This window comes from Anguilla rostrata, chromosome 5 (assembly GCF_018555375.3).
Source record: "Anguilla rostrata isolate EN2019 chromosome 5, ASM1855537v3, whole genome shotgun sequence".
NCBI lineage: Eukaryota > Metazoa > Chordata > Actinopteri > Anguilliformes > Anguillidae > Anguilla > Anguilla rostrata.
The window spans coordinates 12,583,143-12,725,863 of NC_057937.1; the positions used below are offsets into that span (position 1 = coordinate 12,583,143).

Consider the following 142,721-nt stretch of genomic DNA (forward strand, 5'->3'; position numbering starts at 1 on the left):
TATTTTGAATATATCTGTTCTGTAAAAAGACACAAGCTTTAAAAAGGACATATCATATGCTTTACAAATAGCCAAAGTTATTTTTTGTACGCATTGTCCCAAGCCTAAACACGCAAGATGTAGTTTAATGTGTCCAAAACACAATAGCTGCGGCGATCTGTGTAATACTAACCTCCTAAACGAAGCAAGATTAATAAATGCATTAATATTTGAAATAAACCTGGCCTTAAAAACAAACCTCAATGCGGATTCAGATGTTTATCAAGAACTGTTCTTAGAACAGTACCTACTATAGACAAGCTATCACACAATTTCTTATAATGAATGTCTGTACATTGTAGGAATACTTGTGCATTATCATCTCCCTAGTAGGAATGACAAGATAATTTTAATAGTTTGTTAAACTGTAAGTAATGTCGAACAGAACTGCATCATGGTCTTACGGTGTTCAAGGTGACAGGCATTAAATAGGTTAATGCTATTATCGAGTTTACAGTAGGCATATCAGAAAAAGTTATTGAATGAAGGAGGTTTGTTATTACGGTAATAAATGACTGATTGATGCTTCAGTGTGCACTAAACAATAAATACTCCTTTGTAAATGGTTGTTTTGTACCAAAAAGCTAGTATTTTGCTTTCCCCAGTGAAGTATTTTGATGGGGAAAAGTCATTAATGATGTATTTTACTGTGCATGTAATTATTATTATTATTATTATTTTAAAGATTGTGGCCCTGATGAGACGTTCTGCAAAAGCCAACCTACAGTATTACCATTTGTGTAATTATATTAGAGAGAGAGAGAGAGAGAGAGGGAGAGAGAGAGAGAGAGAGAGAGAGATGGTGAAAGAATCTCTGGGGGAAACAATTTATTCTCAGTTAATTCACAGGCAAGAGGGATGGACGTGTTGGCGCTGTGTTGCCTTCCATGCACATTTTGCCTGCAGTGTCAGACACTGTGCATTTGCACATTGGGGAACTGGGTAAGCTTCACCGAACGAAAAACGTTTTATCGCATGGGCATCCGTCCCTCCTGGGAAATCCACCTAGGTGGTCTTTAACCTCCTTGGCAAGCTGCGGGAGTATGCATTGCAGAAAGTGCCCAGAACTGGCCCCGCACAACTGCCTTTGTTTCTGGCTGCGTGCCTCTTCCCTGCTCCCTTTCCCCCCTCTCTCCGGATTTTAACTGAACTCCAAGGAGTAATTAATAACCACTGTGGCAGATGGAAGTGAAGCCAATCTGACGATGGAAATAAGATCTTTGGGGAGAGTAAGGTCATGAGGCACATGCGCAAGGGGGCTGGGTGGTATGGGCACACTGATGGAGTCCATCTGATGTGTGTGTGTGTGTGCGCGCATGTGTGTGCATATGCATGTGGGTGTGTGTGTGTGTCGGTCTGTGTGTGTATGTATGTGTGGGCATGTGCGCATGTATTTATATGTGTTTGCTTGCATGCATGTTCCTGTGTTTTTACTTTACTGTACTTGAATTTGCATATTGTGTGTATGCATGTTGTGTGTGTACACAAATGCATGAGCTTAAGTGTGTCCTGTTTTTCTTTTCAGATTTAGCCTTAATATGGAATTTTCTTCAAGATTTTGGCTAAAAAAAAACATTTTTTTCCTCAGATTTAACAGTGATGCTATACAAACTCATATTTTCATATTTAATTGCCAAACCTCAAAATATATAGGCTAAATACAAAAATGTAATAAAAAGTAAATATTTACCTAATATGTAATATCTCTGTTTCTGAAGCAAATATTTAGTCAAATTAAAATATTTAAGTTATATAAACCTTTGTTTAAAAAAACAAATATATTTAAAAACATGCATTTAGCTTATATCTTAAATCTTAAGATTTTCAAACCACAATTTAAGATTTAATTAATGTATTTGTGTTGCACAAAACTGTTTAAAAGATAAATATTTAGCAAACATGTATATTTATTTATGTTATTTTTGTTAAAATCAAGATTTAACATTTAATTTGATACTTATTTTATCACACCACAAAGCTAGCTGGCTAGGTGACCGACATTCATAGATATTATATAGCCGCATGCCACATATCTAGCTAATTAACTAGCATACTGATTTACACTGGACAGATATAATCCACATCCATGAATGGATGAATGAATGTTTGGGCATATCGGCTACTGTTACATCAGGTATCATTGACTCATTTTGTTCTGAAATTCAATATTGATAGCCAGCCAAACCAAACAACAAGAGGGCTGCTTGATTCAATAGATGGTCAGCGGACTAGCTAGCTAAACTGTCGTTAACTTCATAAGATAGCATGGTTATTGAAATAAACTTGATCAATTAAAACTAGCAATTTGTTTGTCGCTAGCTCATTGGGATAGGAAGCCAGCTAACATTAACAACCTGAGGACCGGATGCAGCAGTCTGACAAGCCTGCTTATACATCTGCATTACACATTGACATTGACAGTCATTCCCCAGATCTTGTGTTCAGTTGAAGTTTGGAATTAAATGCCCCACTCTTACCTCCCTAGTCCATCAGTGCTTGGTAGTGCCCATGTTGAGAAGAAAAAATGCGGAACAAATGGAGTCTCATATTAACTTGACAGAACGCAAACTTTGCAAAATAATTATTGTATTTGCAACATTATAACCATGACTATGTGTAATGTAGACGTATAAGCAGGTTACCCCCTATTAGCCAGACACTCGCAAGTATAGTAATCTCGTCAGACCGCTGCTTCTGGTACCCAGGTGGCTTCCTATCTCAATAACCTAGCAACAAATAAAGGGCTAGTTTTAATGGATCAAGTTTGTTTCAGTAATCATGCTATATTATTAAGTTAGCAACAGGCAGCTTAGCTAGCTAGCTCATTAACAGTCTGTTGAATCAAGCAGCCAGTGTGTTATTTGGCTCGGCTGGCTGTCACTATTAACTTCACTACAAAAGTCAAGGACACTAAAAGTAACAGTTAGCCAAATTCCCAAAACATCCCAGGCGTGTCAGGCTGGCCATAATTGTCTGTTGTCGACATTAGAATATATTTGACAAATATACATGCAAATCGGTATGTTAGCTAGTTAGTTAGCTAGCTTGGTAACCTACAGCTGCATTCATAGATACTATATAGCGACATGCTTAGCCACATCAGGCATGTTGCAAGATTATAACAGAAACTCTCTGTGTGTATCTAAATAGTCTATGCTGAACAGACTATCTTTCAAAAGAATGAGGCCCACCTCTTGATGTCTGGCATCCAATGGAGAGGGGAGGAGAAATGGCTGGCTTTAGTGATGGGGCCACTTGAGGGTCTTCTAATGACGCTGTGTAACACAACACAAGTGTTACAGAACACAAGAGTTTATAAGCTAAATATTTAATTTGGAACCCAATGTTTCAGATATAAATAAATATGTATTGTTTTGCTAGATATTTAACGTTCAAAAATATTTAAAAAATAATTAAATCTAAAATCTTGGTTTTGGAAAACTTAGATTTATGATATTGGATATAGAAATATATTTTTTAAGTAAATATTTAGTAAGTAATGTATAAGATTTAAATTAAATATTTACTAATAATACCCTATCCTGTCATCAATGTAGCTACCTTATTATAATGAAAAAAACACTGTAGATAGGGGAAAACAGCAAATACATAAATGAAATAAAATAGTAATTATAAAAAAATGAATAAAATGCATAATTGTCCTAATTTGAATTTAAAAGAGATTAACTTTCAAAATTAGAATTTGATACCAATCAGAAGGAAAAAGGTGGTGCAATATCAATGTCTTATCTAATAGATCTCTTGTGGGTCAACTAATTTTACTCTTCAATCCCTTCTTCAGTGATTACATCCAATGCCGTGAATTGTCTTCAGCGTTATATGGCCCAAGGAGGTTATACACAAGTAACTGCTATTGTCTGAGGACAGCAGGATACAAAAGCAATGTCCATGAATGACGCGTAACATGTAATTGTGCACGGTGGTGGTGAAGGTGAGGGATCTCCTTGACCCTGAAGAATGCAAGCCACAGCACAAACGAAGACTCTTTGGTTTTATGAATGTATACAAGCAAGGATATGAGTTTTTTCCAATAAAATGTTATTGTTACAAAATCTGTTCAACGACGGAAAAATATTGTACACTTGGGAAGAGTTTCTGAATGCACACCTCAGGCATTCGATGAAGCTAGACGAGATCTCTGTATTTAACGCAGCGTGGGCAATAATAAAGAATCCAGCTCAACTTTGGCACTTATGGTGTATCTACCTCTAAAGAGAGTTACAATGATCAAGATCACAATGCACTACACTATTCTCAGCTCTGTTCCCTCTGTCCGTGCAGTCCTAGGACCTGTCAACCTTGCACAGTTAACATGATGAACAGGATATAACCCTGAAGCCAGCCTCCTCAACCTATCCCAAAGATTCCCCGAAGATACACATCAACGTATACTGAGCACAAACAATTACGTCTTTGCTTAGCTGACTTCACAGTTCGTACGCAGTACACTGTGAGCACTGCATGTTACTTTTCCACAGTTTAGAAGTTTCTGAAGCACATCCTTTATTTTCAGCCGGGCCATAGTTATGAGCAATCAAAGAGAAGAAGGAACTGTAATAATTAGTGTAATCAGCTTAATCAGGTACTGCACTGTGTATAGGATAGTGATATTATGCAATGCAATATTGCAGTACTGCTCAAACAGAGTTTGAAATTAATGTGTTTAACAAGTTTATTTCAGTATCAATATGGAAAATCATGCTGTCATTTGTTGAGATATCACAATAATATACTTTGGCTAAACCTCTTAGACAGCAAGCTATGCACATTACAAATCTCTTTCCTGAACAAATAAGCTTTCCAGTTGTTATATCAAATTTCTAGTTAATTATATCAGTCATATCATTATATCATGTGTTATGCAATGCCATTTATTGCCCGTCCATTACTTACATTAGTTTATAAAACCCATCCATGTTTTAATAGTTCACTTAAAAACAATTTAAAAATGCTAATTTTATATAACAGCATCACTGGGCAAATAAGAAACGCTTACAACTGTTTTAACAATTTCTAAAAAACATTTCGCAAGTTATTATACTTCAGCAGGCCAGTGGTGCATATTTCACTGATATTACACACAATTCTCAAGTGAGGGAAACATTACCCACACACAAGACTCAGCATGTAAAGAAATTAAAGCTTTTATGCAGTGCTGTAACATAGAGGAGCATGATTGTGCAGTGAAAAGCACTGCTGCCTCACAGCAAGAAGGTGCCGAGTTTGAATCCCGACCGAGGGCCTTTCTGTGTGGAGTCCACATGGGTTTCTGTAGGTATTGCAGTTTCCTCCCACGGTCCAAAGACATGCAGTAGGCTAACTGGAGACTGTACATTGCCTGTTGGTATGAATGTGTGAGAGAATAGTGTGTGAGTCCTGCGATGGATTGGCGATCTGTCCAGGGTATATTCCTGGCTCTCGCCCACTGATTCTAACTCCCCCACCGCTCCACATTACCCTGACCAAAAATGAGCAGTTTAAGAAATGGATTGATGGCTGGATGAATGCAGTACTTTACGGATTGTGATGCTTAGTTACTGTTGTCCTGCCCCATATACCCAAAATAAAATAATAAAATGAAATGTACAATTTAATATTTATACAAAATAAACATAAAAATAATAAGCTATACCCTACACCTTGCTGGCGGAGAGCACTATTTACGTATATGGCTATCCACAAGAACATTCCATAATTCGGAAGGACGGAGTGTAGCACAGTGGGTAAGGAACTGGGCTTGTAACCGAAAGGTCGCAGGTTCGATTCCCGGGTAGGACACTGCCGTTGTACCCTTGAGCAAGGTACTTAACCGAAATTGCTTCAGTAAAAATCCAGCTGTATAAATGGATACAATGTAAAATGCTATGTAAAAAAAAGTTGTGTAAGTCGCTCTGGATAAGAGCGTCTGCTAAATGCCTGTAATGTAATGTAATGTAATTCATAAGCGTAAGAGTAGATACAGTAGGGTAGACAAAACAATGGTTAAAGATGGAGTAATATAGCATCATAACAGATAATTACGTGGTCTCCTGGACCATTCTGACTGCACAGCCAGGATTAAAACAAAACAAATGTCACAAGATGCACAACTGGGGAGTCGAGGCTTCCCTGCTGATGATTTGAGGTACGGTATGGCAAAGTGCACATCTGGAAACAGTGATGAATCTGATGCAAGAATGGTTTTTAGATAATCTGAAGCCACCACGTATAGGGAGAGTGGTATCATTGATTGTATTGGCCAGTCTAATTCATAGATTGGCACATACAGCCATGGCCAATGCCATGTATACACTTGTAGCTCCTGTCTGCTGAATGCGTCCAATGTGAGATCAATGAGTGAAAGCTGTGGGGAAGGTGTTTCATTGTGGCATAGCTTAATAAAGTATTGCTGTGAAACTCAATACTGTTGTGGCTTGGGTTCAAAAAGCTATTGTCACATGTAACATCACTGATTAATTTTAAAGGGGAAATTACCGTGTTCAGAATCAGCACATTTGCAATTATTGTGTTAAGGCGAGTGGTTTTCCAGTGCAATATTCCCTTGGCATGGGTTGTGGTTTGTCTTGTGCGGCAACTAATTGATTCAACGCATTCAGACATATTTGCTGCGAACACCGTCCATGTAATTACCTGGGTAGCAGTGATTGATTAACAGGACACAGCTGTGACTCTTTGACCTCCCTCCGAAGCACTGACTCTGATTCGCCCACACCAGGAAGCAACCCAAGATCAAAGAGAGAGATGGGACTTACCTGCACCATGTTGCCTAGGATAGGGACTCTACCCATGCCTCTTTCCCAGCATTCTGCTGCTGAATGCAACCTGGATAAGCGATAAAAGAAAATGGTCCAGGGATAAGAATGTGTAGGCAAGTAATCCTTCAAGTCCTTCCTCTAAAGAATAATAAAAAATAAATAATAAATAATAAAAGTAATAATAATAATAATAATTATAATTATTATTATTATTATTATTATTATTATTATTATTATACCAATCACCAATTAATATAATAATTATTATTATATCAATCACCAATTAATCCTCCCAGCCTTTGGTCCAGGCTCTTTTAATACGATCTTGCAGCTTTCTGTTGGCTGACCTCCCTGCTTGTGTAACCAAACTGCTGCATCTAAAGCTTGGTCCATCTGCAACCTCTCAAAACATTCTCATACTTCCTATTCTTATCTCTTTAGCAGGCTAAATCGCTTGCACATGTTCTAGTGTCTGATTTAGCCACAGTAGCATCTTAAAAGCAAGCCTAAATGTTTGTGAAGTGTTTAACAGAACTTGCTTGCTTGTGACAGAGACATTTTGGACATTTTTACTTTTTGATATATTTCAAATAAAGCCAAGTCATAAAATTATTGGCTCATTGACAGTTCCCTACCATGTAGGTCATAGCTATTTCTAGACAAACATCATAACCTTTTGGAATGTGTTCAGTATGTCTCATGCGATTTTTTACACATTAAATTTTCTAGAAGTTACAGAGAATGGTGTGTGGGCAAATATATTTTGTTAATGAGAGAGCTCAGAAGAGAATGGGCAGAATCATTCAAGCTAGCAGAAAGGCCACAAATGCTCAAATAACAGCTGTTTCCAACAGTAGTGTGCACAAGGACATCTCCGAATGCATAAAACATTGAACCTTGAAGCGGATGGCCTACAGCTAAGAACAGGAAGATGAGGCTTCTGAGGGCACGTGATCACCGAAACACATTAGGCCTCTTGAGAGCAATTCTGCATCATTTCAATGTCACAGCATGCCTAAGCATCATTGCTGTCCATGGGGATCCATTTATGGCCACAGTCTCCAGTTTTCAAATTTACTTTTAGCTCGATCCAATCAATGTCAATACAATAGAGCTCCTTTGGGATGTGGTGGAATAGGTGGTTCGCAGCATGAACGTGTTGCCGAAAAATGTACAGTAAGTGCATGATGCTAATGCGTTAGCATGGTTTTCAGCACCTGGTTGCATCCATTATGTGTAGAAGTGAGGCTGTTCTGGGGGCAAAAGGGGTCCTACCCAATACTATATAGGTGTACCTAATAAAGCGGCCACTCTAAGTGGTATATTCCAATCGTGCAATGAATGCTCTTCATTTATATGCTAAACACATTTGACTGAAATGTGTTCTGATGACCTCTGTTACTTGACATTTGTAATAAGGTTCAAAATTGGACTCCAGTCAGGATAACTGATGGGTGGTCACTGGAACAGGGCTACAAGGTCTTCTTGATTGCTGGCCTCTGCAAAAATGCCTCACTGCAAGAGATCTGGAAGACCATTTTTTGGATGGGCTGCAAAAACAGGCTAAAGCCTCTATTACCTCCATTTTGATTTAAAAATGGCAGCATGAGAACTGAGTGCTCAGGAAACAGGATAAAATTAGTTTAAAAATAAGCTAATTTGTTATACAGTATGTGCAGTAAAATTGTTGTTTGTTGTACAAAACTTGTGCATAATGGAAAAGTAGTAATTTAATGTCATCAGCTCAATCAAATATACTTTACCTGCTGACCAGTCATGGATGGCCACATAAACAAAGCTTACATTTATTACAGGTTTACAGTAGCCACGTTCATAAATGAGCCACTGCCAATATTTTTTTTAACTGAATATGGGGCTAAAGATTAAAAGGTTTTGCCATATTGCCTTCAGCAGGGAATGGTGTGATATGCTGATTGCAACCTTTTATACTCCAACTCTAAAATGTCACCACAGGTGTAAAAGTTAATTACAGAGGAACTGCCAATCAGAGCCTCTATTTTCAGGTGTGCTATTAACGTGCATTTAACTGAATAAAGATCTGAAATAACGGAAATTATATTAAGCCCTTTACCGAAGAAGCGTGCTGCTTCTACGCTAAATTTGCAGCCATTTAAGTGATGACCCGACGTATGGTGTCCCTAATTTCCTAGTGTCACAAGCAGAAGAATCAGAAGGAAGGGCAGACAAAGGCAAGGAGGAGCTACAGTACTATGCGCGCGTGAGGCTCGGTGAGAACGCGTGCGGTCGGGAAGCGAATGCGATTGCGGAGCCCGGCGTATCCAAGGGGCCGGGAAGGTACGGCCGGTCAGGAGAGAACAAACGCGGGCCCTCATGCGACGCAGGCACGTGCGCTGCCACCTCACCGAGGGGTCTAGCCCTTATCAGGCCAGCATATGGCCGCGCTCTGTACACTCGAGCTCAAAGCGAGCGGTGTGAGGACTGACTGCAGCTCTGGATTTATGACCCGAGGCCAAAAGGTTCAAATCCCAGGTGGCACACAGCTGTGGTAACCGTGAGGCTGGGGGTTGTTGTTGTTATAATCATCATCGGTAGCATAATTCAGCCGTATAAACCGGTGCTCTACTGTATAAAAAAATGAAAATATCAATTTGATTATCAAGGGTCTGTGAGGAAATTGAGATTAATGATTTGTTTTGTTTTTTGACCCTGTGAAATCCACCCTTGGGGGTGTTTTGGAGGATTTTCACAGCTTCTACATGGCAAATTTGCACAGCTTTACTTGTTTGTTGATACAACAAAACATCATAGGTCTTAACAAAAAAAATAAATTAAACAATTTTAAAATAAGGCCAAAGTAGTACTTTTTTTCCCCAAGGAATCAGCTCATTGTGGATCATTTGTATGCTAAGAATCCATTTAGGATGATGCTAATATTCTTTATTAGAACAGAACAGAAGAGGAACAGAACTTTGAGGCTTCTTGTAGTTTGACTTCAAACAAACGGTCTTCTGACCTTACTGGGGCTGCTTTGGCTGTCTGCGCAGGGGAGGCGCTCCTGGTATCCATGCTAATTTCGGCAAACACCAAACATCCTGCTCATCTGCTGAGGCATGTAGACCAGCAAACACTGAACCTTTGGTGGCACTCTGCCGAAGCTGTGCGCCAACATCGAAAGCTTTAGTCAATTGCGGGTACTCCTCTGTCCTTACAGTGAGTTACTCTGGTGGTACAGTATTATAATCACCATCTTTAATTCAGAAAGAGAGGTCCTCCATTTTTTCCCCGTGAATAAATAAATATGGTATGAATGTTAAAAGTTTTGAATAAAGCATAAAACCAAAGCTCTCTTTGTGACTCATGCTCTTACTGTAATCTTTTAAGATTCTTGGAAAGAAAGAAAACCTTTAGAATAGTAATATTCTAACAAATGGTCAATTTCACTTCTAGAGCACATACAGCTATACTCACACTATGCATCCCACACTTCTGCTCTAGATAGGGAAGCAACTTTTTAATATTTTTTTTAATATATATTTTTACAAGCAGCTATTATTATGACAGTCAACTTCCACTGTGATGGTTTGGTTGTAGTTGTAGTTTTTAAGTACCACGTTGATGGCAAGTTGATGGATCATCTGACCGTGTGAAACTTGGGACCTGATGTGTACTTTGTGTGAATTCCTCTGAATGAACGGAACAAATCTTCACAAAACGCACACACCTGGATTATGGAGAATTGTAAAATGTGTAAGGTAAGATTGTTAAATGTTTACAGGGTGCTAATAAAAAGCCAAACAGGCTCTTCAGACTGCAGTAAGATCCTAGATTTGAAGCTTTTGTAAACCGTGACCTACAAGTATTTCAGTTCTGCTCGTTAATCATAGCCAAAAGATGGCTGCACAAAAATTCTAAATCGGAAACCTGTCCAGGTAATTACCTCACATAAGCTTCAAGCAACACCAACCACCAAAAATGGAGCAAATGGTCTTGACAAGGGCTCAAACAACTTGATGATGTGTTCCTGCTCTCTGTGTCTTAAAGCCACAACCTATCATTTGAGCTCTGCAAAAAGGCACAGCAGAAAGCACTGAATGTAATCTCGGGGCGAAAGCAAATGAAAATCAATGTAATTGAACAAAACTCTGAGATACAGCAACTGCAATGAGTGATGAGCTTTCACGTTACAATGTATTGCTGTTGGAGTGCCCAGTCCACACACTCAGGGAACATGTGTACGATCACATTCGTAAACTGCGTGTAAGAACGTTTCCAGGAACATTTCGGCATTCATTCGACATTTTAGTTTTCTTATTTGTGTTTGTAGGGAGGCTGTTTCCTTTTTTTTTCCTTAATCACATGAATAGGATTGTGCCTAAAATTTACAGACAGTCAGCATTCATCATCTCATACACCTGGGATATGCACAAAAACAAAGGTCTGCACATGTTTCATGAATCCTGAATTGGTTTTTCGTGGGAACATTTTTAAGAACAAAAGTAAGAATAATTTAAGGAAAGTTTTGTAAATGAGGCCCATTGTCCTTTGAAGGGATTTCACTATTTGACTATATCAAATTATATTAAAAAAATACAGAACATATTTCAAATCAGAAATGCGTACTCCTTATTTATAAATGGATTAATTCCAAACCCCCTGACCCCCCCAATTTAAAATGACCGCATTATTTAAACAATGTGAGACTGTCCCAGTTTGACTCATCAAACAATAGAGTGCAAAGAGAAAGACAAGCCTCATTTAATCCAAAAGCCATCTGTGATTATGTGGAACTCCCTGAATTGCACTCATCATTAAAAAAGATAATGTCGTATGTGGGCCTTTGAATTTTAACTAACATTTAGAGGGGTACCCAGTTTATAGATTTTTTCTAAGTAGGAAGATGAACTCAGTAGGGTCAACTGCGCTTGGCTGAATAATAATTTAAAAAAAAAAAATGAAAAACACACTTCACAAATGAAATCCATATTCAAAATTCATAATTTCATTTCATAATGTTAACTTTGGAAACTGATCGATGCTCAGAGTTGGTGCAGAGGCTCAACATATGCATGGTATGACATGAAATGTGGGAGCACATGTTCAAAAACGAATACGGTCCAAATAAATAGAAACACGGGCCATGAGATCTGAACAGTACGTAACAATCACATAAAACATCAATGACAGTGTGAAATCCCGTTCACAGAAATGGCAGCAGTATTAGTCTTTAAGACCTATGTTAGAGGTGAGGGCATTCTAAGGTCCCTGTCTAACAGGGCCCCCTCACACGAAATGGCAACATAGGATTTATAACTTTTTTGTTTTTTATTTAAAGTGTCGAATTGGTCGATTATTAGATTCTGGATGTGTTTATGGTAATTGCGCAGGGATGGGGTGGCCTACTTGCAGCAAGGTACAAAGGTGTAAAAAAAATGTAATAAAAATTTTAAAGCAGGGCTAGACTTTTCTGTCTGTTCGTGATGCCAATGCTGTGGGGGCACTGTTTAGGCAATGTTCTAGAACGTGGATTGGCCGCACCAAATACGTACCATGCCAGAGCAGCCTGCGGCAGCACAGTGTGGCACAGTGTGGCGCACAGTGTGGCGCACAGTGTCTGCCCTGGGTTAGAGCTTGCGGTGCTCGTCTCAGTCTGCGCCCTCCTGAGATGACGATGGAGGCCATAACTGAGCGCCGCATGCTGCATGAGAATGACTGCGATGAGAAAGCATTAAACGAAACGCTGGTGTGTTAATCTGTGGCCGTCTGTTTGTACGCCCGTCCTTTGCACTGTGGTGGAGTGTTACCAGTGCCAGACAGAAATTCGAAGATAGGAGATCATGAACGATAAATGAGCACAGGAGAATTCACTGAGGCAGCAGACTGGCACATAAACTCACGTACATTCACACACACACACACACACACACTAACACATACATGCACTCAATCAATCAATCAATCAATCAAATTTTATTTATAAAGCGCATTTCACAGGAATTGTCACAATATGCTTCACAGACAACCCTGGCCTAAACCCCCACAGGAGCATGCCTAAAGCAACAGTGGCAAGGAAAAACTCCCTGTGGCAGATGGGAAGAAACCTCAGAAGGAACCAGGCTCAAGGGGGAAACCCATCCTCCTTTGGTTGGCTCAGGGTGTAGATTGGTGACCAACATGGTCAGTCAGTCAATGTCTACATCGCTCAAATTGGTGACAACTCACGCACGTACACACTCACTTACACACACACACACACTCTCACACACACACTCACTAACGCACATGCACGCTCACACACACACACTCATCCACTAACACATACACACTCACACATACATACGCACACTTATACACACTCACACACAAACTCACATACGTACTCGCACACACACACACATATATGAACTCACACTCACAGAAATACTCATGCATACACATGCACACACTCACGCCTTCACATTCATGCATGCACACACACGCGCGCGCACACACACACACAAACATGCCGAGGGCTAATGAGGGGTGAACGGTCAACAGCACAAGGAGCAGTGGAATAAATGAACCTGAGCTTTGTGATGGAACAGAAAAAAGCAGCTCTATGCTCATTCAAGGCTCCACAACTGGCCACTGTCACACACAAGAAAAGCCTAGAAAGCACACATCTGCACAAAATCTCTTGGCAGGTTCTGGATCAAGGATAAGTCCCAAGAAAAAAGATAATGTTCGCACACTGCTTAATGCTCCCAAAAATAAATTATTATTAATGATAATAATAATAATAATACACACGCCACCCACAAGGTCCAGGTGGTGCCAATGCCAGGTAGGTAGGTCTTGCACATTATATTAAAAATATGCGGCTTAATTAGTTAAAGGACATGCTATTGCTCATAGCCAACGGGGCGGTCTGCATCTGACATGATGCCGGCCCCTGCAATGTGTGTGAACCCAAACTGGTCAATGTTGGTTCCATCGCATCCGCACCTGTAGCTGTTCACAGCATCTGTTCAACTTGCGCCTGTATAAGGTAAAAAAAACAATGCTTGGTACTTGATTAGATGGAGGGTGGTTGGCTAAGTAACAAGTGATCTTCTTATAGTTAGCAATGAATTGATTAAGCTTGTATTTTAATTCCAAGCCCATTCTTCTGTTTCTTGTCAAGATTTTGTTTTTATAGAGTACAGTATATCACAACTTCCCAGACTGTTTATTGGGTCATTCTGTGTTGTTGTGTTCTTTTCAGTATGGCAAGTCCTTAAAGTGTTACACAAATGAGTCACGAATGACTATTTCCACATCATCAAAGGTCACAGTTAATGCTTTGCTTAAATTAACATAACTAAACCCCAAAAACTCTCGCAAATCGTTCCTATTCCTCTGTGAAACAAAGGCCCTTTTTGATCTACCTTGTGGGAACATAGACACATTTAACCTTCCATTAAGCAGACTTCATATGATGTACATCATGATTAATCTGGAATCAAACTCTCACACAGGCCGATTTGTCAAATTGACAAGAACAATTCACTGCCGCTTAGTTTAATGAAGAGCATAAAAGGATTTCAATTTAGAACTTTATAGAAACTAAAAAAAAAACAAAAAAAAAAAAACATGTAGATTTGGTTAAAAATCAAATTATACTGTAGGCTATGTACCACAACATGGAATGATTTCACAGGCTTCCGAGTTAACATAATAATTTTTATATACTGTAATTCTCGATTTCCGGTGGACTGTGCAAATCTGTGAAGTTTTCATTACCAATGCCTGTTACAGGCTTGATGTTTTTAAAATGCTATGAATTGAATATGATCTCTCACCAAGTACAATTATGCTGTCCTTGGGAATTTTCACCATGAACTTGTGTGACATTGGCAGAAAAGAATCTTTATATTTTTGTACACACACCTCTGTTTCAATTACTAACCTTCTCTAATTGCACTTCAAAAGTATTTTTGGGGTCTCTCCCTTTAGAATGGAAGTAGCATAGTTCCATGTTTAGTGCATCCTAGTGGCCTCATAAAATCCATGTGTTTGGGCTAATGCTGTTGAATTATAATAGCTAACAAAAAATAATAATAATAAATTCCAGAATGTCGATAGCTCTGATTCTTTGCCAAAAATACATCATAAAGAGTAGGATTACTCTTTAAAATTAGCAGTCAACTCACTCCTCCTCTACCAGTTATTTGAATCTCTTGAAATCATTAACTTTATTTTTACATAACGCTCAGATATATCATAAAGAAAGAACACGTTAACAAAGCATGTGTTAAAATGCACCCATGAAAAATTATGTGTCATCAAATAATGCTTTAAACTTGCATGTGCCAATTCTAAAACCATACAGCATCACACATAATGTCAGATAAACATGGCCCCATTGGTTAACATAGCAGACACATAATTAGTTGGTTGACTAACTCCGAAATGGTTTTGCCACTTCGTACCCCTCATAAAGAAAGCGACATGAAGATTTGGGACTGTGAGTTGTGTCATGGTCCTGTGTTCCTGTCTGTGTTTCCCTTGTTGGGCCGCCAGATGGCGGCACTTCTGTTTTGTGTCCTGCTCCCCTCCTGTTAATTGTATGATTGTTTCAATTGTCTCGTTATCCCATCATGGTTCCCACCTGTGTCTTGTTATCCCCTCCTTCTGGTTTGATTGTTTTTTGAGTTCACCTGTGTCTTGTTACCCCTTGTCTATTTAAGTTCTCTGTTCCCTTGACTCGGGTGCTGGTTCCTTGCGTTTGTTCTGCCTTGCGTTTGTTACCAATGTATGTTCAGTCCATTTATACCTGCCTGCGTTTGTTACCCGTTTGTGTTTTGTTCCTGACTTGTGTTTTTGACCTTCCCTTGTGCTCTGCCTTCCCGTGTTCTGCCCTGTCTGTGTTTTTGAGTTCCTGTTTTCTGTTTCATTAGATTATTTTTTGAGTTTGTGTTTTAGCCCATTGTGGCCTTATCTGTTCCTTGTTTGTTCACCTTGTGTTAGTAAAGTCTTTGTTAATTTTCCCTTTTGAGTTTGTGTTTTTTTCCCTCTGCGTTTGGGTCCCCCCTACCCGGACCGTCACAGAAGGAACCAGCCAGTGTGGGACCCAGCAGAGGTGTTTTTTATTTTTTATTTATTTATTTATTTATTTATTTTTTTTTTTTGGTTGTTCGTTGTTTGTTTGTTTATCATGCCACCGGGGTGGTGGAGTGACCCGGAGGACTCGCCACCCAGCGACTGGGAGTCCCTCGCCCTTGAGCTTCCCAGTGCCCGGGGTGGGCGGTCACGGAGGCGCCGTGGTCGGGCTGCCTCCCGGTCGGCCAGACCTCCAGCTGCCCAGCCAGCGGTTCCCGGCCCTGCGTCATTCGAAGGGACTCGACTGGCGATCTTTCCAGGGCCCGGCCCGCGGGGGTCCCGCCGGTCCCGTCCAGCTGCCCAGCCTGGTTCCCTACGGCTGTGGTCTGTGCTCCTGTCCCCTGCCCAGCCCAGTCGGCAGGGCCCTCGGCCTGCTCCACCCCAAGTCCAGGAAGGGCCTTCACGGCCTGCTCTGCCTCAAGTCCCGGAGCGGCCTTCACGGCCTGCTCTGCCTCAAGTCCCGGAGCGGCCTTCACGGCCTGCTCTGCCTCAAGTCCCGGAGCGGCCTTCACGGCCTGCTCTGCCTCAAGCCCCGGAGCGGCCTTCACGGCCTGCTCTGCCTCAAGCCCCGGAGCGGCCTTCACGGCCTGCTCTGCCTCAAGCCCCGGAGCGGCCTTCACGGCCTGCTCTGCCTCAAGCCCCGGAGCGGCCTTCACGGCCTGCTCTGCCTCAAGCCCCGGAGCGGCCTTCACGGCCTGCTCTGCCTCAAGTCCCGGAGCGGCCCCCAGAGCCACCTGGAGCCCCGGAGAGGCTCCCAGATCCGCCTCGAGCCCCGGAGAGGCTCCCAGATCCGCCTCGAGCCCCGGAGAGGCTCCCAGATCCGCCTCGAGCCCCGGAGAGGCTCCCAGATCCGCCTCGAGCCCCGGAGAGGCACCCAGAGCCGCCTCGAGCTCCGGAGAGGCCCCCAGAGCCGCCTCGAGCTCCGGAGAGGCCCCCAGAGCCGCCTCGAGCCCCGGAGAGGCCCCCAGAGCCGCCTCGAGCCCCGGAGAGGCCCCCAGAGCCGCCTCGAGCCCCGGAGAGGCCCCCAGAGCCGCCTCGAGCCCCGGAGAGGCCCCCAGAGCCGCCTCGAGCCCCGGAGAGGCCCCCAGAGCCGCCTCGAGCCCCGGAGAGGCCCCCAGAGCCGCCTCGAGCCCCGGAGAGGCCCCCAGAGCCGCCTCGAGCCCCGGAGAGGCCCCCAGAGCCGCCTCCAGCCCCGGAGGTCCCGCCTGCTCTGACCCTTCCGCGGAGGCCGCCTGCTACACCCAAGTTTCGGGCTTTACTTGTGCCTCGAGCCCCGGGGGGGCCTCCGGAGCCGCCTCAAGCCCCAGGGGGGCCTCCGCAGCTGCCTCGAGTCCCGGGGGGGCCTCCGGAGCCGTCCAGAGCTCCGGAGAGGCTTCCGGAGCCGTCCAGAGCTCCGGAGAGGCTTCCAGAGCCGTCCAGAGCCCCGGAGAGGACAACGGTCCCTTCTGTTGTCCCGCAGGGGCCGCCGCAGACTGCTCTGGCCGCCCCGCAGGCTAAGCCACCTGCCTTGCCCCCTAGCGTTCGTGCTCCCCCTGGCGTTCATGCTCCCCCTGGCGTTCGTGCTCCCCCTGGCGTTTGTGCTCCCCCTGGCGTTCGTGCTCCCCCTAGTGTTCTCGCGCCCCCCAGTGTCCGTTCTTTCCCTAGTGTTCTCGCTCCCCCTAGTGTCCACACCTTGCCCCCTGGCGTTCGTGCTCCCCCTGGCGTTCGTGCTCCCCCTGGCGTTCGTGCTCCCCCTGGCGTTCGTGCTCCCCCTGGCGTTCGTGCTCCCCCTGGCGTTTGTGCTTCCCCTAGTGTTCTCACGCCCCCAGTGTCCGTTTTCCCTCTAGTGTTCCCCCGTCCTCCAGGGTTCGTCCTTCCCCTGGTGTCGTCGCTCCCCCGAGTGGTCGTCACTCCCCCGGTGTCCGTGCTCCCCCCAGTGGTCGTCCCTCCCCCGGTCTCGTCGCTCCCCCTGGTGTCCATTCTCCCTTTGGTGTCTGTCCTCCCAACCGTGTGTCCGTGTGTTCCCCGGCCCCCCTGTCTAATTGTCTGCCCGCCTGTTTGTCTGTTAGTCTACCCGTATGTGTGTCAGCCAGTTTGTTGGCCTGTTTGTCTGCCCCCCAGGCCGTCAGCCCATCGGCCAACGTGTTTGCCCGTCTGTCTGCCTGTCTGTCTGTGTGCCAGTCCGCGTGTGTTTTGTCTTGTTTGCCTGTGTGTCAGTCCCTATGTCAGTTGTTGGGTTCCCCCTCGCCTTCCCTGTCTGCCTGTCCCTTTGTGTGTCCATCGGTGTCGCCGTGTGCCTCCCCGCCTGCTTGTCCCTGTGTCTGTCTTTTTAGGTCTCCCTATTGTGCCAGTATCTGGCAGTCTGTTTCCCCCTCAGTCTTGTCCAACCCAGTCCAGTGTTGTCGTGCCCCGTCTCGTTGCTGTCCTGTGTCCACCTCGCCCCAGTCCAGTCCTGTATGTCTGCCTTGCCCCTGTCCAAGTCCCCCCTGGTTTCCTGAGTCCCCCTGGTTTCCTGAGTCCCCCTGTCGCCCGAGTACGGGCCCTGATTTTCCCCGAGTCGCCCGATGTGCGGGCCCTGAGTTTCCCCCGAGTCGCCCGATGTGCGGGCCCTGAGTTTCCCCGAGTCGCCCGATGTGCGGGCCCTGAGTTTCCCCGAGTCGCCCGATGTGCGGGCCCTGAGTTTCCCCGAGTCGCCCGATGTGCGGGCCCTGAGTTTCCCCGAGTCGCCCGATGTGCGGGCCCTGAGTTTCCCCCATGTCGCCCGAGTGCGGGCCAGCCCTGAATTTCCCCGTGTCGCCCGAGTGCGGGCCAGCCCTGAATTCCCCCGTGTCGCCCGATGTGCGGGCCCTGAGTCTCCCCCGTGTCGCCCGATGTGCGGGCCCTGAGTCTCCCCGTGTCGCCCGATGTGCGGGCCCTGAGTTCCCCCGTGTCGCCGATGTGCGGGCCCTGAGTTTCCCCCGTGTCGCCCGATGTGCGGACCCTGAATTTCCCCGTGTCGCCCGGGTTCTGCCCAGCCCTGAGTCTCCCCGTGTTGCCCGGGTCCTGCCCAGTCCCGAGTCCTGCTCCCCCGTCTGAGTCCAGTCCCGAGTCCTGCGTCCCGTTCTAGTCCTGAGTCCCGTCCTGTTCCTGTCCAGTCCTGCTTCTGCCCTGAGTCCTGTGTCCAGTCCTGTTCCTGTCGAGTCCTGTTTCCAGCCCCGAGTCCCTCTCCAGCCCCGAGTCCCTCTCCAGCCCCGAGTCCCTCTCCAGCCCCGAGATCCCTTCCTGTCCACTCCAGCCCCGAGTCTTGTCTTGTTCCGTTCCTGTCCAGTCCAGCCCCGAGTCTTGTCTTGTTCCGTTCCTGTCCAGTCCAGCCCCGAGTCTTGTCTTGTTCCGTTCCTGTCCAGTCCAGCCCCGAGTCTTGTCTTGTTCCGTTCCTGTCCGGTTCCTGTCCCGAGTCTTGTCTTGTTCCGTTCCTGTCCTGTTCCTGCCCCAGTTCTGTGTCCAGTCCCTGTTCCTGTCTGAGTCCTGTTCCCTCGTCAGAGTCCGGTCCAGAGTCTTGTTCCTGTGTTCTGTCCCTGTTCTTGTCTTGTCCAGTCCTGAATCCGGTCTCCAGCCCCACCCTCTGTTGACTCCCTCCCCGGGTCGGCCTCCTGGGACGTCAGGAGCCGTCCCTTGGGGGGGGGGTACTGTCATGGTCCTGTGTTCCTGTCTGTGTTTCCCTTGTTGGGCCGCCAGATGGCGGCACTTCTGTTTTGTGTCCTGCTCCCCTCCTGTTAATTGTATGATTGTTTCAATTGTCTCGTTATCCCATCATGGTTCCCACCTGTGTCTTGTTATCCCCTCCTTCTGGTTTGATTGTTTTTTGAGTTCACCTGTGTCTTGTTACCCCTTGTCTATTTAAGTTCTCTGTTCCCTTGACTCGGGTGCTGGTTCCTTGCGTTTGTTCTGCCTTGCGTTTGTTACCAATGTATGTTCAGTCCATTTATACCTGCCTGCGTTTGTTACCCGTTTGTGTTTTGTTCCTGACTTGTGTTTTTGACCTTCCCTTGTGCTCTGCCTTCCCGTGTTCTGCCCTGTCTGTGTTTTTGAGTTCCTGTTTTCTGTTTCATTAGATTATTTTTTGAGTTTGTGTTTTAGCCCATTGTGGCCTTATCTGTTCCTTGTTTGTTCACCTTGTGTTAGTAAAGTCTTTGTTAATTTTCCCTTTTGAGTTTGTGTTTTTTTCCCTCTGCGTTTGGGTCCCCCCTACCCGGACCGTCACAGAGTTGATTATAAAAGAGAATGGGTCAGTGCCATTTTAAGCTATGAAGTATGCCCCATAGTTTCAGTTTATTTCTAACTCCACAATAATCTTGCACCTGTTAACGCTGTCCGCAATACTGTACGTTGGTGCCCGTTAGCATTGTCACGTGCTCATCTCTGTAATTTGACATCTGGTTAAACTGTCACGAATTGCCTATTTCCATTGGTACACACGGCGAACGCAGTGAACTCACAAGAACTGCTTTATTGGAATAGAAAGGGAAATTTGAACAGGATTGATGTTCTATTGAAGAGCACGGTCACTGCACCTCTGCATGGATTTTCTGTACTGGTTATGCTCCACATCTCAAACATCGACACTGAAAGACAATAAACTGCCTGTTCATAACAGATGACCAGCATCTTTTTTTTTTTTCTAAAGAGTAAAAAGAGAGATCTTAGCAGTTTGCTGCTTGTTCATCATAATTATCTTGCCATATTAGATTGATTTGGCCTGAAGCGAACCTAGCTTGGTTCAGTGTGTGAAAACAGAACACAAGTTTGTGGCTGGATTAATGATGTTGATGTTGTACAGTTTTGATTTAAGATACATGCATTGAGATTAAGATTAACATCATTTTTCAAGATGTACAAGTTAAGCCTTAATGGTGAGGTAAACTGCACATTTTCAGTGAGCCCATTAAGTGCACCTTGGGAGCCCATGTAGAATATTTTATTTTGAAATTAGATTCCCAACGTGGACTGATCCTGACAGATTTTCTTTCCATATTTGTATTTCCTTCTAAATTAATGCCATATCACAACTGCTCAAATATGTTTTTCTCTCTTTGTATTGAAGCTGGACAAGGGAGCTGCATTATCACATGAAATCAACCGCCTGACTAAACTTAATACATTGGAAACACTGCCCTCTGGTGGTGGACTCAAACATTAAAGTAAGTTTTTTATTTTTTTTAATGTTTTATGGTTTTCCAGATCATGCAGAAGCACTCTGCAAAGCATCTGAACTTGTTGAGGCAATGTGTCCACAAAAATTAATGCATCCTCTTAAATGCATTGGCAATTTACATACATGTACTGAAAGAGTATTACTATACAGACCCAGAGGCCAAATCCTCATTTATTTTTTGACTAAATACTTTGGCTGTCTCTTGCTTTATGTCAAACTGCATTATCAGCCACTGGGGTGGGATGTGTATATAATGTAATGACTCCATGCCGTAATACAAGCCCTCATTTAAATTCACTTTTTTGGTGGATGTTTAGCAACAGCTAACTGTGGCGTTCCTCTGAAGGGTTAGGAGAGTGTATAAAAACAGCACGGTACATTGTAGTGTACTAAACATACATTCACATACACACATGCACACGCGCGCACACACACACACACACAAAATAACACATACACAAGGATGCACATATACAAACACACACACGCACGCATGCACACACAAACACACAGTTTTAATTGGAAATGAAATTTTCTCCAAAGCCAATTACCATACCTGCTGCTATTAGGATACAAATGCAATTAAAATTTAATTGGGACTTCTGCCTCTTCTTGGACAAAACGATGCTTACTCAGCAGAGACTGCCACACTTAAAATGGTTTCTTAAGTTTGTGTCATTGGTCGCACCTTGAATTTTTGAGGATAGTCCTGTTTTTAGTGACCAAGGTACCTGTGAGCATGTCAGTGAGAAAAACACACACACCTCTTTGATCGTGGATTTAATGACCCGATTCAAAGCATTTCCCTTCTCTGGATTCTGCCAATTACAAGTATAATGAGACGTAGCCCAGGGGAAGAAGCCGAAGCCCATTGCATTTGCACATGAAATCACTTATGGATGCCTCTTCCTGAATAAAATATCATTATAAGAGCTCATATCATATCACAGATGTATTTAGCGCATTTTCTCAGTATGCCTAACATTGGAAACTGAACTGAATATGGACACACACACACACACACACACACACACATATATATATATATATATATATATATTACTGTTTGTAAATTGGTGAGTTATGAAATAACAGAATGAGACAATAAATAATGAATGAAACTGAAATGTTCAAAAAAAAAAGAAAAACTCGCATCATGCTTGATCAAGCAAGATAATTCTCTGCAATTAATATCATCCCCCAACTATAAATAATGAATAAATTCCACTTTCTGCTTGTTGCAGTAAGATTTCCTAGGGGAGGAGACGACCACATTATCAGTTGTGATCAGCTGCATAAAATACCGAGATGCTTTGTGGTCTGTGTGTCATGGCAACGTGCTCTGGATGAAATAGGGACCGACTCTTCTAACAGGACTTATTATAAAAGTTTTTCCAGATACAAACACTAACTGCTTATTTCCTTCCTTACACTGTGCCGTGAAATTCCACTTGTTAGATACTAACATGTCATATTACTACGATCAGGCTTAATTGCATTTACTACAATCTGGGTTCATTGTATTTTTCATGTTGGCTATACATTGGTGCATGTATGCATATGTGTACAGTGCCAAGTACTTTTGTAAGTTAAGTCCTATTTTTCAAATATAAATGAAAAGAAATGAATATGTGAGAACGGAAGAGTATGTGCATGTGAGAGAGAATGTATGAGTGTATGTTTGAATGTGCAATAGTCTGATTGTGTGCATAACATGATGGGTGCGCGTCAGTGTATGAAAGTATGTGTGCCACAATGCGTGTGTTTGTGTGTCTGCATGTGTGCCAGTGTCTGCATGTGTGTGTGTATGTGTGTGTAAGCATGCGTGTGTGTGTGCATGTCTGTGCGAGTGCGTGTATGTGTTTGCGTGTGTGTGTGTTCATGCATGTGTGTATGCGTGTCTGTGTGCATGTGTATTTGTGCATACGTGTGCATGTGTATGTGTGCGTGTGTGCATGTCTGTGTGTGTATGTGTGCATGTGGGCATGTCTGTGTGTGTGCGAGTGTGTGTATGTTCGTGCATGCATGCATATGTGTATGCATGTGTGTGTGTGCGTATGTGTGTGCATGCCTGTGTGTGTGTGTATGCGTGTGTGTGTGTGTATGTGTGTGTGTGTGCATGCGTGTGTGTGTGTGTGTGCATGCGTGTGTGTCCACATCCACCCCTTCCAGCTGCATCTTCCCCTGCTTCAGTCCAGTGCGCGCACATCTAAAATTGATCGTCTGCAGTGGCGGAGCGTCGCAGCGCTGGCCGCCGGATTCGGCGCGGGCGGCGGAAGGTCGCGGCCAAGGACGATCCGCGCCCTGCCCCGGCACCGCCGGCCCACGCCGTACCTGTGACCGCCGTGGAGGAACGTCCGTCCCCCTCTCCCGTCTCCTCCAGTCCCTCTCAAACGAAACGCACGTCGCGATGCTGCGCTGCCAGGCCCTCACGCTGTGGATGCGTATCTCGTAAGAGTGATCTGAACTCACAGGTGCTATTTTCAATTCCGCAACCATTTTATTGGGTGTCCCCTCCCCTGCGCTCTTTTACCAGACAGGGTTAAGACCCTGTTAGCGCGGCAGTCAAAATAGGGACTTAGCTAGCAAAAACAAAATGCCTGCGAGCATATCGTGTCATTTCAGGCCAGGACTTCGGCAGGTGATGAGATGATTTCATGCCAGAACTATCCGGGAGGACCGCCTCAGCTGCCTTCGGATGAATACAGGACCGGCAGCTGCTGCTCTGCTGCCCTCCAGTCACGTATGCAAGCGAGCGAAGGTTCATAGCTATTCTTCCAACAAACGTGTCTGAATGGCAATCTTGCAAAAAGTCTGACAAGTGACTCACAAACAAAGTGTAAGTCCACTTCTGGTGATTTCACAGGTCTTAGGGGTTAGCTGGTATAGGGATGGTTTTGAATAGGATGAGAGAAAAACATGCAGGTGATGTTCCACAAATAAACCAACATAACACAGTCTTTTAAATTCTTAACACAAATTGAATAGATCACAGACTAAGTGTAGGAACCATATGGTTCAGTTATTCTATGACATCTGTGGTCTTATCCGTTCTTGGATTTATCTTGTGGTCACTTTATTTCTCTTTAAATAAGCAAACTTGCCATGCCCAGAGACTATTTACACACGCAGATAAACTTACTCCTGGTTACTGTGCCATTGGGCATGGGATATTCACACAATATTCAGCCAACAGTTGCACTTGTTAATCAAATAAAATGAACAGGCTCACCCTTAAAATATTAAGACTGAAAGCAGTCCACTCTTCCACCAGTGGAACAGTGAACAATTAAGCGAAGTAAACACTTTGTGGGGGATATACCCTGCAAAGAGATCTTATAGAGATTCAGCTGTAAGCTGCAGTTTGGCTACGATAAAAAAATGATCCATGGTTTCAAATTCAGACAAATCGATTCTTCTTTCATTGTTAATACAATGTACCTATGAGTCAGCTCACTTTTTCCCCCAGTAAGCTATACAACTTTATCTTTTGCATTTTATCTTTTTTATATATATTTATAAATGACAAATCTTTACATTTATTGAACAGCCAGAAGCGGTTGGAAGCTGTCACTAACAGGCTGTGCTTTATTTGTTGTGTCTTTTTTTCTAGCCCTGTAACAAGCTGAAATAATGGCTGCGATGGAGGAGCCTGCAGCCCGAGCCGCGGCTCGCCTTGAAAGCATCCTCCCGGAGGCGGTGACTCCTCGGAGCCCCGGCGGGGGAACGAAGACGCCCGCGGTCTGGAGGCGGGAACCGCCACGCGCGACCGGGGCCGCTCCCGCCGAGACGCGCCCGGTCGCCACGGGAACGCGTTGCTCCGGCTGCCCCGATTGCCCCGCGGCCCGCCGGAAGAGCTGCGTGACTTGTTAGGCACCCGAGACGCGAGGCGGCGGGACGCTTAAACAAATGCGGAAAATTAATTTGGTTAATGAGCTATTCGTTTCGTTTCTTTTTTTTCTCCAAACGAAAGCATGCTAATCTGTTCGTTTAAGGGAGCAACTGTCAGAAAATCGGTTCAGTGGGAAGGGAAGCGCAGTACAGTGTTTTAGCTTTAACGGGTTCTGCTGACTGATTCTAATGGCATCCCCGGCATTATTTGACCCCCTGTCCTTCTCGCACCTCCTGCTGTGGGCTAAGCAATTAGGCCCGGCAGAGACAGCTCTCCCTCCATTGTCTTTAAGATAACTGGGGGAAGGAGGGGTGAGTTGATGCCTTGTTAGAGGGGGGGCCCTGCTGTCCCACTACCCCCACACCCCCCCCCCCCCCGCGCGTCAGCGTGACACCTTCGGCGTGAGCGTGTGCGGGCGGATCTGTAAACGCTGGGTGTGGCGTAAACTGATTGCAGCCTGTGAGATCCGACAGCGCTGGGGGGACCGAATGTGGATTCTCTCACCATGGCCACCGCGACGAGCCCTGTCATCTTTGCTGCTCAGGCAGAACAACGGTCCTCCTTAAACCGCAGTCGTATAAACAAAAAATCCACAGCACTTTACTTGAGCTCGTGCCAAAACGTCAGAATGATACTTGTCATAACCAGCCATGACACCACATTACAGCTTAGGAGCAATGTTGTTTTATGAAGTGCACGTATGTGCGGTTATTTTAAATCAATAGCTTTGTATGTTTTATAAAATGATCTGTTTACATTATGATATTTCAATGCTTAGCATATGCTGTAATATGCAGTCCCGACTAGTTACGACAGGTGTTATGTCATGCTTATGACAGAGTTGTGCAGGTGTTACAGTGTAGACCTTAAAATAGGCCTTCCAGAAAGTCAAAAATGAATAGAATAGGGCTGGCATTATTGGCAAAAACCTCATCATCATATACTTTTTCATATCAGTCAATAACTGAAATATATTCATATGTTCCATCTTTTCCCACATTTCAACATAGCGCTATGCAAAAAATATTTTCCATCAAAGGTCAATAACCTGCAAAAGCCTCATGAATCCTTCCTTTTCCACAGTGCTGAAGGGCAGAATGTCTTTAGTAAGACAGTATGATAATGCACTAGTGAAATCTTTGTATCATTTTGATTTCTTGTCTTAGGGATAGCGCTAAAAAGTTAGCCACAATTGTTTGTTGCTTGGGTCGCACATCACTCGCAACAGTTGTACTGGTATCTTGGCTGGTGCTGGGGCATCCAAATCTTTGGTGGCACCTTAAACTCAACCTTCATGTGCACTCAGATGGTCCAGGATTGGTTCCCCCTCATTCATTCTTGTTAAGGGCCACCAAAATGCTAAAGGTGGTTCTGAAGAGTACCATCCGTTAGAGCAATAAAAGCTCTGCAAGTGGGCCCACGGACCACTAGCGTCCTGTTGAATCTTACCATGAAAATCCAAATACTTCCCAAACATTAGCTCAATACATCCTCAGTTTGTTCATAGTTTTCAGCCAGGATGCTGATGCAAACAAATGGCTACCACAGCGGAAGAAATTTATAGCGGTGAGATTATGCGTGCGAGAAGGGCGTGGGACGTGTTCAGAAAGCAAAACAATTTGATTAAATTAAAATGCAGCTGCTTGTTTACACTTCCGAATGCTAATTTTACCATTTCAATTAAATGCTTTTTTTTTTGGCATTTGAATTTTGTTCTAATTAGTTCTGACAGCCCTAAAGTACACCAGTTAGACTAAAACTCTGTATATAGCAGCCTTTTATACCTGTTTTTTTGTTGGTGCTCTATAAACATGCAATGCGATAATAAAGTAACCCTTTGAAGAGTAGATTTTTTGGACTCCCACCCCCCCACCCCCCCAAAAAAAAGTCAGTGTTCTGGAACTCCATTGCTTTCAGTTACCAGTAGTGATTGTTACATCAGCATTAGAATGTTCAGTGAAGAACATTCTAATCACATGTTTGTGGTCTTACACCTCAACAAGTTAAACACATATCAGACTTGGAATTAAATGAATACAATTCTGATGACCTGCAGAGTGATGTCCATCATGCAGCAGAAAAAAAAGAGAAGAGAATATAGTGACGGGCGTTATCAGGGAGCACGCTTTCCGATGACATCAGCTCAGGAGCGCATTTCTCAGCTCGTACCCATGGCTCCATCCCCTCTGTTTCCATTGTTTCGCTAAGCAGCTATATAAAGCAGCAGGGTCTCTGAGGCCTAGGGTTGACCCCTGCACCTTAAGAAAATGTTAGTTTTAATCCCTCCTAATGCTAGCAGTCAAGTTGAGGTGTGAATTCACTCGAGTGACAAGTGTGTCCATATCTTGATTGCCACCGGTGGCCCAGTCCCCTTTTTATCCACAGATGAGGTGAGAAGCGCCCAACGGGGGAGGATTGGGAGTGGGCTGCTATTCACAAAATGATGATATGGCTTTTATGACCCCCTTGCTCCTTTCATTGAGCTTTTTGTGTGTGTGTGTGTGCGTGTGCACGTGGGGGAGGAGGGGGGTGGGGTTGGGGTGGTAACTTTCCCTGCTCAGTGATGAAGTAATGTTGGTCAGAAACGGCTATGGTTAAGATAAGAGAAAAAGGGGAAGGAAAGGAGAAGAAAAGGATGGTAAGCGGGTAAGGGTAAGTGGTGTCTAAATTGGTTTTAAAAGAAAAATTGAGAGGAGCAGTGTCAATAATTGCGAGCACTTAATGCAGTAAAATTCGGATAAACAAAGTTGATGATTATTATGCTGATTAAATATGGTGCTGATAATCTTTCTCCCAGTTATTTGTCCCAGATAACTTAATTAAAATTCATAGCATGTCAATTTTGTGCACATCCAGACTTTATAAAAATTATTTAAAAATTTTATTTAACAAACCAAAATATGATTAATGTCATAAATCGATTCTCATGCCATTTATTTATAATATCATAGAGATGTGTAATTTTTGTAAAAGCAATCATTTTTTAATCAGCCCTTAGTTTCCATAGGCAGTGTTTTAGCAATGTTGTACTTCTTCTTGCCAACTGAAAAATGGTTGTCGGCATAAACCACCAACAAACAAGCGAGGACATGAAAATACTAAATAGATCAGACAGGCACAAAAGTCTTTTTCATACATATTCATAGCACACTGTGCAATGCCATTCTCTTTCACTATACATCCATGCAACAACAAAGCAATTGTTTTCAAAAATGTTTATGTTTGTGCATACATTAAAGGAAGGTGGTGATATCCAGCAGCTACTATGCTTTATCATTAACTTTAAACAACACGGCAATGAAGTGTTGGATTCCTGTGACACCTACACATTATCACATGGTTAAATTGTTGAAATGAAAGAAGAACAATGAGCAAGAAAATAAAGTAATGACACGTTTGCGTAAGGTCCAACCCCCGCCCCCCTCCCCCAGCACCCAGTGTGAACAGATATCCCTATGGACAGGAAATAAATGACAAGAAAACCAAACAGGAGGCAGGTGACAATTTGCATAACAGCAGGAAAAGGACTGATATCATACATCTTCAGATAAGTTAATGTGATGAGGCAACCAACCGGTCTATATCAGGAGCAGGCTCTCAGACATGTATCCTTATGCTCTATAATAAAACCATATGAATACACATATCCTTCAACTGTCTTTGTGCTAGTTCTCATAAGAGAGACAGACTGGGCATGTTTCAGTATCTCACAATAAGATTGTGTGTGTGTGTGTGTGTGTGGTAGAGGGTGTAACTCAGACAAGCATCATTTAATTTCCCAATGATCAGCGATAATGTAATGCCTGCTTCTGCCTGACTGTTCATTATTTGCATTAACTGTCACTTCTTCATTTGTACTTCACAATAAGGCAAACATTTTTGTGCATTGAAGAAGGCTTGGGTAGCAACATTTACATGCTCTAAACACATAACAATCCATGAATATTGCTCTTTAATTAGCTTATTTAAACACAATTTTAAAACAATATTTCTGTTTCACCCTGCACCCATTCACAGTGCTAAATCTGAAACTCTTTTAGTGTGTCTAGTATGTCAAAGCATATGTCCATTGAAAACCTTTATGTTTAATAAAACGTTGCTTCAACAAAAGAATGTGCTATTAAACCAACAACAATATCATGATAACAGTGGTCGTCTAGTCAATTTATTAATTTCAAACTAAGTGAATGGAAGCCTGAAATTTTGAATGTCCAGAAATGGAACAACAGTGTGAATCTTAATTAGTCTACATTCCCTTATCAAAGAAAAATCTATTAATTCTTTAGTATATCATGCGTGAGAGAAGAGTAGGAGGAGCACTGGAGAGTTGTAGTCAGCAACCCGAGAAGCACCGATGAGGTCATTCTAAAGCAACACCATATTTGCAAATGGAACAGAAGAGAGAAAAAAAGGAGAGAAAAAAAAAAGGGCAGCGCTTCTTGCAGCCCCATCCTCCGCACTGAGGCAGCTAAAGCATGCGGTGAATGGCATGCTCTGAAAGGAAGCTCGGCTATCTGAGCAGAAGTGGTTAGTGCACTTCTCCCCTCCCCCCACGCGGTGTTAAAAACAAAATCTCCTTTTCTGCTCTGTGCCTGAAACTATTGAGTCAACAAATGTCACTGCAGCCAGGGCAGGAGCCGGCGGGAAAGGGGCGGGGTCTACTTTAAGGCCGGACTGATGCTAGGGGGAGATTATTTTCAGACAAGAACCACCTGTTAAATCAGCACAGGACAGAGAAGGAAATTAAACCCTGAGAGACAGAGATAGAGAAAGCCCTGTTTGGAAAGGCCAGTGACTGAACAATTAATTTGCACAACACTTTGAAAGAGAACAGCTTGTCTGCAATATATTCACCCAGAAGAATAAAAAAATACATTGTGAGAAAGTACTGCTTAATATTTCCCATGCTATTATTTAAATATAGTACAATTATTACATCTTAGAAAGATGCAATTGGTAAATTCACAAAGAAAATAATAACCTTTTTATCAAGCTGAAACTGAGTGACAGAGAGAAAACCTCACCATTCATACACAAACCAAATGAACATACAAACACATACAAGAATGCCAATGTCCAATATCACATTGAGCCAGCTGAATAGCATAACAAAGATAATGAAATGCTGTGTATACATCTATCAAAATGAAAGACTGAAAGGCTTATAAAGTGTTATTGTGGCAAATGCCTATTTTTGCCAAGTACCCAATGACACCTGAAGCCCCTCCTTCACCACCATCATGCCCTACAGTGGTGAATTTAACTTTTAAACTCCCCTTCCACACACAAATGCACGCACGCACACGCACACACACACACACACACACACACACACACACGCACACGCATGACCCTGTTTCTAGCCCACGTGGCCAATGTAAACAGGAGGTGGGACTTGGCAGACTCAGAGAGAGAAATATGCTGGCTCTACAGGGGATTTTCAAAGGTTCTAGTGTGGTTCTATCCCCGATCTAAAAAGGAGCCGCTGGCTTCCATGTGGCAGAATAGCCAATATGGCCGTGTAAACTGAGAGCAGGGCTGGTCTGTGAGTTTAAGCAGACTGCAGCAAGGGCCCAGAAGAGGGGAACTCTGCTGGCTTGACAGAGAGAAACTGACTGCAGAACAAGGAAGTATAGTGTGTGTGTACATGTGTGTGTGTGTTTTTATGAGTGTGTGTTTTTATGTGTGTGTATTTGTGTGTGAGTGTGTGTTCATGTGTGTGTGTGTGTGTGTGTGTATGGGTGTGTGCATGTGTGTGTGTGTGTATGTGTGTACGTGTGTGTGTGCACGCGAGGCGTGGAGGAGTGGGGATTATAAAAAAAAACCCCAGAGAACTGTAGACGGTTGCGTTGAATCCTCCTGAGTCACCCTTCTTCCTGTCTGCTGAGGGCGGGCTGCTGTGGGGGCTGAGGAGAAAACAGGAGGGGCTAGCAGAGTATGAAGCCAGCAGCCAGAGCCATATCCGGAACGATCCAGTCCAGTGCTTCCGGACAGCCAGCGTAGTGTTCACTATTGTGTGCGGCTGGAAAAGAAAAAAAAAGGAGGGAGGGAGGGTGGGTGGGGGGAGAGAAACCCTGACCCTTTGTGCGGGAAGAACTCAGCAGGAAAGTGATTTTGAAATTACTTTAGTTCGCCAGCAAGGCAGTCTTCCCCCTGTACAGCAGGCTGAGTTCACCAGTCCTGTCTGCCTCTGTGCCGGTGCGCTTTCACATGGACGACCCGGAGAAGGGCCTGACAGCGACACCAAGCTTCTCCTTCTGATGACGAGAGCACACGTCACGCTGACCCATGAATATTGATGCGGAGGATAGTCTGTTTCATAGAAGAACAGAAGGAAGCAAGATGGCTGCCCTTTAGGATTTGTTAAAGAGGAGACCCAGACGGTTTGCTGGAATTCTGCAAAGTGGAGGGACAGAAAAAGAGGTGAGGGTTTTCTCTGGTTTCTTTTCCTTTCAGCCCTTCTCCTCCTGTCCCTCGGTCTTCTCCGAATTTGGTGTGAAGCTCAGGTCTCGGCAGACCAATGTGTCCTGTTACAAGCGAGAGCTGCTATTATAAGGAGGGGATATTAGATAAAGCTTCCCCAACATGGCTGACATTTTTTTTTCTTTTCTTGTTTGTAGTATTAAAAAGAAAACAAGCCTAGTGCTTTTATCTCTAAGGCAGTGCTCTTTGGACGGTCTTTTTAAGCTGTTTTAGAAAATGTTGACCTTTGGAAGGCTGTGCAGGACTTTTTTTCTTAAGGCTTTATCAACAAATGCTATTGATGAAGTAGAGTGGAGCTTCTGGCTGAATGTGTTTTCTGCCTCTGTGTATCTGCTAGTCTTGACAGGATAATTTTCTTTAATGCTTGATGAAAGGGTTTGGTTGTTCTGTAAACTGTAAAGAGCATGTTTTTAATTTCCATCTCACTTCTGGTTTTTTTCACCCCCTCCATTTTTTATTCCCCCCCACCCCCACCACAAATACTTTTTCTGTTCAGCTTTCTCCCTCAGACTTTATTAAATGCAGTTGTCTGTATATGTTGTTTATTTGTAGTTAATCAGCCAAAAGGGATGGAGTAGGTAAAGTGTAAACTCTGTAGCGCTGTAGAAAGTGGTATTGAAGCCCGAGGAGGAGTTGTGTGCGTGGGGGTATAGGGTCTCTTCTGGCTTTGTGAATCCCCTGAATCAGCTTTCATTACATTGAGCAGTGAATGACAAGCCGACACAAAGGCGAGCGCAGTTGAAGTAGGGGTGGTGTGCGTGTGTGTGAGTGTGTGTGTGCGCGCGTGTGTGCGTGCATGTGTGCGTGTGTGGGGGTGGGGGGTGGAAAAAAGAAAAAGAATTGGTGGTGGTTGAAGACTACAAGGTCAGGAGCCTTAAAGGAAATGAAACCCTATCCCGCTACACCATTACCATTGGGAACGGGGAGAGGGGATTCTGTGAGAGAGGCAGGGGTCTCTCAAAAACAGCCATGGCATTCTCCTTCTCACGAGTGTTTCTCCGTCATTTGCTGATTAGTGTCAATGGAGTCTTAACCACAGTCATGTGGACATCTTATGCCTTTCCCCCAAAACTAACCACATACTTACAAATGTCCTTTTTGCAATACATATATGTATATGTATATATAACTATACATATATATATATATATATATATATATATAACTATAATATATATATGTATATATATATAATATACATATATATATATATATATATAACTATATAATATATATATATATATATACTATATAATATAATAAATATATATATATATATATATATATATATATGTTATATATGTGTGTGTGTGTTTGTGTGTGTGTGTGTGTATGTATGCATTGCAAAAAGTGTATATGTATTGCTATAGTGTGTAGTGTCTCCAGCAGTGCTTTCCTTGCATTCCTGCTTGCATTTCAGTGTTGCTTCATATGTGGTGAGAAAAGTGGTGTGATTATCATGTGAGCAGGGGAATATTCCCATGTCTGTTCAGATATACTTTTGAAATAAGCCACGCTAGTAAGCATGGAGCATAGCCGACATTATTGTAAAGAACGTGTTCTAAGAAATATCACAAATAAAGAAAGTGGCGAACAGTGGTCACCACAGAAGATAGATGTTTTGGATGGATGTTTTGAGGAATAGTGCACTGACTGAGTTTGTTACTGATTGTTATTTTAAATGAGTGTATTGAGAATGATAAGTAATGCATTAATGATCTTAAACTTAGCACCAGTGATGTAATAGTATAATATGACGATGAAGCAGACTGTCAAAAATAATTAAATACAAGGTGAAATCAATGTAAATTCATTGGAAAAATAGGGCTTCAGTTTTTTTTTGTGCCTCGCTCAAACTATAGCAGATTTAGGAGAAATATGAGAACATACGTTTGTAAATAAGTTTGCTACTATTTTGGCTGGCTCACTTACAAGGTGTTAAAGTATCAGCTACTGTAAATTGTTTTTATTGCCTTTAATACCTCTCTATCTCTTGAACAAATGAATTGCAAATTGAACTTTGTTGAATTTGCTAACAGACATATTAGGATTAGCATGACAATTACCAAAGGAGAGGATATCAGATAAAGACCTAACTTGCTTGCTTATTTGGCTTGTGTATTCTGAAACCTTGCACTTTCATCGGCAGGATACAATGGCTCACAATGCAGTTTGTGTAATATGCAAAATAAGTCATGAGGACACAACAAGTGGGCTCTAATGGAGCGTTGTAAATAAAAACCACAGTAAGGGGGCTCGGAGGTAGGTGGTAAAATGCAAATTCAGAAACAATGATGGAATTTTTGCTACTTCAGTAGCATCTCTTCTCCAGTATGAGCTTGTATTAAACATCATTCAATGCAGTGGAAATCCTGTGTTTGTTTTAAAAGTTTATGCCATGTACAGAAGAGTATTTCAATTCAGTTTCAGGGGCAAGAAGGAGGCGGAATTATGTACATTAGGACAAATGTCTGAACAGCTGTTCAATTTATGAAACATCCCGCTAGATTTCTTTGTACAGCAGGGAATGTGCGATTTCCTTTTCAGCATAAATTACTATACACATGCCCGCAGTGAATCCTATAAATAGCCAAGAAATGACGTTGTAGAGTGTATTACGGTGTTATGAAGTCTTGCTTGCTAAGCACAGTGTTATATCATCCAAAAAACACATTTAAGTCAAGGAGGGGGAAAATTTGTTAAGAAGGGATAATTGTGGGGTACAACTCTCACTAGTTGTCAGTATTGCGTTCCATCCAGTCAGTGACATGGCATTGTTTTGATATGGCAAGCATGGCCATTGACGCAGTGTCAACATCATCGTGACAGGCAGGGCAGAGTTCACAACACAAGCTTTATTTTGCTGAGATACAGTGAAAAACTTTGAGGAACTACAAGACTATGCATCATACATTTAGCCTGTAAGAAAGAGGGGTAATTTCAACGTGTACCAAATTACCTTTGACTGTCAATGTCAAAAAAAAAAAAGACTGTACACAACTGTTACTCTTCCTTAGAAAAAATCACCCTTCCAAATTTACTTCTGTCAAAAAAAGGCAAAAAACAAAGTTATTAGTAGAACAACTCATTGTTATTGTTCCATTATTGCTAAAAAGGGGAGCAGAGAATCGAGTCAATAGTATTGTTGTAAGTATAGAATTGATTAGTGGCAAATACTTAAACATTATCTTTTAGAAAAAAAATAGAATCTCCACAATGCTATGATATGATTCTAAGAGATGACTCAACCTGTTGTGACATCATAAAAATGTGCCATATCTGCACTGTCTTCAGGTCAGACATTCAAAACAAAATGGAGGGTAGTAGAGTCAGTTGAGCAGGCAGGCCAATACAGTTCATTGTGTTACTAATCTCTGGTGATAGCCAGCAATCTAAGGTCTTTCAATGTTTTATTTCAACAGAAAACACAATATCAATATTGGTAAGCACGTTCAAATTACCACACTGTTCCAAAACAATTCTGCCTCTTACAATGGACGGGACTCAGCATTGACACAGTTAGCTCAGGCATCGAATTTCAAACTGGCTCTGCTGAAAGTAAGGTGGTAGAGCCAGTTTGAAAGCTGACATATGTGTCTAAACAAAGGTCATAGCTTGAGAGCACCTTGAACACTGAAAGGACAACTGCATTGCCTAGTAACCAGTCAGTGATCACGAAGATCATGTTTCCCAAACCAGACAAAGAGAGGTCATACTGAACATTTTTACAGCTATTGATTTCATTTCTAACTGCCATCAATAAGGGTTCTTTTTTTCTCTGTGAAACCAAACCCTGGTCAGCATGACATATTTCAGATACAAATATCATAAAGTCAGTACAATTTCAGGCTTTTCTAAAACTTTCAGTTGTTTCTGTTCCATGTCATTGCAGTAATGACAAACAACATCAGTGTAAAAACAGCCATGTGAACAGCTCTGACTGTACCATTTGTGAGCATGGGTTCTTTCTCAAGCCTCACATAAAGCCAAGTGTAAAACTGGTGGAGATTGTAATTAGATGCATCTGCGTGCTATTGGTTTTGGGTTTCTTGCATTTACATTAGATAAAATGTAATTCAATATAGCATTTACGGTATTACAAAAGATTTGACATTTAGCAGATGCTGTTATCCAGAACAACTTACAAAACTTTTATGACTGCTTACAGAAAACTCTGTCTCTCGATATTCACCATATCTGTAATCAGCATGCGTTTAAAGAGCATGCTTCGGAAGGCCGAGCCTTAAAAAGTGAACCAAGCCCTTCCTTTTACGTTACTCAACTGACTGAGTGAAAACCACAGTGCAACTCCCTGCCCAGTTACTCATAGCTTTGCATTGCACAATTACTCTCAGCCACTGAGTCACACCTACCGGCTATGCAACGATAACCACGAGAGCTAGGCGACGCGACACGGCCCGGCCCGATGCCGAGAACGCGAAGACCGATCGGTTTCTGGCTCCCTCCTCCGCGTTTCCCGGCCCGTCTTTTTACCCCCCCTCCCTTCTTCTCCGCATTAACGAAGAACCCTGGAAATGACAAGTGCGGGGAAGCCGGGCGGGCAGCGATCCTCGGCCCGCAGCACGCGTATCGATGTCAGAGGGAGTTTGCTCCCGGAGTTGAGCTCTCGCGAGCGAGCGAGAAGGGGGAGGGCCCGAGAAGCCGGCCCACGTGGGCCGGCGCACATGGCCGCTCTGTTTACAAACAGCGTCCCGGCATTCCGGAGGCCGGTTACGTAATGACCCAAAGAGAGCCGCGTCTCTCTCTCTCTCTCTCCCCGAGCCGGCGATATTTGAATATCGCCACCGCCGGCGCCGCCCGCTGCCGCTGTCGAGCGCCCTCCCGCCGGGAGCGCCGAGGCTGAAGGTTTTTTTCCGCGGGCGGCAGCCGAAGCGATAGCCCGAGGAACGTGGCGACGGCGAGGACGAGCGCTCGCGAGAATCTCGCCGCCGGTCGACCAGCGAGGCCATCGTTCAGCCCGATTGGGACCGCATCTTCTATGCGCACATGCCCTGTGTGGGTGGAGGTTCCTTGGTAACCACGGGTTGCTACCGTGAAATGGCAAGAAACGTATCGTGAAAGACTCTGTTTTTTTCCGCTAGTCTTCTCGTGGTTGAGTTTACAGACATTTCACACAACAAGGTGGAACTAGAAAAATCAGGCAAGTGAAAGAGACCTTTTTGTTTGCTTCTAGGTTGTGTAGTCAAACTCAGGGTCTTAAAGGTTGGAGGGGGGGTGGCAACTATGACACATCACTCTTTTTCCTTCAAAGACTGTCTTTTCTGTAAGATCTTTGTAGGGGCAGATTTCCTTTGAAGAGGTGTCAGTTCATTGGTAAATGTGGTTTTCAAAATTTGTGGGGTTTACTGGTACCAGCTGTGCAAATTCTAAGAAAAGTTGAGCTACTTTGTATATAAAACACACAAAGGAAACACACACACAGACTACACACAAACATACATACATAAGGGCTATATGCACACGTACGCACATAGACACATCTGAGTTGGTGGGGAAACACCGAACAAATAATCTCCAGTTTTTTTTTCTTTTTCTGAATGACCTGTGCTACTTAAACAGTCTCTCACACACAAGCAGACGAAAGGAAATGAAAGACATGTGATAGTGTGCAACAGATATGACTCTACTGCCTTCTGACATTGTAACCTGTGCCAAGGTTCCACTGATCACATTGCACAAATATCTATATTAAAAATGTCCTGGCCATTTTATTGCATGACATCACTGTTAAGAAAACCCAACGAAGAATGTGAGAAAATGTGTTTAAGTCATATGTAAGATTACCATGCATTATTGACATTCGCCATTGAGGCCCGAAGTTGTTTGTGTTTACCAGGTCAGAGTGTGTGTTGTAGCACCTGGGTGTGAGAGTGTGTGGTGCATTAGCATTCACAAACAAAGTCTTCACAAGCCGTCAAGCCACTGTTGAAGCATTGCTTCTGGACACCACTCCAGAATAAGGCCTAGCGTGGAATTCACACATAGCACTAATGAGCCCAAATGCAGTTTAGGTAATCTGAATTTACTCCATTCCAGAATTGAGTGAAATAAAAAATATTTTAATGTGGAATGTATAATGTCAGGGAGCACCACATAAAGAACATGCTTAAAATACAAAATATAGCTACGGTGACATATTGGATTTTAAAAAAGAGGACACGGGCAGTCAGACGGGCAGGCACTACGAACATAAAGTTTGGCTTTGTGTTTGTTTATATATGATTTATGACTGGACATTTTTCGAAATTTATAAATCCCTCCTGGACAGATATTTTTGGGCCCAAAAAGAAGGAATGTCCAGGAAAAAGAGGACATCTGGTCAGTTTGCTACAGCTACCCTGAAATGGGAGTCCTGATTTGGCTCTGTACTTGACTATTTTAGATTTGTAATCAAACAGAACACATATGGTTAAAGTGCATATTCAGCTTTTACTTAAGAGCATTTTATACATTTTGGTTTCACCATGTAGACATAACAGCCCTTTTTATACGTAGCCTCCCATTTTAGGAAACCAAAATATTTGGGAAAAATTATATCACAGGTGATTCTGATGAGTTAGGTGCGTTCAATTGCAGGTATAAAAGAGCTCTCAGTATCAGTCTTGGTTCTAGGCTTTTGATTGCCTTTGGATTCTGTTACTGGATTCTGTCAACATAAGGACCAGAGTTGTGTCAATGAAAATCAAGGCTTACCAACCTTAGGTTTACCAAAATTAACTGTTAAGGACATTATTAAGAGAGAGAAAGCACTGGTGAGCTCAGTGATCACAAAGGGCCTGGTAGGCCAAGGAAGAACTCTACAGTTGATGACCAAATAATTCTCACCATAACAAAGAAAAACCCTCAACCACCTGTCCGACAAATCAGAAACGATCTTCAGGAGGCAGGAGTTGATGTTTCAGTGCCTACTGTCGACTTCATAAACAAAACCACAGAGGCTACAGAGATATGCACACTGCTAGTTAGCAGCAAAAACAGGATGGCTAGGTTACAGTTTCGTAAGAAGTACCAAAAAGAGCCAGCAAAATTCTTAAAAAAGGTCTTGTGGACAGATGAGATCAAGATTCACTTGCATCAGAGTGATGGAAGCAGCAAAGTGTGGAGGCCAAAAAGATCCATTTTTGATCCAAGATTGTTTGATTACAAACATAAAACTGTGCAGTGTAAAACCAAGTCAATAAACCCCTGCCACATATATATTTTTTTTTGTTTTTGCTTGCAAGAGTATCCGCTCAAAAACTAAGTTAAGCTATTTAAACATTTCCTCTTCTCCAGTGACTTACAGATGTGTGCGATTACCTCATCTTTTCTAACGAGCAAGCATTGAGAGGGTTAAACCAAGATCCCGTTGATAGTCCTCTGTGAGGAAAGTCAGCTGGTTGTGTCATTTGACACTGTAACTCCACCAAAGGCTCTGAGTGACATCATTAACTACTTTTGAAGGCCTGAAGGATCGGAGACCCGCTATTGAGTTTCGTTCCATTCTCGAGTACACCAACAACACAGCAGGTGTTCCATGTGTTCCACACTGAGAGTGGTCAGGATCTGCTGCTTTGCTTAAACCTATCAGCATTGCGAAAATTAAGTTTTGAAGCCTTCAGAATAACGTATTCACATTGTGGAGCATTTCTTGCTCTGTTGATCATGTAATCTATCTGCCTGCCACAGCACACTTTGGAAGACTTCAATTTAAATTTAAAAAAGGCACAATGTAATGAATAAACAAAAGTGACATTAATAATCATGCACATTATATGAACATCAAAAACAGCACAGACACACGAGACAGTGGCAGAAAGTGTAAAAATGACACTTGCCTTTTAAAATGTAAAAAGGTGACTCAACTCTTAAAGGCCAGAAAGCCTTAGTTAACCACAACATTTTCTTTCAAACAATAATCAACTTTTTTTTTTCTCCTGGGCAAATTAATCTAGCTAGATTAGGCTTTATTTCAAATGCACATGCTTGGACAGGATCTCGCAAGGTCTTGGTCCAGGTCAAACTTTTGTCAAAGTTTTTACTTCTCCAAAATGAGAAACTGTTTACAGACAAGTCTTTTTTGGAATCCACAACTTCCATTATGGGGTGGATATAAAGCAAGTTTTAATTTTCTCCAAATAACTGTTCGTTCTGTGTTTATATCTCACTTCCTTCTTCTGTTTAACGGGACGCTAGATTGAATTCAGAGAATCCAAACAGAAATTCAGCATTAACTGAGCAGGGGGGGGAAACTTCTTCTGCTGTTAACGTAGTAGGTAGACGCAGCAATGGGGCCAAGTAACATGAATAGCTGGCTTTGTTGGGCGAAGATTGAGTTAATCATACCTCAGCACTGTGTTCCTTGTCCTTGACAGAGCTCTTAGGGAGTCAGATATGCTTGATATCCAGTGAGGAAACAAGTCGAACTTTCGCACAAATTGCGAGGATGTGACTCCAAGCTGCCTCTGACCTCTCTTCATATATGATTATATATATATGATTGTAAAGCATAATATTTCAAATACTTAAAATGTATATATATATATATATATATATACATATATAAACACAAGTTACAGCATGTGCTGTTGTAAAGAATTAAGGGTTTTTGTGCTGTTTTTTTTCTCACTGAGTTGTGCTCAAAAGCACACGTGAGATCGCTGAAGCTGCGTTTGAGCTTCTCCTGAGTTAATGTTTGGAGCAGATGGCTTTTGTGCCTTAATAAGGTGGTCGCCATGGATACCCCGCACTCTGAAAGAAATTAACTTTGCACAGCACACAGTTCATCAGCCCCATCAGATATATTGACTCGCTGAGAAACAAAGGGACGGTGAGAGAAAGGAGAGAAGCAGACGGGGGAGAAGGGAAAGAGGAATGCTACGCGTGAGCTGGAAGACCCGTTCTTAATTAGAGCCTCCGTGTGATGTGGCTCTGTCCGAAGAGGCAGCGTAGGCTGGTTGGTTTACCTGCTGGAGCCTCAGCTGAGTCAGAGTGGGCGTGCGGCCTAGCTTTCGGAAGGGTCAACTGGTTCAGAGAGGTAAACCTGGGGTAATGCATTTATGGCCTAGATAATGATCTACCTCTGTGTGTCCCCCACCGATCCTGGGACGGCCCATACACATGCAAATGACCTCACATGGTCTCAGTCACTGTAGCAAAACACAGAAAGCAAGGTTTTTGTGGTGGTGTGTCGTTAGGGAATGAAATTCACAAAAACAATGGATTCAAAATCTATGGAAGCAGCACAGATTGGAAGCTGTTGTGATTCAGGGAGCTTCAAAATAGTGTTGTGTTTTCTTGTTTGATTGTGGATATTTTAAAGTTAATTTAAAGAAAAAAGCACCTATAAACACTACCATCTCTACAAGAGATTCACAGTTCAGATTGTCAAACTGAAATTTTGAAATTGGGAAACCCAAATCAAGCTTGCAAGTTTTAAAGGCAAACTCACTCTCACAACAGGGACTGAATTTCCTGTTCAAAGCAACCTGACCAAAAGATATATATGGCAGCCAGATGGAGCTGAGATTTGAGTGGGCATACTGTAAACAGTGCACCATAATGATGTTGACAGCTTGATCCAAGTCAGGAGTATTCAGGGACGTTCATGATAAGAGTGACTCATGCTAGTTCTCATTAAAACCACCAGTAAAACCAAATGCTGCAGCAGCCATGTGTTCTGGTAGTAAGTAGTAATACAGTAAGTAAGTAATACAGTTTTCCATGTGAGCAGGGAATGTGACAGTACAGTCAAGGCAAGGATGTTCTCCCTAACCACTAACCAGGAAAGCAGATTGTTACAAAGATCACTGACCATGCAGAACTGGCTAAAACAAGTGAGAACCATTTCTAAACTTCTGATTTGCAATAAGGAAATAACTCACCATTCCAACTGCGGCCAGGAGCTCCACAGGGTGACGTACAATCGCTGCCTGGATCATCCTGGCTATAAATTTAAAAAAAAATCTTAGCAGTACTATCATTTTTCAGGATTCATCAGCTTTGGACAAAAAGACAGTCTAAGCCATCTCCGGTGCCCTGAAAAAGGAAGTTTTAAGAATGGGTTCAACCCAAAACAATTGTTTTGTAATTATTTTATTGACATGATCAGCATTCTCATATAATTGACTATTATGAGGTCATTTGGATTTGCTCAATTCTTTCATTCACGCTCCATTTAGAAACCAAATGTCCATGCTATTACCGAAAGCATCATAGGAATATAGGAGATGGCATCCAGCACTAACTCATAAATTTATAACGAGGCATTCCTATTGTTGTCATACATCTTGGTGTATGTTACGGTAACATTTTTACCCCTAGAATTCTAGCGGTCTAAAATAAAACTGGAAACACATTCTCTTGAAAACCCAACTTAAGTTTAATCTGAATACACGTCAAAGCGTACAGCAGGTACTGAAGTAAGTCAGAGTGATGTTCATTAACGTTGCAGTGTACAGTGAGCCTCAAAGGCTCAAATGCGATCTGCATCACAGACACATCTGTGTTCTGTTAGACTTCAGAAACAATGTAGATTGTGTTGGGGCCCCTCCTTTGAGAGGTTCCTTCGCAATAAAATTGCTAGCAGAAGTGTATGTTCACATTATTTTGATATAATCCAGCATAGTACTACCACTACTACTACTACTACCACCACTACTACCTGTAGTAGTAGTACATATAATCTATACAAAGGAATGAGATGGTTTGACACAGAAGCAATCTGAAAATGTATCAGTTTAGTCCTAAAAATAAGATGTTGATTCTGCTGGAAATTGAATTCACAATACCATTTTGTCCATCTGACATTTTTATCAAGTTGCTTTAAGCTACATAATGACACCATTTTGCACGTACTGACGAGATTTTGACAACAGAATATACCAACCCTATTGATCGTTCTTACTAATACAATGATGCCACTGCAAGGCAGTCATTGGACCATAAGCTATTGTGAACCTATTTTCATTTTGAAAGCCTTTTTATGTAACTGGAAATCATTGTGATAAATGTAGCCACTTAGCTTTATAAGTGGCTGACATTACCTTGGACACAAGAGCCGGATGCTGAAAAGCCAGCATAGTACTGAAACAATTACATATTAATGTGAGGATTGTACCTAAACTAAAGTTCATGCATAAATCCAGCAAATAAACATGCCACAACAATATAGACAAAATATTAATTTGATGACTGCTGAGAAAGCCTATATCAGCAGCTTATCGAGGGTGGGTAATTTCTTGGTATTTTTCCTCTGCTCCATCATAATTGCATCACTGTTCACATACAAAAGCAACTGAAACGGGTCATCATTTGAACGGTTTAATGCCCACTGCTTGTTCCTTGACGTTCTTCAACCACTCTGGTGGTGAAGGAAGTGTTGGGCAGAATGAACATAGCACAGCGCAGCTCGGCATTTGCGTGTGGGATTTAAACCGGCGCGGCGCTCCAGTCACATGACCCAGTTACACACTGGGGCGACAAGAGGAGGCTTCTCTTTGCGCAACTGAAAACATAGCTGAAGAACTTACAGGAGGAAATAACACTGTGCATGGCTCCCTTCGCCCTCCACAAATCCTGAAAAACCTGATTGATTGCATTATACTTTCTTCCAAGGTAGAGTACAATTGAATGTTTGCTGTCTGATCTCAAAATGTTAATCTGGTTGTTGTATGAGCACAAGTTTGTACAGAAACCGTTAACACCATGGCCATAATTAATTCACCTTAAATGTTAACTGATGTGTACTGAATCTTGTTTTAGAAGACAAGTTAGCAAGTTAATTTTTACCTGTTTGAGAAGTTATTTTCCTTTAACAGCTGTTTCTTTCTACTCCATTTCATTATTTAAAGTAGCTTAACCCTTAGCCATCTCCTTCAGCACTTCACATAAAACAATAGGCTAGTACTTACAATGAAGGGCTGTAATAACTGTCATTGGGTCACATTATAACATAAATGTGTAAATATTTAAGTGTCATTATAACAGGGATTGATTTTAACTTAAATGCGTTTTAATAAGTTTATTTAATGATGTGTTTTAATGGTAAGAGACAGACCCACATACAGAAAACATTTAAAATGCTTTAAATCCCCACCATTTTATATGTGGCAAATGAATTATAAGCATAAAACAGACAGCACAGTTAAGAACAAAAGGTTGGTGACTTTTTTGTCAGTTGTGAAATTGCTGGGGGCAAGTTACTCCCCAACTTTGTGACTCTGCTTTCATGCTCTAAAATTAAAGGAGACAGGCAGCTTGAACTCCATGCACTGTGTCATCTGCGTCACACATGCAAAATACAAACACATGAGACCCTGAGTGAACAGGCAGGACTTTCTAATGACACGCATTTCCAGATAAAAAAATTGAGGAATAAAAACTACTGGCCTAGTTTTACTTGTAAGATCCAGAGCTGACAACTGAAGCTGATTCCACCCACAGCCATCTTCTGAGGCTCAAACGCCAAGCCGACCCATTCTGAGTACCTATATGGCTGATGACTGTCTACTTGCAGAACATCAGCACACTGTCAGAGCCGGCTGCAGGCATAAATGCTCTAGGTGGTCGTTTAGGGCCACAACAATCCATGGGCCACGCAATTCAGGTTTTAAACAACCCGGTCCCTTCCCCCGGTTCACGATCCTCTTCCCCCGGTTCATTCTTCTTTGGGGCCACCAAAATCCTAGAGCTGCCTCTGCTAACCTTTAAAGGACCTAGGAGGAATTGCACATCATCCCTGTCATTCTTATCAAGAATGAGTTTTTTTTTTTTTTAATGGTAAAATAAAAATCACTGATTATTGTTGATTAATAATAATAATGTATAGTGGCTTAAATTATTTTCATAACCTTGAAAGTCATAGCATCGTAATGTAGACTGGTGACATAATCAAAGTAACTTCACTCACAATAAACTAAGAAACTAGTCACTAGATTTATAAGAAAGTCTGACTAAATGACAAATCCTGACCAGAACTGAGTCATAAAACTCTGTGAAACATCTTTAATCCTGACATGTGCAACATGACTAACCCACATACTTTCAGAGAAAGTTTCCCTTCTTGTATTCTTTTAAATACGGGAAGAAGTCAAGCATCGCTAAACAAAAACAGAGATTAATGTTGAGAGCTACCATTGCGTGTCGGAACATCCAGCACTCTCACACTGAATGGCACAAGTGCCTGAAGTTTAGTGGCACTCTGATAATGTGCAGCCTCGTGTGGGCTTTCAAAGGGGAAACACACCCTCTGTTTTAATTTAAGGCAGGAATGTATTAATGGGGCTGTTGAGTTCAGAAAGGGAAGTGTACACTCAGAATAATGGCTTGTTTTGGGGCCTCTCCTTAAAACAAGCGTGTTGGTGCCCGTCTGATTTATGTAGCCTCCCATATCTTTAGTCAGCTGGTGCAGGGGTGCTGGAGTGCTCGCCTAGCTGGCACAGAGTGAACCTGAGTGGGTCCCGAGCCAGCTTCCCTTATCGTCAAACCAGAGACAGGCCTGACAAGCCTTACTACCAGCCCTTTAAGCCCCTTCCACAAACCTTTTCCCCCATCTTACTTTCAGATTGGGAGATGAGAGCACTGTTCCTCCACACAAACACACACCCATGTTTTTATTTTGGTTTTTTCCTGTTTACTGAGCAACGTAATGTGTAATGACAGTACTATGCGCCAGTAAGATGAAAGGCATAATTTACCTGTCTGAGTGTTTACTCTTTTGAATTTACTGTACAAGGATTGCCAGAACAATGCAAGCCACAGCAAAACATACATATTGATGATATAATATAAACCATTATATTTTAAAAAGTCACCTATGAAATGAAGTAGTTTATCTTGGACATAATATATTGTTAAATTTTTTTGATACTTGGCTTGTTGTGGCCCACAGACTGACTCATGTACAGAAGCTGACAGTTCTTGCCTTTACTACACAGTTTGTGTCCATTTTAGCCCCTACGTGACACTGTGAGATACTGTGTACATTGTCAAACACCAATGAACTGCTGTTTCCATGTGTCCCACCCTTGCCTGCAGGCCGAGGAACTATAAACCAGCTCTGCAGCTATAAATACCAGGAAAGACATAACTGCAGAGGCTGCTACAGAGCTAAGTGGGTCCCATTTCAAATGCCTCTAAATAGAACAAATCACAGGCGCCAGTCTGCAGAAACTATGATGGTTATATGTATGTATGTATGTATGTATGTATGTTTGTATATATATATATATATATATATATATATATATATATATATATATATATATATATATATACACATGCATACATACAGAGAGAGAGACTGAAGACTGGTGCCTGTTATTTGTTCAGTAAAGCTCAATTTTATTTATTGAAAGCGTGTCAATAATTGTTATCCCTTCATCCTCCAACAAGCATGGCATTGCAAGAGTGTTAGTGTTAGTGTTAGTGTTTTTATAGTTTTTATACAATACTACACTTGCTGCATGAGGGAGAAATGTATTGAATTTATTTATATTTCAATAAATAAAACTGAAAGGCAGTACCGGATTAAGCAAAACATAACAAAAAAAAAACCTTGGTTCTGATTACACAGTATTTATAGACAGCCCGAAAAACAACTTGCATTTCAATACACATCCAGACAAGACCATTTCGATTTAATTGTGGTGGCCCAGACTAAAGATCTGTAAGAGGAGCAGGCGAATTGCTCTGCAATTCGGTGCATGCTGGACGTTGCTAATACTGCTGGTGTTCTGGAGCAAGCGCAGTGGACACCAGACCTCTCTTGTGTGCAGCGCTCAGCTGGGATCGTTTGCTTTGTTATCTTCTATTCTCAGAGATTTTTTTTTTTTCACGGTGGGTGTATCCAACTGTGACAAGCTCCTTAGAGCTGCCCTGCACAGCCAAGCACTCGGTAAACTCTGGAACGTATCAGCAGTGGGAGCGGAGCCACCTCCCGGCTGGAGGAGATCCACATAGGCTTCCTCTTTAAATGAGATTACCAAACCCATTCCACACAGAATGCAAACAGAGGAGAGAAGGAAATGTATAGAATGAAGCAGAGAGAAGCAGGAAATGTAACACGACATAATGTTATGTATACATACATGCATACATGTACATTAACAGATGACTTCTTATATACATTACTGCCACTTAGCAGACACTTTAAGCAACTAACAAGTTTTGCATAGCATTAGTTTATTCAGCTGGATATATACTCAAGCAATTCAGCTTAAATACCTTGCTCAAAGGTACAAGAGGGGTACCCTACATAAAAACTGAACCTATAGCCTGAAAGTTACCAACCCAGTGCCCCAACAATTTTCTTTCTTCACAGGTAGGGAATTATTATATTTGTAAAACTGAGTGAAGATGTGTTAACGTATAATAAATATCTCCGTAGATTCAGCAAAATAAATACTGTAATTCCATATTTCAGTATACTGGACCCTCATGACATTGTGTACATATTACAGAATCTGACAAGGGCAGACGAGAGATTTGCAAAGCAAACTGTAGTGCAACAGTCTGTACGAATCACATTCTTAAGCGTTCTTAAATGTTGCTTGAGTGGAACTCATGTATTTGTTATGGGCAATTAATTGTATGAATGGGTTGTATTTATATGGCGTTTTCGATCTCACAATCTCTTATGGATAATGGATCTATGAGCTGGTCAGACAATCTGAGTGACTGAAACCAAACAGCTGGTGGCATGCAAATGATATGCAAATGAGGGAAAGCTTTTGGACTGTCAGACTGGGCAGAAAATGCACAGTGAGTTTCCATTAGTGTATCAAAGGGAGTGGGAACAAGAATACCCGCAAGTTTAGTTGAACAGAAGCATGTGGTAGTTTAGACAGACACAGTCACTTGATGAATCTGTAGTAAACAGATAAAGGGTTTTGATGAATTATGCCCAGGGCATCTGTGTTGAATGGTAAATCCAGTCTAACCTGCATTGTGTGTTATCTGTAGCCTACATTCCCCCTCCTTCCTTTTATTGGCAAGTAGGCCTACCTTACAGCCATGGCATCGCATAGGATGTATTTTTTTCATATCTCTAAACAGGATAGTGATATATAAATACCAATATAATGACAAGCACTATTACGTAAAGCAGTACGGGATAGATGCTGGGGTCAGTTAGAAATCTTTGTTTTTTCTTCTTTAAGATAAGATATGGAGTAGTCAACATTTTTCTGTCATGAACCAATCACCAAACTAAACAGTGCCATAAAAAAGCACTGAAATAATTCAGAAGGTTACATTTTTGTTAAAATATGTCAGGCTGAGATTTATCTCAGAAGATAAACCACACTTCGGGGAATAATACTGTATTATGACTTATGACATATTTCTTATACAATTAAAACAGAACACAAGACGGCACACTTGACTCAACAATTAGAAAGAGTAGGCTACGCGTTTTATGGTTTAGCAGAAAAACACTGACTCTCACACAATCAATGGGCGACGCTTCTCCACTTTCCTAGGATGACACGTAAATCTATGGATGACAACGCTCTTCCGGCGTAATGGTGCTGTCAACAAACATTCAGGGTTCTGTGCGTCAGAGTACTGCGAGATGCAGTAATATTTCACAGAAATCTACTTCTCTTAAAGCAACCCATAGCAGCATCTGCAGAGAAGCGACTCATAATTATGATGGATTAGACTGCAGCGTTCGCCCTGCGTGCGGTAATCGCTCCGCAGATGCTGAAGATGTGACTTGCATTAATAAGCGCGTGTGGCAGGAGAAAAGGGGAAAAATCGATGCCATCGCTGCAATTCATATTTGCTTCTGGTGAGAGCTGTTCTCAGTGGCAGAGGCCGTCTACTGCATCGAAATTCTTTCCTCATCCGTACTAGCCTACATTCGAAAAACACAGGCTAGCTAGAACACACATACAATGCTATTAACTTTCGATTTCGCAATGATATTGAAGTGGTGATAGTCTACTTTTAGACAATTAATTAACGGTTTAATTAATTAATTATTTTTTAACCAAAATCGCCTTTTAGGATACCAAGCAAGATTGAACACTAAGAGAGGCTTGCGAGATGATAGACTGATCACACCCAATTGACGTAACACTAACTTTAAAACCTACAAGCCCCTGGAGCATTATGCATTAGTCTATTCGTATGTTCTCTCGGCAGAATCGAGCAAAACGTCACTACTGGGCCAGGAAATTCCAGCATGTTTCAGAGTACTGGGATATCAGGGTGGAGCCTAGGTTTTACAGTGTATAGCAAGATTTCTCAATGCTATGTGAAATGTCCTTCACGAAAACATTGCTGAATTTATTATTATTATTATTATTATTATTATTATTATTATTATTATTATTATTATTATCTAACTAGTTAATGGTTGGACTCACATAGCCTAATTTGTTCTCATGGCAGCGTTTGCGTTCTCTACACGGTCCGTGATGACCCTCAGGTACAGTGAAACCGGGAACGGTCAATGTGAATCATGTAATCCTATTTAATGAGCTTAATTTTTTATACCACCAGGTCTCTCGAGGACTCCCTCTTACTGATGTCGAATTTAATTACACTGCTGTCAGACCAACTGCCACACACTTTACACGGCATGCTATTTCGTAAAATAAATATTAGTCTTTCTCTAAACACAAATCTTTCTTAAATAGGTGTAGCCTACTGCTGTCTTTGCGTCTTGATTTCTGCATTGCATTACCACAACTCCATAACATCTTTGCATAACGACTATGGTAATTGTGTAGACTATGGCTAATGAGTAACTTGCACCCCGTGGAGCAGCGTAACTCCTGGCAGCACCCTGAGTAGCACAGGGTTACACTGAGGGGGGAAGGTGAGAAACAGAGCAACTTAACAGCTGACACTTTTTAAACCTCTACTCCATGCTTGCCATCTGTAATATTAACCTTGCCCATCACTCAGGAATTTATTACCATGACGACAGTCTCTGCAAGGGCGCAAGCTATGTGTGGGAAGTAAGCTATCTATCAACACTGAAAGATTTTTAGGTTTAGGTAGTTACAGCAAATAGTACGTAATAGAGCATTATTGCAGAAATATAAAGGCTGCAGGCTATGCTTCATTTTTAAATAAATAAATAAATAAACACTCACCAGTGTAAATGGCCACTTGTGTGCCAATAATGAAGGAGTGTAGCACAGTGGGTAAGGAACTGGACTTGTAACCGAAAGCTCGCAGGTTCGATTCCCGGGTAGGACACTGCCATTGTACCCTTGAGCAAGGTACTTAACCGAAATTGCTTCAGTATATATATCCAGCTGTATAAATGGATACAATGTAAAATGCTATGTAAAAAAGTTGTGTAAGTCGCTCTGGATAAGAGCGTCTGCTAAATGCCTGTAATGTAACTAGAGCTCCATCGAGTTCTTAACCTATTAGTCTAGACATGAAACATTCAAAACAATTGCAATTTCATTACTCTATTATGAGTTGTATTGAAATATTTTGTTTTTTTAACTGGTTCAGTAGACTGACCAGGCAGTTTGTTTCACGCATATAAGTAGGTTATTTGCATTCTAAGGGTATAACATACATTTTACTTAATTTCCCCCTCAACTCTATTTACTAACAAATAGACTACAAGGTACAGAATAATGGTATCAGTAAAGTGTTTGCAGCCCATGAACAATACAGAATTTGCTGCTAGCATTTATTATTATTATTCTTTCAATTATATAAGTGGAAGTAGTGGATGTCAATATTGGGGCGCTCCAACTTTAAATAGGCCCTATAGATAAATAATTGGCGGATAAACAAATCTGACCGATATTGGTGTTCACTGCCATCTTGAAATTAAAAATGAATTCAATGAAAAAAAAAAAATCAAATATAATTTAGCATATGGAAAGAGATTAACTCACTGCATTGGTTATGTGCATAAATACCACCAAAATAGATCGCGAGTCTAATCTCGATTGGGGTTGATCAACTCAACCTAAGAGCTCCTGTTTGATTATCCATGGATTATCCACGTTGTTAAAATCTAGTAGCCTACTGTGTTTCAATAACATGAAACATGAAATGCCTTTTTTACATTCTGTTTGGGTTATAGCATAGAACATTCATGATTATTCAATTATATTGTCTAAGCAGTAACAGAATGGCAAATATTCTGTGAAATGTGTAGAAGTGTTAACATTCAGCATTGAAATAGATGCACAATTATACTGCAACAGGAGTGGTAGAGTCTCATGTTTCTCCATCAGGGTTTATTTGAGTTTTATGTCGAAAAAAATTAAATCAAAACAAACAATAACATAAATGTGCATTTTTACAGTACACTGCGGAACTTGGGTGGCAATGAGTTGCACAGTGAACTCATTGTACACACAGAAATATGTGCTGGATGGGTACTGAAACATCTGATATACAATAGTATTTATGTGTAGGTGGCACGACGTGTGCCACTACCCTTGACATCAAATCAAGATGTAGCCCTCTGTTTTAGGCCTGAACAGACTGAAGGATCCATTCCCTTACAATGCCCCAGCTGTGTTTTGAGCTAGAGAGAGAGCACTGAGAGGTGTTTTTTTTTTTTTTTTTTTGTGCGTGCCAAAAATGTGGGTTAAGCCGTTTATTATTACTTGAACACTGGCCTATTTTAAGATAGTCATTAAAGCTTGTGCAGGAGGCTTGAGAAGAATTTAGGTTTTGTCTGTTTGTATGTGAATGTGAATCTATGTTTATCAGCTCTTGCAACGAGAGCTATCTAGTGATTCTACATTGACGCATGGTACAGCATAAATTGTTGTTTTTTTATGGACTGTTGTTCTATTTTTTATAGCACTGTAAACTACACAAATAAAATCCACAAATATTTGAAAACCGGTTCAGTACGAGGACACATTTCTTTGAAACATTGAGGACATCTTTGCAAGAATAGTCCTAACTGAGTCATAACCAGTCTAGTCAAAACCTTATCCTGCTGTTTGAGTTGATTTTTCAAACAGATGTGTGATTTTGAGTATCAGATTCACCTGGGGAGAATATTCTGTTTACAATTGGTGCAGAATTTATGTTTTTCATTTTTTTCATTTATATAATGTATGCATAAGATGTACAATGAGATGCCTTTTTTGCTTTTTTATAGTATATTTTTCCTCCCCTCAATGATATATATCTATGGCGGTCCTCATTTGGTGTCTGAGCCTCCAGTTGAATATCCATGCTGCATACAATCTATCACACTTCTATTACATAGTCTTTCCCTCCGATTAATGACAAATAGGAAATCGTCCTTTTTATGCATGTCTGAAAACTATTTAGCAAATCCTGTAGAAAAGTTGTTCCTCTGTGGTTCTGGAGTGCATCAAGAAGAAAACTCCTATGAAGACTTTGAAGGTTACTCGAAGCACATGGCATATGGACTTAGTTCACAGATAGGTCCACAAAGACCTTGATGCAGAATGATACGAACATGTAAAAAATGTAGTCTAACGGTCTTTCATGAAAGTAATCAGTTTAACATGTTTAGTCTATTCGTTCCCTTGGAGAGAGAAAGAGTGAGCGAACGAGAGAAAAAAAGAGCAAGACAGGGAGAGAGAGAGAGAGAGAGAGCCAGTGATGCATTGCACAGTGCCAGTGCTAGCTGTCCTCAAACAACCTATGCCAGCATCCTTATCTCATATGTCTCTGCCATCTGACTGGTGAGCTGGCCGAGTTCATTGTAATTCTGTGCTGGTTTCCATACAGCTAACTGATATCCGCTCAGGGCCGAACTAAAATACATTTCACTCATGACCTCATTCAATTATGCAGGTCATTGTCATGAATATACAAGGGAAATATATATATAATTTACTGCCTCTGACGTCTTCAAGGGTGTTGATTTCCCCCTGTATTTGCCTTTTTTATTTGCATGGGGTGACATTTTATGCTCTTTTGTTGGATATGCATATCAATCATCACATTGATGGAAAAAATAAACCTCCAACTTAACTGATCCTCCTTATGACCATTTATATGAATCATATTAGAGTGTAAATATTGAAACTGAATATAAATGCAAAAATAGGCACATACTAAACCACAACCTGAATTTTAATGCCAATAACAGCCCCCCTTCCTGTTTTGTTTGGTATATTCCAGGACGCAGAGAGGGCAGCCTTGTGGATGGACCCAGAGCAGGCCAGATGGAAAAAGAAAAGGCCAGTCATGAGACGGAAAAAAGTCTGATAATAGCACAGCTCAGCACTGTTCACCAGACCGGACCCCTGATCAACAAGCTGCAGAATGGAAACCAATTTTCAGAAGTGCCTCCTCATCAAATCAATGGGGATGCCGACAGGAGCCATTTCAAACCCAGCTCGGGGATCAACCAAATGAAAAGGCATTACGACGGCTGTCCCAGGCCAACTGAAGTGCAGGACTTGTTAGATCAAAGCTTGCATGTGACAAACGGAGACGCAAAACATGGTTTGAGTGACACGTCATCGTTAGGGCTTCACCAGTCCAAGAAACTCCGAGGGGATTCGGAAGTTAACGGTGGTGATGATAAGATGCTGGAGAACAACACAATTACTGCATGGGACGAAGAAGAGGCGATGGGCTTGGACAGCACTCTGGACTGTTTACAAGAGTACATGAAGCCTGCGGACTTTGACTGTGACGTTTTGCCGAAGGACAAGAAGAACGCTAATTTCTCCCATAGAGACCTCTTCTCCCTTTCGAGGAACAAGCAAATGCCAATTTCCAACGGTGCTACAGTGACTGCCTCATCCATGGAGGACACACCTGGAGACCTTCTACAAAAAACACTGTCTCAGTATTACCCAGACAGAGTGTCCATTGCGTCGCAAAGCAATGTGTCACAAGAGATCAAGATCCCAGCCAGTGCAAAGAACTCTCCTGAACCGGCCACTCATTCCCCATCACTTACCTCAGGTTTGCTCATTTCACCATCAATATCTGCACCGGGAGAGCCAGATGGGATAACCCCGGAAGTGCGCAGCAGTGACAACTATGATAATGCACCATTTGTCATGAATGGATGCCCGGGCACGATTGGAAGAGAACACCAGCAGCAGCCTTACCCTCACGCCACTGAGGTGGAAATGCACACACCAGCCCAAGGGGAGAATCAGGTCCCCAGGATGGGCTTACCGGCAAGGCCTGGTAGCAACTCACAAGATGTAAACTATGCCAGATCCTTCTCCGATGGCATAGAGGCCCAAGATATGTATCCAAAGTCTCAACACAGCTTCAGGCAAGACTCCTACCCTCTCATGATGGAGCCCAGAGCCCCAGTACAGATGGAAGAGGCAGTGGGATTCAGTCCTTTTGCCAGCACGGCAATGGTAGGGGGCAAGGATTCCGATCTGGGCCAGCAGTCTCAAGGGCCCCAGAGCACTCAGCATGAGGTAAAGTATGAGGCACAGCAGCAGCTTGAAAGACAAGGGCTGGCTGAGAGCAGTACCCAACAGGAAACCCCCAGTTCAGCTGCGTCAGACCACCATTCCCCCACAGATTCGATCACCGACACTCAGAATCCCACTGGGAGGCTCCAACCTCAGGCACTTATAACACCGTGTCAGACACAAGGCGCTGATATGGAAAGCAAAATGTCTTTCAACGGAGCATCTGGAGCAATGCAACGGAGAGCAGACCCCTACGCCCAGGTGGAATGGATCGATCTGAATTCCACTCCGCCATCGCAGCCAGCGTGGAAGGACTTCCAGCCACAGCCGCAGAAGGGGCAGCAGGCTGGTGCTCAGCGGCAGGGGCACATGCCGAGATCTGACCCTGGGCAGGGATTTCCCATGCAGGGGTTCAACCAGCCTGACTTCCAGCTACAGGGCGAGCAGGTGCAGGATACGTACGGACCTGACCCAGGGTACGATGGAGCTCAACAGAAAGCCGTCACTGATTGGCTGCAGCCAGGTTCCACACCTCCTCCTAGCCTGCACACTCAGGCTCAGAGGCAGGCCAGTGAAATGGAGCTGGTGTCCCAGCAGCAAGCAGCTCTTTGTGCCCAAACGCAGCATGAGCGCTTATGTGAGAATGACCAAGATGTGGAGGAAATTCTATCATCCAGCTTTCTGCAACAGCAGCAGCCGCCACCGTATCCTCAGTCAGAGAGGCAGGAGGAAGTCCACAACCATCAAAACCCCACCCAAAATGCACAGCCTGTGAAAACGTCCCAGACCCAGGATCCATCTCAGAGACAGCTGGACAGCCAGCTCTTGAATAGGCTTAAGTTGGAGGAGTACATAAGGTTGGAAAAACAGCTGAAATCACCCAACTGCCCATCTAGTCCAGCAGGACTCACCCCCACCAGTAGAAATGCACCCAGCTTTTTTGAGCAATCGCTCCCCTCAAATGCACAACCTCTGCAAAAACAGTCTGCCTCATTTCCGTACGGTCGTGGTGATACAGACAGGGCAGTAGTCCAGGAGAACTACAAGTTTAGCAGCACCGTGCAGCCGCAGTGTTCTCCAAGCTCTGGGAATCCTAAGCAATACTCACAGCAGCATCAGAATCACCCACAGTCACAACTTATGGATTACCCACATCCACCAGCAACACAGCAACTGCAACAGCACCAACAGCAACAACAACCTCACTTTGCACTAGGTGCTCCAAATCAACAGGTATCGGGACATGCGGTTGTACAGAAGTTCCTTAAGATGGAACCGCAGGATCACTGCACCCAGTTTCAGCATGGGCAGCTCCAGAACCAAAACCACAGGGACATCCAGAGGCATGCTGCCTTGCGGATGCACCTGCTGCAGAAGCAGGAGAGGCAGGGGCACCCACCGAACCTCAGTGACTTCAAGCACATCCTGCAGGCTATCAAGAGAGAAAATGGCCCGCGGTTCGACTGCCCCATGCCGCCGCCACAGGTCAGAGGGATGGTGAGCCCTGCTGCACAGGTTATGGTGAAACAGGAGCCCCGGCAGCTCACCTGCGAGCAGATGCAAGAGAGCAGCATCATCGCCACCATGGAGCACCAGCTGCGGCAGTACCAGCCCTCCCCGCTGTTTGAGAGGAAATCACTGGTTATAAAGTCTCCCAACAAGGTCAAGGTCGAGACGTCAGGCGCTGTGACCATTCTCTCAGCCAATGCTGACCTGGGTAGGGAGGACTTTGAAGCTGCAGGTCAGAAAAAGCCTCCTCCTGATCTGACCCCAACTAAGCCAAACCTCAACAGCTTTTTCGAGTCTCCAATGAAACTGCTGGACACTCCCATTAAAAACCTGCTGGACACTCCTGTGAAAACTCAGTATGAAATTCCATCATGTCATTGCGTTGGTAAGGCTGATTTATCATGTAACTCTAACAGCACGACTAGCGATTTTTAGAATTCATGAAAGCACATGATAGCCCATGATACATATTTTGCAGTCTTAATGGGAAACTAAGTACGCTATTGTAAAGATACCTTCATGCCTAGCACTATAACTAAAAATGATAATGACAACTATAATGATACAAAGTTTCACAAGCATACAACCTGAAGTTCCATCATTACAAAACGTTCCACTGCCTGCAGCAAACTACTATTTTCATTTTTGGGAGATGGATAATGACTGTTTCATTAATCTCATACTGGGGCAAGTGATTTAGCTAGCTAACGAGAGTCGAAGAAAAAGGTAGAGGGTATGAGGGAGGTAATTCCTATTAATACCCAGGTGTCTCCCAATGTCAGCCTAATTGCTTTTGTAGCAATTTTATAATCGGGAACATCTTTGTGGAATAAGGCTAATTTCATGTGAACATCTGCAGTAAGTTTCTAGTTCAAACTAGATGACATACTATAGTTGAGTACTCTATGCGGGACGTCATGTCCATCATGGAATGAAACTTCTTGAAAGATGTGGTGCAAGGATTTTTCACTTTAGAGCTCAATTTTGATTGCTTTATCATAGTTCCTGCATTTATATGTATAGTTACTGTTTTGGCTGGATTTGCAGGTGTTGTAGTGTGAACATATTCATTCTGTTTGCTTGAGAATAGTTTATTGGTACTACTTCTACAGTTACTGTTATAGTTCTCATTCTAAGTGTGAAGGTATCTTAACAGATAGTAGTTTCTGTAAATGTGGCAAAAATGTATATCTTAATGGGATACTAAGCTGTATTGGGATTTCATTTCAGTCATGCAAAAGAAAAAATACAAATATTTTGGTTACATGTTTGACAGCTAAAATTTTAATTCTGGAGTAATGCAAAAATGGGAGAGAAAGGATTTAAATGTGCTGCACTTCTTAGTCCAAGTGTGAATGGGGCTGGATGTCTTGTTTGTTTTGACCAGAGCAACTCAGTGAGAAAGATGAAGGCCCCTATTATACACACCTGGGAGCAGCACCAAATTTACCAGCTATTCGAGAGATGATGGAAAACAGGTAAGGTGCTCTTCACACAGGTGTTAATTGTTTTCTTGCCAGGCATGTTATTTCTATGTCAACAAATAAGAGTGCAAGTGCATATTTTGCTAAAAGGTACATTTTAATGGAGCATACCACTGTTATTCTAACCATATCACTATACTGTTACATATATGAAAAGATTGGCACTATTGACCAATGTGCTTGAGTTTAAATTGAGGATATACTGTTGTTTTGTTTTTGCAAGGTTCGGGCAAACTGGAAGTGCTATCAGGATTGAGAAGGTTGTGTATACTGGGAAGGAAGGAAAGAGCACTCAGGGGTGTCCCATAGCCAAATGGGTAAGACTTGAGTGCAATCTATGATGCTGTGAAAACCTCTCATAACAGTCTACTTACTTTATATATCTGGTACCTACAGTAACTCAAAAGTCTGGAAAAGAATAAAAAAATTATCTTTGTGGGATACGACCGGTAAACCATTAAACAAGATGATACTGAGGTTGCTTCTCTGATCTACAGTGCCCCCTATGGAAAGAACAATAAATCTTTTTTTATTTAACAGGGGAACTGATACAATCTGGTGTATTTAAGATCTAATATACTGAATATACTGTATAGAACATTAGAATACATGTGATTCTCCTCTCAATCATATAAAACACACAGGTTTGATGACAATTAAAATCACACCATTCCATTGCAGTGATAGAGACTATCACAATATATAATACTTTTGAATATGAATATGAATAGATTTCTCGCCATATATTTCCTTTCCTTCCTTAACAACTGATGCACAGATTGACTTAATTCAAAATGGCTTTTTGACCCTGTGCTCTAACCGCCCATTGCTGTTGGTGTCACGGCAGGTGATCCGCCGAGGAAGCGCGGACGAGAAGCTCCTGGTGCTGGTGCGCGAGCGAACGGGACACTCCTGCGACACCGCCTGCATCGTGGTGGTCATCCTCATCTGGGACGGCATCCCCATGAGCCTGGCGGACAGGCTCTACACCGAGCTGAGCGAAACCCTCCGGAAACATGGCGCCCTCACCAACCGCAGATGCGCTCTGAACGAAGAGTAAGGCCCTGAATCCCACCCCTCCCCTCACCCGCCAACTGCCGGCTATTGTGCTGCTTTACTTACATACATACATACATACATACAGAAGATATTAATCTGATCCAGAACTAATTACTGTTACAGTGTCATAAACCTCAAGGATTCAAGTTTTTCCACAAAGGGAAAATAAATGAAGAATCAATAATTACCATAGCAGCTGTACATGGGCCTATAGCACTTGCCTTCTGTGTTAGAAGCCAGAAGAATGCATCAATTCCATTTTGATCAATACTGTAAGGCTGTGAACACAGTATCAAGTTCACACAACAGAAAAATGCAGCGGACGAGGGCGAGACGAGAAAAAGCGGCAGAAAATTGACAATTAAAGATAATGGGGTGGCGGGCGCTGTCTGGAAATCACATGCGTGACTGAGAGATGGCACGGCTGGGCTTTAGGTCAGCGAGTGAGGAACATGAAAGGCCCCGCTTGTCCTGGAAATGTCAAAGGAGCCCTTCATTCCCTCCCTCTGCCGGTCTCCTGGGGCCTTCACTTTCAAATCCAACTGGAATGCATTACCAAGAAATGAATTATTAATAGGTGGAATAGGTGTTCTATGGGGGGTTAAAAATGAAAACTTTCTAGATTAGCATACCTTCTTAACTTGTCAAGATGGCGTGAAGAAAGCATGTATAATGTTTCGCTGAATGTTTAAGGAGATCATAACATTTTCATTGGTTTTATTCTTTTTTTGCCATCAGATAGCTGTCTTGCTAGTATTTTTTAAAGCATGTACTGCTGTACTCTTAAACAGGATGCGTTTGGCAGCCCTAAAGCTTCTGTGTGTAATGGTATAGCATGCAACAGAGTGACGTAATACTCAATTACATTATGCACTTGCGGTGCACTCTATCACTCTCTCTGTTGTCAGGAAATATATAATTTTCCACTATACTTTTATTGCAATTCAACAATATGTTTTTTTTTTTTGTTTTTTTTTGCAATATGTGTTTGCTTCATTTATATTATATATTAAGTGTCAAGGCCTCAGACCCATAAAAGAACAGTTAGACCTTGAGAGATTGTCTTGGCTAGCTTGACTTCAGATTCCATCATGCTTTTCTTTCAGCTCAAGACAGTGGCATACTTATCAGAAGATAATTCTGTTTCCTTCTCTGTAAAATGTTACTGTTTTTGCAGATTTTGGACAATGACCCCCTTCATAATGTCCTGCTGACAATAAAACTCAATCTTGACCTTCAGAAAGGACTGTTTTCTATTAATTCAAATCCCATTATAATTTCAAATGTAACTAAATTATGTTGTGCCCAAAATGAGGCTGATACACATTCTGTGCATCCTTGAAGAAATATACTTTTATATATTTTAAATAATTTATTATTCCAATTATACAGAATAAATTTAATAAATGAACTCTCAAAAACACATGGACGCTCGCTCACACACAATGCAGGGTGTGGTATTTCTTTGAATGTGTTCGCATGTATAGCCAAAGAAGAAAAGATTACAATACATAATTACCTGAACACTGAATTCATTAAATCGTAAGCTATCTCCAGAACAGCATATTCACCTGAGATTCTACCATACCATATTGCAGAAAACATACTATAAATGGTAGTAAACTGACAGCTATCTCTTTGTTGTTTCACCAGGAGAACATGTGCTTGTCAAGGTCTGGACCCAGATGCTTGTGGGGCCTCCTTCTCCTTTGGCTGCTCCTGGAGCATGTACTACAACGGGTGCAAATTTGCCAGAAGCAAAATTCCCAGGAAATTCAAGCTCCTTGGAGATGACCCAAAAGAGGTGAGATGTAGCAAGAGAACATGATTCCTTCTCGGTAAATATTACACCCAGACACTTCCAGAAAAGAAAAAAAAATCTCTCCAACCCACACAGGAGAAAGCCATCTGACTCAGTTTATTTAAAACTTTAGCGCATTGTATTTTTTTCACAGAAAATCACATCCTAGAAATTCTACAGTGCTAATCTAATTTATAAAAATAAATTTGCATTTTCAGAAAGCTTTTTAATGAGTTTGCATAATTTTTCTGGCAATTTTTCTTTTGCCTGACCTGATCTCCTCTCCCATTTGTTGCAAATCATTGTGAACAGGCCACCACCTACAGCTGTTTATAAAGAAAACTTACTGGGTTTTTCAGTTTTTAACAGTTTAACTCTTTGAACCTTTCAGATTTTACACTTTCAAACTACTTTTAGACTAATTACATATTGTTCCTTATTGATATTTTCAAGAATTAAAATGTTAGTACGTACTTGTTTACAAGAAACAAGGCCTGACACTGTACGATGATGCCGGCACTACCCTGTCACTAGCTTGCCAGCTGAATTTTCCCCCCTGCACAGGGATACAAACTGACCAATTACACCAATTAAAAAAAATAATAAAAATGTAGCCAAGTAGTTGTGTGTAGCCATAAAACTTCTTGGCTTAATTGTCCCTGCAGAAGAGTGGTCTCCATGGCAACCCCTATGTGAAGTGACACTGCACAGCGGGGGTGTTAGAATTCCATTCCTGTCCGAGACAGAGAACCATCTCCTTCCAGATCTTGCTCATCGATTATTTTACCTGCAGACATTTCTCTAATCAATTATTTCCTATAATGAGTGGCACAAAGGGGCACTAAGCTTGGTTTGGCACTCAAGTCAGTCACTATATATACATATGATAGATTGTATGGCTAATGGCTACAGAGTCAAGGGTGTGTGGCCATGCAGTAAGCTCAATTTTGGTCTCGTCCAACCAACTGAAGCTCCAGTGCTGTTCCAATATATCTTATTGCCTGTATAATTTATTTTATACAGATTTCTTTTCTCATAAATGGCAAGTATATGCAAAATTTTGGAGGGCATTGTAATTGTTTTATGCTGAACATAAATCAATTGTGCATCGTTATACAGGAGGAGAGACTAGAACAAAACCTACAGAATTTGGCTACTTTAATGGCACCAACCTACAAACAACTGGCACCGGATGCCTATGGAAACCAGGTAGGAGTTAATACCTCTATGCCATGTAGTCATTATTTTGCATGCATAACTTCACTATGCAAAGGTAGGGTAAGCAATGGTATGAATAATGATTTTTAGGAATGTGCACATATATAGATTTGCACATTACACATATAGATACCTATGTAAAAGGCTGTTTCCATAATACCCTCAAAAAAATGAATCATGGCTTCAGATGAACCAGTAGCCAGACAGGTGCATGAAATTCATCTTCACACAAGCTATTCATGTTCACCAATTTAAAAATAGCAAATACACAGCAAATCGCCCAATTCACAGTACAGCTCACTTAAACTACATTTTTTTTCAATGGAGCAATGATTATAAATTCTGTGTAATAATAAACAGTTTTTTGGTTATTTGTAACAGCATAAAGTGCACACCAGTCACCCACTTCAAGAATAAATGGCGACAGTTGAGGAACAGGAAATGACTGGGGATAACAAACAAAAAAAATCTTAGACTTAGACTTTATAATACCAGGGGGTATTATAAAGTGTGCGATGCACAGCCGCTGAGCCAGCTCTGATCTGCAGGTGGAGCACGAGCACAGAGCGCCGGACTGCCGTCTGGGCCTGAAAGAGGGACGGCCCTTCTCCGGAGTCACGGCCTGCATGGACTTCTGCGCGCACGCACACAGGGACCTGCACAACATGCCAAGCGGCAGCACTGTGGTATGTGTCTGCATACATATATATATATATATATAATTTATTTTTATTTTTATATTACATATGCTGTTTTTGATTGACACAATCCTTTATTTTGTACTTAAAATCAATTTAAATTGCACTGTGAAACAGAACTGGATGTGGAACGTGTGTGTGTGGAATTAATGCAGTGTTTCAAAATTTTTGAAGCTGAATGGTAATGTACACGTTTATACGCTGTTCAGGTATGTACTCTCACAAGAGAAGACAATCGTGAAATCGGGAAGATCCCGGAGGACGAACAGCTCCACGTGCTGCCCTTGTACAAAGCCTCCCCGACAGATGAGTTTGGAAGCGTGGAGGCGCAGCAGGAGAAGATAAAATCAGGTGCTATCCAGGAGCTCACAACGTTTCGCCGGAAAGTGCGCATGCTCGCCGAGCCGGCCAAATCCTGCCGGCAGAGGAAGCTGGACGCCAAAAGGGCGGCCACAAGCAAGCTATCCAATCCAGACACCCCTTCCAAGGCAGAGAAAGCCCTTCCGGCTAAACTGAGGCCAAACCCTGGGGAGAACCCAAACCAGGGCACACCTGCGCCAGGTAAGTGATATTTACCTTTCAGTTCAGAGCTAGAAGCTACAATGTAGAGACATACAGTGCAGCAGCAAGATTTAAAAAGAAGCATTGCTCATGAGGAACATTTAAAAATATATTTGCTACTGAGGCATTTTTAAACAAAAAAGTAGAAAACTCATAAATTAATAGTGACTTAATTCCCTCATTACTTTTTCACTCATTTTTTCTAAGTTGCTAGAATTCAAGAGAAACAATTTCCCTGTGAGTGCCCAACAGACCACTGTTTCCAGAATCAACTTCTGTTTGACACTCTTTTTCATAGGTCCTCATCCCCAGAGCCAGAATCACATGGGGACCCCACTGCCCGGTCATCAGCCACACCCTCTCAGCCACTTAACGGTTTCCCAGCAGCAGCAGCAGCAGCAAAAGCAGCTACAGAGCCAGCCCAACCCTTACCCCGGCTCCCCGCATCCAGCCAGCTACCCAAGGTTTCCCAGTCATACAGACCCATTCCCAAGCACTTCCCAGCCGCACTACCCTCAATCACCGGCCTCTGCCAGCCCTTACCCCTCATCTTTACACGTCCCAAACTCCTATTTGAACGGGTCATATCCTGCAGGATCCTATCCCGGCTCCCTGAACCCCAGCAGCCTTTACCCAGGGTACCAGTGCAATGGAAGCATGCCGGTGGAGAACTACCACCCTTATTACGGCTCTAATCCAAAGCATTTGGACATGTACCGCCATCAGAGGCCACAGCTGTACCCTCAGCAGCAGTACAGTCCCCATCAGCACTATGGAGTCAACTACCCAGCCCGCTACGGTGAGCAAGGTCTACAGGTCAACGGCTACAGCAACTGTAGTATGACGCCCGGGGTTCATCCCATGGGTCCGTACTCAACCTACAGCCCCAATGCTGGGCCTGAACCCCACTTCTTGGAGGCCATCGCTCGACCAGCTTCGGCCCACCCGAGTCTGGACTATGCAGCCGCGAGCAAAAGCAGCCCGTTTGGCAGGTACCCCAACCCCTACCTTGCCCAGAACCCCCAGATATTCCAGTCGGCCCAGGACTCTTTCCGTATGCAAAGCAAACCGGAGATGAACTTGCACGCCGCAAACGGGATCGGCCAGGTGCTTCCGCCGCTGGGCAGCGAGTGCCCAAACCCCACGCAACCCGGGTACGGCCTGCCCAACGGAATCATCCCAGGAACCAAAATCAAACAAGAGCCTGGGGTGCAGGTCCCAGATCCCAAGGAGAAAGAGGACGTGTGGTCAGACAATGAGCACAACTTCCTGGATCCGGACATTGGCGGGGTGGCGGTGGCCCCCAGCCATGGCTCCATCCTCATCGAGTGCGCCAAGCGGGAGCTCCACGCCACCACCCCACTCAAGAACCCCGACAGGACCCACCCCACCCGCATCTCGCTAGTCTTCTACCAGCACAAGAACATGAACGAGGCCAAGCACGGGCTGGCGCTGTGGGAGGCCAAGATGGCGGAGAAGGCCCGGGAGAAAGAGGAGGACACAGAGAAGCATGGCGCCGAGGGCACGCCCAGCAAAAACAAGAAGGTCAAGCGGGAACATTCCGAGGCACTGGAGTACACCGAGCCCCCTTACAAGCGCTTTGTCCAAAACCTCAAGGAGAAGTCCATGTCCTGCACCACGAACACTTACGTCAGTACATCTCCCTATGCCTTCACCAAGGTGACGGGGCCTTACAACAGCTTCATTTAGGTTTGCATTCAGGTTTTATGGTAACAAGACACAGGAGAAATTCATATAAATAGAGGCACTATAAATTAGAACCTCAGCACCATTAGCCACAAGCTGCATACAGCTCTTAACACAGAGTGGCAGTATGAGGGGAAAAAAGACATGGTCCTATGAAAAAAAGTGTGAATGGATGAAGAAATCCAGTAGAATTAATGGAAAATGTGTAATTACACCTTTAGCCCGCCACTTGAAGATTGATATTTACTGAATGGTGTGACCCCAAGGTAACATTTTATTTATTTATCTTTTTTTTTTCTTTTCAAGATACATACTGTACTAATACTCTGGTGCTTCATGTCCTGTAAATCAGGAATTTATATTACTGGAAACAAAGTTTCATTTTGGTGGCTTTAATTATTATTATTATTTTTTTTTTTAAACAGATGCATTTACCTTAATGAGGAAATATTAACTCCAACTGTGGGTAACTTAATTCATGGTGCTACAAGCAAAGAGTGTCTTTAATATACAATTCCATTCAAATGCCTTCATATACAATGTGCATCAGTTTGTATGTTACTTTTTCAGGCAAATCAGCAATTACTTTGGATAATGTTTTCTACAAATAAAAAGGTAGAAATTAGATAATAGCTTCATCAACAAAATGTGACTTTCCTCAACAACAGCTTTTTGTAACAGTACTAGTGTTTTTAAAACACTTTTGAGTATTGAAGGTGAATTGTATTGACAATTGACAATTATATTTTGATTCCAAGATGCCAGGCAGGAAACATTTACATTTTTTCCAGACTTCTCAGCCATGAAAATGCTTATAGGTTGTGTACAAAATAAAATTAACAACCTGTTTGATGACAGTGCAGTTTCAGACATCACTGGATGCAAATAGGATTTTTACAAACATTTATCCTGGTGCTTCTTTCACTGCTGGAAACAACCTAGGTATTTTTTTTTAATGTAATTTAAGTAGAGCTATTGAGCCATTCTGAAAAAGGTGCATTTCTTCTGGAGCAGTACCATTCAACTGACGACCAGCCTGTTTGTTCTGAGATTCTTTCATTTCTGTGTAACGGCTGTAGAACGAACGTCACAGCACAGTTCTCAACAGGTCCGTAGAACAAATCTGAATTCTGGGATATCCATGTGGTGATATGACTGTTGTGATCACAAACATGTTCTTAGCTACAGGGCGAGGGAACATGAAACAGGGTTAGCTGTGTGTACGTATTGCGGTTTTAGAGGCAGCTGGCTTGCTGTGAGGGGTCTTTAAATCATTGTAATCTAACTGTATAATAATGAAAAGAGATTTGTATAGTAAATTAAAATTTAAAAAAAACTTTTGAATTACGCTTTAGATTTTAGTACTGTAAAGATAAGTCATATTTCTTTGGGATTGAGCTGATTTTTATTTCAAATGGTGCTACTCAACCTACTATAATCGTATAATGTGAGAAACTTTTACGGGCAATGAGAAGGCTAAGGCGGATGGCGTACCTACTTGTCATATACCTCAGAACTAGTTTGGCAATAGGATTATGTTAAAAAAAGGCATCTTCATTAAAGTTATACATACCATCCCTGTCATCCAATCATGACTACAGCAACCAAATCCATAGACCGTGAGTTTGTCGCTTACTTTTTCCGGGCTTGATCTGTCAGGAAAGCGCAACTTGAGCTGCAAGGTTTGATTTCATAGCAAAATCAGGGATCTTTCATCTTTTTTTTGTTAAGCCAACATTACCTGTGTTCATTTCATGGTCTCCATTTGTTCAGGGACATTGCTTCTCTGTTCTGAATCCCCATTAATTAGCTGTATATAGGCCCTACTTAAAAAAATTAAAAAAAAATAATAAAAAAATTCTCTGTAAGAGAGACCTGCAGTTATTTTAGTCTTATGTTTAGTAGTATTAACTGTTGAGAAGTTATTTGGATGTATGATATGCACTGAGCAGACTAAAGGGAAAAGTGTGGATTTTGTGAATGGCAATGAGTTTGCTTTTACCTTAAAAAAAGAAAAAGAAAAAAGACAAGGGCAGTTATGATAGTAGAGGCATGCTGTGTGCCCATGTATAGTGACAGCAAAAATTATTTATAACCACTAAACGATTACATTATGCTTATCTATTTTTCCTCTTTGTTCAATTCAATGTGATATTTGACGGGGCAGAAGTTTATAAAGTGACAAACCACCCCACTCTAATATTTATATAATCCTTTTCTGAAAGCACTTCATTTCTTTTTTTTCAGAAAAGTATAAAATGAACTTAAAAAAAAAAAAACTTTTATTTAAGGTAAGTAGAATATTGTAAATGTTTTTAAAATAAATTATGCCACATTGTATATACCAGGAGTTTGTATTACAGAAGTATAAATTGTTTTATTTCAAAACCCTGCTATTGTAATATGTCAATATGTGGAAGTTTTGTAGTTGTCAGCCATATCCAGAGCCCATGATTCTAACCAAACTATACAGCCATTTCTCCTCAACCTATCCCAAGGAGTTATCAGACTGTAGACCATCCTCAACTAATGCCCAATTACTTAGACACCACACACAAACTTACTGTCTCACAAACTGTGCTGTTTTACAGTGCTAGGTCACAGCTAGCTAGATTGCTTAGAAATAAATGTTTTGTAAGAATTATGGTTTTGTAAAATAAGTAAATGTAACTTTCTGTGTACAGGACCCAGGTTCAGTAGCAGGTTGTGATTATGAAAGGGTTTGTAGTAGGACATAGCAGGTGACAAGCATAGCCATACTTGAAGATGCTTCGGAGTGTTCTGAGTGGAGTCAACATTACTTGAATGACTTTGTGCTTGACTAATGCACAGGGGGTGCCCACAGTTCTTACATTAAGCTAGCAGTTAATGTACACGTGTTGGTATTTAGCAGTTAGACACTAAAGGTAAAATATTTCTGTGTTATTTCCTGCTTTTGTCTTTATTTTTTACCGCCTCCCTTGTTCCCTTGTTTGGTATGCTTACAAAAAAAGAGATGGAGATAAGAATGGCTCTAAATACTGTAAGTATTGTAATGTACTGAATGCAGTTTATTTTAAAGCTGTTTATTATATCATTCCTGATATTGCTGAGATGTGGGTGTTTTTAATAAAATTTATATTTATTTAAAGCACTTTTTTGTTGTCATGTGAATCTTTTACCTTTGCTTGTAATCAGACGTAAAACACACTTTCGAAAAAAGAAAGACCTACACAAACTTTTGCGCAAACATTACTTAATAAAATTTGTGTGCGGGCCGGTCTTTTTCTAAAGGGCGAGGAACCATTAATCCCCAAAGTCGCACCGACAAGGTCAGTTTTTATTAGGCAAAAGTGGCTTTAATTGCATTCATTCTGTTTTTTTTTTACGGTGAAATTTAAAATAAATCTGGTCACACAATACTCCGTGTTAAAACTCACGAGTTTATATCTAAAAAGTATTTTACAATACCAATGTTTTAGCAACAACGGTTCCTTATTTTGCAACATGTGGGGTGGACAAACAATCTTGGTGGTGGTGGGCTCACCTTTGCATTATGGAAAACCGCAGAAGACACATATGATGATGAAGTCGGTATGCTTGTCTCGGTAAGAATCCAGCGAACAAAATCCAGTCATTTTTAATCACAAAAACGTGCTTACTCTGAGAAACCTCAAATGAATGTCCATTGTTTGCATAAAAATTATTCGGCAGAATGAACATTGTTGTCCGTTTCGCCATTACATACATTACATACAGTCCTGGCCAAGCACTCCCTCAATATAGCCAATGGGACCCGCAACGACTGAACATGGAGTGTAACACTGCCAGCCAGTGGTAAGCCATTATAGAAACGACTGATGAGCGTGTTAGATTACGTTTTTAACGGTGTGTTGGTTCTTAGGCTTGCATAAAAGCGCAAACATTGTTTCTTCTGCGTAAACAAATCATAACCTTTTCATTGCGCATGGTGAACACGTTATGCTGGAGTCTCAAAGTTCTTCAGACTTTATGTCGACAAAGCTTATTTTACAACAGAAAACTATTTTGCAATGCCCGAGTCTAAACAAAACACTCGCCATTTGGAGGTCTTTGGAGAAATCACTTGTCTTAATATATATCTGAGGTGGACAGTGAAAGAGGCTTTTTGACTCACACACAGCACAGGACATGTTCAATGAAGGCCTTAATCCCTTTAATATCAGTGAGCATCTAAATAAAATGGCTCTTAGGTTTCTACTGCCTTTCCTAATAATGGACACTATTTAAAAAAAAAATGAAAATAATGTGCGATCGATCAAAACAAAGCAGGATCACCCAATATCCCTATAAATGAGCTTTAGAAAGATTTTACAAAACATTTTACAGGAGGCGATACTATGTTCCAACAGGCTAATGATACAGAGGAAACAAATATCCCACAACACAAAATAAGGCACCAATAAGAAAAAGAAAAGGAAAATAAAACCTTCCATCAAGCATCCAGCGGCATTCATTGCTAATCATATTAAATTATAACTGCTTAACATCACTGGACATCACTGATTACTGGTGATTACTGAGTGTTTTCCCAAGAAATACATTGGCACATAGCACATAAACTAAATATAAGATGCAGGTCAGCAATACATAATTCTTTACAGCCCATTGTCATTTGATGCCAAAACCTAATTCATAAGTTCAAACTATACTACCATTTAGGTCACAGTGTTTTTTTTTTTTTCTTCTTCTTGGAACTGCTTAATATAATTAGTTTTATAACACAGAGGATAAGTGAAAATTACAAAAACCAGCCCATTAAATCCATAATCCATAAGCAAAAAGTCCTATCTTCAAAAAAAAAAATCTCAGATTTTTTTTTAAACAGCTGAAAGTAAAAACTAAGCTTCGGAGTGCATTTCAAATAAAATCAAATAAAACAGATCAAAAATACATTTGAGCTGAGTAGGCATAAAGAGGAAACATTGTACTTTACAACTCAAGCCTCTTCATTTTTTTTTTCTCTTCAAGTGCTTCAGTTTTTGATTTTCCAAGTATCAAGTCTTTGGATCTGGAAAACCATTGGCAGGAAAGGTTCTGGGTTCACTTTGGAAGGAAGTACCACTTATCCACTGGAAATGAAAAAAGGGTTGGGTAAGTATGTACAGTATTGGTAGACTGTCAGGATATTGAAGCAAAACTAAATGTTTCAATAGTATTAAACTCAAGTTAAACAACTTTTGGCAACAATACATTATTACTTGTTCTTCATTAATGGCAATAAATATTGCACATTCAGTAATCAAACATATTTTTATATTTCATTTGTAGCAGAAATTCAACTGCACAAGACTCCAGTGTACACAGGGTGGGACATTTTATGATTTTCTGAAAACGATTAGAAGCCGATTTGTCCTTGCTTTTACTCAAACACACTATTCATTCTTGCGCCTAAAGCCAATTTTACTGCTGCAGACTCGCTAAAAGGTGTTGCAGAGCATTTTCCTTGACGTAGACTGGCCCATGTGACAAGCAACTCTCTTTGATGAGATAAGAGCTCGTTTTGAACCATTACTGGGCACGGATCTAGCCTTTCTGCTGCCCGAGGTGAGCTTGCGGGACCGGGGCGGGGAGGGGGGGTTAAGTGCAACACACAGGCCATACACACTTTGACCCACTGCCATGGAAATGATTCTCAAAATGATTCGCAAATAAATAAATAATTACGATTTTCCAATTTAACATTTTTTTCTAACCGTAGCATAATCTGCTGGTAAGTAATTGTTTACTTCAGTAAATTACTCCACCGCCCATGTGTACATTATTTTTTTTTACCTGGGTGCAATGAGGCTTTCTTTTGTTACACAATTTCTAATGCCTGATTTTATTCCAGCTAATGTGGGAAAACGAAGTGACATCACTTCATTCATGGCTGACGACCTCAGTATATCCTGGCTTGACGTAAGAGAGAGAGAGAGAGAGAGAGAGAGACAGCATACCGTCAGCGGGCAGCGAGTCAGCTTTTCCACACTCAGGGGCCTAAGGGAACATGAGCAACACGGTACATGGTGAACAGAGAAGCCAAGCTGACCGTAGGCACAGAATGGCCGCTGCGGAGTTTTCATTCGCTGAGCTCAATCGTTTAAATGCTACCCACAGGAACACAGATCTGCCGACTATGGCTGGATTGGCGTTTGACTGGATAATACTGCATGATGTTGTCTCTCACCGATTTCACCACTGCGCTGGTCTCCTCCTCGCTGCATTTGAAAGGGCTCTCGCACACGGACAGGTTTTTACTGCGAAGACAGGGAACGTCAGGCAAACGTGCTAAACCAGGGGTGACCAACCCTGGTCCAGGGGAGCCGCAGGGTCTGCTGGTTTTTGTTTTCACCTTAAGTACAACACAACTGCTTAGGCCTAAGAAACCAGGTGAGGTGAGGTAACTGTGTAATCACCTGCTTTAATTGATCAATTAAGTGCAGAGTAAAAACAAAAACCAGCAGACCACTTGGCTCTCCAGGACCTGGGTTGGCCACCCTGTGCTAAACTCTCAACCCTATTTCAAGAAATAGTACTAAGGAAAATACCACTCCACTCCAACACATCTGGGAATAGTCATAATTATTCCCTATTAAATTCATGTTGCTCCAGTGCACACCCAACACTTCCCATTGTGCATGAAAGTAAAAACCACACTAAGCCTTATCATTAAAAAAAGCACATTTGGGGTAACCTGACAGCTGCTGACAAACAATGCGAACAGTGTAGTGCAGCGTAAAAATCTAACAAAATCAAATAAAATGAATTTCCAAACACTCACCAGTTTATCTCTCCTCCGTTATCCTGTTTTTGCACCAATGCCCTCCAGTGCTCGTGAGTGGACCTTATGACCTCCATTGCAAAATCCTGTACGAGGGCAACAGTTTTTATCATTAATCAACACTGTGGCACAACTGCCTTTTTCTGTTATTCTTTGGTCATTGGATCAGATGAAAGAGTAGTCTGGAGATGACTAAACTTGCAACTGGCCATTACAAAATAAATTTGAGTTGACCGAGAAACAAAGCTAAAATGTTGTTGAACAAAAATACTGAATAATAGATTATTCAAATATACACCATAAAACAGTTACCACAGCTCTTCATGTAGCCTACCTTGTCTTTGAACTGTCCGTTGAAAGCAAACTTGTTTTCGGGCTTTCCGTCCGGGATCTTGTACTTCTTAAACCAGTCCACTGTAGCTTCCAAATGGCCGGGTCTTTTCTTACGCACATCCTCAATGCCTGCAGGTCACAACGCACGGGCCAATGAAGCGAGGGAATACAATGAGCCAATCGGCAGCAGACAGATTCGCATTAATCAAGGTGGAGCAACTCACTGTTTAAGGCTGGAGCGTCTGGGTCCTCGGCATTGATGACGATGACCTTCCAGTCGGTTTCCCCCTCGTCGATCAGGGCCAGGACACCGAGGACCTTCACCTGGATCACCTGCCCCGATGAGCACACCTGGACGGGCACGGAAAGAGTTGACCTGGGGCGATTGCTGAGATCAAGCTTTCAGTCTTTGCTTGAAAAGCGGTCTGCGGACCGGACCTTTGATCCGATGTCGCACACGTCGATGGGGTCGTTGTCTCCGCAGCAGCACGTGTCTTTGTCCGTGTGTTTCGGGTCTTCCCACGTCTGTAGCGACAGAACACAGAAACGCGCGCTCAGGCCAAATGGATTTAAAACACGGACGAAATGCAGTGTGTTAAGGGCGCACTGAGCCAACCTGAACTCATACCGCCAGAGGGGATGCTTGAAACAACACAATGAAATTAACTGTTGAGTATATCTTTAAAATGCCCAGGGTGAAACTGTTTCTTGGACCAGCATTTAATTTTATAAGCATGAGATACTTATAGTGCCTATCCAGTTTTAATTTCTTCATTTTTGACTGTTCACTATTTTTATCAACTGCATATTTTATTCTAATACTTATATGGTGATAAAAGCAAGCCCTGTGCTGGGTCTATGAATATTTCATAACATTTAACAACTGCCAATGGTCCTCATAACCCAATTGCCCAGGAGCTATTCTTCCCCAGTGAATTTCACAGAAAAACACAAGAGAATGCAATGCAAATTTCATGTAAATATCTGCATAAACACTGAATTTCCATGCTACATGTAACCAAATTAATCGAGAACAGTAAAATTATTTTCTTGGATGACTGAAAATCTTTAGAAGACCTCATTGGGGCTGCTAGCCACAGCCTACACTGGCATGGTGAGGATTCAATACCAGTCGGTTGGGCGCATCTGAAAAGAGTATTAGTCAGTTGAGCCACCCATGTAATCCAAAAAGAGAAGCTAAACTGCACACGTCTCTCTTTAATATTGTTTAATTTGTCTTGTAGAAGAGATGCATGCACTTCAAGAAAATATAAAGGCAAAGGCACTACACCTAGACATTTCAGATAAGCACATGGAGTTGGTTTAATAAAACGTGGGAAGTACTTTTAAAAATGAGTAGCATTTCCAATGCATACAGTACGTTGTGCAGCAAATGGAATAGAATCAACACACAGTGAATACCGACAGTTGAGACTGACACTGGGACGTATAACTTTTTGTTTCTAGGTTTCCACACATTTAACAGCAGCGGAAAACTTTAAATGCCCATGAGGCACGTGGTTAAATGCTAAAGGTGAATAAAAGAGGAGGAAAATGATTAAAAATAGTATTTTTCTCTCAACCTGCAACCTTTCTCATGACCTTCAATGCCACACCATCTTATTCCATTCTTGGAGTGGTGCGAAACGCATCAAACTGGGTATTTCCTTCAGATCTTACCTGCGGAAGCGCCCCATAGTTCCAAATGTATCCTTTATGGGGAAACACGTTGGCAACATATCGAAGCTTGCCCTTCTTGACATCTTGCTTGATTGGATTCAGAGGTTCTTTAGTTGCAATCTAGGGAACAGATTACCAAAGCATTATGGACACCGAAAACTGTCGGGAATAATGATACCCACCTCAAAAAGTCACATTACACACATCAACCTTTAAAAAACGGGAGGAAAAAGGACAAATGCACGCAGTTAAACTCTGAACCGTGTCTTTCAGCCACCACATCATTTATTCATTTTCAAGTCACAGCTGCAGCTGAAAATTAAAATGACCTTTATGCTGACTTTGATGTTGGACGTCCGGTGTTACAGTGTGCCTAGAGTGCTTAATTATCATTACAACTACATACAGGAGAAGCGTTAAAAATTAAGCAACAAGGACATTCTTAATATTTCTCAGCTTTAAAATTTATCAACTTTGTCCCATCTTAAGATAGAGGATTTAGTCATTGAAACCAGGTTCTATTGTTGGAAAGCAATAAGGAAGAAGAGGTTTCAGGGCAATGAAGATCAGTGTATCTCTTTCACCGTTTCTCTCTTTTTGATTGTACTTAGTGGGAAAGAACTGAAGTGGAAAAGGAACGGCTATCAAATAGCAGGTAACAAAGGTGTATTTGTTTTTCTAAATTCAGCAAACTAACCTCTTCTTCAACTTGCCCATACCACGGAGCTCTATAAGAGCATCGGGACAGATATAAAAGTAGGTTTTTTAAGGAACAATGTGAAAAATCAAGGGAAAATAAGCTGACAGGAGAATGCAGCCTCCACAGTGTTTAAATCAATCCAGAAGAGTTTAAGACAGAAAAAGCTGCTTTATGACATAGCCTACATGAAACAGACTGCAGAGAAATTAATTGGTATATTATGTAGGTGCAGGGAGTGAATTGACCACTACTGAGTGTGTTCAATGGGTGAGGATGGGAAATCAACGTTTACTAGTTAGAAAAAGCAGTACAATGCTACTGCATGGGAAAGCACTGCTTAAGCTATGCTATGCTGTTCAATTTTGAAATATTGCTTAATCCAATATTGAAATATTACTAGTAATATAAGTAAATGTTAAGCTATGAACAGCATTCCTATTTATTCATGAAGGAAACGAAAAGTTAATATGATGCAACAAAGACTTGCCTCCATTTTGGCATTTGACCAGCGAGGCACCTCCACCACCATATTACACAGGACCTGTGCAAAAGGAAAGAAATCAAAAGGTCTTTACCAGACTTCACTTGATTTGCCAGACCACGTCTATTTCATGCTTCAGAAGTATAATTTGTAGCATCGGGCCTTACACAATCCTTAGTTCCTCAGGGGACCAATGATTCAAAATAAAATACTAGGTTGAAAAAAGGTTAAAAAAAAATAAAATAAAATAAAAAATAAAAACCTACAAATGACATACACCTTGCTTTCATTCAATCTGAAACTTGTGTTTTCAATTCAAGATAAATTACTGAATGAACAAGTTAGCCAAATATAACAGAGGTTGTGTAATTTAGATTTTAGGCTGGCTATTCTGCTAGGTATCAAGCAACAGGTAATCAAGAGGACAATACCTCATTTTCAGTCTTCCTTACTTTCTTCTGTGGCACATCATTTTCCTATAGGGAAACAAAACCATCCATTACTAGATGGCTACAAATCTTAAGCGTACGCCCTTAAAACCAACCCCTAAAAGTCAGAGTGGCCAAAACCTGAAAGGGCATATAAGAAAGCTCAGCAAAAAGTGCTCACAATGTGCTGATTAAGCAGATCCAGTTCTCTCCTCAAGCTTATCTTCACATCTGGTTCATATTGCTGTCACTGCCCATGTCCATCTCAACTGGATGCTTCAGTGCATGGCACGATGCTATGAGCATTTGCTTTTCTTGGAAACCATGCACAGCCTTTTGGGAGGCAGTTGTTGGCAAACTATTTCTAAAGTACTAGTACTGGCAAGATCTCTGCAAAAACACAATCTTTTCAGTCCAGGATGTCAGGTTTAGTTCAGTTTAGTCTCCTTCCATTTTTCAAAGATTTCCAATTTTTCTATGAAATTGATTCAAATATCTGTGGTTTACACATTCATGCTTGTCAGCTTCTTGCATTCTATGATGGATTTCACCTCACAGAAACATCTTTAGTTGAATGTGAAAATTAGGCAAGGGCAAGGTAAGGGCAGAAAAAAGGTTTAATGGTGAAAGCAGGCTGTACATCCTTAGGCTTATCATTTCCCCTAAAATCTAACCCTGTGACATCCTTGGTCCTGAGGGTAACCCTTTTACTATGAGTCCTGGTAAGATGTGTGATTCATTGATAACCATGTATGCAAAATTATTTAACTTTTAACTTCATAAAGCATGTAAAAAAATTGAACTTTTCTTTCAACCCTTCAATCAACTAGGAAGACTGCAGCCAGGACTGAAAATGACCTAGCCTACCAGTGTCCCATCCCCAACCCTGACAATTGCATCATTTTGGGTATTAACCGACATGGTACAAAACACTTCTATATTAAGTTCTGATATTCGCTCTTGTATAACAATAAAAACTTTTTTTTTTTGGTTTGCGGAAGGAAAGTAAAATAACATTAGAATTAATTTACAAACCAAGAATCACTACCATCAATGATATAAACACAACCCAACATTTAACGAATCTAAAATAACCATTTACCTGTTCACTTTCTGCAAAAAGTGGAATGTCGTGGAAGGGTGAGATGTATTTCCCATCTGATGATTCTAGAAATCAAAATAAGTGAATAAATATATATATATATATTTAAAATCACAAACTAAATCAAAGTTTTGAGCTCAATCAAAATCACAGTACTTTAAATATCCACTACTTTACTATATTATTGTCCTTATAGTTCGCACAGGAAATTCATGTGAAAATGTCAAGATGACTCCTGCAAGTGAAAATGACCTATATTTACGACGTCAATTACAAAATATAACCCAGATATCCAAACTGCATAATGCAAATTAACCACATTTTCTCATTTTTACTTATTTTCCATTTTTATTTACGAGAATATGTCTGTCAAATTTTCGTTTTCGATGGCTGAGGCTTTAAACATTACAAAAACCTACATAACGGTTTAAACTGCCTGGTCTGGGGCTTTAATGTTGCTCTTCCCGGTAGAGTTTTAAAAAAATTGACTCGGAAAACCAGAATTCCATAGTCCGTGACATGCTTTTCCAATCACAGCATGACATTGAGGTTCCACGTGACACCGTCAGGCTACGTCATTAGCTCACTTCTTTCTGAAACAGCCCGAGACGCGTTCATCTTTTAAGGTTAAATTACAGACATCTGAGATTTTAGTTATATTCTACTGATCATACGGAAAAGCTTAAAACATGTGCCAACACATACCAAAATACATTTAGGTATATTTGTCTAGCTACCCAGCTATCGCTGTGCATTTTCGGTTAGTAACTGGACAGCCAAGAACCACTTTTCTAGCTAGGCTAAGTTAATTTAGATAACACTTAGCAATGCTTAAAATTGCAACGTTTTATTTTCCACCGTTTAAATTATGATAAAGGATTTAAAAAAAACTTTAAACTGCATAATAATTCTATAATTAGGTAGACGAAATCTGCTGACATTATTAGGTAGACGAAAATAGGTAGACTATCTGCTGACATTACATTACTAGCTTCAGGGGCAGAACACATTGACGGCTAAGATTACGTTAGCCAGCTAACGGATAGGCTTAATATAAATTGCAAATTACTGATTGTAGCTAGTTAAATTCACGTATATTGCAATTGTTGGATTATTCAAGTGACAACCAAAATTATATTTGGCCAAAACTAGGATTTGAACTGTCAAATGTTCAGTTAACGCGAGGCAAGAAATGTCAAATGAATGAGGGCTACTACTTTGCGGTCACGACTTACTAAAATAAATCCTGTAATCAGTAGTATTCGGGCGTCCTCTTTCTTCCGTCTGGTAATGCATCATTTTTCTTGGATAATATGGGGATATATGTGTAAGAAACGAACACCGCTTAGTACACCGTGCGCCGAAAAAAGCAGTGGAAATCCTCAAACAGGACTGCAGAGAAAAATGCATGCTTAACGGTGCTTTCACGCGAGTTCCTGTTGCCGTTCATCTATTTCCTTTCCACGTCGCTGTTTCCCCGAGCTCCCTCCCAATCTCATACTGCCATCTATCTGTCAACCAAGGAAAGTGTCTCTACAAGAAGAACATGGAAGACAGCGACCTTTGCCAACAGAAAATGGCTGACATCTTTCAAAGTGATGATCCTGGCTGGCATGCTGTAATGAGATATACACATTTTAGTTGCAGCATATGTTGCAGCCATACTGGCTCGTTTTTATTTTTAAATAGCAATATAATTTTAGGTAAATATAATAATAATAATAATAATAATACTGTGGCATGTAATATAATTTATATATATATATATATATATATATATATATACACACACACACACACACACACATATATATATATATATATATATATATATATAATATATATATATATATATATATATATATGAAGATGGTAGAACAAGCTGCATTGATTAACTTTTAGCATCCATTATCCACCTAAAATATGTTTGGACAGTGTATCCCATCCAACTCTAAGAGTACTTGTGTTGCACATATATTATTATCACTTTGTGCAAACAAATTGTATATTTTGTGATTTCATGTATCAACATCTTAGGATATTTACTAGTTTTAGATTTAGATATTTTAAGTTGCTCTTATCTCTGTTTTCCCACAGCACATATTTGTATCCACTGTTTCCAGGCAATCTGCATAGTTTGTGTAATTCACACTTAGGCTATATATCTATATATTTATTTAGCAATTATGTTTAAGTGCTTAGTCCTATGGTAGAATAATAACATTCAACCTGGAATCTCAGCCTACACTGTATACCAGTTCTATACACTGTACTATGTTGCACAGATATCACACACAAAGGTTTTGGTGCATTTGAATCAGCATAAAATATGACTGTAGCCTCAGATTGCATGAAAAACAATGACTGGCTGGCTAAATTGCTCACACGCTCATTTTTCTGTAGGCCATGTATTGTTTTCTCATTGACACCATGGAAAACACCCTTTAATAATTAATTATCTTTAAATTCCACATTGTTAGACATTATTTATTTTATTTTATTTTTTTACTAAACAAACCTGCATGATTAGATTTCAGAGCTGACATTTGTAGGTCCTGCCATTACTAGTGGTAACACTACTATCCAATGTGATGCAAATTCTCTTTAAGTGAAACGCTGCCCTGTTGTCTCTAGAAATCTTTGTAGCGGTCACCATAGAGACGAGCAATCTGTCTCGTGATCCTTTTGTATTTTTTCATTTGAACCTCATCACAGGCTAAATGGCTTTGGGAGGAATAATTTGGCCTATGCATTCAACGACAAAGTCCTTATCTTTCATACATGTCCAGCACCCGACAAACAAACACCCACATATGTGGTTACTGCCTTACTTTATTGTCATGTGACTAGGTTTGTTTAAACAAAAGATATTGCACTTGGCACTGTAAAATATCCTAAGTGAAAGACGCATAGACCAGAGAGAGAAAGAAATAGATTTGCAGAAATCTCAACATATAAGCCATTGGGACTAGACAGCCTATAGTGTACATGGTCACTAATTTACAGTCTGATTAAATAAAATCTTACATGATTGATCACTCTTTTTGTCATGTGTGTGCAGCCTTTATTTAACCAGTGGATCATGTTTTGTCTTCAACTTTGAATAAGGATTTGTACTGATACAGAGAAGAGGCAGTTGGATTTATATTATTTTAACGGTCCCTGAGGTATGGTGTTAAAACATTTATACATTGATAGCATATCTGATCTTGGGCTAGTCCTGCTCTTGAACAGTTGTCCCAAGCAAATGGATTTGCTCCCATTTCCATAATGCAGTTGATGACAATCTACAGTCTTTGGACAAAGTCCAATAACATCATCAAGCAAGGATACGCATTTTCTCATACACCCTAACATCATATGACTTAAAAATAATAAGCTAAAATTGCATATTCATATTTATAAATCAATTTATCAAACATAGTAGAGACACTGGCTTTGCTTATGTACTGATCAAAAGATAACAGTCAATTTGCCTATATGATTTATGCAATTTTTGTGGCCCATGCACTATGTATAAGGATGTTGTGGAACATCTTATCTTTGTCTCCTTTTAAAACATAGAAATATTTCCATGATTTTTATCTGCCAGCCCATGAATATTACAATTTTCATGAATTATTTTTGTGCATACAATCACAGGAAACCATATTATTAATTTAAACTTTTTTAATGTACAGTACAGTAAGTTGTCAGACATTCGCATGTATTTTTAAGCAGGATTAACTGAACAGTAATCTCACAGTGCAATTATTTGGCATGTCCACCCATAGACACTCATTTCCAGAGTGAGATGTCACCTTTGTAGTCATATGTCATATGGTTTGCCTTTTATAGCCAAGCCTGCTCTCCTTGCTTATGTCATAACATAGAGGTTTTTCTTGTCTCTGACATTCTTACTTTCTCTAAAAATGACATTATATTACAGGCATTTAGCAGACGCTATCCAGAGTGACTTACACAACTTTTACGTTACATTTACATTGCATTAATTTATACAGCTGGATATATACTGAAGCAGTGCACGTTATGTGCCTTGCTCAAGGGTACAACCCGGGAATTGAGCCTGTGACCTTTAGGTTACAAAACCAGTTCCTTACCCGTTATACTACACTGCCATCCACTTTGTATATTTGGAAGCAAACCACACATTCTTCCATCAAATGTTTTTTCATTTTTTTATTTGAACTTCACCAGAGGCTAAAATGGCTTTGAGGGGATAATTAGGCTTGTGCATTCAGAGACAAAGTCCTTATCTTCCCTGCATGCTTGGCGCCTGATAAACAAACACCCACATATGCCATTTCTCCTTTACTTTATTGTCATATGACTCAGTTTGTTTAAACAAAAGATATCACGCCTGGTGCTGTAAACTGCACTGAGAGGAAGGTGTACGGGCCAGCGAGGGAACAGAATTGATTTGCACAAACCTCAGCATGTTCACGCTGGGACCAACCAGCCTATTGTGTGCATACAGTCTGTTGTAATCCTTTCCCTTGCCCGTTTGATCACACTCTGTCATGTGTCTAAAGGCTTTATTCCATCAAGGAAAAGTGTGCCATGCTGAACTTGGAATAATCACTTGTTCTTAATATCACATCAGAAATATCACATCAGAAATACTGAAAAAAGGATTCAACTTTCCCATCCATATAGTGTAGTGTGAACCATATTCTGTACTGGTACAGTAGGTATGAATGACGTTTGTATTGACTGGTCTGTTTTCAATCTCATGGGCATCATGGTGGTAGGCATCCATAAAATATGCAAATTTGACATCATAAGCGGCCTGCAAATGATTTTCCTTTGTGGGTGATGATTCTGGAGGAATTATCCAGAAGATTAAAAATTTATTAGTTACTTTGTCTAACTAAAGTCACATGAGAGAGTCATATGTTGATCATACCAGGTGGTCTATTTGAGAACTTCAGTGGAAACTGGAAACACAACATCACCCTTTATTGAATCAGCTTTTGTGAAGAAGAAAGTTCAGTCATTTGTAATTCTCACCAAGAAAGTAATACTTGGTGGCCATTTCTGCTTATTATTCCCATTTTTATTGTTGAATATTCCTTTAAGTGTATGTGTATTAATTTAAGTCCATTTGAATGTCAGGATTAATTTAAGAATTATATAATACCATTGTTACTGACATGTTTCCCAATAAAGGTGATCTTGTATTAGTAATTATATAAATACGTATTAAGATAAGTGGAAACTGTACTCTTATTGTTGATTCATGAATTCTGATAAAGCAAGCTAAAGTTATTCCACCGACTTTCATATTTTAATATGCAGGTGAAGCATGTGATATGACGTTTCATTCTGCCTTTTCAGATAAACTCTTTAAAAATGCCTCTGCACTACTCTAAGATTAGTCTGTTTATTATTCTGAGAGCATTTGCATACCTTGCGCTAGAACAGGGCTCCAAAAGTGCATACAAAATTTTGATAAGATTGATATTTTACCTGTGGTACAATGTAGAGGCGAGGCTATCAGTGATTCTCTCTACTTCATGTGCCAACTCTTCAGCAGAAATACTTTTGTTTATTTATGCAGGTGTATGGATTTAATAACTGTCTCTTGTTGGCTTCATCCTGGATCTCCAAGGTTGCAGTTCATAGGGAAAGCAGTTAAATAGCTAAGCTCCAGTTACCAGCACATAACTGCAATGTGCATAAGCTTAACATCTGTTGCTTGGTTACTATAGCTTGTTTCTTGCCACAGCACTACACTACATTAATTTAGCAGACACCGTGACTTAAAATAATAGAGAAACAGGGGTATATTAATCTGCATAGTAGGAGCTACATTCCCAGACCAGCGAGTAAAAAATACAACACTGCTAAGCACCAGTACAATTTACCTATGATAAGTTACAAAATTAATTAGTCCATAAATTAATAATTAATACAAAAGGAGGAAGTGTTATGGTGTGGGAATGGGAGGGGAAATATTTGCAGTCAGAAGAGGTGGGTCTTCAGTCTGTCAGAAAATAGTCAATGTTTTTGCTTTCCTGACCATTTTGTGACCCTTTTGGGAAGTCCCTTCCACCACTGTTGGGCCAGTACAGGCATTATGACAGGGAAATTCTTCAGATGTTGTATGGACGGAGCCTATATGCCCAACTCACTGTGGCTATATGGTCAGAGAAGGTGAGCTGGTCATCTAGGATTACCCTGAGGCTTCTTGCAGAAGAAGAGCTCTGGGCAAGCACTCCCGTAATATCTAGATTAAAGGAGAGCTGTAGTACTGGTGAGGATGAATACCACATTATAACTCACACGGTGTTTTTAAATAGCCTGGAAGTGGCAATAAGGTTTGATTATTATTTGAAGATGAAAAAGTATTGTTAGTACTGGTGCTATTTTACTACAGCAATTGTGTTCAGTGTGTCATATAAGCAGTTCATTAAAATAGCACAATATTCATGTTGGAATATAAAAAATAAATGCAAAATTTAAAAATAAAGCTCCCTTGTTAAATTGGTTACATTTGTTTTGCAACAACAATGTCAATGAATTGACTTTAAATTGCTCTTTAAAATGTTGAGCTTACTGTATTGCACTACATTTCTTCTCTTCTAAGTAAGAATATTAAACAAAAGAGCTACAGCAAGTGCAGCACAATTTGCTTTTTAATACTTATTATTATTATTATTATTATCTGTCCATCCATTATCTATACCCACTTATCCTGGGCAGGGTCATGGGGGGTGCTGGAACCTATGCCAGCGTGCATTGTGCGAGAGGCAGGAATACACCCTGGACAGGACGTCAATCTATCGCAGGGCACACATACCATTCACTCACACACTCATACCTACTGGCACTTTAGAGTCTCCGGTTAGCCTACCTTTGGACTGTGGAAGGAAACCAGAGTACCCGGAGGAAACCCACGCGGACACAGGCAGAACATACAAATTCCACACAGAAAGGCCCAGGCCGGATTCAAACCCAGGACCTTCTTGCTGTGAGGCAACAGTGCTACCCACTGCACCACCATTATTATTTTTTATTAATATTATTCATGTTATTGTTATGCTCCTTTGTTGTTATTTTGCACAATGCATTTGCTAGGTGACTTAAAACATTTTTTTCTGTGCTTTACTGCTGTATGGCTCTCATACACCCATCTGTATCCACTAGAGCAGAAAACTAAAAGATGGAGCACAAACTGAAGACGTATCAACCACTAACCAGGTAATTAAAAATGATGTGCTTTTTTAACGCTCTCCAACCTTGTTATACTGCAGCTGTCTATTGTTTACAGCTTCCTTAGGTGTGAACAGTAAGCAATATCAACATATATATATATATATACATGTATACGTGTGTGTGTGTGTGTGTGTGTGCATGCATTTGTGCATGTATGTACATGATAATGCACATGTAGGAGCTCCTTTTAAAAGTAAAAAAAATAATAATAATAATAATAATTTTTAATCCATACAATTTGTTATTATGCTTATTTTATTGCTTTAATATGACAGGGCGTTGAGTATGTAATTTGAGGAAATTGGATAAAACTTAACATGGTGATGGGATTATGGGGTTCTTTCTTATAAATGGACATACGTTCAAAGCATTTTATCCTCTTGCAAAACTTCTTCCTTTTATTTTTTTGTGCACAGTATTTAGAATTTTCTGTTTGATTGTGTTCAAACAATCTTTGGAATAAATTGAAACATCTGCTCTGCAAATGAATATCAACGTGGAAATCTGATTGAAATGTTTTTAAACAGCCCTTCCACTATGGTTTTATTCATTCAATCTTACAGTGTGAACACAAGCTTCCTACGGAAAATAGGCTAGGAAACTGAAAAGAAAACAGGGTAGTTGTGCATACAGTTTACTCTTTGTACACCCAGATATTTACTCCAGAAGGGGCTTGAATGTCAGACAGACGATCAGCTTCTTACTATGCAAACTCCTTCTCCATAATTTACATTGCACGTGCTTGGTAGATGCAAATGCTTTACTATATCACTAGTGAGCATTTCAGTTAATATTGCACATTTTACATTCCACCAGGTCAGACTGTAAATAGAAGTGGGTAACTTGGTATAAAAATCAAGTGTTAAAATTGTTTTGATCGTTAATGTGCGACTGCTTCTCTCACCTCCTCTCTTCTCCAGTCGTCGCTATGCAGCTACGGGCTTCTCTTGTGACAGACACGCTGCAGAGGGAGGGGCCACAGGCCTGTCCTTTTAAAGGTATTCCACAGTCAGAGGGGGAGGACCTCTCCTGTGACAGGTGTGCCTTGGTTAAAGGGGTTGGAGCTACAGGTCTCTTCTGTGACAGGTATTCCTTAGTTAGAGGGGGTGGAGCTACAGGTCTCTCCTGTGACAGGTATGGGTTGGCAAAAGGGGGAGGATCTACCTCTGTGGAGCTGGCAGCCGGTGCACAGTGCACTGATCCACCTGTTGCACTTCTCAGGCAGTCAGGCTCCCTAGAAACTCTGTCCTTTGGTTGGGCAGAGGTGGGAGATCAGGGGCTTGGCCATGGATCCTAAGGAGGCCAGCACCTCTGAAGCTAAGGAGAAGGAGAAGGATAAAGGAATAAAGAGGAGAACCAGGCTGTTCCAGAGGTACCTGGAAAGGAGGAAGACAGACACCATTGTGGCTGATGACTGCGAGAAGGGTGACATCAACATCGGGACGCTAGTGAGAAGGAGCCAGTCCGATAAGACAGAATACAGCAGTAAACTCAAAGGTAATCACCTTATCTGCGGGCCATAAAAATTCTCACAAGCTATAGGCTGCCAAAGCCTCTGGATTTATAATGTAAAATCTGGGCTGAATGATATTAATGTGGCTAGTTTCACCTGCAGAAGACTCCAGGACGATTTGTTTTCTTAACTTGAAGTGAAAGGGGAAAAAAGTAAGGGGGGGTACTGGCGCTGTAGTTGTTTGCCCCACAACACCTGTTGCGTTGTTATGTGATGGAACAGGAACCATTCCCATAGGAATGATGTCATATATGCAAACTGTGCTAAAGCCTCTGAGCACACATGATGCCTGGGCAAGAGAACAGAGCGGAAGAAAATAAGTTACAAACATCACAATAGATAAGTGTCACAACAGTTTATTACAATTCAGGCCAAGGACATATCGAAGGAGTGGTCATGTCAGAAATTTAAAGCATTTTAAAGTTAGGTTACTGATTTGTGTGTGTGTGTGGTGCCAGTCAAACTACCCTACCGATGTGCTGATGGGACAAAAACATTTCTGAAAAACATTTTAAAGGTGCGATTGTGTTTTTATGCAGTTTATAAAATATACTGTTCAATAAAAAAATCTACATTCAGGCTGTACATTCTGTCAAAATGACCTTTAACCTCCTTTCATTGCTGTTTTAGCTTCATATAGACTTCAGTCTGTGCTTCAGTAATATTTTATTTCCCTGTTCTTAATAATATTGATCACACTCATAATGTACACAGTGAAATATCCAGTGTTAATTCAACTCTAACATGAGTTTACATGAGTGTAGTCTGGGCATAACAGACTCATATGAACTCTGTAAGTTGATTTAACAATGAATATTTTACTGGGTACTGTAGAGCTAATGGATGAATTTCACAAACCGTTCGATAGCCTAAAACTAAAGACAAGTTACGGTGAAACAAATTATTCAGTGTCCCTTAAAATAATGTCGAGGGCTATTACTTTGGTGTTTACCCTAAACAAAAGTAGATTGTCGCTCAGTGTGCGCATGTTTTTGTCATGACAATGCTTTGCTGAGTAGCACAATCACATTTGCTCTGTCAGTAGGCCTACTGTTTACAGGTGGCACAGCAATCAGTGGTGTCAGCAATTTATTTTTGCCTAAATTGGTCTGTTTGGACCAATGGTATGGTGAAATCATGAGATATTAAAAAGGCAGTTTAAAAGCACGAGGAGGAAAACTACTGCCAGCTATAAAATGATTTAATTTTGTCTTACTTCTGGATCAACTTAGTTCCTCCCTGAGTACAGATGATTAATTGTGTCACCATATCAAATATTTACATGATGGTGACATTTCTGAATGAGGAAATAGTTCCTGAACATAGTTCCTTTACTGCTGTGTAACAGGTTGTTCAGGTTGCATGTTGTTATGAATAAGCGTCAGAAGTCACTATTAAAACCTAGTACTAACACTCATTTGATGTAAGAATAAATGTGTATGTGACTTGAACACCCCTACCAATTATAACTGCACTATATTCATTCGTGAAAGGAGTGTAAATCGTAAATTCATGGAAAATGGTAAGGCTGTCAATAAATATGGATGCAGACTGACTTGGACATTTTGATTTGAGCCTGTAAGGCAAATATTTGATGTCTTTACTGCAGTTTTGTTTTAATGCAGTGCTTGCTCGCTTCCTCCTGCAGGAAAACAAAAAAATTCACTAAAACAAACAGATCTATATAGATGTGTGTTCTGCTTTCCTTTGAACACACAGTCCACTTGCAAAGCAGGTTTTCCCCTATGGTGGCTGTGTGTCTAAAGCTTCAACAATGCCCCTTCATTGTGTTTACTTCTTGTTATTGCATCAAATAGATGTTAGTCTTCTGTGGAGGGAGGGGTCACTACAGGCCTATGGAGAGGTGAATGGAGCCTGGTCACTGTGTACCGACAGCGCCGTCTTAGCCTGCTTAGCTGTTCTGCAGAGGAAATGGTCACTGTTCAAGAGGAAGGGAGCTGAAATTCACACCAGACAGTTATTCTTCTCACGGCCGTTGCGGGAGGCTTGTTCGTCCCCCCCACCACCGCACTGACATGTGATCTTATGGGCCTGGCCTGGGTGGCAGATTTCCGTTAAAACGTTTCAATGGGGACCCCAGTGAAAGACCTGTATCCTCTTTCATGGGAACTTTTACTCCTGGAACTAAACCGCAGAACACATAATGATGGCAAATGGACCGCTGAAAGAACAATGCTTACTTTTGCCTTGCTCTGCCCACTGAGCTATAGTATTACAGAATATGATATTCAGAAATACCTGTGCTTCAACCGGTCTTCGGTAAAATGTTTTAATATTTGGTCGTATTTTGCATTTTTTTTAAAAACAGAAGGCCATTAGCTGGGATTTGGAAGCAGCGGTACGGCTATCGAAACCCACCATGTGGTCATTTTCTCACGGGGGGAGTTTTCACGATTATGGCGATCTTTCTTAGGAGCCTTTGGAGACCAGTTTCCTGTTTTAGCCATTAACACCGAAGTGTACCGTGAACATGTCACATGAATATGACTGAATATGTATATGATAACGTCATTAGCTGTCACTGGTCCTGATAATTTTGTTTCTCCAGATAAATAGTACAATCAAATTACAATCAAGTAATCATTCATTGCTTTATTCACAAAGTTGAGATATGTTAATAGGTTGGACTTTGTGCCTACAGATTAGAATTCAGTATGACTAATATATCAAAATAATTGTGGGACAGGGTCATATGATATCAAGCTCTATTGGCAGTTGACATTTTTAAAAGCTCAAAATTTATTTGTGCAATCGGCACATACTTTGTCTTTATCCTTTAGTCTTTCCAGAGTTAGATTCTTTATGTTTTAATTGAATTACTGCTTAATCTTTCCGCCAAATGATAATATTACTGTGCACACAGCCTAGCCTCTGTGGACACTGGATTAAGCTGGATTGATACCACATTCGCATAAAATAGATATCTTCTAAAGCAAGCACAGAGTGAGCATCAGTTTACTTGGGATTCAACCAAAGTGTGTTCCTTCAAATATTGGGAGGGAGTTTGGAAGGGGGGGGGGGGGGGGGAATCAGGGGGCGGGGGGCACTGAGCATGTGGAGTGTGGAGCGTGAGGGTCTGGACACGCCACGTCAAATGCCTCCCCAGCTGGAACAGATGGAATGCCTGTGCAGTCTCGGGCATTACATCACCAAGGTGATTAGTTCTGTAACCTGACACCCGGCTCCCGGCTCTGGGGCAGGAGGAGGAAGTTGAACATTGAGATAATTATGCGGCACGGAATCATCGCTCTTCCTGAACCCCCGCCGCCGCCGCCCTGCCGATGCAAAGCCCAGGCGGAGAGAGGCAGATTAGGCGTGCGGCGCGATAAGAACCTGACTGTAATTCCAAACCGAGCTGCTTGGTATGCGCCGGCAGGTCGGAATCCATCGGGTGCGCGGCACAAAAGGACGATAAATCTGCACGGCTACACACGCGCAGGCAGTCGCGCGCACACACGCACACACAACACACACGCACACACAAAGGCACATACAGTACACACACACACAAACACACACACACAGGCACACACACATGCACAAACGTACACACAAAAACAGGCACACATACACACACACACACACACACACACAGGCACACACACACAAAAACATACTCACAAATAGACACACACAAATGCAAAACACACATTTGCACCACTTTAGCACACATGAGTTTATTGACATCATTTGTTCATTTTTTCAACTGTTTTTATTCGAAAAGGACATTTCAATAGCCGCAATATATTTGAAACACATTTTAATTTTACAATATAAATGAAATTTTGACTGATCAATGCTGCTTTTGAACAACCACAATTACATGTGACATTCGTTAGTACAGACACAACCTATAAGCAGATATTACCTGTGTATTAATGTTTTGTCCAATGTCTTTGTAACTCAGAAAAAATGGCCCCACACGAGCTGTCCCCCCTCGCTTCTTCGGTCCTTGACCCTGAGGAAGTCAGGCACAGGAAGATGATCAGAAGGTCAAAGGTCATCCATGAGCTGGTGCAGACTGAGAGAGACTATCTGACTGATACAGAGCTTTGTATCAGAGAAGTACTCCAGCCACTCAGAGAAGCTCAGGTAATGCTACTGGGAAGTTAATGACAGGTATATTAACATCTGTTATGCTACCAGACCCGTGGTAAAGAGATGGATTTTTTAAAGTCTGAATTGTATCGCTAATGTATGCCAAGGTGGTTTTGTATTGCTGTGAATTAATGGATATCCCAGTCAAAGGAAAATTACACTGCACACATGCTGGAAAAGAAAAGGGAGTGCTGTTGACCTTGTCTGAAATCATTCAGGGAGACAAACTCATTATTTTTGACAGAAAGTACAAGACAGGATGTGTGATGTCTCAGAATTGTTTCCTGTGATGTGCATGCCCCCACGTTCGCTAGTGTATCTGTTCTTGCAGTGCGCCTTGGTTAGCTGATTTCGTTTCTGAAGAATTTAATAGTGCTTTTCCTAATGCAAGTCCTTTCTCTGTGTGTAGTTAACCTCCCTCAAGAAAATCACAGTTTCCAATGTGGTTTGATTCTTATAAATGGGTGTAGGGGGATGGGGGTTGGGGGGGTTGAGGGGTTTTTAGTGTTCCCCAGTAATTATGGTCATCATTGGCAATTTATTCTTCAGCAATGGCTGAATGATAAAGAAGTGTAATTTTGACCCTTTCTGGACCCCCTAGGTTGTGGATGTGGATCGGCTGTTCACCAACATGGAGTCCGTCTACGAGGTGTCAGCCGAGCTCCTGCACAGGTTAGAGGAGGCCACTGCAGAGCCTGACCCTGAAACTCAGGTCATAGGTGAGTCAGGAAGGAGGCGGGGCATGCACAGGGGACAGAGTAATATGAGGATAAATATGTTTTTCTCTGAGGGGAATATTTCTGCAGGAACCAAGCTGAGCTCCTGAGGCTCACAGTGGTCTAGTTCAACATTTACATTTACATGCCCTTTACTTTGATGTAGAAATAGATGCGCGTGTTTATGTTTTCTTTAGAAACACAGTTTGGTGAGTTTTGGTGATTACTGAACTTGCCAATCTGTGTTGGTAAAGACAAATACAAGTCTTTCATTTAATCAAACATAAAGATAAATGATAATTTAATCCAACCTGAGATAAAAACCAGAATGTGACCATCCAGCTATATTTTACCAGATTACATCCCATGCTGTTAAAATTGGACAGTGTACTGCATGGCTCTTGTTTGAAATACAAAATTGAGCAGTCTGGTTTTCAGTGGGTATGTCAATTTTGTGCTTTCTTTTGTACTGTAGGTGAGGTATTCATACAGGCCAAAGCAGTGCTGGAGGATGTCTATAAAGTGTATTGCTACCAGCATGATGATGCCAACATTTTACTGAAGTCCTATGAAAAAGATGAAGAAATTAAACAGCATTTCAAGACCTGTATATTATCTCTCAAGTAAGAGTCCCCAACCCTGGCCTTTCCTGATTTATGTAATATGACCATGAACTAGGAGGAAAAACATAAATATAATTATTACCCAGTAATGTCAACGGAACCTGCAGTGAATAAGCTGAAACACAGCCTGTAAACCGGTCTGAATTTCAGTAATAAGAGATACACCTGTTTCGTAATTTCAGGTGACCTTATTAATTAATTTTCTTTCATCTTCTTTCTTTTCACAGGCAAATATATGACCGTGAGTAAGTATGTTCTACCTACTGTGCAATATCTCAAGGTGTCAAATGAAATATGAATACAAATTTCACACCATAAATTACGTCTGACATCTATATCTGGTTTACCTACCCAGCTCTCACTTTGCAATATATCATATTATCAGCAACTATATATTTGAGTATGAATACATTATAAAAAAACGATAATGTTGATGACTCCTGCCTGATCCATCTTTGTTGATGGCAGAGGGAAGCCAAACTTGCTGGACATGGGCTCACTGCTGATTAAGCCAGTGCAGAGGGTGATGAAGTACCCTCTGCTGCTGGGGGAGCTGTGGCAGGCCACGCCCGATGACCACCCCGACAGCCAGCCGATGAAGGAGGCCCTGACCGCCGCCAAGATCATCAATCTCAACATCAATGAGTTCAAAAGGAGGAAAGACATTGGTAAGGCTCAGCACTCTGTGGTTTCCCAGGCTAGCCTACACCCCTCAGCGTCCCTTTGAGCCAGCGATGCAAGTGTTTTTTTTTTTTTTTCTCACTCATGCTTCATTCAGATTTGCATTTTATCAGTCAAGTTCTCAGAAGTGGGACTTTATTCATGAATATACCCTATAGTCACAGTATATACCCTATCAGTACTTTCCTGGTTCGTTCAGGTCCGCTTCCGTCAGTCTCTTTTGTACCTTATGGCTTTCAGTGGGTTTATATGCCTGGGCTACATACTTATCTCCGAGCCTTTTTGTCTCACTAATGTCAGAGTTACCCTTTGGTTTGCATAGTCCTCCATACACAATCCACACAACACAATGTATACTATATACTTGTGTCTTACTGTGTAATGTAATGACCACTATCATTCATTATACTGTACCAATTGTTTAAAAGTATAAGTCTACATGTGCTAATTCTGTAGGACTGCTGCAACCAGCAAGTAGCCCATGCAGTCATGCCCTGAGGCTTTCCTGATCTCGCTTTCTGGGAGTAACTCTCCCTGCAGACACAGTTAATAGACTTGAATTGCTGCCAGTCATGTGGGCAAACCAACTGGATCATCAGGACTAGTTAGGTTTCTTGAGAAAGGAATGTGGAATCCATCACTGTGGAATGGCACCTACAAGAATAAAGAAGAGTAATCAGCTAAGGGACAATAGCTTCTCAGGTGAAGTCTAATCACTCGGCAACAAAAAGCTGCATCAGCTGATGCTTCAGCTTAATTTAGAATCCAACAGTACACAGTTGCCTTGGTATCATAGCTACTGTAACTGCCAGTGTAGAATTGTATTGTTTTTTTTTTGGTTTTTGGTGTGGCATTAGTGAGCTTTTACCATTGGAAGCTTGTTAGGTGTTATTGTGCTGGTAGTTGTTCCACTGTATTGCAGGCCTTAACTAACGTAGTGTCATTATTAAATCGTCTTTTTTCTGAAACATTTATGACAGTTTTCAGCTAAAAATGTACTATTTTTTTTATTTGTTCTTGTAGGTTGGAAGCGTCAGCTTTAAAGAATCTAAACTTTTCTCAAAAACTTTCCTTTCTTGCCTCATCGTCATCCATTTTTAAAATACATTCTTCTTTGAATCAAATTCCTGATTGTTAGTCATTAAAGTCTTCATCATTGTGCATTTGGCACCATGCTAAGCTGAATTATTGTATTGTATTGTGTATCATTCCTTTCATTTCCGCTTTCTACACTTTTGACACTGCCCAACATTCGCCACTTGCCCCTGCCCTAAAACTGAAAAACAGGCTTTGTATTTAAAATGAGGAAACAAATGTTAATGAAATGTTTTCACACTGCAGTCATTGTTCTGATATCCCCAGTGATGAAGTACAAAAGAAGTGAGGAAGAGGGGACCCTGATTGGCAAGCTGAACAAGTTTAACATTCACTCCATACGCAAGAAATCAGACAGACTGACTGGCTACCTGAAGATTCTCACCGGGGTGGAGCCTCAGGTACAGTACCTCACGTGCAAAACTCACCTGTTCCTACACACTGCTCTATTCCTCACAGCCCTCTGCCCCCATTCATTTGTCGACATTGAAAACATTTCGGCGGAGCCTGTTTTTATGGTGCAGGACTGAATGTAGTCCTGTACTGTGTGGGCAAGCACTGAAACCACAGCATTGCCACTGAACTGGAGATTCAGTGTTGGTTCCCAGGAGCTGTTTGCAGTTCTCAGTTCCTCAGTAAGAGAATAATAGAAAGAATAGAAAGGACCTGAAAGCACTGCATTTGCCTAAGTAAAATGGCCGCCACCAGAGCACTATATGGCTGTACTCTTGAATATTATTTTTGTTTCAGGTCAAAGATGAACTTTTCGACAGGGAGGAAAAGCTGTTTCGGGGCCTTGAGAAGGCTGTAAGACAGCTGGTTAAAAACGTATGTTTTTACCTCCTTCATGCCCAGGTACTTTCAATTTATATCAAATGAGCAGAAATGCAAATACAATATGAACACGCTAGAAATTATATTCTTTAAGCCATACTGTACATCAGATTGTGGTCATACAGTATAGTATACCCATTTCCATATAAATCTAATATAAATCACAACTTCAGAAAAATTCTGTCTACTTTAGCTGACAGTAATTCTCTACATTTTTTTCAAATGGAATAAACACGTTCCCTAGAGAGAAAATATAAATTAACATTCGTGTTTTTTGTGAGAAAATCATTTGTTCTGGGAAAATACACTGTTCATTCATCACTTCTGTGTCTTGTAGGACATGGTCTCTGTCGCAGTGCACAACGTTCAGGACCTGGAGAATATTATAAAAGACTCAGACAAGATCGACACGAATGGCTCCCAGTACAAGCAAAATGGCGGCGATCCATACAAGCATTTTGTGAGTTTTGTTTTGAAACAGCAACCAAGTGGATTTGAGACAAATGGGAGCATGGGTGCACTATTTTATGAAGCTCAGAAGCAGATCATAACATATGTGACAACACTGTATGTGGTATGCATATGTTGTATGTATATCTACACATATTGCTGAGCTTTTTTCCAACACAAAAACAATTTCTTTAGGTGATTGCTGAATTCCCCACACAGTTTTATAAAATAAAATAAAAATAAAAAATGAGCACTTATATTTGTCTGAAAGTGAGGAATAAATGATTAAATCTAGGCCTAGATCAGGGGTATCGCTCTCTTTTTCTTTCAGCAATGAAATCACTTCATCTTTTCTCTCTCCCTCCCTCTCTCACTCTCCCCCTCTCTCGCTCTCTCTTAAATGGCTTTCCTGCTTGCACCTGGGTGCTTCTCACAGCATGCTTCTTGTCGCTGGCCCGCTGACAGAACTATTTCTATCCTTCTGTGCGAGTGATCTGTCTCTCAGTCCGTTTTTTGGCCGAGCGGAGTGAGAATTTAAAGGCCATTTCCTCTGAGGAAGGCGGCTTTCTCCCCCTTTTTCTCCTCAGCCTCTTTCTCTCTCAATTTTGCCCTCTGCCATCATTCAGTCTTTAATTTGTTGCCCACGGTGATAATGGGCTGCTGAATGGGACGTGCTCCGCGCTTTATGCAGAAGATGGCTGCTCAGCACACTCCAGGCGCAGCGGTGTTATTAATAAGCTTTAATAGGGCAGAGATGGTCCAGCTGCCCAATCTTGAGTGCACCTGTAGGCGCAGAATGGAACCTCTCTTTGGGATTAATACATTTGATGACATTTCCTTTTGTGCTATTTCGAGTGGAAACATCATTAGCCGAAGCTGCCCAGAGCTGATTATTTCCGAAGCAACGCCTACACACGTGTGCAATTGCGCACGCACGCACGCGCAGGCACTTGCACACATAAGACACAAACTAATTTTGCGATTGACTGCAAAACTCTCTTCCTGATTTTAATATGTTCCTCACAAATCACTTAAAAAATATTTATCCAACTGTTCTATGCTAGTTTTATGCAACTGTTCTATGCTAATCACCTCCCCACCCTGCACATGTGGTTGATAAACCTATAGGTTTATCAGTTCCTAATGCGGTTTGGTTTCCGGGTGCTTCTTTGTGTCTCCAGAAGGAGAGGATGGAGCGGCTGGTGCTGTCGCCCTTGTCCGCGCTGCAGGGCATGTTCCTGGCCCCTCAGAAGCTCATCCAGAAGCGCTACGACAAGCTACTGGACTACTGCAGCCACATGGAGCGCTCGTCCCAGGAGGAGCAGGGCGTGGCCCGCCGGGACTACGAGGCCCTCAACGCCCAGCTGCTGGAGGAGCTGCAGAGGTTCAACCACGCCGCCAGGAGGATCCTGACCAACTGCGTGTACTGCATGGTCGCTCTGCTGAGGGTGCTAATGGGCTCGGCCAAGCAGAAAGCCCCACCAATACAGCAGTTACCAGTGAGTCCAGGAGTCCACAGTTTAACCTCAGATGTTAGGAATAGTATTTACGTACAGGTAGGATGTTGGTGTCTTCACCTTTGAACACCTTTGAAGAGGTGCTCCACCAACCAGAAGCTAAATTGGTAGCAACAAACAATGCTAACAGTGATTGGTGGATACTTCCTTCCAAGGAACCTACAGAAAAAGATGACATGTCTGTCTTATCGCTTCTTTATTATCAACAATGAGGGTCTGTAGGTCGCTGTGTTACTTGTATCGGTGCAACGGGCTGTGTCCTGAATCGTTGTCAGCGTGGCCATGTGTTGATACATTAGCCGATGTTTAGAACCCTGGATGTGGTTCCATTTTATGCAGGGCACTGTGTTTGCCATCTGTGCCAGTCTTTTATGTCTGGGCTTTTTTCAGGCTCCCCTGTCGAACATCAGCGAAGTGCAGAACAGCATCATGGACGAGCTGAATAACCTGGCCTTCGTCAAAGACAACGCGCCCAAGCTCATGGAGCGCAAAGTCAGCTTTGATAAAACTAAGAAAATATTGGTAAGAAAAACTAAAAATGTTGTGGTCATGTCAGAATACCTTACTTACCTGTCAGTCATCAAAATCTCAAGCAGTAATTAACTACATTGAATGGAATTTCCACAAAAAGATTTTCTCATATCGAGGTCTGGGTGATTGATTATTGTGGGAATTCCAGTAGTTATATCAGATTTTCACCTCCCCACGTATGAACGATCTTATTTAACAGAACCAATTAAAACTTAATTAAAGTACAATGCAGTGGATCTTATCTGAAGCAGCAGACACTGGCTAGCGCTTCAGCTTGTGATTAAAGAGGAGCCTGGCAACATAGAAAACCCATAGGGTGCTGCTCCCTCAAGACAAACAGGTACACAAGAGCTCATTTGGATCAAGTGCTGACAATCCCCCGGGGCCTCATTAACAAGTACCGCCCCCCCACCCCCCCCCCACTCCTTTCCTGACCGCCCGCCCCCCCCCCCACCCACCGCTCCTCCTCATGGGGGAGAGTTAACGAGCCTGCCATGTCTCTCCAGCCGCCAGAGGTCACCCGCCAGACGGAGGGCCAGAGGGCGTCGCTGCTGTCGACCTACGCGCCCGACCGGCTGTACCAGCTCAAGCGCAACTGCAACGCCACGCAGGACCAGGACATCAGCCTGCTGGAGGGGGAGCTGGTGGCGCTGGTGGAGGACAGGGACCCCCTCGGCAGCAGCAGCCGGTGGCTGGTCGACGCGGGCGGTGAGTGCTGCCCGTGTGGCTCGCTGCCACCGCCGCGCTGCACCTGTGCCTCAGATCCTGGGGAAGGAGGGGAGTGGAGGGGGGTGGGTGGGGGGGGATGCATACATATGCCCATCTGCTACACACACGAATAACCCACAGCAAACCCGCCTCAAAAGTCACTAATCAGGCGCACAAACCAACATCTGACTAGCTTCACTAGCTGTGTAATTGCCGCTTTTCCTGGCACAAGATGTTTGTATTTTAGTTTATATTTTACCTGATTTACTTACTAGCGGCTGTAGCTGGTAGCCTATCCCTATAGTTAATAAATATTAACACCCCCCCCCCCATTGCTAAAGATGTGTTCCAGCCCTAGAGGAGGTTGGTTATGGGATTCTTAGAATCGGGCTAAACGCTCTCTCTTTTGGCGAGAACCCCCACGGTTCCGCCATCAGCATTTATCTCTAATTACAGGCTGCAGGTGGCTCACGAGAGAGGCGGGCTCTTGCTTCTTACGCACGTGCTATTGACAGTCGGCATCGCGGGAATTCCCCGCGGGTTTCAGAGACGTCGCAGCGCGCGAAAAAAAATAAAATAAAAGTAGCCTCGCGGAAAAACTCCCGGGAGATCGCTGCATCACAACAAGGCCGTCCCGCCTCTCGTTTCCACGTCTGCCTCCCCGCCGCGCTCCTCTCGCTCGCTGTGCCGGAGCTGACGCAGTTTAGATTATTCACAGCTTCATAAACTATACCCCAGAGGTATTACACTAGTGAAGCGAAGCTCTTTGTTTTTTTTGTTTTTTTCCCTACGCGCGATACTGTAGGTCCTAAAGTTAGCCTCAATGCTGCTGAAGTTTGGCGAGAGTACCTGGGAAATGTATGCGCATTTGATTTGTGATCACAAAAGACGAAAAAAAGAAAAAACGAGACGTGAGTGGAGGAACTCTTGCATTTATATGACTTTATATGTTGGACCCCGCCATGTTCAGCCAGAAATGTAACACATCTTGCTGAAGACATGGCCTGCATTTGTTACACGTATACAATCCATATATACAAAGGATGGTGGATAACGATTTCTTTAAAGGAACTGCTTGAGATGGGAGTAATATAGTTAAAAATACCTTACTTTGATCCGTTTGTTTCTTCATATAGGCCAGCCAGCAAGGTACACACACAGCCATTGTTTGGCCACACAAAGGTACCATTCATTGCCTGGGCCGCATTTGGGCTGTGCGCTTCGCTAGCTCACACAGGCCTCTCTTTGTGCTCCGTCTGCGCAGGTACACGGGGGTACGTTTACTCCTCCTTCCTGAAGCAGTACAACCCGGGACGGAGGCTGAGCGGGGCGCAGGCCGAGCCCCCCGACGACTTTGACAACCTCAGCCTGTTCGTGTCGGGCAGCGGGAGCAGCAGCCTGCGCAGCTTCAGCCTCAACACCCCCAACAGCAGCTGCGGCTCCCTCGCCGGCCTCCAGGGGGAGCCGGAGTCCCTCGAGGACCCGGACCCCGAGGACCAGCAGGTGAGGGAGGGCGCCTCTCACGCCTCTCGCCTGCGCTTGATACACAAGGGGGCCGAGCGGCACGAGCCACGGCGAGGGAAGGAGTGACGCAAGTCCATCAGCGCCTAACCCTGCAATCACACAGTCAAAGCAGGGCGATCCCACAGGCCGCATTCTTCTCACTGTAAACTGAGCCGGCCCATAAAGCAGGATATAGGGCAGTAAAAATGAAATGTGCCGGTTTATAGTGCAGATGATTAGTGGCCTTTTCAGGCAGATGAAATGATGGAACAAACTGAACTGTGACCTGCTTTTGATAGTTTTAGTGCTATGAAGAGCAAACATCTCACACAGCAGGGACACTGTATTTACTGAATTTCATTTATATAGGACCAGTACATAGTCCACATTGCCTTTTTTATCGAAAGTATCTGAAGCATCTTTATAAAATAAAATGCTGTTTGTTTTGTGATAGCCAAAATTACAAAAGGGCACAAGCAGATACGGTTCAATTTTTAGGTAAGCTCTTATGGCTATCTATAACCACGATGGATGATTCTACTGTACTTTGAGTAAGAAACAAGCACATTTTCTCAACACGTAACTGTACGATTTACATATATATGCTGTTGTATCTTCAGCTGGTATTCACACATTATTCTTTGCTGAACAACTTCCTGAATGTTTTTTGAATGGATATCGAGTATTTGTCTCAGAAATACCTGAGTACATGCTCAGTTTTGCACCACCTGTTCAGGCTGTGATATAGTGCCAAGGGTGTCTTTGATCGTTTAGCAGAGATCTCATCATTTTAATTAGTGAAGCAATAATAATTAATTCCACAAGTAATAGGTTCAGGGTAATCCTTGGGGAATCTTTCAGAAATTATCTTCATTACATTACAATTACATCATAATACAAAAAAAATGGAGCTTTGCAAATACTGGCAGTCTGACTCACCAAAGCAGTCATGCTTTTGGATTTTTTTCATTTGATCATTGACATCTTCCAATAAGAATCTTTGCTTTTCAAATATGTGCCGACACCACACTGAATGCATCCAGAGCTCATAAAATAGAAAATGCATGACAGGAATTATTTGAAACGCGGTGCGAGTTGTGTGTTTTAGATGCGTGTCAACAGTGCCATCTGGTGACTGAATATATAGAACAGTGGGGGCTCGATTTGCTAAGACCTTTAGCATGTGCAAAACCTTTCAGCACACGCAAAACATATGACATGACTAATGATTGGTCATGGTATTTGTTTTGCACCAATCATTGGTTGTTTTATTATGCACATGATAAAGATCTTAGAAAGGCATACCTTATGATCGGTTTGTTGACTGATTGATTGGGTTTGTATATTTGCGGATTAACTGCTGAATTTATTGATTGGTCGGCTGTTTATTGATTGAAAATGCCTACTGTCTGTATTGCAGTTCTACGCAGTGTACGCCTTCCAGGCACGCTGTGAACAGGAGCTGACCCTGCAGGAGTACCAGCACGTGCGCATCCTCAAATTCTGCGATCTCAGCGGCAATAAGGAATGGTGGCTGGCGGAGGCCAATGGACAGAGGGGATACGTGCCCTCCAACTACCTCGGGAAGATGTCTTATGCTTAGCCGCCGACAAGTGAAGGAACAGCCGCATAGGACCTGATCGTCGCGCCCCAATCCGTCTTTCTGTTCTGTCCATTTCTTATTTTTATCCGATAGATAAGAATGTGAAAGAAGCGTAACCCTTGCACTATGACTTTCGTTCGAGGCACTTAGTATTGCTACCTGCAGTGTTTAATTATGTGTTATGCATGAATTGTCAATGTGGAATGTCGATTGAAGTCTGTTATATTTTAGTATGTTTTATACAGAAATGCACGCGTACAAACATTCATAAATTCACCAAACAAATGTATTTTGACAGAGTTGTTATATGAAGAAATGAAGAAAATGTATAAGAAATATAAGAAATCTAAGTAATATGAATCATTATAATTAATATATTGTCAAATTGTTGGAAGATTTAACTTTATAATGAATGAAATGGCAATTCCAGATGTGTCTATATTGAATGATATTGCTACTTTATGATGAATAAAGATTTATCCTGTTTCTACCGAAAATAAGAGGGATTAGAAGATGGTCTCAGCAGCAAACAGAATTGTTTTTTTTTTTTTAAACAAATAGGTCTTTTCATGTACCTCGGCCTTCTAATGGGAATTCGGCACTACTTAGAGCAGTCATCATGACCCGACAGTTCAAAGGAAAACTTTCTTCATGCCTGTGGCTATGAGAAAGATAGAACATTTCTTAAGCGGGTGTGCAGCCAACCAGAGACCGCGTTACTTCACGGGCTCACCAATGGAGTAGCTGTCTGACTTGCGATAAGAGTTCACATTAAGCTCCAGAGGGGAAAAAATGCCCAAACAGCTTCTTACACCAAGGCAGTATAACATTAACCACCAGTGCATTACTGACTGATTGGTCATTGATTTGGTTTAAATTTGCAACATCTGAAACTTGAGAAATCAGTATTTTCATCACATACGTTTTATAAATCATAGTAATAACGAGGAGATGTTCAAACTTCTGATGAGCAGAAATGCTCTAGGCCGTAAAAAAAAAAAATCTAACATGGCTGCATATGGCAATATTCCATAACAACATTATATTTAACATGGATTTTTAGCAGCTAAACATAAAAACATTTTTCAGTTTTTATACGAGACATTTCTATTTTTTTGATATTCATTACATTTTATGCATTGAGCTGACACCCTTATCCTACTTGCACAGCTTATGTTCTTTACACAGAATCCATTCATACAGCTGGATATTTACTGAAGCATTTCAGGTTAAGCACCTTGCCCCAGGCTACCAGACCAGGGCCCCACCTGAGAATCAAACATGCAAAACTGGAGTTACAAGCCCGATTCCCCAACATTCATACTAAAAAAATCTTGGGCTAATGTCTCTTCAGCACACTTCTTTCTTTCAATTTCTACCATCGCTTTAACTCTTAAGTAGTAAACCTGAGTCACAAAAGAAAAAAATTGGTTTTATACTTTTCTATAATATTTGGCACACAAAGTCACCGCCAAGTGGTTTTAATATAGTGACTGGTATTGTTTCAGACAAATACTTCCCTACCTGCACCACATGTGACTGCAGTAAACATTTCTAAATACTGAACAAGCATTGGGCTCATTCTACCAATGATGTTTTGGACACGACACCTAAAAATATTGATTGGCATCAGCCTTAACATTCAGAACAGCAATTGAACAGGAAGAAGTGCAGTTTTCACTTCCCCAAAATGGTAGCCTGTGGGAGCCAGATATGCCATTGGCAGGACCCAATACCAGCAAACCCTGGCCAACCAAACACTGTAGCAATGTCTGTGAATTGTACAGTAAAAGGTTTGAAACAGGTGTGAACACCTAAAATGTAAATAATTGTATTTTTTACGGTGAAACACTGTAATACATTTAACATGTGAAACAGCTTCCTAACATGTCTAACATATAGTTACCATTATTTATACTGTAAAATTCAGTATATCTCTGGTGAAAAGAAGGCAATGGTGTCCTCTGCTTATGGCCTTCTGGTTATTTATGACTAGCAGCATGGCCGAGCTTCAATCCCATTTAGTCTTAACTGAGCCACAAAAACGTGATTAAACACATGAAGAATTGAGGAAATCAGGGCTTGTCATTAACACAAATAAATACTTACCTGAGAAATCACACAATCCGTACATAAACCACGTTCACATGAACTCAGGGCCGAGTCACATTTTTAAAGATATAAACTCTTCACCCCAATGTATACTGTAAGCACCTCTGAACAAATTTCCCCAGAGATCACACATATAGTACAACCAATGACATGAATTAAAAAATAAGCTATTTATTAATTTTTTTCCAAAAAGCTACTTCCAACAACAAAATGATACAGAAGCCATCTTTATCCATCTGAATAAATGAGGCACACTTATTTCACATAGGAACTGAAACACTTTATTCCTTGTTCATACTAGTTCTGATAATAAAAGGAAGAGAAAAGAAAAAACAATGCCGTGACACAATATCTCAGTACAGTCCTCCGGCTCCACTCTTCTTCTGCGCGGCCTTCTTTTTCACCATCTGCAGGCGCTTCATGGCATTGAGCTGAGACTCCTGGGAAGTGGGGTTCTTTCCGCTGGCCGAGGCCTCTCCGCCAGCCTTGGCTCCGCTACCGCCGCTGCTGCCCCCGTTGCCGTTCCCCCCTGAGGCTCCGCCCCCTCCGCTGGCCACCGCCCCTTTGCCGGCCCCGTCGCCGCTGGACGAGCGGCTCAGGCCGGGCTTCCCCAGGGTCAGCGGGGGCGGGGGCTTCAGCGGGGTCTGTCCGGGGGAGGAGCCACCACTGCCGCCACTGCTCCCTGTCGCCTTGGTGCCCAGGCTGGCCTTGGCCCCGGCCAGCGCGGACAGACCCGCTGCCGGCTTCTGTGTGGACGAGGCGGGGCTGGACCTTCCCCCGCTGCTCTGGACGGCCGGGCCCAGCTTGCCGGCGGCGGCGGGGGTCTTGGCGCCGAAGGCAGCCCAGCCTGTGAGTCCGCTGGAGGACTGCAGGGAGGAGTTACCGCCAGAGGGGCCCGAAGACACTGCCGCGGAAGACTGGATAAAGCACAGAAGCACGTCACTATGGGAGAGCGCTGTGTCATCATGTCTTTTTAAATGACGTGTCTTTCACTGATAACATTACAGGACAACTTCACAGATATCGACTGTCCAGTCAACCAAACGGATAGGACACTGAAAGCAGCACAGAGACAACAACCTTGAAACACCACCAAAATTAGCCAACGGGGCAGGTCTTTGTTCTTAGCCCAATTCTACTGGCAAAGAATAACATTTGATAGAATCAATTTGAAAAGGTGAATTAGAAAACTGCTGTAGGACGAATGGTCTAATGCGCTAAAGCAAAATCCGTCGCTACAAAAAGGGTGACCTATTTAAAAAAATAAGGCAAGAGTATCAATTCCAAGTGTTTCAATTATGAAAATTGTGTGTACATTGACACGGACACTTGTGTTCCAATCATAGAGGCTCTAGCTCTACTGTACATATAGTCTGATAAAGTCTGATACAGATTACCCAGCCATTCATTTTGGGCAAGGTTATAAAGCAGTCCGATAGTCCAGTTCTGCCCTGGTAAGGAGACGGACACCACAGAGGGAAGGCGTGCTTACCTTGACCTCCGCTCTCTTGAAAGCCTGGAAGGTGCTGGCCGTGTCTGGTTTGGGTTTGAGCTCCGGCTTCTTCACCAGCGTGTCCTTCACCACGGGGACCGCTGTGACCGGCACAGGGGCTGGTTTCTGCGGCGGCTTCTGCGTCTGGGGAACGGCATCACGCCACACGCGCCCGTCACGCACACGTCACGCGGTTTTCAAACACGAGACACCCTGAGAAATCGGCGCCTCTTTTGGTACCTTTAAAACGAACTTTCTCCATTATTTGGTTCCGAATATTGACCAAAAGTATTGACGAGGACACTCAAATTGGACATTCACAGAAACAGGATAGGAAACTGGAAGAAGGAGATGGCCCCCTACCATGCGCTTCATCTTCCTTGTACAGCGGGCGCAGTACCACACCAGCCGCGGGTCATTCACGTCCTTGTCCGTCACCTGAGGCCGATGACAGTCTTGGTGGTACAGGTTATGACACTCCTGACACTCCACAAGCTGGTTTCCAGAAGTCACCGTCATCTGCCTGAAGGGGTCAGACAAGAGGACACAAAAATAACTCATCTCAAAGTGCAAACGTGACAGAAGGATAAAATAAGCATTTTAGTCATGAAAGTTTAGAACAATTCAGTTCTTCGACACTTAGTCAGATATAGCAGACAACGCACCGGCAAACCACGCAGGCCAGTCCCATCTCCATAGCGAAGTCATCGGCGCTGGTTTCGTCAAAGCTGGACAGGTAAGGCAGGCTGAGCTCTTTACTGGCCTGAACTGTGACCGGAGAGGACCGGTTCTCTGGTTTCTCCAATCGAGGTTTCTTCGGTGGGTCCACCCCATCAACCAGATCTACCTTCACCTGCAAGCATGTATGGTAAGGCTGGCAATTGTACCTGGCTGAATTGGTAGAATATCAAGAGTGTGCACAACTTTTCCAGCTCTAAAATACACTACATGGCCAAAAGTGTGTGGACACCTGACATCAAACATCTCATCCCAAATTATGGGCATTAATATAGAGTTGGTCCAACCTTTGCAGCTCCAACAACCTCCACTCTTCTGGGAAGGCTTTATACTAGATGTTGGAGCATTGCTGCTGGAAGTTGCTTCCATTCAGCCAGAAGAGTATTAGTGAGGTCAGGCACTGATTGGGCGATTAGACCTGGCTCGCAGTTGGTCTTTATAATTGATCCCAAAGGTGTTGGATGGGGTTGAGGTCAGGGCTCGGTGCAGGCCAGTCAAATTCTTCCGCACCATTCTTGACAAAACCATTTCTACATGGACCTCGCTGTGTGACGAGGGGCACTGTCGTGCTGAAACAGGAAAGGGTCTTCCCCAAACTGTTGGAGAAGCACAGAATCTTCTAGAATGTGAATGTATGCTGTAGCATCAAGTAAATGTAATGTGGCAGTGCAACATTTTTCCATGCCTCAAGACAACAAACATTGCATTTTGTATCCCATAGTCTAAATATAGAGGAGTCACCTTTTCTGAAGGTCTCTTTTCAGCCTCCTTCTTGGTCTTTTCAAAGCTGCTGGATTTGCCATTATTGCTGCTCGACAAAGACGAACCAGAGGTGCCTTTTTGTTTTGGATCTTTGCTCACGTTCACTTTTGTGACAGATACCTTGGCAACTTCCACTTCCTGTTTGAGGGGAAAGAAAAAAAGGTTCATGAAAGTTTACAAAAAGAAAACAATGATTTGATGACAGCAAATTAAAAAATGAAACTCAACAGAAGGAAGTACCAACAGAATACCTTTGGTGAAGTCCGATAGCTGGAGTCACTACCTCTCGCTAAGGATTCATCCAATAGAGCCTTAAGTTTTTCAGCAGAATCTCTGCTTTTAGAATTGAGGTAGCCCAACCCTTTGAGAAAGATTGGGTCCAACTCCAAGCTAACTGTTGCAGCCATGACCTCTGCAAAATACAAGACAAAATTTAAGCCTGCATATGACAAAACAACTGACATTGGGGTGCTGGTGTCAATTATGCACTGAATTATAATACTTCAGAACACTGCAAAATAAAATTTTAATTCAAATGGAAATAATCTAAAGATAGAACTGCAATTTAAATTGGAATTAAAGAGAGTGGAACAAAATAGCCTACCACTTACACTACACAGCTTTCTACCAATTTCAACTGAGCACAGGTAAATGTTTGGTTGGGATCTATTGTGGTTTATGTGATTTTGTTAGCGTCATATTTTGTGTTTCTTGGCAATGTCTTTAACTCTTGGCTGCAAACAATATTCCCCTGGTGCAACAATACAGATTTTAATAGGAGAACAACTAAATACTATACACATGCAACTACCAAATTGCCCTAATAATAACAACAAATTCTAATCCTATGAAACTACAAAGGCACACAGACACACATGAATTGCTGCATTTCACACGGTTTCAAATAGTTGCCTACATTTGCTATCAAGACAGGCAAAACACAAGCTAGCTCGGCTAACCAAACAGTTAGCCATCTAGTTGCAGTTTTTACAACAGCACCACAGACATCTTACATTCTCAAAACATCCTGATTCGCATCTAGACATATAACAAGAAAACTAGCCATCAAACCACACGCCCATTTTATCAGTGGCGAATTAGTAATTTATCCATATTAAAACTGTCCTGGCAAAAATCGACACAGCCTAGCAAGAAGCAACGGTGTCCAAGCAAGACACCTAGTCAAATAAACATAACACAGTACGGTAGTAACTTTATCAGTACCCCTTCAGTGAAATGTGTTCACCTGCGTCAGCCAAGTGGCCTGAAACCGCCTGGATTGCAAACGAAGACAAAATAACACAATCACCGCTAAAAACAACTGAAATTTTTGCCGGCTACTCGGGTCCGCCCATAGGCCTATTTCACAAGATGGCGACCAAAACCGGATGTAGGGATACTTTGTTTCCAGTTACCGTTGCTACGGACGCAAGTTCATTTCTGACAGCGAAAAATTGAGCCTAAACAGCGACGTGTGTTCTCACAGTCCCTGATAGCTCTGCCAACGTTCACTGTCCGATGTTATCCGCATTGTCGAAGCATTGCCAGTGAACGTTAAGCGGTCTAAACTGGACAAGGGCTATAAATTCTTTTTTGAGAAGTTTATATTCGGTTATGAAGGTAAGTATAACGTTAGCTCTGGTTCACCAGAAAGCTAAATAGCTAGCTTGCTAACCACATCAAGTTAGCCGATTAAAGAGATGTTTCACTGCGACATAAATTCTTTTCTGGAGGCGACTCCATTGTGTTTTCGTAGCGTGAAGCAACATCTGCTGTCCGTTAACAGCGTCTCTGTTCCTCTCGGTTGTCCCGAAAATGAATGAATAGACAACTGAGGAAAAGCGATTCTGTTAACATTGACGGTCAACAGGGGAGGCAAATGCTATCTAAGTACAATGTTAGGCTCCACAAAATTACTTATGTTATGTTATTATACCGAAGTGAAATATCTCTGAATTAAGTTTTGTACTACCGTTACTATTTTGTGACATGTTGTTTGTGCTGTACTTGTTCTAATAAAGATGTATACTGCTTGTCAGATCGCCTGTGTAATGGTGTTCAGTTCACTAAGGAGCTGTTTGTTTTCATCGCTGATAATAACTACCCACACATTTTTAAATCAGCTGATATATCTTAAGTAGGCTTGTCGCGATGTCCGTCAATACATTTTGTAATTACAATTAACAACTAAAATAAACGTGCATCTGCAGTTTCAACATTGAATATCCAAATATGTGCTTGCTAACAAGCTAGCTGGCTAAAACGTAATTTGCTAATCATAACATAACATATAGCTCGCTAACTGACTTTATGACATTCCAAGTTCCAGCGCACACCAAACTACGGAGGAAGAGGTCTGCATGCTATTTCGCCGAGGCTCTCAACCAGGCGAACGTTTCCCTGCTCCTGTTTACAACCTGAGACACTTCTCCAAACCGCGCAAAGAGTACAGATGAGCTGTTTAAACTCTGAATAACTCGCGAAGTCGGTGTTTGAGGTGCTTGGCTAAGTTAGCTAGCTAGATGCGTTTCCTCTTTCAGTTTAAAATGAGCAATGACAGTGTTTCCAAACGTGTTTTTGACAATGTTGTCTTGATTATATAACCAAGGACAAAGTATTCATACACATGAATTATTATTTTTTTTTGTTTCTCAAAGAGTGGTAGGGCCTATGTTTGGTGGAACTGTCATGGCAGGCGCACTACCGCTAGCCATCTTGTTATGAATTGTTTTCGTGTTTTTAGCCGTTCTCAAGCAGGCCAACTCAGACTAGAGTGCGGTACGAAAATTGAAAAAAACTAGAACTGTTACAATCACTAGGCCTGTTTGATTTTGATTTGTACTTTGGACTCTTTGCGCGGTTTGGAGAATTGCCTCAGGTTGTAAACAGGAGCAGGGAAACGTTCGCCTGGTTGAGAGCCTCGGCGAAATAGCGTGCAGACCTCTTCCTCCGTAGTTTGGTGGTTGCCATTGAGCCATAACACGGTATTCTGTCGCATGCTGCAGCAAGAGTTTCTATGAAACTCTCGCTGGTTAAGAGATTATTTTCTATTTCTCTAGCTCTTTGGGCCATTCCCTGTGAAATTTGGTGCCCCTACTTGAAAGGTCCTAATACCAAGAAAATAAGGACCCCTTAATGAAGTCCGAATTATTGCCTCATTCAAATTTTAATTATTTAACGTTTTTGTTTGCTTATCCTTGATTGTACTGTCAAATTTTACTGATGCTAATGTTAAACTTGTTTTTCTCACTCAGTAGCCCATGAAGAAAAAAAAAGAAATTATTCAAAAAGTAAAAACGGCTGTCTTGTGATATGCCTGATTATAAACCGAGTTATATATATATTCAGAATTGTTAGTTATATATTCAGAATTGAAGTTATATAATCGGAAATTGAATTTATATATTCGGGAATTGTACTTATATATCCAGAATTGAATTTATATATTTAGAATTGTAATTTATATATTCAGAATTGAAGTTATATATTCAGAATTGTAAGTTATATATATTCAGAATTGTAAGTTATATATATTCAGAATTGACGTTATATATTCGGAAATTGAATTTATATATTCGGGAATTGTACTTATATATCCAGAATTGAATTTATATATTCAGAATTGTAATTTATATATTCAGAATTGAAGTTATATATTCTTATATAAACTTCTCAAAAAAGAATTTATAGCCCTTGTCCAGTTTAGACCGCTTAACGTTCACTGGCAATGCTTCGACAATGCGGATAACATCGGACAGTGAACTTTGGCAGAGCTATCAGGGACTGTGAGAACACGCGTCGCTGTTTAGGCTCAATTTTTCGCTGTCAGAAATGGACTTGCGTCCGTAGCAACGGTAACCGGAAACAAATTATCCCTACATCCGGTTTTGGTCGCCATCTTGTGAAATAGGCCTATTATGATGTGAGCAAGCTACAAAATAAATCCCCTTGAAGTCCCACCTTAAAATAGTTCCGTATGGAACATTTACTATATCGTTGTTTTAGACCCAGTGTTAGGGTGTACATAATTTGACATAATTATATTTTCTAAATTGACACTCTGCTATTGATATTTTGATATTATCTTTATATTCTTCTTAGCTGTGGTAGCACGTAATTTAAAAATGCTGCGGATGAGCTGTCAATATTTTCACTTGTGAAAGTCGGACAGCGGTTAATGTTACACGCTAAAGTCCATTTACAAGAAATAGCAACGTGAGCTGTGCCTGGCAACTTCAATTCACAATTTTGATATTTGGTAAGTACAAAAAACTGGGATACATTGACTTGATGAGGTTATATATTAACGTTATCAAACACTAGATTGTCAAGGAAAACATGAACATTAAGCCCAACATGTGGAAGGATACTTTTACTTAATATGTCCACAGCAAAGCAAATTTACATCGCCAGTTACAGTAACGCTAGCTAGCACCATAACCATATGTATATAAACTTAATATGTTCTACCACACTATCATGACTACGTTCTGGCTAGCAGATTAATGAATACCAGTCACCATTATAGGGTTCTGAATACAATCATGAAAATGCAATTGATGCGCTCATGGTTATATTTACCTTGTTGGAATACAGCAGATTACAGCGACAACAAAAAGTTTATTCACTTTTTTCAGCGTTTGGTTTAGTCATCACCCACATATGAATTGCATGATCAGCCTGATATTATATAAACGAAATGGCTGATGTATGGATTAAAAATGCATTCTGCTTCAACCTCTGAGATTGTCCATGTCTTTTTTTGTGTGTGTGTTTTTCTGCAGCAGCCATTCCTCTGAATTTGTTGGCAGTAATCAGACATCATGAAGTCCTCAGATTCAGAGCAGGGACATGAGAGCCTGTACTTGGAAATGAACGCTTACGGGGAGCAGCAGCTTCCACTCCACACCTCCATAACTTTATTCCTTTTATCGTACTGTGATTGTCGCTCCTTCCATGTTTTCCTAGTTTCTGCTCAGGCAGAAAGCGGGCAGCCCAGGAAGGGGCTTGTACCGGAGGGGCTTGGAGCCACCGTGATTCAGGTGCAGGACCTGCCCGTGTTGGTGAAGAGCTGTCGCCTGCCCGCAGTGCTGGACACAGGCGGAAGGTTTTGTCGAGCCGGTTTGGCGGTGGTGCTGAGACACATCATCGGCCGGACGTGCGAGAGAGAGCCCAGTCGGAAGGATGTGGAAGCTCTGCTCGGGTTTAAGAAGACCTGCCTGAAGGCCTGCGCTGAGGTGAGGTGCCAGATCCAGCTTGTGCCCACGAGGATCCACTGAGTTTGATGCTGTCTGTATGGCTTAATTTATTCTCAATGTCAGTTGTTAACCCATCAAGCAGTCATACAAATCAGTCATTCAGCAAAGGGCCTTTGAGAGATGCCCATCATTGGGAATCCAGGCTGAGTATCCCAAAGTCCCTGTCTGAATACCAGCAGTACTTCATGGAATGAGTGATAGAGTACACATTTCCAGGGGCATGTCTGTTTTTCACTTGTTGATATACTCTCAGTATTGAGTGGAGCTGCCTGCCTGTTTGCCTTTGTCCCGTGCAGGTTAGCCAGTGGACTAGGCTGTGCGAGCTCAGCATCCCCTCGGCTGTGGAAGAGTTTCTGAGGCTGCCGGGTGACGGGGACCCCCAGGTGCCTGCTGCCATCCTTCTTCTGGAGAGGAAGCTGGCAGAGCCTGTCAAGGTGCACAATGACGACAAGATCCGCCGGCAGAAGCTGCAGTTGCAGCAGAAGAAAAGCTCAAACTCCCAGAAGACTTCAGCACCTGAGGCCCCGCCCCCTGAAGTCTCTGACGGTTTGGAGCTCAGCACTGCCTTGGCCAAGCTGTCAAAGGTGGAAGTTCAGTCTCCGTCCACCAGGGGGCCCTCTGACATCAGAAAAGTGAAGACCACTGAGCTGCCCCCTTTGGAGCATGTGTTTGCAGAAGGACTATTCTTCACTCTCACAGATGTGGTCTTGCTGCCCTGTGTGCACAGCTACTTGGTAAGAGCTTTTTCAGTGACCATTTACAGTAATGCAGGCATACAATTTCTTACGTATTTTCAGTGCTATCAGAAGGTTAATTTTAGAAATTGAATTCATACATGAAGTCCTTTAACAACCTGTGAAGCAAAAAGAAGTATCTTATTTACTTGAACTGCAAAATTATTTTGCGTGTTCGCTTTCTTAAATTTTCTAAGAGGTATTCATTTAAATTGGTCATGTCTGGTAGATAAAGCAACTGTGAAAATGATTGCAGTATTTTAACTAAATGAAAACATAATTATTTGTTAAGGATACGATCTTTAAAACCGAGCGCTGTTGCGCACATACAGCACTCCACTACAAACGCTGTTTAAAATGCCGACTGACACTCGCACCAACGCAATTCAGCTCCATAACTTCCCAAACCCACCATGGTCTCAGCACCAAATGGTGGAAAATAACAGAGCTATCCGTAGTAAGGGGTGTTCCATTCGGCTGACCACTAATCCAGGATAGAATAGACATAGGGCCCCTACATTCAGTACATACACACACAGACACATGCACGCATGCACATATATATCGTTTTAATATCCCTGTGTCGTAGTAAGATAAATGATTTTAATAAACACACTGAAAGCACCTGGACATATGAGACCCCTGACTACTTCAAGCTGAAGACAGTCTGTAAAAAATATATTCTCCATACAGGGTGCCCAACAGAAAAAAACAGAGTATAATACAGCAAGCATTTCATCCTGATGGAATTTATGGTGAGCCTCATTGAACTGAAGGCTCGTTTTAACTTTTTACCTTTTTGCCCAATTTGCCGAGGGGAGATTTGTGCTCAGTCATCTCTGTGGGTCTCTATGGTATCTCCCACTGTATCATTCATTTAGACAATGAAACGTTCTGTGGTACTCCTTGCCTGCTGTGGCATTTTTATGAAAAATGATCCAAGAAAAAAAGCCTGTGACATTTTTAGCTTTCCTAAAACCTTCATCAGATGGTAATTTAGTGTTGCGCAGGTGAGCCTGAGCTAATTATTTTGCTATTAGGCAAATTTTGGTATTTGTGAACGGATATCGCAACCTCACATCCTCCATTGTACTCCAGTACTGTTTTTGTGGATGTATTTAATTTTTTTTGCAGTGAATCTTCTGTAGATTACGCCTGTGATAAATGTCCTGTCAGTTGCTGCCGGGGATGTTCCTACTCTCATTCCAGATACATTTTGTCCTTTGTCCTTTCAGACTGGGTCACAGTGCTTCCCCAGTTCACTTTCTCCAGGGTGGTCCTCTTGGGTGATTGTGGAGCTCGATGCTCTGTGTAGTAGATTTGCAGTACAATGCAGCTCCTGACAAAATGTGTCTGAAACAATCTTTTGTGTTGCTTTTCCTCAAATCGAGTTTCCTGAATAAGACAATGAGGGTGATAAGTTCTGCCTGACTGTGGACTGTGCTGTTCTTTTGTCACAGGCGTTGCCGTTGGCATTTTAATGAGCACGTCCAAAGTATGCCCTACAGTGCATTTATAACTGGCTTTGACCCCCTTATCATGATATCAGACCTTTCAATACTGCGAAAGCTGTCATTGTGCTGTTGTATTGGCCTGTTACGCGCACATACAGGCTACGTGTGTATGATGAATGTCAGGTTGCCCTGACCCTTGACTGGGCAGAAATGGAGAATTCACAGTGATCGTTTTTGCTGTCAGTAGCCTGATTTGTCTGCTGTTGTTTTTAGGCTCATACTCAATCTAGCATATCTTTGCGCTTGCTGATATGTACAGAGATGTATGCTGTTAGGGGATGGCGCCCTGATTCTCTGCAGCTACCCCCTCTCTTTGTGCTTCGGAATATGGGGGCGAAATGTGTGAGAGTCAGCCTAGTGGAACATGCCATGCCGGTTAATTGGAGACGAATCTTTGGCGGAGTGCTCAACTGTCATTTTAATTGTGTGTGTGCGTGTGTTTGTGTGTGTGTGCTTGCCTGTGTGTGTGTGCGCGTGTGTGTGTTTTCTGTCCGTGCAGGCATCTCTCCAGCAGCGTGCCTGCAGTAAGCCGGTGCAGCTGCCTCTCCTGGGCCGCTGGTACCACCGCGTCCAGGAAGTGCCCGGGGTGCGCAGGGCGGCGGAGGACTGCGGAATAGCTTTCCTCAGCCCCCAGGCGCTGGGGTCCGGCCTCCAGCAGGGGGCGGCGGTGCTCGCTGGAGTGGAGCCAGAGCCAGAGCCAGAGCCAGAACGGGAGAGCGGGGAGAAGACAGAGGTGGCCTTCACTGGAGGCCCAAGGCCAACCGTGACTAAACTGAAAGTAATTGAAATATTCCTCCCATGTTTTTTTCCATTTGCATTTTTTGTTAGCGAGGTCCCGCTAGCTGTTGGGAGGCCACATCTGGTGCTCTGGCAAACCTGGCGGCGTGAGATTCTCACTCTCTTAAGCGCACGGCGCGGCCGCCTTTCTCAGAGCCGTCGCTGAGGTCGTTTTTGTCCCTTTACGGCTGCCCTCCTTCGGCATCCCTGCGCTACCCCGATAAAGGGCTTACGCTTTTCGCTCGGTTGTAAAATTGGCCACAGTCCTTATTATCTGCCGCTCGCTCCCCGTCTCTCCGCATCGCCTTTCTGTAAAGAAAACTCGCTCGTTTAGTTTAGTCGCAGCCCCACGAAAGAAGTCCACCCACTGAGCTTTGTTTACATGGCTAATTTCCTGCCAATTACCAGCAGAATATCAGGCACCACGAAGGAAACAATCCAGTAATTTATCCATCTTATGACCATGTGCATCTCTGATACTTTAGGGCTATTACAGCGTACATGAAGCGCATTAATGATATATTAATGATTGAAAATGGGGGGGCGTAGAAACCGTACAGTGTGAAATGTACACTCACAATCCATCTGCTCCTGATTTCTGTAACCCGTCAGGCCCCCCCGGAAGTGCCGTTAATCCTTAAATGCTGGTTAATTTTGGGGGCGCAGATAAACACGCGCAGCTGGTCTTGCAGGGGAGCCGCGGTCCCGGTTCTTGCACCCGGCCCGTATAAATCGGAGATTTCCTGCTGGCTGCGGTAGGCAGCCAAGCGAAAGGCCTCGATCGAGGCCGCCGCCAGCGGAGCGCGTCGCCTCATAAACTCGAAACCCGCCCCTCCCTCCTTCCCCGCCCTCCCTGCTAGGTCTGTCGCCGGGGATTATGGACCGCCTCGCCCCTCCGCAGCTGTTTCGCCAGCCGCCTCCCGTGGAGCGAACGGGACCTCTTTTTTTGGTGCCAGAGCCCGGGTCCTGCGCTGTCACGGCCACGCCCCTTGTCCCCCGCCGACCCCCTTTCTACCCTGCTGCTAACCAGTGAGAAGCCTTCCCAGCAGCCATGTCCCTTATCAACAACACAATGCGCTTTCAGAGAACGCCTCCCACGCGTACCGTGGCATAAACAAACAACAACAACAACAAAAAAAACACTCATCGAGGAGTTAGCATTGCTTTCCTTTTTTTAGATACGGAACGAGGGAACAGGCTCCGTCGCTCTGCCAACTGTCAGTCACGAAGCAGCCGCCAAGGTCGCTCCCTGGAAACGCACCCGCGTTCCCGCACATTCGGTGCCCTCGTTCGCACCTCGGGCCCCGCGGATTGATAGTTACCGAATGTCACTCAGCGAAATGCGCTCCCAAAAATACCCAGGCCGCAGACTGCCAGAAAGGTAACAGCTGCGCTTTGCCGGCGGCGAAACAAAATGGCTGAAAGGACGCGTGTGGTTTGGTCGTAATCTTTTATAAATACACCAAAGCTCGGGCCTCAGGCCTCCACTGTATTTTGGAAGTACACAGGAGACAGTAACTTTGCTCTCTGTTTCCTCAAGACGGTGAGAGAGACCAGGGCCGACTGAGGGAGAGGCGGTCAGTGATGGATGGGATTACTAACGCACCGAGCCCCTTTGAGTTGTTTAAATCTTGTCTTTCCCCCTCGAGTATATCTGTTAGATTTGGGATGGGGACAGACCGGGTGCTGAGTCGCTGTTCTCAGTGACAAGGACTGAGATTTATTGGAGCTCCTTTGTTTATTATTTATTTATTCAGAACTTCCTTCCATTCTGAGCGACTCTCTCGGCTGCCACTGTGTAACTCACAGGAGGAAACCCGCTAGAGAATGTGTGTACTGTAGGCAATAATGGCAGCATTATACTGAATAATAGTGCTAAAATCAGTATGCAGAAGTACTAGTTTTACCAAACAGGGCCTAAAGAGGAAATGACTTAAATTCTACTCACTTGCAGGTAGGGGTAAACAGTGGTAGGCAAGGGCAAGGTTATTCCTATTATGCCCGAAATGATAATGTTTCCGCCATTCAGACCTCCAATAATGGTACCTCGAGGGGCGCTCGCGTGTTGCGAGCCTCTTCATTATTTGTACTTTCGAAAAGACGGAGAAGCCCTCGGGGGGCGGGGGGTTCCTATGGTAACGGGGTCCCTGTTTTTGTGTGTCCCAGGAGAGGGGCATCGCCGCTGTTTTCTCTCCTCACCCTTGCCCACATTGGACCCTTGACTGGGAGAGCCTGCCAGCGGCAGTCAATCCTACCGAAGGTAATAACAGTCTGGCTTTCTCCTCCTATCTTCCACCTCTCCACCACTCCTCTACTTTGAGTTTGCTTCATTTTCCAAAGAAAACCAATGACACCCTACTGCCATCTTTTAGAAGTGTACTCCATTTACTCCATTACTTCTGTGTATGAATCCAGATGGTTGCAGTAAGTCACTTTACCTGAGCAAATGGAGTCATTCCTGCAGCTGGAGAAAGCACCACAATCTTTCTGTGTTTAAAAAATAAAGAAATATTTCACACTTTTAAGGGGGGGCATCAAATGAGGTGAAATAATTTGCTGGTTAATGTTCAGGATGCTGAGGGGTTTTTAACGAGAATGATAAGGAGAACCTACTTACCTGAGGGGGACATCTTAGTGCACATGAGGCCCATTCTGGATTCTGGCAATCATGAATGACACATGCTAGCGTGGCTGCGCTATTTATACCGCTACCTGTTATAACTTGCAATGTAATTTAGTTCTGACTCTTTAAGAGTTGCCACAGTGATCTGTGAATAAGGCAAATTCACCTCAAACTTTGTAGGCTGCTGTATAGTTTTATCAGCAAGATGACATCCAGGACAGGCTATGGTTTGCTCACCATAGAGAATGGGATGATACTGAGGTAAAATACTTCCTGATAACATTTTTTTCTGTGCCCCTGATAACAGTGAACTAACACAAGAATCTTGGAATTGAATGGCAACGCGATAGCACGTAAAGAAGATAACTGTACAGTATGAAGGCAATGTTGAAGCCAATGTTATGGTGACCGCTTTGCCACATGATACCTGTGTCACCGGGGTCAGGTCCACACAATGGAGACGAGCCGGCGGTAACACGTCACTTGGCGCAGATGCATCGGAACGAACGCCAAGCGCCAAGTTAGCCTAGCGCGCGTGGTTTATGTCTTCCTGAGAGCCGAAGCTCAGCAATAATCCTAGATTATTTGGGAACACAATGCGCGGTACATTGTAAAACTAACAGCCGTGGCGAGTTTCACTGACAGGCTTATGTGTGTCCACGGGCCAGGGGAGGGGACCTGTCCCGCCTGTCATCACCGAGGGATGAAGCGTCTTAGCCTATTAAAGTGGGAGTCACTGACAAGGGGAAACATGTTCATTATCCCCCAAGTTTTAAGTCTCGGCCTTTCCAAAAACCTCAGACAGGGGCAGCGTGTTTTTAGTACATTGTTTATGTTATCTTAAGTGTCCGGTGTGCCACATTTCATTTTGCTTCCAATTACACTCTGTCTCCGGAAAGGAGAAGGTGGCTCAGCAAGAACCCCCCCCACCTCTTCCCAGAGGATGGATTGGAAGCCGGCGGATTTTGCCGGCCCTCCAGGAATCCGCCCCGCATGAAGGGCCCTTTCAAATCTCGAGTTGCAGTTTTGGCGTTATGGGGCTTGGGGAAATTAGCCCAAGCGCAGGCAAGAGGCAGCCCGTTTTGCAGAGGATTCCGAGGGAGAGGGGCTGTTCCATTTATCCTCCCCCCCCCCCTCCTTCCGCGCCGAGGGACGCTAACAAGCCAGGCAAACAAAGAGCGGCGTCGCTCGCTAGAGCGAGCCGGGACGCCTCTTAAAATTCGCCCCGTGCGTTTCGGGGCTCCGTGGGCCAGAAGTCGGCTAATTGCGACGGGGACGCTCTGCAGGTGTTCGGCGAGGCGGAGACGGGGCTGCCGGTAGCGTCACCGTTAGCCGCGAGCAGGCTGGGGATTTAACAGGCCGTGAGGAGGGCTGAGACACATAGCTGTCATGCCTCTAACTGTTTCTCATTAGGGGATTTCACTCCTGTTGCTCCACAAAAATGGCTTTCCCAGCATTGTGCAGCATCCGTAGCTACGACCACAGTGCTGAGACTCAACTGGAGATTACACTAACGCTACTGATACAGATATTATATCGGAAAGCATGCAAGTGCATAAATAAGCTGGAATTCTCTCAGCGGTACTGGTTTAGGGGTGTGGGGGTTTTCCTATCTGTTGTACTGTAGTTTACTTATATTTGTAGGATTCCAAGTTCCCTCTTCTGCAGTAGATCACATGATAGTCCAAACCCCTCCATGAAAAATATTCTATATAATGATTATTTTTAAATTTTGATATTTTACTTTATATACAAGCACTGCAGTCACTGGGTTGGAATCTGAGAATATGAGAGCTGACACACGGTGTGTTGAAACAACAATCACATTTTGTGTATGATATTTTAAAACAGATTGTGTCTCTTTTTCATAAGGGTAGACCAGGCCAGGATATCCAGGAAGAGCATTTTTGCAGTGGTTTTCAGTACTGTGCTCTGGATCTTTACAGGAGACCTGAGCAGCACCTGTTAATAGACACAGTTGAAACACAACTGTACAAAACATATCATTGGTGATTTGGGACATATTAAAGGTTTGTTTCTGCTTTATAGTGCAGCAGGCGTACAGTGGCTCCTACATATATCAGTAAGCTGTGTATCCAATGAGCAATTCTCTGTTTATTGTGCCATCCTGATTCCTTTGGCTTCTTGTATGCTGTGGCTATTGGATTTTTTGATTTCCCTTTCAGTATGCACATGGGGACGGTTATTACGTTGCCTGGACTGTCCCTCTGTAGTGTGTTGTAATGGCAGGTGCTTTTTAGTGGGTGTACCCCGTGCTGTATTCAACTTTCTATTCATCCTCTAAAATGCCTTTCTGATAAAAAAAAATAATAATAACAATCCCATTTCTGAAAATGTGCATGTGAAGCTGGGTTCTTCTCCAGAGGTAACGACTAGTAATATCTGAGAATCAGAAGCACGGAACTGGGGAGCACCCCCTTGCCGTCACGCCGTGGCCCTCCTTGGGTGCGTTACTGGGTTGCACAGCTCTGTTTTTGAGCTGGAGAAAGCGACGTGTCGCAGTGCTGTCAGAGCCACTTGTTTATGGAAGGGGGAGGCGGGGCTGTGAATATTAAACAGCCTCTCAGACAGCGCCGTTGTGCAATGGTGTATCCAGTTGCCCTTATCTAAATGAAATATTCTGCAGTATATTATGTGTGTGTGTGTGTGTGTGTGCGTGTACGTACACACACATTCTGTAATTCGGATTAGAATATTTTTTTTTAAACTCTCGCGGTATCTGAAAATGACACTGATATCTCCATTCGCTCTTTCGTGGATTGATGGGTCGTTCAGTGCGGTTCTCTGACCTCCATTAGAGGGGCTGGAGCGCGCTCGCCGTTGTTTATGCAAAGATGGCCGGAGGTAATTGCGGCGGTTGTTATCGGGGATTAAGACTCCGCCCCCCCCCCCCCAATCCCTGGTCTGCAGGGAGTTCTGTTCCTCATCCGCACTGAACTCATTATGCGCCCTAATCGGAAGATTTAAAGATTCTAATAAAACTCACCGGGCAAAAAAAAAGAAAGAAAAGAAAAGGCTTCCAGGAGAGAAGAGGAGAGTCTTCCAGGTTTGTTACTCCTGATTAGCTGTTAATTGCCACTTTATTTAGCGTTTTATTTATTCCTTTTTTGTCCCCCCATTTCTGCCAGCGCAGACTAATTCGACCACAATTGACACTCCGGCGAATCCCATTAAATCCCGGTGGTTATGAAACCGCAGGGAGTACTGCATCTGCATGCAGAACAATCCGGCAAAAAATGCGAGCTTTCCTTCTCGCAGGAAAGCAGCGTAGCTTTATTTATTCCTGTTTTCCTGGAGTTTTCTTATTATCATAACACTTATGGCGCTTGCAGCTGGTATACAGCTCTCAGGCATGCACAGGCTTATTTGAATGCTTATGCAGTGATCCTCTGGTTTGAGCCGCCCAAATTTGAGATTCCGTGAACATCACCATAATCGGTAAGCGCTGCCGCTGCCGTTGTGGAAGGAAGTGAGCTAATGCTCTCTGAATGCCATCTCGCGGAGGGGTAATACTTTTATAGTTCCATCATTTTCTCATGCTTTTCGAAGTGCACCTACCTTGTTAGAAACAGTCACAAGTTCGGTCCTACGGTGTATTATGTGGAAAAATATCAATAGGATACATATACCGTTTGGACTGTGGATATTGCCTTTAACATGAGATTTAGTCTGTGATTGAAGCCGTGCATTTAATCACTGATGGTGACTTTCCTAATTGAAGCAGAGAGTGAAAGTTTCATTTTCCTCTTTTCTCTCTGGTGTCCTTTCCCCTCGGAGGCCTTTGACAGGACAGCATGGGTCCAGATCCCTCTCTGAAGGATGAGTGTTAGCATTAGCCCTCTGACCCCCCATCTATCCCTAAACAACCTTCACACTTCCTCCATACACTTGTCATATCTGGTCATCAATTCACCCGTTAAGTGCTCACAACGGCGTCTCGGACCGCGGGTACGCCTGCCAGCGGACCAGGAGGACCCGAGAGAACAGAGACCGGATGAGTCCTCCTTAGGAGGATTGGGGTGTCAAATGGCAACCCATTCATTTCCTGGGTAGGGGAGCAGGAGCGCATTCTTCTGTTCGTCTCTCATTCCCACAGGGGGAGAAATGGTTATTTATTGCACGGCAATAAAGCAGAAGCGAAAAACTAAATAAATAAATCAAGAATGAAACATCTCAGCTGTGATGTAGAACGATATTGTTCAGATGTAATTTCAGGACATATTTTATAAGACGTGTGCTTAACCAAACAGGAGACATGATGTTACAGAAAAACTTTAGTAGGAAATAACATCAATTTGTAAGACTTGATTACAAATCACAAAAAACGAGAACCTGACGTATAAATATTGCCTTTACACAGAATATGATTTTCCCTCATTTTGAAATTTAAAAAGAAATGTATAAATAATGAAGTTTAGCTGCAACACAAATGGACTGAAATTTAAGAATTCCACAATCAAAATGGAAGTGCCATAGCTTTGATGTTACGTATTAGTAGGGGAACATCTACATAGTGATAGATATGGATGTGTGAATAAGAAACTGGAGTATTTTTATGAAATGACTGAGCAGCTCACTACTCTTCCCCAAAAATATATTAGTTCTTGACAGGTAGCATTCAGTTTCAATTTTAAGTCCTGAAAGTCGAACCGTTGGGAATAACTTGTGTTGTCTGTGATGATTGATGCTTATGTGGAAACACTGTATGGCGCTGATAATGAAAATGGGGATTTTTCACAGGTCCTGCATTACAAAGAAAAATACACTCTACTACAGTGCTATGAAAAAAATGGGACCCGTGTCATCCAGAGAGTTCCACTTGTGACTCATCTGTCCATAGAATATTTTCCCAACAGGCTTGGGGATCATCCAGGTGCTTTTTTCCAAATATGGGATGAGCATTGCTGTTTCTCTTGGTTAGCAGTGGTTTCTGCATTGCTACTCTCCCATGAATCCCATTTTGGCCCAGTCTCTTGGTCTGATCTGAATCCATTCAGTGTGAAAAATATGCAGTAACTGTGGAAATCAGGAAGGGAGCAAATGCTTTTTCGTGGCACTGTAAGCATCTTTGTGTTATGATGCCTGTAAAACAGATTTTGCACTAAGGGTTGACCCAGTTCACTGTTGTCTGTAAACATAATATCCATGAGCCATAAATATATTACCACGTAAATCAGCACTTTATTTGCTGAAAGCTGCTCCTCAGGTGATATTTCATTTCAGTTTTACTGCCAACATGAATTAGTGACTTTTTCTCCCTCGATGAAATGAGTATCAATTGACTGTATCATTGAACCAGATCTTAGGAGTCTCTTGATAATTGGATGATTGCAGTTTTCATGTGGTTTCTTGAGCTGAATAATCTGTCTTTTGGAGGGGGGGTTATGCTTGAAATCTCAGGTGTGTAACAGGGTGCAGGCAGGTAATGGATGGCATCGGATCCCCACATGCCCGGTAGGAACACGTCCCCTGGAGTAGCCACGCCCTATTTGCACACTACTTCTCCAAGTTCCAGGGTTAGTCAGGGTCACCTTTGGAAGTCATTTAGGAGCTTTAAGGGTTGTCTTTGAGGCAACCATGACAATAAACATTTAGTAAACAATTTTATAAATTGTGAAAATGAAAGTTTGCGCTCAGTCAAAACATGAAATAAAGATTTCTTGCAGGTGCTGGGAACCACATAATTGCACAAGAAAAGAAATATGCTTTTCAAATGCTGCAAAACATAAGACACCCAGGTCTATCAAATATAATTAATTTCTCAACTCATGTGCAGGCAGTGATTCAGTGAAAAAGAACAAGCAGGCCAAAGGCAAACATTTAAACCCGTCTTTTATGTGGAATTCAAAGTGCTCTCCAAAGTAAAATTGAAAAAAGAAAGAACCAAGATAATTTAACCAGTTTGGTCAAAACTGCATGTAGGGGAAAGGTGTTGCAAGAAGGTGTTAAGAGTATCCGCAATGTGTCCAGCTACTTAGCCATGTCTTAATGTATTGATTGGAACTGCTATTTTATGTGATGGTGCTCAGCTGGAAGGGAAAATACGATCTATTCCTGAACACATGACCAGTAAGGACCCAAGTGCAAACAGAATGTGCTTTAGCCATCAGTGGCGAGGTACCTATTGTTTTGGGTTCTACTGAAGGATGAATTTAACATTCAGCAGTGCCTGCTGCTAGCGTTAGCGATAGCATCTGCAATCACTCGGTCCTGAACCCCCCGCTGTCTGCGGCTCTCATTGACGTTAGTTTGTATTCTTAGCCCCACATTGCAGACTCAGCCAGTCAGGGCTAGCAGTGGTGCTGCTCAGTATTGCTGGCATTTATTTTGAAAAAAAACATGATTCTTGTGTCTTTGTGGGTGGGGCGCGGCGGTGTCTGGTTTGGGATGATTACAGGAATCCGATACGTGGTAGCTAGGGGCTGTTTTCGCGACGGGCTTGCGCTGTGATTGGATATCTGTCGCTCTGCCTATTACTCAGCCTGAGCTGTCACACTGCCCTCGCAGGTGGTGCGTGAGCTGCTGTGTCCCTCTCTCCTCCCACCCAGCACCCCCACCCCCCTTCACCCAACATGGCCACGCTTCTGCTTCCCGTGACTCACTTCATATCAAGTGCCTTTACATCCTGTGACTCCTGCGCTCTCTCTTCGGCACTGGGAGATCGCAAACAGCGATTAATTCCGCTCCATCCTCCAGCTACGCCCTGCGTACGTTCCCATCAACGCCCGGACAGGTCTTCAGAATTCCTTGCTGCCACAAAAGGGTTGGATACGAAGCAGACGTCCCTGCTTTCAGGAGAAAATGCACGGCAGCTGAAGATTTGCCCAAGTCTAAATATCTCCAGAGTTGCAGGAGTCGTGGATTAGATTGTAAGGTTTCGGCCTCATTCCTTTCCTTTGGGTTCAGTGTAGACTGCGAGCTGCTTCCCTTCCCTCCAATGAGATGCAGGCCTACAGAACTGTAGATGGGGATCTGTACGTGGGTGTTACTACGTTTCCCTTTGCTTTTGACGGCGCTCCCTGTCTTGTTAAGTTAATAGGGGAGCATTGTCGCTGTGCGTGGGCGTGACGCGCCGACTCCGGGCGCGCTCCGCATCGTGTCGGCATCGGAAGACTCCCGCCCGCCGCTCGACCGTATCCGAAAACAAACACGCACGCGGCGAGTCGGCAGACCCCGGATTCCCATGGCTCTGACAGGTGCGAGAGGACGTTTGGCATGCAAGCTTCACTTTATTAGCTTTCTGAGCCTCGACGCGAGGTTCGCTTTTATTGTCGAGAGAAAGGTTCCTGGACTGTCCTTCAGAGCCCCGAAGAGGAGGTAGAGCAGATTAGGGGGCGCGCGAGCGCCTGTTGGCCCGTGTCGGCGGGGGAATGGCGGGCGACCTCTCCTAATCCGCCTCTAAGTCTCTCAAAGGCCTCCACCCCGACGGGGCTCTCTCAGCTCAACGGGCTGTTTACGAACGACAGCCGAATGGCGTCGAAGGCTCAGTCGCTGGCCTTAAATCTGCACTTAGCGCGTAGCACCCCCCCCCCCCAGTTTGAAATATTAGCTTTGCAGTTAGCGGTGAAGGTCTAATGGTCTCAGCACGGCATGGGGAGGGGGCGGGGGGGGAGTTGGCGGGTTGGCGGGGAGTGATGCGGCAGGAACCGAGCCCACGGTCCCCAAACACGGACGCCTCTGCGCTCTGCCGCGTCCCAACAGGGGGGCTTAATGACCGAGGAGCGCGCGGAGAATCCCTTTATCCACCGTTCCAGCGGGATTCCTGGAGCCTGCAGACAGAAGACTCTGCTTTGTCAGTCCCTGCAAGCCCTCTAGATTTGAGAACGAGGCCCGTGCAAAGACAGAGACAGCATCTGGAGCCCAGCCAGAGAATGACTAATCCTTGGGGGTGGGGTGGTGGGGGGTGAGAGGGGAGGGGGTGCGGGACGCTGTGCGTGCGGGGAGCGGAGCTGGAGCCGGAGCTATCGGCCGTGATTTACAGAGCCTGCGGGCAGAAGATGACATCGGCTCTGATAAAGAGCACAACGTCGCGGCGCGTTACTTGACAGCCAAGAGAAAAGACAACAAAGGCTTCACTGTTGGGGTAGAAAAAAAAAACAAACAAAAAAACCCGCGCGTCAGGTGGCTAATAGATTTTCCAGGTAGGAGGGCGGCGGGTGGCGAGGTGAACAAGGCAAAGCTCCATTGGGGAGTGCTGCGGCCATGGAAAGGTCAATCGATACAGCTGATTCTTACTGTGTATACGTATATGTATCTGTGTATATTTAGATGCCATTTTGTAAAAAACAAAAAAAAACAATTAGTGTTATTACAGACACTGACAATATGCTAGCAGTCCATAAAAAATGCACAAACAATTTGTACAGTGCATTCGGAGGGCGTGTGTGCATTTGTGTATATGTACAAATTGTTTTCTTGTCTTGATGGACTGTTAGCATATTGTCAGTGTCTGTAATAACCCAAATTGTTTTTGTGTCTAAAAGAAAGATACACATGGACATGAACATCTGTCAAAATAAATTAGGGATTTTAATTTTTATACTTGACTCCAAGCCCAAGGGAAATCATGGCCTTTCGGGGGTCATGCTTATACTAGTTTTAGCAGCTATTTGCCTGTAACCTGGACAACCAGTGCGGTTACCCAACAGATGGCATGGAATATTATGAAAACAAGATTCATTTTTTGGTGTTTGTGTGCATATGCATTTATGTGTGTTTATATCTATGTGCCATGCCCTCCAGTACCCTTTACACCCATGATAAATATGAGCAGTATAAGTTGGCTGTATAAAATAAAATACTCAGAGACAAATTGTGCTCAATGAAATGGGAAAATTATGTTCTTTTATATTAATACACATGCAATTTATTCCTCTATACAGACTATGCACGCTATACAAACAGGTGTGAATAATTGTTACACAAATAATTTTAGGGGGTAAAAATGTAGCCTACTTGTTAGGCAAGTTACTCAATTTTATTGATATAAAGAATGTAATTTTCCCACTTTTTGAACACACACAGGCCATTGCCTGTACTGTCTTATTTATACGCCCTTCTCTGTTCATCTTTATGAAGCCTGTAGGTAATTTTTTAGGACACTGTAACCGTGTATGTGTGCGTACGTACATGTGTGCAGTTTTATTTTATTTATTTATATTTTTTTTTACCAAGAGGAGCACACAGACATTGAGACAGTCTTCACGGCTATAGATTACTGTCGTGTCAGACTAGGGCATGCCAAGTAAACCTTGTCTTCGGTCCGTAGAATGCCTAATAGCGACCATATGGCGAGTTGCATTGCTCCTGTCATACTTTGATTCCGTGCCCTGCCAGCAAGCCATTTAAAATCTTAAATTGCAGGGAAGAGTTCACAGAATTGCTCCCAGCATTGCCAAAGGAGTAATCATGCTCTGCCAGCCAGATATCATTCCATTTAAAATCTCTCCGTCTGCCAGCATCTTGTCATATGCACTGTGATGTGGAAGGTGCTTGTTTGGTCACGTGCCTTTAAAACAAGTCTGTGTCTGTCTCCTGCTGCAGAATCAGTTAAGCAAATCATAGACAATCAGATAACTGTATAAAAAAACAAAGGAATGTTGTAAACCTTGCTTAAATGTGTTCCTTAAAGCTAAAGACAAAAGACCATTGGCTTTAGGTTGTCTTCGGTAAATAGAATCTGAGAAGTATATCTCAGCTGTTGGCTGTCTTCACTGTAGATCCTTAAAGTCTTGTTCTACCCCAGCCTGCTTTTGCTGCACACACATTTAAAATGGATTGACTTAATCACGAATTGCATAGTTTCTGTGCATCTCTCGTGGGCAGAAGGCATTTTCTGTCACAGTATCTGCGAGAATGTGTTTTTTTATGAGTGTGGAAGCACATCTGCGCTGACAAACGTGAAATTGAATGAAAAGTCTCGCGCTCTATCTCTCTTTTCAGTTCGGATTGAACAGGTCTGCATTTCTCAAGGTCTCCGGGCTGTGGACTAACAAATAGGATTGTATATAACCATCATACTCTCTTTATTGTTGATAATTTATAAACTATTCAAATTTCTGTTTGCCCCCTGTTATGAGTTGAACCTGGGAAGTGATTCATTACTCAGGGTATCCTGACAAACCCCAGGCCGCTCACCCTGTTCTGAGGCAGCGCACTGTTTGCGTTTCTCTCAGGTTTAGTCTGTGGAGCCTCCGAGCCCAGAGATATATGGGTGATAAGGGCCTGCAGCAGTGCTCACTGCACAGGACCGGCGGGGGGAGTGGCCTGCTCTTCATGCTAGTCACCTCCTGGTGCTGTTTACATTCTCCCATGGGAGCCAGGACTGGGCCTGAATGGCTCCAGCTATGTGTGTGTGGGGTGGGGGGGCTGATAGTCTCCAAACTCCTAGAATTCCACACCCAGGTTTTTATTTTATTTATTAGTTTTTTTTCTTTTTTTTCTTGCCACCCGCATAATTTTTTATCTCTCGCGGGAGGTGCGTGGTCTGCATTTTCGAAAGCAGCCACACGCACCTGCACGCGTTTAGACAGACTGAAAAAAAGGCACACGAACGTATGCATGTGCGCTCTCATCCGTGTGCTAACTCAGTGTGCGCATGGGGTAACTGAAGATATGTGCATGGGCACTTTCATTATTTAGTGACAAATAAACCAAGGACTGATATTCTTATGTTATTTGGTTTGCATTGTATTTTGCAATGAGACAGAAGGTGTTAGTAAATAAATGAAAAGACAGTAGCTGTTAATGAATGGAAGTTTTATTTACAGATAATTATTCCTTCACAATAACATCACAATACTCAAACACTTTTACATTTTAATTAACCTGAAATTAAGAAAAATCCAGTCAGCATCAATGTTTCAGAGGCTACATAAAATAAAATAGCCCTGCATAAAATTCTCACAATTCCTTACTAAAAATAGGATTGAGTATTGCTCTCTGTGTGACAAGTCGTTTTTACTGAAATAACTGAAGTTTCACTTAGTACTTGGTAGAATGAAAAAATAATTTATTCAGAAATCGGACATGCAGAATATTAAACCAGTAAATTGATTGAAATGCACAGCCCTTCACAGTACATCCCTTGCTTTCTCTACATATGGCTCTATTGTCTTCATGTTGTTCCAATAAACGTTTACTGCTGCGTAACGGGCCTTCACTGGACACTTATCGCCCTCAGCCGTGCGGGCTGCTTGAAATAAGCCTCAGCAGATGGCGGTTGAGCTGCCTCGCCACCAGCTTGACGTATTACAACTTTAGTTTGTAATGTCGTCGTTTACAGTGCTGCGGAGTGTTCATTTCTTTTTGTGGATGTTCTTTGTGGGGACTGCACTGCGGTAGTCTGAAAAGCCCTTTCCCGACTGTGTCCTTGAGGACTTTACAGCTATGTGATGAGGCTCTCCCGGAGGTAAGCTGTGCTGTGTGTTTCTTCCCCTCAGTATTGCCCGATGGCGTTTCGGTCTTGAGACGTGACCTGACTGATGTGACCCACCTGAGGTTTATAGGATGCCGCATAGCGTTAAAGGGGCGTAAATCCTCCCAAGATGGATGCCGCACGTCCGGACCCTGCCACCCCTTTTCGACCAGCTTCGTTTGAATTGTTTATTCTGTGTACGTCGGGGATGTGTAATCCCCTCAGCCGTATTCCGCACCGCACATTTTTCATGCCGTGCTTTTTTTTTTTGACCTCCAAAAGATCATAGCCTGTTATAGTCTATAGTAATCACAAGTATATTAGCCATAACCTGTAGGTGAATTCCTCTTCTATTGTCTGTTTAGGGATTTTACCTGGGGAATCCCTTTTACATTAAAATAATCGCTAAGCACTGTTTTTGGAGCATTAGCTGTACTCCTCGTTCATTAATGAAGGGCCAGGACGTATTTTCTGTCAATAGGGTTTTAATCTCTGTGCATGTTTGGATAAACCCTTTGCCAGGGAATGAGGTAACTTTATAGACCTTGGATAAGCGGCTCAGCGCATGTGCATCATGCACTGTTTTGAGAAATGTGTCTGACAAGTGGCGCTGGCCTTTCTTTGACATTGGTGGCTTTCAGAAATGTGCTTATTGTGGTTTTTAATTCGAGCTCTGGGTGTTCAAACCTGGCTCATCTTTAATAGCAGACACAAAACTCTTCTTTGTGGCCCTTGCCAAAACAGCGGCAGAACGTCTGGTTCCTGCTCCTTCGTTGGGAGGAATGAGACTTGGCACACTTGCCTGGGAAAGGAAATTGCCGCATTCTCGAGTGGATCAAAAGATTGTTAGTATGTGTGGCGTTCGTGACCTCACGATGTGAAGAAAACAAATCCGACGGCTTTCAGTCTAAGGCATCGCAACTTTTTCAGCTGTTAGTTTTGAATGAATGGGTAACTTGATGATTTAAGATCTGTTACCAGTAATGGGTTCTGTCTAATTAAACCAGATAAATGGATCATATATTAAAATGACTGGGGGGCACTGAATCACAAAAAATAAAAAAATAATAATAATAAAAATAACTCTTTGGAAATACCTGCATTTACAGTTTGGGAGCTGCAGGCGGTTCTGACAGGATTCATGAAACACTTCAGTACTATATGAGATAATTATATTCCTCTCTCACCTTAGCCAGCCAGCTTTATTCAGGTGTGACCATGCGCATCCACAAACCCCTGCCAACAAAAGGAATTAAGCCGCTCGCGCTCCAGAATACTAAAGATGGGCTGCAGCCTGCGCACGCAGAGCACCGTTCCATAAAAAAATAAACCACACAGCTCCGGTCCTGCGGAGTCCGTCAGATCAGCGGACCTGTCGCCAGGAACCCCGAGAGCAAATCCGTACTTATCTACACACGAGTAAAGCGGGTTAGGACGGAGTTATTTGCAGAGCTGTTGTAGAGCTGATTTTTTCGGGAACGGATGTTAAAACCCGGCACATTTGGACGCCCGATGTTGTAATAATAATAATACATTTATTTTATACAGCGCTTTTCAAGAACTCAAAGACGCTTTACAATAAGTGGTACATACATACATACAATGAAACATACAATTCAGAGACAAAAAAAAAAGGGGGAGGGGGGCACAGTTGTGCAGGAATGCCATTGTATAGTCATGACAGTTGTATAATAAAAACAATGCCGCCCCATCAAGCCGTAATTTGGTAGCATGGCGTACCTGCCGTCCCGATTCAGGTGGCCCAGATATGCTGTAGCGTACTTTTAGAGGAGGTGTCTGGGTACGAGAGCTGCCTCCTAACTCGCCCACACAGGCTGGCACGACAGGAGAACGCCCGTGCCGCCAAGCGGATTTCCAGACACCGCCGTGGAACTTGTGAGGATCCGCCCGCGCAAGGCCTCGAATTGCGTCGGAAGATGTCTTGCTGGTGTTTCTCGTGGCAGTCAAAAATGCTCTACGCTCCCACTGTAGAACAGACCGCTGAAACCTATGAAGTGAAATGGCTTCCGTTACGCTGCCTGAACGGTATTTTAGGGTCTTTACCGAAGCAGGTTGACATCTGTGAGGGATACGATACAGGGCAAATTACAAGACGCCATATCGGGAACTCGCTACGTTGAGTCGGAATTCCTGTGCCGCTGTGATGTCACGAAACAGGCAAACGCAAGCTTTTTTCGCCAGTTGGCTATCCACTGTATTGTTATCGTGCATCTACACCTACATTCCTGCAAAAAACACGTTTTGTCTGACCTGCTCGTGAGCGATCTTATTTGAAGCAAATTCCTTTGTTTACGAGCAGGCCGGGTAGGAAATTGCCGGTGTCGAATAGCTGAAATTGCAGGGTTGGAGTTACGGGAAGACGAGCAGAACGAGGTGTTTCACCGGAGGAGGCATTTCCACTCGCTCCTATGACCACAAAAAAAGAGGAGGACGGGGGGGGTGGAAGGCCAGCGGCTCACGTCTGTAATTACGGGGGGGGGCGTCGGACCGGAGAATTCCCGCCTCGCTCGCGGCACCTGTGCGCTCCAGCGCCGAGCGCGTGCTGTTTACCTCGCAGGCCCTGACCTGCCGGGCCCGCTGGGCGGAGAGGTGAGTCAGCCCCCGCCACTGAGCGGTGCCCCCTGGCCTCTGGAACAGCGCGCGTGGAAGTTCAGATTAACCTCTTTAATGGAAACCTGTTGGCCTGGGGAAGCGCGGGCTAGAAATGACTGTAATTTGCTCCCCGACGATAAGACGGAGGTCTTCTGTAGTTGGATCAAAATTCCTGGCCCCCCCCCCATTCCTGGGAAGTGTTTTCAGTAACTCTTCTGGGTAGTGGGTTTATTTTTTTTATTTTGCTGAGCAAACTTTTGTTTGGGCGCTCTGACGAGGCTTTTCCGGTTGTACGTGTGTTTCCTCGTATTTCTTGTCTCACTGAATTTTTCCGTTCATTGTCGCCCGGTTTAATATTGACGTGTGCTATTTATTTATTTGGCTTGTTTTGAGTAACTGAATGGAAGCCGTGTGGGAGTGCAGGCAAGGATTTGAAAGAAATAAACACCGAAACATGGTCAGGTGGAACAAAGACCCCCGCTTTGGTATTAGCCAAAGGCTCCGGCTGCTTTGATATTTTTCTCAGACGGCCTCCTAGGAACGCCAGCTGAAAAAAACGCGAAGAGCGAACCCGTATAAGTTTCATAAGCAAAACAAAAAAAGTTGGAAGTTATCGGTACGTTCCGCTGTTCATCACTGTTCTACTTTGTGAGGACGTTTTAAGAGTCTTCACGGTGAGAGGATCGCTAACACAGGAGGACATGAGAAAGGGGGCAGCGGTACTCCCGTGAGGAGAATGCGCGTTTGCGTTTCCCGCACTCCGCTGTACATCAGTCTCTGGGAGCCGCGTAAAGACCCGGAGCGTAGATAATGCGATGCTGATATTCCAGCGCGAGGGATGTAATTGCGTGACGGGGGCGACCAGTGAAACAGTCGTCGCCGGTGATTTATGGTCCCCGAGGTGGTGGAGAGAAGTCTCTGCGGCTGCCTACGGAGAGCAGCTGGGGATTTTTCAAGTTTTATTTATTTATTTATTTATTTATTTATTTATTTATTTTAAATCAGGTGCGATCCGAAGGCTCCGTATCTCACCGCACGAGTCACCTTCGTTAGCTCATCGTCGTTAACTCAATTTCCCTTCAGTTCTGCTATGTGGGGAAAATGGTGCATGGAAGGCGAAAGAAAAGTGTTCTTTGGGTGCATAGTCTGTTTTGTCAGTCTTTGTGAGGCCGTGTAATGCAAGATCGAGCAAAATAAATGCAATGATCATTCAAGTGTCACCATTTTTGTTCGAAAAAAATAGAGCAGGTATTAGCTTTTTTTTTTTTTCAGTGTTCATGCATAACCTAGGTTTCAGTTATACCTGCGTTCACGTTCAGTCTGTCCTGTGATTTTTTTTGTTTAAGATTCATTATTCCCACACACACACACGAACACACACACGTGCACGCACATACGTATATGGTATAGCCTATACACGTGTGGCTCTTTGCAAAGCAACTCACAGCTCTACCAGTTTGCTTGTTCTTATTTAGTGCATTCAAAATAGCAATTCATTTACAAGCAATTACGTTTATATACGGGCAGCCTGTGCTGAAAAGCACAAACTAGGAGAGCTGCCAGGGTGCCTTCGCTTGAGTAAACAGTCGCTTGTGCGTCACTCTGACACCGCGACGCGGTTCTGCTTCCAGGGAAAATGTCAGACGTCAGGGCGCTGAGGAAACGGCAACAGTTGAACAACTTGGTAGCCATGGTGACCAGGCTGGCCCGCTCCGGAGACACGGTGGTGGACTTCTGCAGCGGCGGAGTAAGTCTTCCAGCGGGACACGGGCTAACCCCCGCCCTGCAGCGGCTAATCGCCGCTCCTCCCCTTCCCCTCCTTCGCTCCGGTCGTCCTTTGTGCTCTTGACATGCAGCGCACAAGCAAAAGAGCCCGAAAAAAGTCTTTCAAGTGAGACTTCTCATCCATGGAGGAGTGGGGGGTAATGGGTCAGTGTTTTGAAAGAAAGCTCGGGTTGGATCAGAACCTCTTTGATATCCTCTTTGATGGTTGTCTTTTTTTTCTCCCCTGTGTGTGTGTGTGTGTGTGTGTGTGTGTGTGCGTGTCATTCCAGGGGCATGTTGGGATTGCTCTCGCGCACACCCTGCCAGACTGCCAGGTAAGGTTTCGGCTGAGCTGTCCCGGGCTGCCTTTATGGGGTTCCATCACGCTCAGCACTCTCATTCACCGCAAGTGACCAGAACTGAAAAGAAAAACAGGCCGGGAACCAGCGTGGCAGTTTTCCCACCACAGTCACTCATTCCTCAGTCCTGCAGCCAGCAGCGGCAGGCAATAGAGAGCGATCGCAGAATGTCCTTTTCCAAAACACAATCGGCTCCAATTGTTGGTCTGGAAACAAGCCCTAATTTTTCTTGTATAATGTGCACTGCATAAATGCTGCTGTTTGTAGATACTATATTGCTATATACATAGAGCCAAAACACTGTAAACATAATATTTTAATCTTAGCAGAAGTTTACTAAAGGCAACTGAATCAATCACACGGCCATTTTAGGGGGGTGGTTTGTGCTAAGCTCTGAAAGACGCTTTCCTAACTCTGAAGTGCCTTTTTTTCCACGTCGATTTCAGGTGGTTCTGATCGAAAACAAGGAGCAGTCTCTGGTGCGGGCCGAGAGCCGGTGTGCCGAGCTGGGCCTGAGAAACGTGGGCTTCGTTCAGACCAATCTGGACTACTTCACCGGATCCTTCCAGATAGGCGTGAGTACGGCGGCGGCGGGAATCCGCGACGCCCGCGCGCCGCGTCTGAGCACAGAGCAGCTTCCGCGCGCGTTTCTTAAATTCGGGCTTTACAAGGTTAACTAATTACGCAGGTATACTGTACGCGGCCACCTGTGGAGCAGGTGCAGTGGAAATGCTGAATCAGGTTATCTCGTTACCTCTGAGAGAAAAACAAACGAAACTCCGGCCGAGTTGGAACATGTGGAAAGCAGCTAGCTTTAATCAGCGGCGGGTTTTATTGGCGTTCCCAAGCGGTTACGCACGGCCTCCTTAATCGGGCTCAGATGTTCTCTTCCCCCCTCGGCGGGTCAGCGGAGTCGGGAGGCCGTTGTCGTAACTTGCTTCTGTGGCGCGCGCTGAGAAACGGGGAGTAGCCGAGCGTGTGTTGATCTGAGGGGGGCTCCCTGTTCCCGTCACCGCGATGCACGAGGAGGCGCGGCGGGGTCACGCTCGCATTACCCCTCGGGAAGACGGACGGACTCCCACGCCGAGCCGAGCCGCTTCCCGGGGAGCGGAGATAGCCGCCAGCGCTATCGGGATGCTCTCCAGACAGGTCGACGACTCGACTCGCTGCACAGGAGCACCGTCGGGCTTCGGTTACGTAGGGCTCTTCGGTTCCCCTTCGTGGGAGTCGTCCGGTATGTGCAAGCACACAGTAAATTCAGATTGCCCCGCTCCCAGTGCGAGAGGATTTACCCTGCCCCGCCTCCTCCTCGGGAGTTAACGTGTGCTACATTCCAAGAGTGTTAACGGCTTCATTAGGTCAGTTTTCCAAAATAAAACCGTTCTCTAGTCTGGTGGTGCGTATTAGGAGTTATTTGTAAAAGTTACAGTCAAAAGGTTCCGTGGCGGTGAGACATGCGAGGCTGTAGTCTGAGTCTGTAGGTTTGATCCTCCTCCATGGCACCTTCTGACCTATGGTTCCTTCTACAGTATATCTGTTACCCTCTCTAAATATACAAAAAAAATACAGAAGGAGGGTGGACTGTCCGCTCTCCTTTGGAAAAAAAACGTTTCCTCAGCAATAGTGGTTGACAGTTCTGTCCTGTTAGACCGCTTTCTAGTTTATAAACATTAGTTTAAGCAGCAAATTGGTCAGATGTTGCTATGAACACCTGCTGTGCTTTTCTGTTTGTGTGTGGAGGCGATTCATAAAATGAATATATAATGATGAAAAATTAAAATAAAAAATGATAAAATATCAGCGCGCTGAGGAAGGCCGAGCACCGGAATGTTTGTATACCTAAAAAAAGTATGAAATTTGAACGGGACTATTGTGCTGTCCCTTTTCTTCAGTTTTGTTTGCTGTTTATCAAGGACTTGGCACCCCTGAATAAGAATTTATGGGAGTGAAGGATGTTGTTTATGTTCTCTTTGATTAAAATACCGCCTGCTCGTTTGTTTGTTTTGGTAAATTGGGAGGAATTTTGCTGCCGTAAAGACAATAGAATCCTTTGTAATTGTGACTCCTGTTGCTTAAATACATAAACATCGGTATAGGTAAATCTGTATGAACTAAATTGTCATTTGCAATCAAATTGCTGTGGAAGACCTTTGTTGTAATAGGGGCTCAGTTGTTTTGCATTTCCCCAAGTAATTTTGCAACTTTTTTCCTCCTTAAAATGTAATTGTCAGAAACCCTTATACCAACCAAGTACATGTCAGCAAGTTCATCTATGGTATCGCTCAGCAGAAAACCAGCATAGACACAGTTGCTGTACCTGTGACTCTTGCTCCAACAGGGCTCCTGCACTGTTCTAATGCAGCAGACTAATTTGCATACGCTGACTTCATTGGCTGTTGTGACTTGTGTATTAATGCACCTTCAGGACAGTGGTGAGCTGTAGGGCTGCATGATAATATTGCGGTCATATTGTTGGTATTATCCGACAATTTATTAGCTTAAAAGGAACTCATCAGTATTGGGCGATGACACTGATGATGCAACATACATCAACCAAAAATGAATGCCACTGATGCTGTAAATTAAGTGAATATTTTGTGCTCAAAAAAGTAACCTAATCATAATCATCTGAAGATTTTTATTTATTATATATTTTTCAGTCATAATTTATATCAGCCACACTCACAAGAAAATCTTTGCAGGGATTCAATAGCTCTTTAAATGCATGCAGACTGCTTAATAACAATTTATTACATTTTTCCGACGTAAGTGGATATATGTGTGTGTGTGTGTGCACATCCTCCGTGAACGTGGAAACTTGGTTGCAGTTTGCATTTGTGCTCTAATGTAAAACAGGGCTGCATTGGGCAACGTTGCCAGGAAAATATGGATGAATTAATGACATTGGCCCAGAATTTCCATATCACGCATGCCTAATAAGCTGACTCTGTTGCAGTAATATTTCAGAACGATACTTTGTGACTGGCTGATAAAACTGTCATTGTGCTTATTCTGCAAGACACAGGGCTGTTGTCTGGAGTTAAGTGAGTATCCTCCAGTATATCTTGCTCATTCTTAGAGAATTTGGTTCTTTCAACGTACTGTTAGACTTTTTTTTTTTTTTTTTTTTACATAGTTGTTATTCAGTACCCTCTGCATGTTTTGCTGTTTTTCTTTGGCGAATGGTACCTTGACAGATGATAGCCCTTTTTATGTGAATGTGCAGTATGCCTACAGATGAGACTGGGTCAGCTCATTCCAAATCACAGAGAATTTTGTCCCAGTTGCTGAAATCCCAGCTGTGTTGCTAAAATTCTCAACTCCATCTTGAATAGAATTAATTTTTGGAATATAGGAGAACCAAATAGCCTACACACTGTAAGCTGTAGTACCTGATCGATTCATTAGTTGTCAGGTGTATTTGTCCTGATATATATATATATATATATATATATATATGTACCTGAGATGTATTTATATATGTTATATATTTACCAGCATGCACATATTTAGAATCTAAATTTCATAGGTATAGATATTGATATTTTCAGTTCATTTATTCGCTGGTGGATGAGTAAGTTGACGTGATGTTCCCTGTGCATATTCAGGGAAAAGAGATGCCCGTGACTGAAATATGGGAGTCTGCTCACGGAATTGTGGGAAAGGCTTTGGGTTTTGCTTCTTGGTGGCTGAGACAAATGGGCATATATTTGTACTTCCCTTAATTAGAACTGCTCATTGTTCCAGCAAACATTCCTCGGAGACCTGCTCCACTTTTATGAAAAGAAATCGCACAACACTCGCAAAACTGAGGAGGTGTGTTTTGCACATCAATTCGATTTCCTGCATAGACTGACCACAGATATGCCCTGTGTGGAGAGCTGTTGGTAAGCCTGAACTGTTTCTTACTTCAGGTGTGTCATTTGTGGCATGAGCATTTCTTACTTTTAAAAACATTTTTGATTCGCCATACAGTACAGAAGCTGGCCTGGGCAGATACTGCAGGCTTCTGATTCCTTACTCCCTACGTACAGTGTGTCATGTTGATTAATACAAGTATGTGTTATATATAGGGTCATTTGTAGTCCATTAGTCCAGTAGATCCATTCGTTTAATGTTCTTGTGTTGTTTGTGCTACATTTGGAGTCGGTCTTCCTCTGATATAGTTGGGCTGGTTAAGTGTTAGTGGAGTATGCAGTTGTTGCAAAGCATGCGACTGCACGCACCGGCACAAAGTTTTTGATGTGGGCCGTCTGGTAAACCGGTGCAGCCAAAATTCTGCGGCCTCTGGCCCAGCTCTCATGCAAGCTGATCCTCGCCTCACTCACAGAAAACGCTGCGATCTTTCCCATCTGTTAGAAGACTGGACTTTCAGTTGATGTCACGACACCTTTGTCTGCGCGAGAGACCAAGCTTAGATCCTCATTACGTTTGAACACCTCGGAGGGTCGCCCAGTGTGAATGACCAGTTTGAGTCACGGCCGGGAGACTGATGCCTCATCGATGACAAACTGCCAACTCCTACCAGAGACCCATCAGTTGTGACAGACAGTTATGGCAGCTGTGCGATGATTAAAACAACTTTTAGTGGCAAGTCTTGCTGTAATGCTGATGACATGTCTGTCACCTGACTTGTAAATAATAGTTTGATATTGCTCTTGGAAAGTGCAAAAAAAGGAGAAAGTTGATTATGTGCCAGCAATGATTTATCGCCAAGGATACAGTGTTTGTGCTAAATCAGCGCACGGAAACGGTCAGCCCGGTTCGCCGTGTGATGTCTCGGGGAAATATGACCCTTAAGGGGCAGATATGAAACTCACTTTTTGTTGTGAGCGGGAAATGAATGGCCGTCGCAGAATTCAGCAGCCCCGAGAAACGAATTCCGATTTAGTTCCGGAGCTCGCGTTCAAGGCCAGGCCTGTACGGGCGCTCTGGTTAATTATGGGCTGAGGTGAACTTCGCTCTTCGCTCGCGAACTTTTCAGCGAGAATAGAAAGCTGCTCCGCAAGACTGATGAGTCTAATAAGGAGAGAGCCATTTTTTTTTGTAATTCTCTTCAGTCCTTAATAATTCCTTTCCATTTATTATCATCTCAGAAAAAAAAAAAAAAAAAAGAAACAAAAGGTTTCACTAAGTTCACTCAGTTTACCTTTTCACCCGGTGCTCAGACGTTCCCGATGCCCCGTTTCCATTCGTGCGTTTCCGAGTGTCTGCCTCAAATGCTTGCGAAATGCAAACATAAAATATCAATGTGAGGCTTACTTTGTTTTTGAAAAAACAAGCTGTACCTTGTGAGCTTCACAGGTCTCTGTAATTATGCAAAACAAACTCCTCTTAGCAAAACATCCTCCCATCTTCTGCCTCATTTTTACAGCCAGGGATTTGTTCCAGAGATGGATAAGGAATGAATAATTCTGCCTCAGATAGTGATATGCTGCCAGTGTTTACCAATGTAACAACATATCAACATTTATTATATACAGCATGCACCAATATAATTGCTTGTTTTTGGTCACCTCTTTTGTCTTTCGGATGGTTTTCATTTTCTTGACTGTTTAATTGTTAATTATCATAAACCGCAGGCACTACACCACCTGCTGATGTGTTTTAACAATTACCTGGCTGTGAACAATGAAGATTTGGAGATTCACAGTTCAAGTGCAATGCTGTTTATTTCCTTCTGATTTGAAATTGTTTATCAGCAGCTTTTGTTTGATATGTGCATTCTTTGATACTGAAAGCTATTTTACTGATGTTTATTGAACCAGAACATTAGTTGGAAATTCTGTCATAACTGTATCTATGAACTCGGTTTTTATACGACAATTGCTCCATGCAAATTGTATTAAAATGAAAAGAGCAAGTAACCGACTAAAATGGTAATATTCACAACTCGTGGATACCTTTTAGTGTTTAATACAAATAAAACTCGTAATATATTTAAAGCCTGAGCCAAAGCTCGAAGATCGGGGAAATGGCACATAAGTCTCTTGGTGTAATGAAAATCTTTCCCACATTATTGCACCGAATGATCTATGCTGTGGAGTTGGGGTTCTCTATGGGCAAAGACTGCATGGAGACAGGGAGCCTGAAGCATGACTGATCGAGATAGGCTGAACGGCCTGTTCCCCACGTCACACATTCTTATGTTCTGAAGCGTTTAGGAGAGGTGCTGAAAACACTGAAACATATTCCACGGATGATACCCGCAATTTATTTTTAAATATTAATACCTTGTTAGGCTGTATTAGTTCAAATAAGGAGTGAAGTCCATGTTTTAAGTCCAGAATAAATACAATGCAAAAATATTCTGCATTTGGTCACTGTTTAATATGCAGCAGTTTGCTTTTATTAAGACTATATTTAGCTTTTTTTATTGTGGGAATTTGACTGTGTTTACTGCTGCTAGTTCTCGGCAGTCTTAAAGAGATGCATACTGGTGTTCCCCATGGCAACAACCGAACCGACACTCATTACAGAGTCAACAAGTTCCGTAGAAAATTGCAGGGGTACCCAAGAAAATTTCGGGTAGGTAATTTAAGGGGTGTCAAATTGGTTGGCAAGGCAGCACAAACACACATAAGCACACGTGCGCAGACACACACACACACAGACACACAGCCAATTCCCTACAATTTACAACAAAAACATAGAAAGGATTAAAAATCAATACGGTGCCACAGCAGCCTTGACCCTGCCTTTTAACGAAAGTCTGTTTCATTATTTTTTAGTAACATTAAAATTTAAATCCAGTCAGAATGTAAACTCGCACGCTTTTGCGAGCCCCCAAACTGCGTGCTTAGGTTTCCAGCGGCTCATTGGACACTTCCCCCCGTCCCCCGCAGGTGGCGCTGCACGCGTGCGGCGTGGCGACGGACATGGTGATGGACCTCTGCGTCCGCGCTGGCGCCGCCTTCGTGGTCAGCCCCTGCTGCTACGGATACATCCAGAACACGCTCAAGTTCACCTTCCCCAGGAGGTCCGCCCCCGACGCTCGCCACATCGCACACAACCAGCAGGCGTACGCGGCTTTCACGATCCGTGCGCCACCACCTCACACGGGGTCCTTCTAGCTGGACCTCGAACGGTCATGTGGACCATGTGACCTGCTGAGCCCTGGTCAATTTCAGGTGAGCATGGTTCAGCAGGTTGTATGGTCCACTTGACCGCTCCAGGTCCTGCTAGAAGGACCCCGTTTGGGGCAGTGGTGCACAGATCTGAAAAGGCCCGTAAGCCGTCTGGTTACATTAAGCTATCAGCCACTTATTTTCCTGCATGGGGTTAAAAAAATGGCTCCTGAGCTCTGTGGGTTAAGAAGCTGTTTCTTACCCCATGCAGGAGAAATCAAGTGGCTGATAACTGGATTCTAGCCATAGACTGTACTGTGTACAGAATGTGCCACAGTGTGTTTTGTAAGATTAAGGAGGGGGAAAAGCCAGATCCTAGCGAATTTGAGTGGACTTGAATTAAGTGAATCGCTGCCCATTTTGCATTGAATTGGCTCGAAGGACTCTTCTAAGCATCATCTGGAGTTTACATCTTAATATACCATTACCTGTTCACAGGTATTTGATTCTGTTGAATAAGTGATAACTGTATTATTGCTCAGTCAGACACAGAGCAGTGCTATATAAAAACACAGTTCAGTCATTTATACTTGTACATGTACAAGTGATAATTGCTGATGTGTGATCCTATGTTAGATAATAGATCAGTAGTACGTTTTAAGCTGATGTATTCTTACTGTAATATTGCTTAACATTCAATCAATTGTGCTTTCAGTTACTGAAGAAGTTCAGTATTAACACTATACTTATACACCCTGAATTGCCTTTTTGTGTAGACCTACCATGGCTTCAGTGCTGCTGTAGGCCAAGTTAAACATTAGGACCAGTTCTGCACTGCCTGACTGCTTGGACCTTTGCCCTTCATTCCATGTTGATTATTAGTTTGCTTCCATCAATAGAGTATTCCTGTTCCACTTGTTCTTCTTAACATCACAAACTAATCTGGACTTCCCATGACTCATGTAGACTTTGCCATAAATGGACTCCACTGTTTTTGAGAGATGTTGGGACTGCATTTGTCTTTTGTGCTGAGTCTTTTAGGATGAGAGAGTATGAGAACACTTCATGAAGTTCCGATAAAGGAAGATATAAGGTGTCTATTAACTACAGTCACATATTGCATTACTGATTGCAGTCAGCATAATATAGTTGCATGTTCATTTTATGCATTTCAGTTGTGCGTGTTTTTTCTACATGTGTTGTAAAAATGTCTCCTGTGTTCATGCTCTGTAATTGCAGCCAGAAGTTCTCGGACACGTTGAGTTATAAGGTATGTTGACGGCGATCACTGCCTATCACACGCTTGCGTACCGAATGCTACGTTTCAGCTATTGTTTTGGTCCTGACTGAAGCCTAAACTGAACCACAAGGCTGTTCAACACCCTCATCCTCACACTGCCTTCAGCTCACCTTCACCATTGCCTTGGTTCTGCTGTGTCCTGTGAACATTTTTAGCTATGTTAGCCATTTATGTTAGCCATTGCTAGTCTATAATGCTGTAACCATCAGTCTTTAATATATGATCTCCCTACTCAAGCTCTCACAGTTACTGGACTCAGCATATTTAAGACACCAGACCTTTTTGTCTGTTCAGCTTTTCAGGTTGCTGCAGATTTGCTTATTTCACATTGTGGAATGTCACTTTGCATTGTGACTACTATTAGCCACACTTAATCTGTTTCCTCTTAGAGTTCCAAAATGAAGTTTTGTTTTAGAAATTAGGTCTTCATGTGAGCTCTTGGGATTCCAACGTCCTCAGGAATCACAAGATCCTCGAGCGTCATCTTCTTTACTGACGCTGTGTTGAACATGGGAGATTTGAAAAATCCCCCTAACATACTGTAGCTCTAAAAATTCACAAGGTAGTCGCAAAGTTTTCAGTGCACTTTACAAAGTCGCTGTGCAAACATCATATTCTGAGTACTCCCATTGCAGTGGCTTCAAATAAATCAACAGCTATCCTTAACTGTGCCTTAACCTAGCTCTTGCCTTTAATTAAGAGTCGGTGTTATGGACACATTTTTATTGCAGTCAGTCCCCTACTGTGAAAACTGATGATAAAAACACACATAGATGCAGTGCATGCGGTTATCAAGCAAAACATTTTTGGCCACAAGAGGAACTGAGATGTCTCCTCATAGTTCACTGCAGCATTTAGATTTTCTTTCAGCAAAAAAAGCATGCTGTTTGTCCGTTTTTTGTAATTAACATTACCATTATCAAGGTTAGTACCTGTGTGAAATTGCTCTTTTCTGTTGAGAAGGGCTTTTAGTGTTCCTCAAAATCTGCTTGCCTAAGAGAGGCCGTATTAGTGTACCATCAAGCTTTTTGGTACACTGCTGGAAGACATTCAGTTAAATGGAATGCGCTCATTTATTAAAGCTAAAAGCCGACGGTTTTTTCCCTTCTCCTTATAGCTAATCAGAGTAACAGGAGGCTCACAAATTGCTGTACGGCTATAGGAGATCATTAATGGTGAAGTATCGATATTTTCCTCCAAATCTGATTGGCCGCGCGTTGCCCCGACGTTGACTCCTGACCTCAGTAGTGAAGAATGGAGTCCATTATAGATTTAATAGGCTTAATTGGCTGACGTCCTCAATGGTTTGTACTACTTCTGGGGACTGCAGTAACAGACTGCGGTTGTGGAGTGAATATTGCTTCTGTGCTGAGCAGGTGTACAGTACAGAGCTCAATCAGTTTCAATTAATGCCCCTTCCCTTCTCAGTGAAAACCTGACCTGGCTGATGAATGCCCGATGCTGAAATGGTGTAAACGCAGGCCGAGACCTTTGAGTGTTCTCGTTCGCGTTCCTTAAAAGCGAAGCGGAGCGTCTGCTCTTTCTCTCCTGTGGCTCCTGTGTGGTTCCATGTATGGTTTAGCATTGTAAAAGTCTCCCCTGTGCCTCCTCCCCCCCCCCCCTGTAGGAACACATGATTCTCTGCCGGTTCGCTGACCAGACGGACGTCCAGCTGCCTCCCGATCGACGATCGATAGGTAAGAGCCGCGTTTTCTCCTCGGTCCCTTTCACCGCGGTAAAATTAGAACACGCGCTCTTCGTCGGCCCGGCTGAAACCAATTCCATTCCTTTTGATGGATCGTCCGCCCATTTTAGCGGTTTGTTAGTTTATCGCCGAGAATAGGAAGAAAACAAGAACAATGCGGCGGACGTTAATCCCTCAGGTCGTTCCTGCGAGCCGATCTCCACTCACCTTGATAGTGCTTCCGGCAAATGAAGTCTTCTTGCTACTCTGCTCGCTCCCCACGGTCTCATCAATTTGAGCAGCTGTCAAATAAATCCCCAGTTCCTGTCACATTGTCTTCCGCTCCCTTCTTACGGCCACTGAAATACCTCTCTGGGCTTCTCAGCGAGCACGGGCTAACGGGCTTTGATCGCGGCTTTGATGTGTGCCAAATGTATTCATTCACTTGAATTCTGCAGCGGAGCAGGGTACAATTCAGCTCAGAAGCTATTCATGTTACACAAAAGCTCAAAATATTCATGTTACACAAAAGCTCAGAACAAGTTCATACAAAAAAATTTTTTAATTTGAAATTATCTGCGCTCTATGGCCCAGTGAAGTGTCTGGTTTGGCAATGTGTTGCTGACAAATGAATGTGGACGTTACTGAAATGGTAATGTGTTGCTGACTAATGAATACGGACATTACTGAAATGTGGACATTACTGAAATGGCAATGTGTTGCTGGCTAATGAATGTGGACGTTACTGAAATGTCTCCTCCTGTATTTATAACCCTCTCTCAGGGAAGCAGTGCATGGGCCTAGTGGATCTTGATCGATCCTGGAGAGCAGAGGCTCATGGGTACTCCGTTAGGGTGATGACCATGGAGCCTGACAGCTGCTCCCCGAAGAACAACATGCTGGTGGGCGTGCCAGCAGGTCAAAACTTCAACTGATCCTCAGAACCCAGAAGTCTCTATGGTGACTGTGTTCTTGGTAAAGCACTGAGAGTGTATCAGACTTTTTGCCTTTCTGATATAGTTATTCAAGCTGGTAGGGTCATGAATGTGAAAGGACAAGCAGGTCAATTCTGTATCATCCTTGCTGAAATGAAGCTGAAATGGCATCAAATCCCTAAAATCCCATGAAAGGAAAAATGGTTTTAAATTTTTTTTATTGAGCTTCTTTTTTATCTTAGAACTACTTTTTATTAATTTTTTGTCAGCTAAATGCATACTCAAATGGAAATTCCACAATACAGTCATTATGTACATGGAGTAAGAAGATTCAGGTGTCTTCTGAATGTATTATTATTATTATTACAAAACTAATTGTTACAATTGATTTATTATAATTATTCTTAGATATGCTGTTATGATTATGCTCTCTGATTAAATTTAATGGGATTGTGCACCCTCCTTCTGAAACCATGGGCCGGTGCTGTAGGCCTTCATGGCCCGGTGAGCATCTATGGTCCCAGATCTCTATCGTGGCCCTCCTGGTATGGCAAGGCACTTCCTGCCTACTGTTCTGGATCTTCATGCATGATGGAGCCCTTTGAACGACAGGGAACACCGACAAAACAGTTTTACCACCTCTGGAACAGTAACCAAGATCAGGCTCCATGTACCTGTGTATTCTGTAGCATTATTTGTGTTTATACCAAATATAAATCCTTTCAAAGATGCCATTGAAAAGGTTGGCAGCTACATTTTGAAGGAATAAAATTAATTTTAAATAACTTTCAATAAATGGCAATATTTGACAACTGTGTTTCTTAATTGGGCTGTTATTGGATGGAATCTATCAACATGGCTCAGCAAACCACAATGCATTGTCCCTCATAAAATGGCTACAGAAAATCAGCAAGACACACACAGACCCTTAGCAACAAGGTATGAACCAATTTCTGGGGTAGTACAAATGAACATTTATTAATACTAGTCATTGATATTTATCACTGCTAGTCATTGATATTTCCATTAGCAAACTGTGGCACATTCTGTATTCTGTTCAGTGTGTGATA

The 142,721-nt window shown here is 42.7% G+C and overlaps 5 protein-coding genes and 1 long non-coding RNA gene across 8 annotated transcripts; 4 read left to right on the forward strand and 2 right to left on the reverse strand.

Annotated features, from left to right (window-relative positions):
• The first annotated feature begins 18,831 nt into the window (after window positions 1–18,831).
• On the forward strand, window positions 18,832–20,074 carry LOC135254731 (uncharacterized). The gene is made up of 2 exons (XR_010329953.1): window positions 18,832–18,968; window positions 19,000–20,074. It is a non-coding gene; the product is annotated as an uncharacterized LOC135254731 (long non-coding RNA).
• A 10,958-nt stretch (window positions 20,075–31,032) lies between these two features.
• tet2 (tet methylcytosine dioxygenase 2) lies at window positions 31,033–66,999 on the forward strand. The gene is made up of 10 exons (XM_064335164.1): window positions 31,033–31,399; window positions 52,562–55,723; window positions 56,726–56,816; window positions 57,046–57,139; window positions 57,670–57,878; window positions 59,535–59,685; window positions 60,802–60,891; window positions 61,449–61,586; window positions 61,808–62,159; window positions 62,458–66,999. Exons 2-10 carry the CDS (start codon window positions 52,606–52,608, stop codon window positions 63,867–63,869), a joined length of 5,655 nt encoding a protein of 1,884 aa, XP_064191234.1. The 5' UTR covers window positions 31,033–31,399; window positions 52,562–52,605; the 3' UTR covers window positions 63,870–66,999.
• Window positions 67,000–68,018: 1,019 nt separating this feature from the next.
• ppa2 (inorganic pyrophosphatase 2) lies at window positions 68,019–76,820 on the reverse strand. Its single transcript, XM_064335165.1, has 12 exons — window positions 76,607–76,820; window positions 75,372–75,436; window positions 74,273–74,317; window positions 73,848–73,901; window positions 72,661–72,780; window positions 71,419–71,505; window positions 71,205–71,331; window positions 70,982–71,109; window positions 70,648–70,733; window positions 70,054–70,123; window positions 69,824–69,863; window positions 68,019–68,956 (listed from the first exon to the last, which is right to left on the reverse strand). The coding sequence occupies exons 1-12, from the start codon at window positions 76,779–76,781 to the stop codon at window positions 68,928–68,930; spliced, it is 1,026 nt and encodes a 341-aa protein (XP_064191235.1). The 5' UTR covers window positions 76,782–76,820; the 3' UTR covers window positions 68,019–68,927.
• Window positions 76,821–83,719: 6,899 nt separating this feature from the next.
• Window positions 83,720–99,030, forward strand: arhgef38 (Rho guanine nucleotide exchange factor (GEF) 38). Its single transcript, XM_064335166.1, has 14 exons — window positions 83,720–84,086; window positions 88,031–88,215; window positions 88,823–88,940; window positions 89,413–89,560; window positions 89,788–89,805; window positions 90,029–90,228; window positions 91,604–91,737; window positions 92,087–92,191; window positions 92,508–92,630; window positions 93,802–94,119; window positions 94,528–94,659; window positions 95,175–95,376; window positions 96,641–96,879; window positions 98,300–99,030. Exons 1-14 carry the CDS (start codon window positions 83,876–83,878, stop codon window positions 98,480–98,482), a joined length of 2,316 nt encoding a protein of 771 aa, XP_064191236.1. The 5' UTR covers window positions 83,720–83,875; the 3' UTR covers window positions 98,483–99,030.
• A 1,715-nt stretch (window positions 99,031–100,745) lies between these two features.
• On the reverse strand, window positions 100,746–105,000 carry ints12 (integrator complex subunit 12). Of its 3 annotated transcripts, none has more exons than XM_064335169.1 (7): window positions 104,804–105,000; window positions 103,838–103,997; window positions 103,566–103,724; window positions 102,752–102,939; window positions 102,450–102,609; window positions 102,087–102,230; window positions 100,746–101,511 (listed from the first exon to the last, which is right to left on the reverse strand). In XM_064335169.1, exons 2-7 carry the CDS (start codon window positions 103,991–103,993, stop codon window positions 100,948–100,950), a joined length of 1,371 nt encoding a protein of 456 aa, XP_064191239.1. In that variant the 5' UTR covers window positions 103,994–103,997; window positions 104,804–105,000; the 3' UTR covers window positions 100,746–100,947. The 3 variants fall into 3 exon arrangements, with proteins under 3 accessions (XP_064191239.1, XP_064191238.1, XP_064191237.1); XM_064335168.1 differs by having other exon boundaries at window positions 103,838–103,998; window positions 104,811–104,998; XM_064335167.1 differs by having other exon boundaries at window positions 103,838–103,998; window positions 104,833–104,993.
• Window positions 105,001–107,585: 2,585 nt separating this feature from the next.
• Window positions 107,586–142,463, forward strand: gstcd (glutathione S-transferase, C-terminal domain containing). Its single transcript, XM_064335171.1, has 12 exons — window positions 107,586–107,844; window positions 108,371–108,823; window positions 109,141–109,578; window positions 111,592–111,870; window positions 114,036–114,129; window positions 130,174–130,289; window positions 130,597–130,641; window positions 131,112–131,240; window positions 137,511–137,644; window positions 138,972–139,002; window positions 140,660–140,729; window positions 141,500–142,463. Exons 2-12 carry the CDS (start codon window positions 108,410–108,412, stop codon window positions 141,649–141,651), a joined length of 1,902 nt encoding a protein of 633 aa, XP_064191241.1. The 5' UTR covers window positions 107,586–107,844; window positions 108,371–108,409; the 3' UTR covers window positions 141,652–142,463.
• The last annotated feature ends 258 nt before the right edge of the window (window positions 142,464–142,721 follow it).

Excerpts from the sequence above, each read along its gene's own strand:
- tet2 (XM_064335164.1), top strand. The coding sequence starts at position 52,606 with ATGGAAAAAGAAAAGGCCAGTCATGAGACGGAAAAAAGTCTGATAATA. Across the intron at positions 57,140-57,669 it reads GGTGTCCCATAGCCAAATGG|GTGATCCGCCGAGGAAGCGC; the intron begins GTAAGACTTGAG and ends GTGTCACGGCAG. Across the intron at positions 60,892-61,448 it reads CGGATGCCTATGGAAACCAG|GTGGAGCACGAGCACAGAGC; the intron begins GTAGGAGTTAAT and ends TCTGATCTGCAG.
- ppa2 (XM_064335165.1), bottom strand. The coding sequence starts at position 76,781 with ATGCATTTTTCTCTGCAGTCCTGTTTGAGGATTTCCACTGCTTTTTTC. Across the intron at positions 73,902-74,272 it reads TAAGGAAGACTGAAAATGAG|GTCCTGTGTAATATGGTGGT; the intron begins GTATTGTCCTCT and ends CCTTTTGCACAG. Across the intron at positions 69,864-70,053 it reads CCAGCGCAGTGGTGAAATCG|GCCCCTGAGTGTGGAAAAGC; the intron begins GTGAGAGACAAC and ends ATGTTCCCTTAG.
- arhgef38 (XM_064335166.1), top strand. The coding sequence starts at position 83,876 with ATGGATCCTAAGGAGGCCAGCACCTCTGAAGCTAAGGAGAAGGAGAAG. Across the intron at positions 88,216-88,822 it reads AGCCACTCAGAGAAGCTCAG|GTTGTGGATGTGGATCGGCT; the intron begins GTAATGCTACTG and ends TGGACCCCCTAG. Across the intron at positions 95,377-96,640 it reads GTGGCTGGTCGACGCGGGCG|GTACACGGGGGTACGTTTAC; the intron begins GTGAGTGCTGCC and ends CCGTCTGCGCAG.
- ints12 (XM_064335169.1), bottom strand. The coding sequence starts at position 103,993 with ATGGCTGCAACAGTTAGCTTGGAGTTGGACCCAATCTTTCTCAAAGGG. Across the intron at positions 102,940-103,565 it reads AAAAGAGACCTTCAGAAAAG|GTGAAGGTAGATCTGGTTGA; the intron begins GTGACTCCTCTA and ends ACATGCTTGCAG. Across the intron at positions 101,512-102,086 it reads TCAAGAGAGCGGAGGTCAAG|TCTTCCGCGGCAGTGTCTTC; the intron begins GTAAGCACGCCT and ends TGCTTTATCCAG.
- gstcd (XM_064335171.1), top strand. The coding sequence starts at position 108,410 with ATGAAGTCCTCAGATTCAGAGCAGGGACATGAGAGCCTGTACTTGGAA. Across the intron at positions 137,645-138,971 it reads AAGTTCACCTTCCCCAGGAG|CCAGAAGTTCTCGGACACGT; the intron begins GTCCGCCCCCGA and ends CTGTAATTGCAG. Across the intron at positions 139,003-140,659 it reads CGGACACGTTGAGTTATAAG|GAACACATGATTCTCTGCCG; the intron begins GTATGTTGACGG and ends CCCCCCCTGTAG.